At 41.5% G+C, this 119,097-nt stretch overlaps 5 protein-coding genes across 13 annotated transcripts; 4 read left to right on the forward strand and 1 right to left on the reverse strand.

Annotated features, from left to right (window-relative positions):
• Positions 1 to 11,692: 11,692 nt before the first annotated feature.
• flad1 (flavin adenine dinucleotide synthetase 1) lies at positions 11,693 to 31,016 on the reverse strand. The gene is made up of 11 exons (XM_061673959.1): positions 30,264 to 31,016; positions 29,636 to 29,707; positions 27,248 to 27,392; positions 24,351 to 24,728; positions 20,587 to 20,700; positions 20,234 to 20,501; positions 18,460 to 18,607; positions 18,178 to 18,276; positions 17,169 to 17,358; positions 12,138 to 12,211; positions 11,693 to 12,047 (listed from the first exon to the last, which is right to left on the reverse strand). Exons 2-11 carry the CDS (start codon positions 29,641 to 29,643, stop codon positions 11,912 to 11,914), a joined length of 1,560 nt encoding a protein of 519 aa, XP_061529943.1. The 5' UTR covers positions 29,644 to 29,707; positions 30,264 to 31,016; the 3' UTR covers positions 11,693 to 11,911.
• Positions 31,017 to 32,164: 1,148 nt separating this feature from the next.
• Positions 32,165 to 74,320, forward strand: shc1 (SHC (Src homology 2 domain containing) transforming protein 1). 5 transcript variants are annotated; one of them, XM_061673963.1, is made up of 13 exons: positions 32,165 to 32,407; positions 53,232 to 53,396; positions 54,912 to 54,982; positions 55,357 to 55,420; positions 57,825 to 57,944; positions 61,987 to 62,040; positions 62,435 to 62,486; positions 64,255 to 64,381; positions 64,473 to 64,620; positions 64,915 to 64,972; positions 65,090 to 65,206; positions 66,905 to 67,140; positions 71,396 to 74,320. In XM_061673963.1, exons 2-13 carry the CDS (start codon positions 53,235 to 53,237, stop codon positions 71,522 to 71,524), a joined length of 1,338 nt encoding a protein of 445 aa, XP_061529947.1. In that variant the 5' UTR covers positions 32,165 to 32,407; positions 53,232 to 53,234; the 3' UTR covers positions 71,525 to 74,320. The 5 variants fall into 5 exon arrangements, with proteins under 5 accessions (XP_061529947.1, XP_061529948.1, XP_061529946.1 ...); XM_061673964.1 differs by lacking the exon at positions 53,232 to 53,396; XM_061673962.1 differs by lacking the exon at positions 32,165 to 32,407 and having other exon boundaries at positions 46,591 to 53,396; positions 66,944 to 67,140.
• A 2,543-nt stretch (positions 74,321 to 76,863) lies between these two features.
• On the forward strand, positions 76,864 to 77,073 carry lenep (lens epithelial protein). The gene has a single exon (XM_061673581.1). The coding sequence runs from the start codon at positions 76,864 to 76,866 to the stop codon at positions 77,071 to 77,073; it is 210 nt and encodes a 69-aa protein (XP_061529565.1).
• Positions 77,074 to 79,161: 2,088 nt separating this feature from the next.
• On the forward strand, positions 79,162 to 98,226 carry pbxip1b (pre-B-cell leukemia homeobox interacting protein 1b). Of its 5 annotated transcripts, XR_009768390.1 has the most exons (13): positions 79,162 to 79,298; positions 85,545 to 85,626; positions 85,877 to 85,934; positions 86,102 to 86,169; positions 87,358 to 87,679; positions 89,906 to 90,136; positions 90,218 to 90,241; positions 90,486 to 90,538; positions 90,709 to 90,822; positions 93,159 to 93,375; positions 93,463 to 94,744; positions 97,526 to 97,552; positions 98,034 to 98,226. XR_009768390.1 is itself a non-coding variant. In XM_061673966.1 (12 exons), exons 2-11 carry the CDS (start codon positions 85,576 to 85,578, stop codon positions 94,698 to 94,700), a joined length of 2,376 nt encoding a protein of 791 aa, XP_061529950.1. In that variant the 5' UTR covers positions 79,162 to 79,298; positions 85,545 to 85,575; the 3' UTR covers positions 94,701 to 94,744; positions 95,529 to 96,067. The 5 variants fall into 5 exon arrangements, 4 of the variants coding, with proteins under 4 accessions (XP_061529950.1, XP_061529949.1, XP_061529951.1 ...); XM_061673966.1 differs by lacking the exons at positions 97,526 to 97,552; positions 98,034 to 98,226 and adding an exon at positions 95,529 to 96,067; XM_061673965.1 differs by lacking the exons at positions 97,526 to 97,552; positions 98,034 to 98,226 and having other exon boundaries at positions 93,463 to 96,067.
• A 3,547-nt stretch (positions 98,227 to 101,773) lies between these two features.
• si:ch211-105c13.3 (uncharacterized protein LOC325758 homolog) lies at positions 101,774 to 118,486 on the forward strand. Its single transcript, XM_061673969.1, has 3 exons — positions 101,774 to 102,073; positions 116,062 to 116,183; positions 118,139 to 118,486. Exons 2-3 carry the CDS (start codon positions 116,064 to 116,066, stop codon positions 118,289 to 118,291), a joined length of 273 nt encoding a protein of 90 aa, XP_061529953.1. The 5' UTR covers positions 101,774 to 102,073; positions 116,062 to 116,063; the 3' UTR covers positions 118,292 to 118,486.
• Positions 118,487 to 119,097: the final 611 nt, after the last annotated feature.

Raw genomic sequence — 119,097 nt, forward strand, 5'->3', positions numbered from 1 at the left:
TACGGGCAATTTAGAGTCTCCAATTCATGCATGTTTTTGGGATGTGGGAGGAAACCGGAGTGCCCGGAGAAAACCCACGCAGGCACGGGGAGAACATGCAGACTCCACACAGGCGGGGACGGGGATTGAACCCCGGTCCTCAGAACTGTGAGGCTGACGCTCTAACCAGTCAGCCACAGTGCCGCCTTATTATATACACACACCACTTAAAACAAATACAAATAAAAATGTTGTTCTTCAGGGTCAGAATAAAAAGGGTTCACATTCACAAAGTTTAAAGGATATTTGCCAATAAAATGGTTGGTCAAGTCAATACATTAGTGGTCATTGTTACTTCTGAAGTCACAATTTTTACCTTCTTCACATTTTCATGTCAAGTAAAAATCCTACAAATGTCAAAAGATATTCATAAAATAGTCAAGCTGGCCGAGGTGAAAGTTAAAACCATTTTTTTTTTTTTCTTGTTTTCCTTATCAGATCTATCGGTCCCATTTTGAAATTCTTTACAGTTTTAGGCTTTATTCTTCCTTGACCAGAGATTTAAAAAAAATTATAATAATATTAATCTTAAATATTTTAATGCACCTTTACAAATCGATGGGGTGGCTGAGATTTTTTTTTTTTTTTTTTTTTTTTGTAGAGGACAATATCAGAAGATTTGGACATTTTAAAGGGCTTTCCCCTCAAAATGACTGAGGTCAAATCAATATCTTGGTGTTTCCTTTCACTTTTACAGTCTCCTACGAGTTAAGCACAAAAAAAAACAAAAACAAAAAAAACATGCACGTTAGTTTTTTGACCATTCCAGGTTGAGCCCAGCCAGCCTCTCACCCAAACTCAGCTGGGCTCGGCTACAGCTCCTCCGCGACCCGAATGAGGACAAGCGTTAAAGAAAATAGATGAGTGGACATTTTCTGGTTTGACTTGTATAAATGTGGGTGGTAACTTGCTAACCATCAATTCAGAACTGCAAGTAACGGAAGAGCTAAAAGCTAGCTTAGCTTCTTCGACTGCTACCCCTTCTTCTTCTTTGTATTTGTATGTAACATAGTGCCTCTCACAGGTCAGTATTGGTACTACAACAGAAATCGGGTCGGGGAGATGACTCGGGATTGTCGGTGGAGAAATCGTTATGTGTGCGGTGTGCTGTGATGGTCATCTCGATTACATCACACGCGAATAGACAGTTTTCCCGTGACGTCGATGCACTTCTGGACATACGCTGGAGGCCGACGCATTACGTTTCAGTGCTTATTGATCGTTTGAATAGATACTTACGGAAGTGATCCTCTTTTTTTTTTTTTTTTTTTAAGTCACAGACGATGCTTTCTTTTGTTTTGAGTTTGCAGCATTCACAGTAACACGAGCACACCATACAAAGTCCATTTCTGAATGAGTGCGCTCAAACAAGCAGAGGGCATCTTGGCCTCGACCTGCACCAGTCACACATCCACTGACTCCCACCTTCTCCTCCCGCTTTCCCTTTCTTTCCCGCACTTGCAGCGAGTGACACTTTGATTGCGAGCGTCCCATTGTCCGTGTTCTGGTCTGCTAGTTCTACATGTAGCCGGGCTGGCAATTTGCATCGCCTCAAAGGGCCCCCATCCCCCTCGTCAAGGGCCCGGCGTCCGAATCACTGTGTCATGCACCTTCAAGTGCCGTTTTACACTGCGGGAGCTGCCCGGCAATTGGATCAGGGACGTGTATCCTTTTTAGAGAAAAGCATATTTAAGCGTCCGATATGCTAAGTTGGCTCCATTATCAAAGCTCGCCACGTTTCCAGACCGATTCTTATACATACACACACCTGCTTCATTGTGATCCAAAGACTCGCTGAGTCATGCTGAGTCCCTCTTACACAGTTGTTCACATTGTGTTCCCTTTGAGATTTGGAGGGAACAGTGATATGAGGATTTACGAGTCGTTCATATACATGAATATCTGGACACGTACGTACACATCCAATGCTAGAGAGCTGGATCTAAAATACTGCCTCTACAGATGTATTCATTCAAGGTTTTTATTGCTGTGGTTGCGGAGGTACTTTTCATATTTTGAAGACTGTGTTAAAAACACAGCACAGTGGATGAGTGATTAGCTCGCAATTCTGAGGTTCTTAGTTTGAATCTCGGCCAACTGTGTGTAGTTTGCATATCATATCATCTCCAAAATAACACCCTCTTACCATACACGCCACATTGTTCAAGTTGGTTTTACCCCTTACATTGCTATTATATACGACTGCGCACTAACAGTAATACAACGCTACCCCAAAATCATGTCCGATCGCTAATTTAACATGCTAAAAAATGATTGATTCAACATAAGAAACATCACTGGCGCCAGCCATCCACATCAAAGTCTGCGTTCACGAGATAAAAATCCTTTAATACGTCACAAAAGCTGACTGTGGCTACATCATCTTCCCAAACTTTTATTAGAAGCAGCGGTGTCAAACATACGGCCCGCGGGCCAGAACCGACCCATCGGGGGGTCCGATCCGACCCGTGGGGATGGAGAACACATTCAGTGCTATTTTTCAATAAAAGTAACTTGCTGCTAATTTTGTCCATTGGAGGCTGCACTGACAACACTGAAATGACAGTGATGCACTTGTGAAGGCCAAACAATGCCAAGTTTCAGGAGCACACTAATATAAAATTGTGTGCCATGTTCACTCTCTGAAAATAAATACCTCCTGTAGAAATGTTTTAAAACATTGAATATCACAAAATTTCATTCAAAAGCTCCACTTGAAAAGAAGTCGGTTTGTTGGAACTTTGTTTTGTTTTTTTCCATGCACTGCCACAACTTAGATTTTTATGGATATATTTACTAAATGGTGCAGGCTCACTGATTCATCATACCGTTGCAATAATTTTGGGTTAAAAATGTCAAACTTCTCATATGATTTGCAAGAAGATAATAATGAATAAATGTGAATATTTTACGAAAGCACTTGTAATTATTTGCACCAAAACAATGGGGGAAATTTTGAAGAACTGTTATTTATGGATTTTTAAGACACGGATATTGTGGTCGAGCCCGCTTGAGATCTGAATGGGGTAAATGTGGCCCGCGAACTAAAATGAGTTGGACACCCATGTCTTAGAGCCATGAAGGATGTCATTAATAAAAACAACCAGCTGACTAAACAGTCTGATAGTCGGATATGGCTCTGCACGCACTTACTGTACCTTCGTGGCTGACCAGTTCCTTCTGCACTCCATTTTTAACAAAACAAGCTTACGGTCCTCAAATGTAGCTAACTTCACTATTATCACTTATGATTGTCTAAAATACATCCAGACTTTCAATTTTGAGGCGACATAATGGTGCGTGGCTCCTGCAGCGTAAGGGAAGCGACTGAGTTTCACAACACTTCTCAGACTGTTGAAGCATTCGGAAGAGTTCATAGATTTGTTCTTCAACTGTTCTTAAGCTACTTTCAACAATTTAAATTGGTTAGTAAAGCCTCAGATAACCAACTGTGTAGGGATAGACAGTAGTATTGATTTGTAAAAAAATGTATATATATGAAATTGACTATATTTGGACATAATGAAATTGATTGAGGACTCAAAATTGTCCGTAGGTGTGGCTTTGAGTGCGAATGGTTGTTTGTTTCTATGTGCCCTGCGATTGGCTGGTGACCAGTTCAGCGTGTACCCCGCCGAAGGTAGCTAGGCTCCAGCACGTCCGCGACCCTAGTGAGCAGAAGCATTACAGAAAATGGATGGATTGATGGTTGGAAATTTCCACCCGACAGCATCGATATGCTCCCCGTGCCTACGTGGTGTTTTCTCCGGGTACTTCCTCCCACAATCGAAAAAAACATGCATGTGTGGTTCATTGAGGACTGTAAATTGTCTATGTGTGTGTTTGTTTGTCAATATAGTTCTGTGATTGACAGAAGCCAAAGTCAGCTCGGATAGGCTCCCGCCAATTGGGATGCGCCTTAGAAAATAGATGATTGCGTGGGTGAATGGAAACAGCTCTCAATTCAGTTCTACATGACAGTAATCGTAACACATCTTGTTCAAGTTATGCCTGACTAACAGTCCGTTATTACCTCAGCCAAGCACAAGGACTGGCGATATTTTTTATTGCTGTTTCTTAGCAAGATTTGGCAAAAACTACCCAAGTGATTGAAAGATTCCCCATGGGAAATAATGCAAAGTCTGTTTCTGGCTTTGAGCCAGTCACCACCATAAAAGCTTTATTAACTGCACAGGCAATGCTCCAAGTCACATTTACACATTCATAACTGTCATACAAGTGTTACGACAAACGAATAACTACTGTAAAATAAAACTAAATAAAGTAAAATGACTCACCCTTTTAAGATGCCTGACAGGCATGTAAATGGAGAGGAGCTGGAAAGTGTTTGCAGCGTGGTGAGTTACATGCAGTGGCTGGAATTAATAATGCCATTTGGCTATTAATAAGTGTACTGTATTTATATTAGTAACACCAGTGTGTGTACAATATATATAATCGATCTACTGCTCCTAGAAGCCAAGCCCTTTCCCATTTCACAGTAAATTCCATTTCCAGGTCCTTGTCTCATCATCACACTTTTCCTCTTAGCCGTTGCTGTAGTGCCCTTCGCTGGTGGCAATGCACAAAAATACAAAAACTAGGTTTGGACTCCATTTTTTTTATTTTTGTTTCCAGATGGTAGCTGGATCGATGGAGAGTCTACTGTATCTTATCATAGCACCTTAAAAGTAAGTTAGATCTTGCGACACTTCTACTTTAATCATTCACTGTCACGCACGATTCGATTCAAATATTCATGGTAACAACAGGACTGGCAGTAAATGAGTTAAAAGTGAATATTGCACCAATGTTTATGATTATAGCTGCTTGAAGTGATGTTACAAACGTGTGTGGTCATGAGATGATGACAGAGGAAAACGGTTGGCTTTTTCAATACTGTTTCAAATCGAATCAGATCAGATATCTTAACTACCGATTGGCTTAACCGACAGATGAACTGATTAAGTTTCAACCAGTCATTTCAATCACATAAACATACATTCATTCATCTTCCGGCCCACTTATCCTCACTAGAGTCACGGGCGTGCCGGAGCCTATCCAAGCTGACTCCGGGCGATAGGCGGAGTACACCGTGAACTGGTCGCCAGCCAATCGCAGGGCACTTATAAACAAATTTGCACTCAACATTCACACCTACGGGCAATTTAGAGTCTTCAATTAAACTACCATCCATGTTTTTGGGATGTGGGAGGAACCCAGCTCCTCAGAATTTGAGGCAGACGTGCTAAACAGTTGTCCACCCTTCCGCCCACATACAAATTCACATAGAAAATTACAATTTTCAGAAACAAAGGAAAGAACAATGAATGGTGAAGCTAAAGGCGCAGGGTGAAGCTCCATCTTATTTTGCCCCCCTGAAAAAAAAAAGAAAAACATACATAAGCAAGTCAAGACAACCATCAAGGCCCCAACACAAAGAAAATTTCAAACATTCTACAGAGCAAACAAAAAAATCTGGTTCATGCGCAAACTGCTGTACTTCCCCATTCGGCAAATCAGGTCAAAGCCTCATTCGGGAGAATGAGGAAGGGAACCGTTTCAAAGCACCCGTAGGAACTTTAAACACAAGATGTCACCACAGAACCACCAAACATGATTATATATAGTACGTTAGTTTTAAACATGTTTTTAAACAAAGGAAGAGAATCACACATTTTCAATTCATTTTCATAATCATTCCACAAATGAACACCTCTAGCAGAGACATATCTCTGGTTTATATTCACTCTTGTATTGTGTGTGTGTAAAACACATTCCCCTCAAATCATAACTGTCTCTGATTTCAAACAGCTTTTGAGTACTGCAGCAAAGTAAATGACTGTATGATGATTTTTTTTTTTTACATTTTCGGTGCTGTTTTAAATTCAACTGAGTCATGAAATTTCGCCGTATTTAAATAGCTAAATAGTACGTCGTTTGATTGCGAAATGTTTTAGTCATGAGACTAACTAAGAATCTGAAAGGTTGCAGTGTGCATCGATTTGAAATGTGGCTTCATTATTTGTATGTTGACACCAGTTGCATAGACCAAAGAGCGCAAGTACGAGCATGTGTGAGATTCTTACAAGTCCAGTAAAAACAACAACAACAATTTGTAGAGCTGGTGGCTCCATTACAGTGAATGATGAAGAAAAAGCAGTAGTCAGAAGCATAATGTGGACTTTAAGGAGAAGGGAATTGCGGGGCTGATGGGGCTGAAACACATCGGGACTAATGAGGCCAAGCAGCCCAGGAGGTGAGATGACAGGAACAACATGCTCTTGATTTAGTTAACAACATGGAAGGAATGACTTGTGATTACAATACAAAGAAAGTAAACGACCAAAGACGACCGAGTCGACTTTGTTTACAGGCATAGTGCTCTTACTGTGTGGGAACTTCTGACTTTGAAGAAAGAAATGAGAAATTGCAACAAAAAAAGAAATTGCTGGCATTGAGCAAATTTGTTTGTGTTTTTCAATAGTGTATGTCGACATCTGGTTTCAACTGTACATTTGAGTACTCACCGATAGAGTACCACTACTTGATATTGCTATCATGTCTTTCAATTTGGATGAAAATGTGTTTTATTTTAATCCAATATTTGAACTTCAGATGTTAAAATCGTTTTTTTTTTCCTCATTAATGTACACACAGCACCCCATATTGACAGAAAAAAAAAACATAATTGTTGAAGCCTTTGCAGATTTATTAAAAAAGAAAAACTGAAATATCACACGGCCAATAAGTATTCAGACCCTTTGCTGTGACACTCATATTTTGAACTCGGGTGCTGTCCATTTCTTCTGATCATCCTTGAGCTGGTTCTACACCTTCATTGGAGTCAAGATGTGTTTGATTATACTGATTGGACTTGATTAGGAAAGCCACACACCTGTCTAAGTAAGACCTTACAGGGCACAGTGCATGTCAGAGCAAATGAGAATCATGAGGTCAAAGGAACTGCCTGAAGACCTCAGAGACAGAATTGTGGCAAGGCACAGATCTGGCCAAGGTTACCAAAAGATTTCTGCTGCACTTAAGGTTCCTAAGAGCCCTGTGGCCTCCATAATCGTGAAATGGAAGACGTTTGGGACAACCAGAACCCTTCTTAGAGCTGGCCGTCCGGCCAAACTGAGCAATCGGGGGAGAAGAGCCTTAGTGAGAGAGGTAAAGAAGAACCCAAACATCACTGTGACTGAGCGCCAGAGATGCAGTCGGGAGATGGAAGAAAGTGCTAGAAAGTCAACCATCACTGCAGCCCTCCACCAGTCGGCGCTTTATGGCAGAGTGGCCCTGACGGAAGTCTCTCCTCAGTGCAAGACACATGAAGGCCCGCATGGAGTTTGCTAAAAAAAAAACACCCGAAGGACTCCAAGATGGTGAGAAATAAGATTCTTTGGTCTGATGAGACCAAGATAGAATTTGTTGGCCTTAATTCTAAGTGGCATGGGTGGAGAAAACCAGGCACTGTTCATTACCTGTCCAATACAGTCCCAACAGTGAAGCATGGCGGCGACAGGTTCATGCAGTGGGTGTGTTTTTCAACTGCAGTGACAGGACGACTGGTTGCAATCGAAGGAAAGATGAATGCGGCCAAGTACAGGGATATCCTGGACGAAAACCTTCTCCAGAGTGCTCAGGACCTCAGACTGGGCCGAAGGCTCACCTTCCAACCAGACAATGACCCTAAGCACACAGCTAAAATACCAAAGGAGTGGCTTCAGAACAACTCCGTGACTGTTCTTGAATAGCCCAGCCCGAGCCCTGACTTAAACCCAATTGAGCATCTCTGGAGAGACCTGAAAATGACTGCCCACCAACGTTCACCATCCAACCTGACAGAACTGGAGAGGATCTGCAAGGAAGAATGGCAGAGGATCCCCAAATCAAGGTATGAAAAACTTGCTGCATCATTCCCAAAAAGTCTCATGGCTGTGTTAGCTCAAAAGGGTGCTTCTACTAAATACTGAGCAAAGGGTCAGAATGCTTATGGCTGTGTGATATTTCAGTTTTTCTTTTTTAATAAATCTGCAAAAATTTCAACATTTCTGTTTCTGTTTTTTTCTGTCAATATGGAGTGTTGTGTGTAGATTAATGTGGGGAAAAAATGAACTTAAATTATTTTAGCAAATGGCTGCAATATGAAAAAGAATACTTTCCGGACCCACTGTATACGACAGGCTGGTAAAGTGGTATCGGGTGTCGTAGTATCAGAGCATTTTTACGAGCACGAGTACAGACGTCCCTGCATGAGTGTTTCATGTGTTGTTCGCGACAGAACGCGACCGAAGAGGAAAAAAAGTGTGATGATAAACAGATCACCTTTTCCTGACAGGAAATGTTCTATGCAAGTTATTAATTCAATTCCAATTGCTTTCATGACAGTTGGAAAATGTTATTGTAATGTAATATATATATATATATATATATATATATATATATATATATTGTAGTAACAATATAACGCGTTATTGTTAAAAAAAAAAAAAAGATTACTTACAAATATATCTACATTCATCCATCCACCCATTTTCTATATACGGCTTATCCTCATTAGGGTCGTTGGCGAGCTGGAGCCTGTCCCAGGTGAAATAAAAGTGGATCACTAAACCCTGAACTGGTCGCCACGCAATCCTAGGCCTCACATACTCCAACATCACACTGTTTTTCACACCATGGGCGTATGACTCTTGTACTGGATCTCATCTCATCAAGCCATGCAAGTGTACTGTGTAATATTTTGGTTTCGGGACTGTTTTTCACGATGGAGGTGAGGGGGGCAAGGTTATTGTCAATAAAGTATCAAGTTATTACACTGACTACAATTATTAAAACCAAACGATTACAGAGGGCAGAGGCCACGCATGAATTTGAACAGTTGGTCCAATTTCCGATGATTGTATTGGTTGTGATTATGACTGTTGTTATGAATAAAGCAACGAGGCGGGGAAATGACCGTGGCGGCCCCCACCGTGTGTGAAGGGCCGCGGTAGCCCTCATCCGGGGCCGCTATCGAGCCCGGCGTGCCACGCGACAGCGAGCGGATCGATGCGCGTGGATACAATCATGTCTGGAAAGGGACAAGCCAATTTGTTGTCATCGGCGGCGCTAAGTGGAAAACGTGAGGACAACGCGCCCGTGAGGGCCGCCAAGTGAATTACACGTACGTGGAAGTGAGCTCCGCGTGTGGATGTTGGCGGTGGTGGAGACTCTGTGGGCTAACGTGAGCTCTACAGTGTACTGTATCGCCTTCGGAGCAGCGACATCATGGCAGAATTAATGTGCATAAATTTACTTGTCTTCATAGTGCCAAAACAGTCCTCGTTTCCGAGTCATTGCCTTGGCGTGTGCGGCTCCCCTTCCTGGTACGCTAGTGGGCGTGGCATGCCCACTTTTTAAAATACGTCATTGGATGGTTACGGTCGAAAGCACATGAGTTCTGCCTAGCAACAGGTGAACAGTCACTTGCCAGGAGAAAACCTGATCAATGTTGATAAAAGTTGTCGCTGTATGTTTTATATGTGCTGTGTGTGCGATTTAAATAAATACAATAATTAATGAATAGTAAACAAAATAAAAATAAAACGCAAATTATATCTAAACAGGGCAGCAAGTCGGCTTCACGGTTCTGAGATTCGCGGGTTCTACTAGGCTCAGGGCTTCCCGTGTAGAGTTTGCAGGTTCTCCCTGCGCTTTTCTCTGGGTAATAATACTTTAATAACTTTCTATAGCACATACATAAAACAAAATAAGAATTGTCATGCTCTATACCATATAAAACTGAGTGGGAAACCCATACAGGCAATGTGAGAACCCAACAGACCCAACTGAGACCAGGATGGTAAAAATGGATAAATACATTTAAAAATACAAATGAAATAATAATAATTATAAAAACAGGGGAGAATACGACATTGCATTAAAGCCTGTTTTAAAAAGTGAATTTTTAGAAATGAGCCACAACCAGAAGGCCCGAAATGAGCCACAACCAGAAGGCCCGATTTGAGGCTACTTCATACAGGATTAAATGTTCAGTTATATAGCTCTGAGCCAGATCCTGACAAGCGTTTAAAGTAATCAGAAAAACTCTTAGTCAATTGACAACAAACTGGAAGCCAATGAAGTGATACTAAAATTGGGATGGTTTGAGCGTCTGCCTCACAGTTCTGAGGACCGGGGTTCAGTCCCTGGCCACCGTCTGTGTGGAGTTTGCAAGTGCCTGCATGGGTTTTCTCCGGGCACTCTGGTTTCCTCCCACATCCCAAAAACATGCGTGGTAGGTTGATTGAAGACTCTAAATTGCCCGGTGTGAATGTGAGTGCGAACGGTTGTTTGTTTGTATGTGCCCTGCGATTGGCTGACAACCAGTTCAGGGTGTACCCCGCCTCCTGCCAGATGAAAGCTGGGATAGGCTCCAGCACGCCCGCGACCCAAGTAAGGAAAAGCGGCTCAGAAAATGGATGGATGGACGGATGTCTACTTAATCAATGAGAAGCCTCGCTGTTGAATTCTGAACCAGCTTGAGGTGAGAAAATGTTTTTTTTTTCCTTTGTGAGTTGCAATGATCTAACCCGACGAAAATTACAACATTAATCAAATTTAATCATTTAAGTTTTTATTTGGTTGTTGGTCTATGTGCCCTGCAATTTGCAATCCAGGGTTTACTTTCCTCTGACACAAAGTCAGCTGAGATAGGCTCCAGTTCACCCGTGACCCTAATGGGCATAAGGGCTATAGAAAATGGATGGCTGAATAGTGATATTTTATTATACAGTTTTGTGTTGTCTCTGTGATTTATAAAGGTGGTAATTTAAAATACAAGTACTGTAGTTTTCATGATGCATCATGAAAATTGACTTTTTAATTGCTCGTATACAAACAGTGAAGTGCCTGCCCACCCAACAAGAGTGAAATTAAACAACCGAGTAAATCCGTCACCTGCCAGTTTCTGCAAATGTGCCTGCATCAAGCTTTTCTGCACCGTGTGTAACAGTGGGGAAAATCTACATAATAATGGCTAATGGCTGTTTTTTCGCCCATGTTGAGTTGAACTAGCCAGTGGTGGCTTCACACATGGACCAGTCATTTGCAGTCCTGACATGGAGGGTTGACTATCTCCTCTGGATGGAGTCACAGAGTCTCCGGAGGTCTCCAATAACGGCATGAGAAATTGCAAGATTTTTTTGCTGATCGCTTTTTGATCGAATAATTGTTTGGACGGGTCACAAAAGTCTCTAAATGTCGCAATCATGCTGTCAAAACAGCATCTTGACTGACCACACTTGTGAGGTGGATGGCTTATCTTGGCAAAGGAGAAGGGCTCACTAAAACAGATTTATGAACAAAATTATTTGAGAGAAATTGGGTTTTTGTGTACAACGAGCAAGTCTTAGCTCTCCTGCTCTTGTGAGCTCAGTTCAATGTACTTAGTATTATGTGATTTTTAAGGTTTGAAGCACCTGCCTGTTTCTAATCATACTTGAAACTGCTCAGAGCCTCTAAAAAGCCAATTTGCACATCATCCATGGAATATATATGATATGCTGTGATGTATTGTGAGCGAACTGTTATTTCTAGTTATACTGTCTTGGCGGCAATCTCTCTTGGCAGCATTTAGGGTTGAATAGTGAGACAAATGGATTTACGCTCAAGCTTAATCAATTGTATTTTGAAATAGTCACGTGACCATAGATAAAGATGACTTGATTGATGCTTTACTCAGCAGCGCAGAAAGCTAATGGATCAGTAACACACACACACACACACACGTTTGCACTACCCAAACACGCTTCTTTTACAGCTCTTTCAGCTGCTGAACAGAAGTTTAAAAAAAACACGTCCTTGTTTGTGTACAGGTAAGAAAGCATCAGACGCGTGAGTTCCGCTCCTCTTCCTCGTTCTCCAGCAGGTAGGCCGGCTGGTAGCGCTTCACCCCCCTGCTGTCGACCACCTGCAGAGCTGCATTTCGACACGTATTGTCCATGCTGCCCAGTGACGTGTACCTACGCCGCAGTGAAGAAAGATCACGCCATAAAGATGTGAATTAAAGGAGGCAGAGGATACACAGAATGACTGGGTGAGTGAGCGCTTACCCTTTATCGTAGAGAATGCAGTAGGGAACATATAGTGTCCTCAAGAAGGACCAAATGTCGTGGTAAGTCCAGTCCTATGTTGGAATCAGTCACAATTAAATGGGGTTGAACTGATGAATCATTCAGTCCATGAAATCAATCATTCAAGAAGACCTTCACAAAGATTATTTTCAAATTCAACACACAATTAATTGTAAAAGGAGGGCCAATTTCAGCCAAAGAAAGATATGACATGACAAATCTCTCATGAGACCTACGTATTACATCAAATTTGACCAGTTGCCAGAAGAAATAGATTTAGTTCACATCAGGCGCAAACCTGGTTTAATATTACAGCCTCTGATCTTTCATACACAGAGCAAATATTTTACACACATATCCAGTATTTTGAAAATAGTTTTTTATGTTTAAGATTTTCCTTTTAAATTGGTTAAGATTTTTTTTAATTTGTGTGGATTCTCACCAAAATGTAATTGGTATAGGAATGAAGGATTCCCACCCATTATAAACAATAAAATAAATCCAGGTTAATGCGTGGTATCCCTTGCCCCACAGATAATTAAAACACATTTATATATATATATATATATATATATATATATATATATATATCGGCTGAAATAAGTATTTAGCATGTCACCATTTTTCTCACTAAATATATTTACCTCCAAAGGTGCTATTGACCTGAAATTTTTTTATTTTTTTTTTTAAACGTTTCAGTTCTTTCCATAGATATTCAATTGGGTCCAAGTCAGGTGATTGGCTGGGCCATTCTAGCAGCTTTATTTTTTTTCTTTGATACCAATGCAGAGTTTTCTTGGCAGTATGTTTTTTATCATTATCCTGCTGAAATGTCCACCCGAGTTTCATTTTCATCATCCTCGTAGATGGCAGCAGATTTTTGTCAAGAATGTCTCGGTACATTTGCCCATTCATCCTTCCCAATAATGTGAAGTTTACCAGTACCATTTGCTGAAAAGCAGCCCCACACCATCATGTTCCCACCTCAGAACTTCACTGTTGGTATAGTGTTTTTAGGGTGATTTGCAGTGCCATTTCTCCTCCAAACGTGGTGTGCATTATGGCATCCAAACAGTTGAATTTTGCTCTCCTCAGACCAGAATATATTCTGTAACCAATGCCATCGTTATGACAAGAGTGTGCAAAATCCTCTTGGACCCTCCACATCCTGGTCACCAGCTCTTCCAGCTCCTTCCCTCCGGTAGGCGCTACCAATCAATGCAAACTAGAACTAGCAGACATTTCAACAGGTTCTTCCCTCTTGCTATAAACTTCTTAAACAGCTAACCTACAATTCCATTGCAACATGATGCCAATTTTTTTTTGTCTTGAGTTTGTTGTCACATTTCTGTCGGGCCCATTATACATTACTCGTGCACTCACTGTAGTAGTCTCGCCACGCTACACTATTTGCATATCTGTTGTTGACCAATACTGGCCACTCATGCCAGAGTAGCATCTGCACCACTTGCACACTGACTGAGGAGTATCTGCAGCATTTGCACAATCAACATTGTCCCAGATTATCGCGCTACTAGTCACTTTAAACTGCATACACTCCCTGAAGTATCGCCACCCTTTGCACAATGGTCATCGCACAGGACTATCGCTATGGTAGTCATTCAAACTACTCTAAGTGCTAGAGGAAACACACAATTGTCAAAAAAATAAATAAATAATTTGTACCGGCATGACCAGATAACTAGCAACCCCTTATTGCTCAGTGACTGTTTTTCTCAATGTCTTTATGTCTCAAAAGTGTTCTCTGTCAATTGACTGTCTGTTGTCATACTAGAGCGGCTCCAAGTACCGGAGACACATTCCTTGTACGTTTTTTGGACATCCATCCATCCATCCATTTTCTGAGCCACTTATACTTGGCAAAATAAAGATGATTCTGAGATGTGTAATGACTCACACCTTGGCAATGAGAACTTTTTGTAGGTCATCAATTAGGACTGAACCATCTGATATTCATTTACACTGACAAGGGCGTGGATTGCTGTTTAATTATTGATAGATTTTAGGTGTTGGCTTTCCATGCCTTTTTGCCTTTCCTTTATGTGTTCAACACTTTTTCCCTGTGTCATTTCACATTTTTACACAGAACTTAATTTCTGAGTTTATTTGTTCTACTTTCTTTGTATGCATGGATTACTTGGGTTGTTGAAACATTTGGTTAATTTTTTGGGTCAATAGCACCTTTAGAAATATATTTAGTGAGAAAAATGGTGACGTGTTAAATACTTATTTCAGCCGCTGTATATAATACACACATATGTACATATTAATGGAATAACGACAATTAAAAATATAAACTGTTGTTTAATAAGAAAAAAGAAAAAAATAGTTAAATAGAGAAACTGAAAATGTTATTCAGTTGGTAACCTTGGAAAATAATTTTCCTTTTGAGTCCTTAAAGATACATTTCAAATAGCATTTTATTGCTCATCATTGGAGCTCTTTTCATATAAAATCAGACTTATTTAAATGTATCATATGGATAGTCATTTTTCAATTCACAATCACTGGCTTAAAGCATGACAGCTCCTAAAAACGTTTAAAGATTCACTTGCTAACTTGCTCATATGACTTACCGTAATTTCTCATGTATAATGCACATTCCCCCCCCAAAAAAAAGTCAATAGTGCGGGGTATAGGGGAAAATGAAAGACTTTCACATTATATAAATGTATGTCGCCATCCAGAGGTTATGAAACAGCTTCACACTTTCATTACATTATGCCACCGCCACCTAGAGGTTATGAGAAAGGTGTAGCCTCCACTTTCATTCCAATATGACACGGGTAAGTATGATTGCATATGGAGTGGGTACGGAAAGTATTCAGACCCCCATAACATTTTCAGTCTTTGTTATATTGCAGTCATTTGCTAAAATAAATTAAGTTCATTTTTTCCTCATTAATGTGCACGCAGCACCCCATATTGACAGAAAAAAGCTGAATTGTTGAAATTTTTGCAGATTTATTAAGAAAAACTGAAATATCACAGCCATAAGTATTCAGACCCTTTGCTGTGACACTCATATTTTTAACTCGGGTGCTGTCCATTTCTTCTGATCATCCTTGAGATGGTTCTACACCTTCATTTGAGTCAAGATGTGTTAGATTATACTGATTGGACTTGATTAGGAAAGCCACACACCTGTCTATATAAGACCTTACAGCTCACAGTGCATGTCAGAGCAATGAGAATCATGAGGTCAAAGGAACTGCCTGAAGAGCTCAGAGACAGAACTGTGACAAGACACAGATCTGGCCAAGGTTAGAAAAAAAATTCTGCTGCACTTAAGGTTCCTAAGAGCAAAGTGGCCTCCATAATCCTTAAATGGAAGACGTTTGGGATGACCAGAATCCTTCCTAGTTTGCTACCATGGAGTTTGCTAAAAAACACCCGAAGGACTCCAAGATGGTGAGAAATAAGATTCTCTGGTCTGATGAGACCAAGATAAAACTTTTTGGCCTTAATTCTAAGCGGTATGTGTGGAGAAAACCAGGCACTGCTCATCACCTGTCCAATACAGTCCCAACAGTGAAGCATGGAGGTGGCAGCATCATGCTGTGGGGGTGCTTTTCAGCTACAGGGACAGGACGACTGGTTGCAATCGAAGGAAAGATGAATGCAGTCAAGTACAGGGATATCCTGGACGAAAACCTCTTCCAAAGTGCTCAGGACCTCAGACTGGGCCGAAGGCTCACCTTCCAACAAGACAATGACCCTAAGCATACAGCTAAAATAACAAAGGAGTGGCTTCAGAACAACTCGACTGTTCTTGAATGGCCCAGCCCGAGCCCTGACTTAAATCCAATTGAGCATCTCTGGAGAGACCTGAAAATGACTGCCCACCAACGTTCACCATCTAACCTGACAGAACTGGAGAGGATCTGCAAGGAGAAATGGCAGAGGATCCCCAAATCCAGGTGTGAAAAACTTGTTGCATCATTCCCAAAAAGACTCATGGCTGTATTAGCTCCAAAGGGTGCTTCTACTAAATGCTGAGCAAAAGGTCTGAATACTTTTGACTGTGTGATATTTCAGTTTTTCTTTTTTTTAATAAACCTACAAAAATGTCAACAATTCCATTTTTTTCTGTTAATATGGGGTGCTCTGTGTACATTAATGAGGGAAAAAATGAACTTAAATGATTTTAGCAAATGGCTGCAATATAACAAAGAGTGAAAAATTAAGGAGGTCTGAATACTTTCCGTACCCACTGTATATATACACAGTTGTGCTCATAAATTTACATACCCTGGCAGAATTTGTGAATTTTTTTTTTTTTTTATATAAATAAGACTGATGACTGAACAACAACCATCATTAATTTCTTGATGGTAATGTTTTGTTTAATGATAATGCTTTTCTGAAATGCTTGACAGTTTAATTTGAATCCCATTAAAATAAAATTAAATGTCATTCGCCTGGCCCTTCATATTTTCTTTAAAGAATTGTACCCAACTTACAAATTATGCCTGGGTAATCAAACATATGAGCACAACTGTGTGTTTTCATATTTACTAAAAAAAGTAGCGCTGTGAATTTCAAAATAAGAGCAAGTAAATAAAAATAAAGTATTACGTGTTCAAATATGCTTAACTTCAGAATAATTCTTCGAAAAACTAACAAGAAAGAGGTAATACTTCATGTTTTGATCATATGGGTAGCAGAAAAATCATGTATTGGAAAAATGCATTATACATGGCTTGAAGGGTTTTCCAGAATTTTGAGGTCAACTTTGGGGATACGTATTATAGATTGGTGCGTATTATACACGAAAAAATTACAGTACTTTGTTGAATTACCAAAAACAGAAGAGTATATGTATATATGATACCAAACAATTATATTGTTATTGGCCCATAAAAATTATTGATCATTATTTGTTTTTATCTGAACCAAACAAAAAAAAAAAAAACATTTGGAGATACAAGCATTTCATTGTACAATAAAATGCTATTCAAGTGTATTTGTGTCGGGTGCGTTACTGACCAGTAAAGGGTTGACTCTCATGTAGGGCGGCCAGTCGGGGTCAGTGGGACACATGGGGGTGAGGGTGTGAGAGTAAGGGTCGCTCCTCCTGGTGCCCATCAGGACGGCCTTCAGTTCGGGCCTCCGCTCCTGCACCTCGCTCAGCGCCTGCCGAATATTGCCCTCCACCGAGAACAGATCCAAGTCATATCTGAGGGAGGAGCGTTGCCAGATAGTGAGACTTTTTAGAGTGGATTGGAAAAGCTGCGTCGGGTTTGTTTCTCGACGGTAACGCTTGTCCTCATTCGGGTCACGGGAAAGCTGGAGCATATCCCAACTGACTTTGGGCGAGAGGCGGGGTACGCCCTCGACTGTTTGGTCACCAGTTACTCTCAGGGAACATTTACACTAACAACCATTCACACTCACATTCACCTCCATGCTCAATTTAGGTAAGTGCTCCCAATTAATCTAACAGGTATGTTTTTGAAATGTGGAAGGAAGCCGGAGTATCCGGAGCCGAGATTCAAACCTTGAATCTCTAAACTGTGAGGCTGACATGGTAACCACTCGGCAACAATGCTACCCTTAAAGCGAAAATGTTCAGTAAAAATATATATAAATACGTGATTTTGGTCGTAATGCATGACGTCATGCCATGCGAGCCATCAGTGCAGCTCACTAGACCTCATTTTAGCTTTTTGTGAGAATTTCTCAAAACTTAGGATGGCAGTAAGAGAAGAATAGCATGATTTTCACCAGAAGTTAGCGTGAAATAAGTGGACTCATTTTAAGAAAAAAGGACGGCAAGTACTTTTGTCCAGTGTGTTTCAGTGTCATGCTATTTGGAGATGATGGCCATAGTAATAAAGGTTTGCAGTCTGGAACAAATAATTCCAAAAATAATTGATCTCAGTGGGAAATGTTTTGAATAGAGCAGCATCGCAGAATGAATTCTGGTCGACCTCAACACTGTATTCAGTTTGAATGCATTGTATGTTTGCACATTAGAGTAGATTGATGACTTCACCTTTTTATTGTATCCTGGAGGAACCGCTCCATTTCTGAAAATGGAGAGACAATGCGGATGTAAAGAGCTTTCACCTTGTCTTTACTGTCCGGGTAGCGCCTGAGAGCAGGGATGGGGAAATATAAAGAATAAATAACAGCAATAATATACACAGATTCCGAGTCACTATCTCCCCGAATGTTTCCAGTGTCATGTTTTCCTTTTGGAATCCTAATTTCATTTTATGTCTCAGATCATTTGTCGTCTACAGCTCGGTGTTCAGTGATCATCCCTCCTTTTTACCTCTTCATTGCCGCGTAGTAGAGATGGAGCAGCGCCGTGCAGTCCTTGCCGCCGTTAAATCCGACACAGACTTGCTCTGTGGAATACTGATCCAGCGCCGCCTCAACTGTTTTCAGCGCAGATGCAACTTTTTCGCCCATCGGTGTGCCTGCAGGAAAGGATACCCACCGTGAGAGATTATTCAAGAACGTTGGCACATTTTGTACTACCAATATTCCTGCTATTCGCCCTTCAAATGTAACAAGGGTTTTCATCTGCTTTGTTAGTTTCTTAATCCTTTATGTGGGACACTAAAAGGTCAGACAAGCTCTCACCCTGGCATGTTTTCGGCCAAAAACCTGAGAAAGAAATCATTTGTTTAATAATTTGGAATGCAGTGTACTGGGTGCCCTCAAAAATCTTTAGTATAATGCAAAAGCCAATTTTCACCCAGATGATCTAAAATGTTAACGAGATGTGTAAAAACAAACAAAATTATTACTGTATTAATGTATAACTTGTTCTTTTTTTTCTTGCTGAAGACAGAAAATCATAGTACACTAGCTGCCACCCTTGTTCGTCTATGCAGGTAAAACTGGGTCAAAACTAATTAAGTGTCTTTGAAATTGAAGTGTGAAGGAATTATCTAACTTTTACCATACCTATGTATAATGCGCACTATTGAGTTTTGAAGGTTTTTTTTGGGGGGGGGGGGGGTGTGCATTATACACAAGAAATTACGGTGACATTATTTTGACAGTTATACCTGTAACACAAAAAACAACTAGGGTCAAATCACTGATCAAAAAGGGGTATAGGACGTTGAGATTGACTATTAAAAGCAGAAAAAAATTGCCAAATACAAAAATAATATAAGCATCATTACTACCACTACTTCATTTGTAGTAATGTTAATTGAGCATTGGTTAACATTTAACTCCGTTAGCTTTTCTATTTTAAGAGTTAATCGTAATAACTATTTTTAATATAATTTTATTTAAAATGGATTTCCTCCGGTTTTGGAGCACCTCGTGTAGGTCACGGCGCCCTTAACATTTGCCTATATGGCCTAATGAGCAAGCCGGCTCTCGACCTTTGGTACTGGACCGCACAGAGAGATTGAACAAGATATATTTTATTGATCGTAAGAGTATGAAAGACATTTTATTTGGAAAATCAAGTGCATGTGCCTCTGTACAAATGTCAAACCGCTCAACAGAGCTTCTTCTGAAAGGAAAAAAAGTCAAAAGATGAGACCCAAGAAGAATACCCTACAATTCCCAAGGAACAAAAAGCAGCATTTAAGAGACAATGTCCGCAGTCTTACTTAACATACGGCTTTCTTGCTACTGGTCTCACCACCCCTGCTCTGCCGAATACATGGGAACAGGCTTGCAAATTACTCAATGAAGCCTTCAAAACTGCCCCCTCCCAAAAAAAGCACTGAATGCCTTGGTCCCATTTCCAACATTATATCTTTGTGACGTGAGATTTTCTGCAATGACGCTGACCAAAACAAAATTATGGTTGTTCCTTGACTTGCGAGTTTAATTTGTTCCGTGGCCAAACTTGTAATTCAATTTTCTCATACATCAAATACATTTTCATACATTTTCCCTATTGAAATAATTTAAAATGCCATTAATCAATTCCAGCCTCCCCAAAAAAATAGCACATTGTTTAAAATCATATTCAAACATAAGAAAAAAAGAAACTGCTTTTATAAAGTTTAATTACTGATTACTGAGACGATCTGTGGCGCAAAAACGTTTTGGGACCGCTATGTTTCTCTTACCGGTGTTGGCTAACGTGTACACCTCAGCGGTGGCGATGGACACTGGGTCCTTCACGAAAGGTACCACGCTTCCCTTAGGCAGCTCCTCGACCAGCTGCGCCCGAGCTTTGTCCACCTCCTCCTGACTGTCCGAATCCAGGACCAGCCTGACTCGGTGGTAGTTGCTCAGCCAGTCAGGGTAGGAGCCGAGGGCCACCTTGCGGCCCCAGGAGGTGTGGAGTTTGGTGAGCACAGGGGCAATTTCGGCTTCATCCGCAGCCACAAAAACCTAAAAATAATTGAGTTTTGTTTAGTTCATCAGAATTTATAGAACAAATATTATTATATAAGATAGATATGATCACTCTTCTAACCTCACGAGTGTGAAAAGTGGTTCCTGAACTAGCAAAGAGATGTTCCAAGCCACTGAAGGCCCTCTCCATTAGAGATGGTATTCCCGGGAAGATGTACACATTACGCACACTCACCTGTAAACGACAAATCAAAACAATGGCTTTAGCTGTACTTAAAAAAGGCATAACACCCAACTACCATGATTCAATACCGTCGATATACATCAAACACAAGATTATTGAGAAAAAAAAAGAATTTTTGCAGCTTGTGATGTTCGCTGAAGTAAAAAACAAGACTGAAATAATTATTAGTTAGTTTTACAGTGTATCTGCCTGAAATTCTTGTCAACAAGCATATGAAGCAGTCATTAAGATAATTTTATTCTTACTGTGGAAGATCAGGTCTTACCCCAACTTCATTCATGTAACACATTCATAGAATGTTGCCCAAGACAACTTTATATCCTGTCCTCAACCATATGCACAACTCAAAGTCATAATTGATTTTTTTCCCCCCCTTGGTGGTACTTGAAATGGTTAAGAGGCCTGTGGTAGCAATTGTAAAGGGGAACATTTGAGACTTATAAGTAATGTTACAAAGCGTAATGTCGCCAACTGTAATTTGCAAAGTTCTCGCTCTCCAGGTCAGGAAGCCCTGATATCCAATCAAGGCGGGAAAAAAACACTGAATTCTAAGGCTTGATGTATTACTTCGGTAGTGTCAACCTCAGATGAACATGTGATATACGTGTCATTTTTAAAAGGATTAGTCAATAGAGGGATACAAAATAATTTCCAATACCACAGAACACAGTGAAGACAGCCCTTGTTCAAGTGGAGAAAATATTGCACACTATGACACTGTGACATTACAGAGAACTATTTGTCCCTCTGAAATTGTTGAAAACAGAAGAAAGCAGGTCAGGGAGGCTGTGAACAGCAACATTAAAGAAGCTGCAAGAAATTCTGAAAGTGCTAGCCGTGTCCTACATGTGACAACAATCTCCTGTATTCTTCATATGTCTGCAATAGTACATTTTAGGGCTGCATGATATTGGGGGGAAAAAATGACATTGCGCTTTTTATTTTTCAACCTGCGATATACAGTTGAGCAAAACAGTATTTAGTCAGCCACCAAATGTGAAAGTTCTCCCACTTAAAATGATGAGAGAGTCCTGTAATTTTCATCACAGGTATAACTCTCATTTGAGAGACAAAATGAGGGGGAAAAAAATGAAAAAATTCCAGAAAATCACTGTCTGATTTGTAAAGAATTTATTAGCAAATTATGGTGGAAAATAAGTATTTGATCACCTACAAACAAGCAAGATTTCTGGCTCTCACAGACCTGTAACCTCTTTAAGAGGCTCCTCTGTCCTCCACTTGTTGCCTGTATTAATAGCGCCTGTTTGAACTCGTTATCAATATAAAAGACACCTGTCCACAACCTCAAACAGTCACACTCCAAACAACAGGATGGCCGAGGCCAAAGAGCTGCCAAAAGGACACCAGAAACAAAATTGTATACCTGCACCAGGCCGGGAAGACTGAATCTGCAATAGGTCAGCAGCTTGGTGTGAAGAAATCAACTGTGGGAGCAATTATTAGAAAATGGAAGACATACAAAACCACTGATAATCTCCCTCAATCTGGCACAAGATCTCACCCCGTGGGGTCAGAATGATCACAAGAACGGTGAGCAAAAATTCCAGAACCACACACGGGACCTAGTGAATGACCTGCAGAGAGCTGGCACCAAAGTAACAAAGGCTACCATCAGTAACACACTACGCCACCAGGGACTAAAATCCTGCAGTCCCAAACGTCTCCCCCTGCTTAAAACAGTACATGTCCAGGCCCGTCTGAAGTTTGCTAGAGAGCACTTGGATGATCCAGAAGCGGATTGGGAGAATCCCATATGGTCAGATGAAATCAAAATAGAACTTTTTGGTAAAAACTCAACTTGTCGTGTTTGGAGGAGAAATTATGCTGAGTTGCATCCAAAGAACACCATATCTACTGTGAAGCATGGGGGTGGAAACATCATGCTTTGGGGCTGTTTTTCTGCAAAGGGGTAAAGCAAAGAGTGAATGGGGGGGAATGTATCGTGAGATTTTCAGTGAAAACTTCTTTCCATCAGCAAGGGAATTGAAGGTGAAACGTGGCTGGGTCTTTCAGCATGACAATGATCCCAAACACCACGGGCAATGAAGGAGTGGCTTCGTAAGAAGCATTTCAATGTCCTGGAGTGGCATAGCCAGTCTCCAGATCAAAAATCTTTGGAGGGAGTTGAGAGTCTGTGTTGCCCAGCGACAGCCCCAAAACACCACTGTTCTTGAGGAGATCTGCATGGAGGAATGGGACAAAACACCAGCAACAGTGTGTGAAAACCTTGCGAAGACTTAAAGAAAACATTTGACCGCTGTCATTGCCAACAAAGGGTATATAACAAAGTATTGAGATGAACTTTTGTTATTGACCAAATACTTATTTTCCACCAAAAGATGCTAATAAATACCTTAAAAATCAGACAATGTAATTTTCTGTATTGTTTTCCTCATTTTGTCTCTCATAGGTAAGATATACCTATGATGAAAATTACAGATGTCTCTCACCTTTTTGAGTGTGAGAACTTGCACAATTGGTGGCTGACTACATACTTTTTTGCTCCGCTGTTTTATTGCGATTTGAAATAATACAGGATCAGTGTTGGGAAAGTTCATTTTCTATGCGAAGTAGTTCAAAGTTCAGTTCATTGTTCCAAAAATGAACTAGTTAATTTCATAATTCCAAATTCCACCAGTCCAAAAACAAACTAGTTCATTCATAGTTGTTGTTTTTTTTTTTCTCAATATGTTGCTGATGGGCTATTACCCTCAAAATACTGGCATTTCATTTCCCCATTGTTGCCACCCATTCAGTCCACACTAGTAACCAGCTGCAGCTTTCACCTTACAATCTAAAAAACATGAGGAAAAAATGTGTTGCTTGAATAATGTTTTTTAAAATGAGGACTTAAAACCAAAACAGGACTGTTGTCCTTAATGTCAAAACAAAAACATGCAACACAGTATGACAGGAACGATGGTGGAAGGACAATAATAACTTTGGATTCCTCGCAGCTCTGGCTGACTATGTTAAGAAAATAATTAAATAATTTATCTACTCTTACAAAATAAATTCCATATTATCACAGCGTGATCATTCGTTTTAACTAAAGCATTCTGATACAAATAATTTTCCTAGTAATCAATTTTTACAATTATGTATTGTATGACAAAATAACACATTCATCATGCGCGTCATCTACTAAGATTGCGGCGCAATTGGCAAGAGGTGAAAAAGTGGTACCTATAAATGAGGGTTTTGCGCTTTAGGTAGCTCTGGTGATTTTTAATTTGCTCTTGGCATTTCAAAAATGTTTACACAAGCGAAAAAGGTCCGTTCTCCACGTCACCGCTCATTTTGCCTACACTTCTTCCTTGTCACAATGTTACGTTAGTCATCGTTACGCACAGCGGTGCCAGTTTACATCTGCCTAAGACACCGTATTTAAAGATGCACCGCAATTCGTCTCAGGTTTTATAAATTGCCTTCAATGTGCTAAATTAATCTACATGGATCTACTCCCAGTATTTTGCACGTTCAGGTAGACACGCCTTGTTAGTAGATCAGCTTCCACAACTTCAGTAAATCAGGCCCTGTGTGAGCAAACAAGAGCACCCAAAGTGAACCTACGCAAGCAGAGGAAAGTATGCAAAAACACACATCCGGCGCTCACCCACCAGTGGATAGCGGAGAGGTTTTCCTGTCTGAGAGTCTGTTCCGAAGTTGAGTTTGGCTGAACGGGGCACCATGGCCAACTTCATGGCCGGGCTGTTTTTGTCCACCACCCCGAAGAACTCCTCCACCAGCCGTGAGAGCTCAGGGTGGGGATAGACCTCTTCCTGGAAGGCCATAGCGACGCTCTCGAAGGTGACGTCGTCGTGTGTGGGCCCGATGCCCCCTGAGGTGATGAGGTGAGTGTGCTGTGAAGAAAGGAGGGCCACTTCTTTGGCAATGACGTCCTGGACATCTGGAATGACTGTTATACGCTGCACTGATACGCCAAGCTTCCTTAACGCTCGTGTAAGAAAGACGCTGTTGGTGTCCACGGTGTGGCCCTGAGAGACAAAATGAAGGGTGGCTGTCACATACAAAGACGTAAATGATGAATTCAGGGTCTTGCTGGATGAAATTCAAACATATTCTGAGGAGCAGACACAACATTGGACAACTATCAAAGACTTTTCACATGTTACAATCATGTCATGTAAAAGAATAAATGAGGAATTATTTACAATCAAAGCACAGCTGCCACATTCACACATTGCTGCCACATTTAATTAATCCTGATAAAACAGAGTATCATCCATTTTCATTAAGGCCATGGGTGAGCTGGATCCTATCCTAGCTGACTTTGGGGTGTGGCGGAGTATTTCCTGAACTGGTCGCCATCTAATTGGGCACAGATTTTCTCACGTTCACACAAAAGGATAATGTAGACTCTTTGATGAACTAAGTTGCATGTCTTTGGAATGTGGGAGGAAGGCGCAGTACCCAGAGAAAACCCATGCAAGGAAGGCGAGAACATGCAAACTCTACACTGGAAGGCCAGAGCCAAAACCAGAACCTCAGAACTGTGGGGCAGATGTAATAACCAATATTACTGGTGACTCTATGCTGCCCATAGAGTATCATGTTATCATATTTTGACTCTCCAAGTAGCTAAATAAGGCAACCGAAATATTAGAAACAGTTCGCCAAACTGCTGCATCATAAAATCGACTGTGTTCAGTCATGTGATACATGTGTAGAAATAAGTTAATCACTGTTAAACCTAAAATATAAAACCAATAAATCTGGATGATAATTCCTGTCTCAGATGCCCTTCACATATGCCATTTGTAAAATTCTTAATTGTCACACGCGTGTAAAAAGAAGTTGACCATTGTAAAACGTAAACGACAAAACTAAAATTTGTACTTAGGTCAGAACTTGCCGTAGTCACTAACCTACACTCGCGCATTAGTAAATTATAATTACAGTAAATATTTATATGAGAATCACTTCTAGGCCATAATTATAATACAAATGACAAACAGTCAACACGGTTGTAAAAGCAAAACACACACACACACACATTAATCCTTTGATAAAACCAACATATCAATATGCTGATGTGTCACATGCAATCATGAACGGTGGTGGTCCTTCTTTAGGAAAATGTATCATTTAAAGGTACCTTTCCATCAGAATCCAAACTTTCTACTGTTTCATGCATAAAACACAGGTAAAAATGAATCTGTGACCAGGTTTAAATTTGGGATCTATGAGGTTTGTCGACTGAATTCAATAGCTTTTGAACACCAAACCGCTTACAAAACAGTTTGAAATTGCCATTATTGGTACGTAGGTTTGACGATTAATATTTAAGTATCTGCCCACTTCGTGCTTGCTACACCCACACTCCTCTGAGGAAAAATGGCTGAGTGACAACGCAGCTGCATCATGTGCAAAGCTTAAACTTTGCATCACCTGCCAACCTCAGAGGAGTCAAGATATAAATGGTTACAATTTATTTTGGGAGAAATTCCGGAGCATTTCGAAACCAGAATTGTTCTGTGTTTGGGTCCATTTGGTGGATGATGACTTTTGTAAATAAAGCTTTCACATACTGCTGGAAGTGTATTTCTGGGTTTGAAAGAGAGCCACCAGCTGTGCAGCCGCAGTGCCTCCGAACCATTCAAATACAGTACAGGGTCCGACATTAATGGTGGCCTGGGGCCACTGCGCCGCTGTGTCAGGCCACCACCTATGTATAGACACTGGCCCGCCTGCGCCAGTACAAACTTCAAAGTCACAGAAAATTTCTGCCTGCCGAAAACGGCCCAAAAACGCATTTTCAGCGTCAGTCTGAAATTCTTTTATCGCTGAAACATCCTGTCCAAGACAGGACCTGACGCAAGGAGAACCCGTGAGCAGTACCGCTTGACTGGATAAACAGGCATGCATTTGTCTAAAGTCGATAGCTAAAGCCAAAAATAAAATAAAAACAAATTAAAACACAGCGCGTCCTCATTGGCCAACCTCGCTACTTTCCGCTGTTCGGGTACTAAGGGGAATGCTTGTTGCATGCTATTTTGTGCCAGCTCGGCATCATATTTAGCCGCGTTAGCTGTAACACCCCATATTGAATGATCCAAATGGGAGGTCATTATAAACACTTGGCTGCTGCAAGCCACTAGAGTCAGACACCATGATATCTCCAAGGACCAATCAGAGCAAGGCTGTTTTCCATATTTAAATTGGGGAAGATGAGCGATCCATTCAGATCAAAGCAAGTTTACATGTCACATATTAATGAGAAATCCAGCCGTCTCAACTGCCAGGTGAAAAAGATGAACTAGAATAGCTTGAGAAGGACCTTCAGGGCATTTCCAACCCAAATTAAATTGTAAACAAGATAAAAGGCCATCAAAGATGACTGAAAAAAAAAAAAAAAGTTTAAATTTGAGGTAGGGGACCTTTACGGTCGTCAATGGAGGTTAGTCAATTTGCTGACATTTCACATACTGTTGAAGTTTTTCTCAAATTCCAAATTGTACGACCTCAGTTCCGCTGTGTTAGCAACCAGCCTCACCTTGAGTATCTCATCCCCGATGATGAGGATGGCCGCGGTGGGAGCCTCCCCATTGGCCATGGCAGTGGACATAGCTGCTTTACCCAGCTGAGCAGCCAGTCTCCTCACACGCACTTCTGCTCGACTCAGTTTAAAAAAATTCAGGCTACAAGGCAGGAGTATGTTAGTGACACCTATACATTTTTCAAGCATTTTATCCAGTACACATGCATTGCTTAATGAAATTTAATACAAGAGCTGTATCCCCCCCCCCCCCCCCCCAAAGAAATCTGCCTTAAAAACGTTCTATTGTGTATATTATTATGGTACCCGTTCCTAATATTTGGAAAAAGGTGGACCACCAAGGCCTTTTCTGCTGGCCTAAACATTACCTGGAGAACTTCTCTAAATTTACAACCTAAACTCCGATATTTGTTCACACAAAATAATGCACAATTAATTAAATTTTAATCGTGATCACAATTTTGGCTGCCACGATTAAATGAGCCTGATCGTCTGCGATGTTTTACATTTAAAGTGCGGGCACTGCTGCATATGAAACGGGCTTCAGCAGTGCCAACTTCAAAATAAAAGCCAAAAATGGCACTGATGTTCAATGTAGTAATATATAAAGCTTTTATTTTAAAGTTGGACCTCTCAGCACATGAGGGGAGTGGTGGAGTGTCACGGTAAGACACTATGTACAATCGCTGTAGCGGCTGCCTTGACTTCATCTTTTCGGCTGGCCTGACCGCAATGAAAAACCCCCGGGAGTCAATAGAGAGGGAAATCGCAACTTTCGAGTTCTTTGGAGTTTGGCGGCTGTGGCTCAGTAGGTAGAGCAGGTCGTCCAGTGACCGAAGGGTAACTGATTCGAATCCCGGCTACGACTGTCCACATGTCTAAGTGTCCTTGGGCAAGACACTGAACCGTCATTTTCTCCCAGTGGGCCTTGCAGCACCTTGTATGGCAGCAGTCCCCCATTGGCGTATGAATGTGTGTGAGAGTGGGTGAATGTGAGGCGTTTGTAAAGCGCTTTGGGCACTGTGACGGTGTAAATAAAGCGCTATATAAGTGCAGTCCATTTACCATTTGTGACTGTGCACGACTGACCAATGGTCAAAGCAGAACAACGCAGATGTACCGTCCTTGACAATTCATTTTATTGACAATGGGGATTTTCAAATGAAAAATCGGTGCTTGCAGCCTAATGGAATTGCCTTCTATGCATTACTGTATTTGCTTCCATTAAATTGCAATTCGTGATTGCACTTTGTAATAGCACATTTATTCAGTTAGCCCTTGCTAAAGTATAATTTTTGGGGGGTACGTTTATTTTTTTTATTATTATATATCATTTATTCTTATGTAAAGATTTGAACTGAAAACTGTTACATATTGTTTGTTAAAATGTAGTGCAATAAAAATAAAGCTTTATCCCTAAAATGAGGAATGATCGTGATTAATAATCATGATTACAATATTGATCAAAATAATTCTTTATTATTATTTTGGCCATAATTGTGCAGCCCCAATTTCTTCCATGAAATTGCATTCATTTATTCCCAACAACCAATTTTCTGAATTTTGTAGTGTTTCCTTTTCCGACTGAGGACCATAGTCTCAGATTTGGAGGTGCTGATTCTCATCCCAGCCGCTTCACACTCTGCTGCGAACCGCTCCAGTGAGAGTTGGAGATCACGGCTTGATGAAGCCAGCAGAACCACATCATCTGCAAAAAGCAGAGATGCAATACTGAGGCTACCAAACCGGACCCCCTCTACGCCTCGGCTGCGCCTACAAATTCTGTCCATAAAAGTTATGAGCAGAATTGGTGACAAAAACCCAAAAACGAAAAAAAACGAGACTAGCAAGACATATTAATATGTTTTATAATCTGCATCTCTGGGGGTTATGATGTATTTTATTTTATTTTTTATGTTTCTGTCGTGCTGTTGCATAAATATCAACCCCAAACTGCTACAGTTGATGTAAGTGGCACAGTTGTGTGCTGTTATATTGTGTTTTTGTATAGTATTAATGGTTTCTATAATTGTAACATGATAGTGGTGGTAATAAGAGGTGGATTATGTCGGGTAAATCACCACTGAAAGGCCAGGTACCAAATGAACAGCCGCCGACTGTATTATGGAACCTTATTTAGCTTCAAAAGAATGATTCACAATGGCCTCTTCTGTGACACGAAAATAGGGCCAAGATACAAAGACATATTTATATCTAATATTATAACATTTTAGAGACACTTCATTATGATGCTCTGTAGCGAGCATCACTCAAAACCGAGTTTTTTTTGTATGCAGCTCGTCTTCTGGATCTCATTTGATTAGTGCTGTAGTACCTAATGCGGTGGCCAGTGAGTGTATGTACTGCATGGAATTTGAATCTTACATCAACATGAATCCATCGGGAGTATCAGCTCAGCTCTCCTTGTGTTTCCTCACACCTCCGACCAGGAAGAACCTCGGAAGAGACACAGGAGGGGAATATTACAATAATTTTGTGGCAGACAAATTGTGACATCTTCGCCTTGAGTTCCTACATTAGGAATTTTTTTACACTATTTAGTACTTTAGTGGAAGAATAATACTGTAGTTAAAACATATTACGTTCAAAATGAGTGGTACGATGGGAATGCATTCATGCATCACCCTAGCAACGCTCACATTAAATTATACATGGGCACTGCATGATGGAGAGCCGTTTCAGTTTCATTTTTCTTACATGAAAGACAGTGTCACTCAAAACATTTTGATTGACACTTTCAGATGACTTTATAGAAGAACATGAACTCAATTGGGACCAGATGCCTTCTCGTGGTATAATCTGTCTCCTTGCTCCTAGTTACATGACCCAGACGTAGCACTCAGTTAGCAGTATGCGCACTAGCCGCCAAAACGCCGTACTATTTCCTTCAAAGCAGGCTTTATCCTCTCCATTCTCACACGAGTGGTTAAAAATACACTGTAAAGTGTGTTCATATTTACCAAATACACTCAGTAAAGCTAAGAAAACTTACTGTTGTCCGCTGTGTTCCTCCTCCAGACAGCGGCGGTCACGTGTCATTCACATGACGTAATATTTTCCGTCCAATCATCAACACGAAATTGCATTTTTTTTTTGTAGAGAAGCCAATCAAATTAATGAAGGCGGGTCTTACCGTGAAGATGCGGAAGTAAACAGAACGAGGGTCGTGTCATCCGTTTGTGTGAGGACTGTGGAAGGATTTCTAAACATTACATAAGCCGAGTGACAATTTCACTTTGGACTAATTAAAATGCCGTTAGACCAAATCCATTCACAAGGCAAACCGGTGTCTGAAAGTGACTTCTGCTTAAATGCAGCATTATACCTAAAAGTAATTTCGGGCGCCTCCTCTGGTCGGTGGAGCTACAACACACGTTTTACTGTTGGAACCACAACTGTTTATTATATTTCCCTGGCCTGTGGGTGGCGCAATATTGTATGTCTAAAAGCGAAGTACTACTGCAATGGTCAGCCATCCATTTTCTGTAATGCTTATCCTCACGAGGGTCGCGGGCGTGCTGGAGCCAGAGGCGGGACCGAGAGTTGAACTCCGGTCCTCAGAACTGTGGGGGCAGATGTGACACTATGAAATGTTTGACAAAACTCCATAAAATGGTATACGAGACATACAGGAACTTAAAGTGAGTCTTACACAGCCCACTATGAAGAACATACACACACATTATATTCACAAATAATTTAATAAACATTTCCCAAAAAATAAAGAAAATGTCATTTAAATGTATTTTAATTTACAGCGATACAAACTGATAATTGTGAAAAATAAAATGATTTTTTTTCAAAATAATTAAAATATATTAATTAAATTGTATGCTTGTGTGTGGTGGAAATGTCATTAAATATAATCATCAATGCATTCATGAAATATATTACTTTTTAAATGTAATCCCTCAAACCAGTGATCCTTTTTTCTCTCACTGTATACTGCATTCTGTCATCTGTCATACACAAAAAATACTGCATAGACACGCATAAAACAGGGATGGGCAAACTTGTACTCGCCTATTAAATACAATTCCATTCTCATTTTAAAAATGTAATATTTTCCATACATTTTCTTATAATTAACAAATTAAAAGTGTTAAATATATGTGTATGTTGTTTATTTTAATAATCATTATTATATCTATTCATTTTATTTTAATATTCAAAATGTATTATTTGCATTAAATCAATTAAGCAATCATTTAATGAATAAAAATAAAAGAAAGTATGAATAAATACATTTTAACAACCTATTTTAGGGGAAACCCAGCAAAATTAGTGCAACAAATATAGCTGGAATTTTGCTCGTTGTGCTGGATTAAATAATGGAGCGCTGCACCATTAAAAATATGCACTTTTTAAACATATTTTATGTTAAGAATATTTCTAAACTAAAAAAAAACATTTCCAGAATAAATTAAAAATAAGGTTATATAGATGAATTTATAGTAAGAAATTTTTAAAAAAATATATTAAATAAACTTTCATTTACTGTATTAGCTTAACTTTTTATTAATTCAATGTAAAATGAAATACAGTTTAAAAAATTGTAAAAGGCATGTTTTAATGTAAAATATATAGATCTCAAAAGGTTTGGACACGCTTTTATACACTGTGATTCTGTACAAAAGTTAAATGCGGCAATGCTAATGATTGTGATAAAAGTGCCACTACTAAGATGAATAATAACTATAAGCAGTGGTGGCCTTTAAGGAAATGCAAACTTTCCATATATTGTGCAACTCTTCGCATTTTCGAGTAATGTTCTCAATGTAGTGCGCGATGGGATTTCTGCGATGACGCAACAACCTGTCTGTTTGGCCAGGTGCACGCTGTGCACGCGCACACGCACGCGCACGGATGACGTCAGCCTCTTGTTCACGGAAGTCGTGCCCGTGTCATAGGAGGGGAGGCGGGGGCAGGAAAGGGAGAAGAAGAAGAAAAAGAAGAAGAAGAAGAAGGAGGAGGAGGACATAAAAAGTACAAATCACTTAAGAACTTAATGAAAAGTTGGTGGACGTTCCAACTTTCCATCTCCTGCCCCGTTTCATGATACTTAGACTTGAGTGAGTGCTGCACCGGCGGTGGAAGTTCTGCGGGCAGGACGAGGCATAAGGAGGAAGAGAACTGGTGAGTTAAAAGTTCTCGCTCTCTCTTTATTTTTTATTTTTTTTTTACACTCTTTCTAGCCTCGGAAAGTACCGCAGTTGTTGTAATGTACATTTCCACTCACTTGAGTTCCGATCCGTCCGTGCCAGCCCAGTAATGGCTACCTGGTCGCCGTGAAAGCTCAATGTTGAACTTTTGAGTTGTCAACACAGTTGCCACTTACGTGAACTTAAAACTGAAGCCACACTAGCGGCCACCTTTATCCCGTCACCATGGACGAGTCAGGCTTGACGAGACAACAATCACAAAGTCAACTGAGTGGCCTCAGCGTTCCTTCATGACACTGAAGCAAGTCATAACAGTTGAAAACGAGCTTTTGTTCTCTTTCAAACACGGCTCTATTGACAAACTATCAGACAGAAATGAATCATTTCATTCCCATATTGTTTACATTTACCTGCTTTTCTACAGTCGTGCTGATAAGTTTATTTATTTATTTATTTTTATTTTATTTTTTTCCCTTCAGAATAAGGCCTGATAGTGTTCAGGTGAAGCCAAATTTGTTATTACATAATTGTGTGTGGCCTTTTTAAATCCGCATGATAACTGAAATGATGTATCGGTTCCGATACGGTAGTCTGTACAGTACTCGTACTCATAAAAATGCACCGACACTCAAACACGGATGCCACCTCACCAGCCTGACATATACAGTGGTGTCTTACGAGTTTAACTTAACTCAACACCTATCTCAAATCATCTTCCTCCATTGATATGAATGACAATGTTATTAATATGTTCCAGAGCCCCAAACTAATTTTGTGTTTTTGTATTTTTTAATAAAAAAAAAAAACAGCTCTCTATATTATTGTTCTTTACTAAAGCACAGTTTAATGATGTAATTAAATAGGATGTAAAGTAGGGCTGCATGATTATGGCCAAAATAAGAATCACAATTATATCGATCAATATTGTAATCATAATTATTAATCATGATTATTCCTCATGTTTGAGAAAAATCTAATTTTTATTGCACTACTTTTTAACAAAAAAATATGTAGCAGTTTTCAGTTAAAAATAAATCTTTAAAATCTTAAAAAATAAATGTACCTAAAAAAATATACTTTAGCAAAGGCTAACTGAACAAATAGGCTTTTACAAAGTGCAATCAAGAATTGCAACTTAATGGAAGCAAATACAGTTAATGCAAAGAAGGCGATAACATTAGGCTGTAAGCACTGACTTTTCATTTGAAAATCTCCGTCATCAATATAGTGAATTGTCAAGGATGGTACGTCTTTGTTGTTCTAGTCGACCATTGATCAGTCGTGCGCGGTCACAACCTGCAAAGAACAGTTGTGATTTCCCTCTCTATTTACTCCCGGGGTTTTTTTCATTGCGATCAGGCAAGCCGTAAAGTTGAGGTCAAGGCAGCTGCTACAACGATTGTTAAAAGTGTCTTACCGTGACATGCCACCTCTCCGCCAATGTGCTGAGGTCCAACTTCAAAATAAAAGCTTCATATATTACTACATTGGTCATCAATGCCATTTTGGCTTTTGTTTTGAAGTTGCCACCGGAGCACAGTGCTGGAGCTTTATGAAGCCTTAACCATGCGCTCGACCCTGGTGGCTGGCTGACAGGGTTGCGGGCACTGCTGCAAATAAAGCATACTCATATGCAGCAGTGCCCCCATTTTAAATGCATAAAAATGCCAAAGATCACGTTCGTTTAATTTAACCTTGCCAGCCAAAACTGCCATCACGATTAAAATTCAATTAATTGTGCAGCCCTAATGTAAAGCATTAAGCAGCTTGTGCATCATGATCTAATGCTGTATCCAATTCAGTGTGCTGTGTCTTCTGGTGTGTCCACCACCACTGGGAGGGAATACTCTATAATCCAGTCATGCAGAAAAACTAAGAAGAGTAGACTCCTTCTTCTACTGTACTACTACTCAGTCAGTTGCTGTAAGAATATTAATTTTTCATCGACGATGAAGAATATATGCCCGTAAGTATTGTTATAGCATGTGTCTACATGTTAGGGTTGGGTGATATGGCTTAAAAGTGTCATAAAACCCGTCTGTCCATTTCTGAGGGACACTTGAACACCCCAGGTCTGCACCAGGTCTAGTGGGCTGGTCTTGTGATACCAAAGAGATTATTTAAAAACAAAAATAATAAATTTTATATATATATATATATATATATATATATATATATTTAAATCAGGGAGTTACAAATAATAATAATATATATATATATATATATATATATATTTAAATCAGGGAAAATTGCAGTCATATATGCAGATTTAAAATAAACATTATTTTTAAAATGCTACTTCAGATCCAAATTGAACCTTCCTGGGTGCATTTTTCTGGGACAGTCTACTTTCTTCCAAAGTGGACTAATTGCGTGATAACAGAGATGATTTCATTTACGTCTAATTATTTTAAATCCAAACAATTGATGTCCCTGTATTATTTGTGAGGCTTTTACTTTGAAGGTGGCCTCCTCACCGCGCGTTGGTGCGTGTTGCCGTAATGCATAGTACTGTATGAACAATCGTGGAGGCTGCCTTGACAATCAGCAGCTGAGATGGTAAAATAAATTAGTCATATTGCCAGACTTTGTAAGGACGATAATCCTCCATAGTGTAATGGATTGTGAGTTTGCTTTTGTTTTCTGTGGTTGCTTCTGGCAGCGTCCTCTCACTTGCCGTATTGAGCTCGCAGTGTATGCCAATAAACGCAGCAACATTCTCCAACAAAGTACTCGTGTGGCTCTTGTCATTCACGTTTCCAAATACAGTGGAACCTCAATTTACCAGATCCTAATTTAATGGATATCAGAAGTAACGGACCATCTGGACAGTGCATGTGTCCAAAAATAGTTTCTAGTTGTCACTTAAACAGGCTTTGACAAAATCTGTTAGTTCCAGAATTGGCCGCTGTTTACTGGCGCTGTGGCACAGTATAGGGAGAGACTATGTATTTCTGGGTCACAGATATATGACTAGATCAAGCCAACGTACGTCCCCATGCCTATGTGATAGCCATGTTGAATGTGGCACATTTCCAGGCCATGCATTGACGTTGCAGCCATGATGACAGGAGTACTATCTATTGTCAACTAGAGCTCTGCACAGAGAGAGAGAGCAGTATGGTGGCTGTGTTATTTTTGAGAGGAATATAAAACACAAGTCTCTGGAGTCCATCTGGAACATGTTATTTTTGGTACAATAACATTTGTTTTTTATCAAGCCGTTCGTCTATGGCAACAGATTTGGAACTAGGAAGCACAGTAATTCCTCACGGCTCATGAAAACGACCTGCCTTGACTGGCCTATGAGTCCATCCACATTGCCACCATCAACCACAGCAGCGTGGTAGGTTTGGATAAAATTTAAAACGTTTCAAACATTTTCAAGCTTGTATATATTAATTTACAATAATTTTGTACTGTACTGGGCGTTTTAGGCCATGAAAAAAAAGTACAAAATATAGTAATATGGGTGCATATGGCCACAAAAAAAAGTGCTTCAAGAAAACTGACAATCGGCATAACTGACGACCCCCGGCCCCTATTAGTCCGTTAAAACGAGGTTCTACTGTACCTATTTTACACATACATTGGTCATCTGACTCTTGTCAGACTTAAACTATCCAAAATAATGTCAAACTAGTGACGTACCTTCCCTCTCTCGTCAACAATTTGTTATTGCGCTGTCGCACTCGTTTCTTTTTTTTTTTGGGGGGGGGGGTTCAGTGGATGGCATTCTCTCTTAAAAAAAAAAAAAAGTTCTGAGACACGATGTCGAAACATTAAATCGCTACTGTGCATGTTACTCAACAGGTTACTTATTTCTTCTAAGTTCTAGTTTTCAGTTTAAAAAAAATGCGTTCAAATATCCGTTGCTTAAACGGTTATAAAATGGTAACCATCGATGCTAACGTTAGCATATCGATGGCATTTTCCATTCATGTTAGAATTAAGATAGCGGGCTGCCCTCTAACAAGCAAACTTTGTTGCGTTTGCGGGTTTAAAATACAGTAATCCCTCGCCCTATCACAGTTAATTTCTTGCGGATTTAGGACATCAAAGATTTGTTTTCAAGGTCGCTGGTTGTTACTCACCTACTCATTCTTCATACAGTCAGCTTTATAGACTAAATGATTTAAATGTGGCAGCAATGACTCACAGAAGGTCAATCCGGTATATGCGCAACCAACTTCTGCATTTGGCAAAACGGGTAAAAGCACTTCCTCCTTGCTCGAGTGAATGGCGAAGGGGACCGTGACATCGAACACTGGAACTTTAAACATCTACTATGTCTTTTTTAACACAAGATGTCACCACAAAAACACGGTGGGACATTTACCATTTCCTGTCAGCAACCTACTTGTTTATATCTACCAGACTCTGTTCTTCTTAATCTCTTATCTACTGTATGTACTCCTTTTACATAGTGCGTTCTGACTGAGCCACCAGATAACTGAATTGAAAACCTGAAAAATGTAGTCTTCAATTAACCTACCATGCATGTTTTTGGTATGTGGGAGGAAACCGGAGTACCCAGAGAAAACCCACCCAGGGATCAAGTATCGGCGAGTACTCAGACGTCAGCACTTATACTCATACTCTGTCTCAAAAAAGTGGTATGGATGCATTCTTAGAAATCACCAAAATGGCCCTGTTCAAAAGATTGTAAATAATGTACTCTTGTGTATAAATCAATATAAGTCAATGAGTCTTTAAGCTTTTGAGACACCCCTGTACATTTCATCCAGGATTGCATTGACTTTGCTTGATACTGAGGGATGGGGAAAGCTAAACAACTGTCAAATGACCTGTGGAAAAAAAAAAGGTTGTTAGTGCAAAAGAGTGTTTTTTCCTGATCATATGATGTCTTTTAAGAACACATCTTACAAACTCTGTCAGAGTATGCAAACTTATAAGCACAAGTGTATATTGAACATAAAAGCATATTTTGACGATTTGCCAGACACATTACATTCAACTTAACAAACTTTGTTTTTACCACAGGGCAATTCCCGGAAGTTGAAGATGCAAACAAATAGGAAGACTTGTTTATAATGACAATCAAAAGTCCCATTCGCTGGTTTGAGTTCAAGCTTTAAAAATAGGAACATACAAGTCACCACTCACTCACCACAGTGTTCTGTGTCGAAATCTGGCTTGTCAGTTAGAATAATGATTTGTTTTGATTGATGCCGTCAGGGAGGCGTTGGCATGAACCTGGTGGTTTCATACATTTCTAAGAAAAGAACAATTGGTTTTATTGATTTGCATTATATCACTGCCCCCAGGGAAGTTTTATAATGACCCCGCCTTGGGAAATAAAGACAATCTTAACTCTCTCAAACGACATGCAGATGTAAATATAAGTCAACCACTGTAATATTCATACATTCTAACAATAAAACACTGGTTACTTTAATGAAGAATGAGAATGGCGTAGTTGGTTGCATTTTTTTCTTCATACACCATGGTAACTAAGCGTGCCTTCCTGTGCCGCATGACCACGTATACCTACACCACTGCGCTAAGAAGCTCATTATACGCTGTTCCCTAAACTTGAAAAGCCATACGTTGGGCCAGTCTCAAACTTAAGACAGCCTCTACTTTAATGCAAACAAATGCCAACGCTTACAGTGCATATAAAAAGTCTTCACACCCTTGTTAAAATGCCAGGTTTTTGTGATTATAAAATATGAGACATAAATCATTTCAAAATGTTTTCCACCATTAATATAGCCTTTTATCTGTACAACTCAGTTGAAGACAAAAATCAAATCTTTTCAAGAGGGGATGTAAAAATTATCAACTGAGATAATGTGGTTGCACAAGTGTGCACACCCTCTTATAACTGGGGATGTGGTTGTGTTTGGAATTAAACATTCAAACTAATGGTAAATGGGAGTCAGCACACACCATTTTTAACGTGCCTCTGATTAACCCCAAAAGTTCAAAGTTCAGATGTTCTAGTACAGGAAATCCTCTATTTACGAACGAGTTCCGTTCCTACGCTGGCGACGTAACCCGAATTTCCGTGTAAGTCGGATTTCACTGTTAAAGTCGAAATTTACGTCGAAATACTTCTGTTACAGGTATTGTCCCACATGATTGTGACAGCAAGCTCAGTGTGTGTGGGCGTGTGTTTCGATGTGTGAGTGAGACGGGACTGCGCAGGCGTCATCTGGCGGGACTGCGAAGGAGGAAGGAGTGCGCGCAGGTGCGAGTGTGTACAGTGGCAAGTGTAGTGACGGCGACCGGGGAAGAGTAGCGATTAGCGGAGGACCTGTTGACGTCAAATGTGCAGAGGAGCTAATAAAGCCATTAAAGCAGCAAATCGGTGCTTCGTGCCTTTATTGTTGCCGCCACCCAGCTCAGCTGTGCAACGAGAGAAGGGAGTTAACCCCTGCGTCGCCTGACCACGGTCAGGTGACCGTAGCAGGAAAGGTTAACACTTCGTATAAAGAAACAAAAATACATTAAAATAAAAAAAATAAGATGCTGTACTTACCATTACTGCTGAGAGTGTGAAAAAAGGAGGGCAAAAAAGGCAAAGATACTCCCGGCGCACAAGCACTATGCACCAGCTAAGCAGAAACACTATGGTGCTGGGGACAAAATGGCGGACGAGGCACGGGCGTCGTAAAGTCGAAACGTCATAGGTCGAGTACGTAGTAACTCGAGGACTTCCTGTATACTTTTCTTGACTTTTTTTTTTTGTGCTTTATATCACAAAAAACATTTGAACAGTGGTGTGTCGACTTTTTATATCCATTGCATACCAACTCGTTATCCGGCTGCTAGCTCTTCACCTTCAAAGTCTTCATGTAACTTATTTTCATTTAAGAACTGTTGTTTGAGACAGGTTTTGCATAAAGCCAAAGAAAAAAAAAACCTTATTCCTTTTATTGTTGCTTAACTAAGATCTCTTAGCTAACCTAATATGTTGATGCTCGACCTCCAAGTTTCTGTGGAATTTCTGAGACATATTTTCCCCAAAAAAATCATATCAGTTTCCAAATTGTAGAACATTTGACTAACTTTGAGGGTCCATTCTGACTATTGTTCAGGCCTTGGTGGAGGTCTGCGACTCTGCGCCCTAATGAGTGACATCAGTTGTTTTGGCAATTGTTGGCAATGACAATAGAACTAAGGATGGGTATTTGACTAAATTTACTTGATTCACTATGTGGATGGATCTTATTCTTTTAAAAATCTATATTTTAATGGGATTGGAAAATGGGAAGGACACTGGTAGTGGTTAGCACGTCTGGCTCACGGTTGGAAGATCCTAGGTTCAAATCTCGGCTCAGGCCCTCCTGTTTATGTGATATATTATTCCCCTGCTTGTATGGGTTTTCTCCGGGTATGACCATTTCCTACCACATTCCAACATGTTTCTTGAGTTAATTGAAGACTCTAACGCTATGTTCACACTGCAAATCAATTTAGATTATTTATTTATTTTATGTAACATGCATCTGATTTTTTTTCATGTCAATGTGAACAGTACAATTCCAATTTTTTTTTCAAATCTGACCCGGGCCTCTTTCATATGTGGATATAAATTGAATATGTATCCAATGTGAGTGCAGTATGGACACTCAAGTCGTCCTCACCCAACCTACGGTATACGTCATCAAAAGCTGACAAACGTCACAATTGTTTGACAAAACAGACACGCCACAAAAGCAACGGCGGACAGAGGAACAGAAACCAGTCAGTTGTGAAAAGAAGAAAAATTGATAAATATAAGAAAATGTTGGCTCCGGTTGCACAAAATCCTTGAAGTTGTCACAAATGCGTCATGATGAGACTTAGGCGCAGCGCTCTATTTACTTCCGTCAACACAGCGTGTTTGTGTGCATCCGTGTGACATCATGGACTCATTCAATCCTGAGTAGAAGTCACATTTGTTTTTGTTATGTGAACGACTACATAAAAAGATCGGATTTAACAAAAAATCCAAATTGGGCACTTTTCTCTGCATTGTGACCGTGGCCTAAATTGACCATAGGTGTGTTTGTGACTGTGAATGGTTGTTTATTCTACATGCACCCTGCGATTGGCTGGCGACCAGTCCAGGATGTACAGATGGAAGCAGATGGAATAGGTTTATTAGGCTCACCTGTGAACCTAATTAGGACAAGCGCTGTGGAAAATGGATGGCTGGAAGAATAACTTGTTCTCCTGCTTCCATGTCAATATTGTATGGAGCTGAATAAACGACTGAGACTGAATCAACAAGCAGCCGAGTGGTGCACTCTATTTTGACTCAATTACTTCAAAACACAATTCTACAGCTCCACACAATCACCACATTTTAATCGATCAATTATTATCTTATTATGCCCTTCCCCATTGGCACTTGAAATGTTTATTCTGAAATGCAATGTTTCCAAATAGCATAAGTGGAACATTACAGTTTTAGGCCAATCATTGCAAGTCAACTGAGATCTGTACTCAAACCAACAGTAAGCTTGTGGTTACGGTTCACCACTCCCGCTGTGTTGATCCATGGAGACAAAACACAGCTAAATTCACCACAGAGAGGTGAACGACAGATTATTAACGAAAAAGACTGAAGGGTACACGGGATGATTGAGGCTACTGAAGGCAGTGGGCCGGGGACTCTTATCAGGGTCAGCCACACCGCTCGCTGAGGTGATATCATATACGGTCAAGCTATCGGCATTGATGAAATGGAGAGGGTAAGGACTGATCCAAAAAATGGGAGATTCGGGCGTGTCAAGAGTCAGACAAACAAGACGTTTTGGGTCAAAATAACAGAGACAGACAGACGGACTGCAATCTCAAGGCACTCTAATACAGAAACAGGCTCAATCAAAAAATCCACTTGATTAAAATTGGATCTGTCCAATTCGGCATCAATCAAACAGTGACGGTTTGGTCCTGACTGATGGGACGGTGTGACATTTGAGATCGGTTTTGCTACCTTTTTGGCATGTCTGTGCAAGTTGCCAGTATGAGTCTGATGCTATCAGTCGAACACAGCGGCAACTTACTTGCCATAAACTTGAGGACACGTCAACAGGATGTAATACAATTTGGTGTGCGTGCGTACGTGCGTGCCCGCGTGCATTTGTCTGCCAGTGCGGGTGTATTGTGGCGACAGAATGTAAGTTTGTTTTCAAGGTCGGAGCACGTGGTTGTCCTTCTCTACTTCAACACAGTGGGCCACAGATGCGTTTCCTGCAGCATCGCTCAGTCTCTGCCTGTGTGTCATTTTTATTATTTTTTTATTGGATGTACAGTGGTGCCTTTGAGGTCCAACACAACCAATAAGAATTCATAGAAATAATCTGTTGCAATATCGGGGCTAAACTCGTGTAGTCTGACCCAACCATTAGCAGACACCACAGCTAGGAGGGCATTTAGTGTATTCGCTAAATGATGGCTGACATAGTCTGTTTGGCAGTTAGTAGCCTTAGCAGGTGCCTTTAGCATGGGCGTGCATAGCACTTGTGCTTTTGTTACATTTGATGATAAACGCATATTTTTGAAGTGACCCTGCTACCGGTCTCATTTTTGGTAAAATATTTCAACACGCTTGAGGCACCGGTGCTAGTTTGCTGTGTGGACTCACCGCCCACCTCACCTGTTTCTTTCTGTGGGACCTCAGTGTTGTTAATGCCAAACGTGATTGGTGATTCATTGACTTCACGCTCTAACCATCATTGTGGCATGCTTAAGTCGTTCCAACCCCTAATTTATTATACATTGTCATTTAAAATTGTTGTGACAATATTAAATGAGGGCGGCATGGTGGACGACCGGGTTGGCACATCTGCCTCAAAGTTCTAAGGACACGAGTTCAAATCCAGCCTCGCCTGTGTGGAGTTTGCATGTTCTCCCCGTGCCTGTGTGGGTTTTCTCCAGGTACTCAGGTTTCCTCACACATACCAAATATATACATGGTAGGTTAATTGAAAACTCTAAATTGCCCATAGGTGTGAGTGTGAACATTGAAAGGGTACCAGTAATGTGGTAATGCTGATACAATGACAATTGTGAAAATGATGGAGAGTTGTCAAGCAATTTAAAGTCATTATTAGTGCTATAATTCTGACACATTGGCAATTGTGCAAATGGCGCAGAGAGTCCTCTAGCACGTAAGTGGCCACTATCAACAACATATATGCAAATAACACAGAGTGACAAATCTACGAGTACGGTAATAATGTCTCAACAGAGATGTGGAAAATCGGAAGAAATTGGCAACATGTCACAATGGAATTATTGTATAAGTCAACTGTTTAAGAAGTTAATAGAGAGGAAATAAGATAGTGGAATGTTTGCTAATAGAGGACATTCCCTATTTAGATGTAGTGTATCTTTAGATGTATCAGTGAGATGCCCACTTGGTATTTTTAATGATCACAACCTTTTTCAAATCTTTTAAATGCTGATTAATTGGCAAATTTGTGACTCAGTGTTGATGCAGGACTTCCAGTGTTTAGGGAAGCATGACGCGCTTGAAGCGAGGGAGACTAAGAGGAGAGAGGCAGGAAGAGAATGATGGAAGTAGATAGAGATGTGGGAGTGTGGTGGGGGGCAAACCCAAAATAGCCAACTCACATGTTTGCAGTGTGCGTGTGAGACGGGCAGACGGGGCTCTCATGCTGAATGGGTGCCTAATCTAATCTTCACTCTCTACCGCAATTTTACTTAAATCAAATCAAAAACCTTTTTCGTGCAAAAAGCCACATTATGAGGGGGGAAAAATTAGCAATATTACTGCAAAAGAAGTTACAATTTGAACTTCAATAAATTAGCGATTTACAAGAAAAGAAATAACCATTTAATGACAATAAAATGGTGCTCTTACATGAAAAACTAATTATTTTACAATACAGTAAAGTTGCTGTATTACATGGTAAAGAATACATTTTTTATTTGTTTATTTATTTAGCACAATTTTAAAAAAACTGTGCAAGGAGGAAATGAAGCCAAGGGGGCTTGATTAGAATTCTACTCCCTTCAGACAATCATATCAAATGTAAAACAATGGGTAAAAAGTACATGTAGAAAAACATGAGAAAATAAACTGTAGACAGAAAGAACACATGAATGCAGAATTGGGATTTCATGACAGGAAAATATTTAAACACTGAGAAGACTCAGGACAAGATGGTAAGAATAGATGTTTTTTCAGTGACTCATTAAATAATTAATGTAAGTTAAAAAAGGGCCCAAGATTGAGCCCTTTGGCACACCAAAAACAATACTAGATTTGGTGGATGAGACACCATTTGGAAAAACAAACTGTTCTCTGTTATCCAGGTAACTGTTTAACCACTTGAGGGTAACGCTTTTCTTGAATCAAGAAAAACATTAAGGGCAAATTCAAATTCTGATGAGATGTAATTTATCAGTTAAAGCAAAGCATGCTCAGTGGAATATTTCTTATGGAACCAATATTGATGAGTGTACAGGATGTTATTAGTCGCAAAGTCCTGTGAGAGTCCATAGACCAGAGGGGTATTCCTGAAAGCATTTTATATGAAAAATGAAGGATAGTCTGAATTTTTCTGTTCAAAGAGGGTAAGATAAATTCAGACTCGGTCACCACGGTAACAGGCACCGTGAATCTAACCTGCTTGCGAGCAGGTTTTGTATGCTAAATCCTGACTTTCTACCGGTCTCCTCCCCCCTGAAGCAAACATGGCTTGTCCGTTTCTCTGCGATCCCATTGATATTGAGGTACAACTACCGAAAATTATATGCTGGCATTCCCATATTCATTTATTTTTTCCAAAGACAAATTTCTGATCAACCATTATTGCGTTTTATCAAACTCAGTCATTTATCTTGATAACATTTTCTGGACATATCATCTCACATGACTTGCGTTGACATTGGTGGAAATTTTGTGCTTCGTACATTTTTGCTAATGAGAGTTTTGTGTGAATGCAGAGCTTACAGTATTGCATAAAAGCAATGGTACATCTGTCCGTGAGAAGAAGCACGCTCGTAGTTAAACACCTGTTAACTGTGCTGGTGTAAAAAGAATAATTTCCCAGCATTGATGAGTTATTGATGAAGAAATCATTTATCTGAACTCAATTGACAGACACGCATCTGGTAGGACTGGGACCATTTTAATTCAGGGGTGGTTAAAGTACAGCGGGCCCGCTCCGTTATTTAATCTTGCCCTCCGACCATTAACATTAACACATAGATTAAACATTTTAAAATGTCAATAATAGCTCCATCAAATATAATTGAATTAGAAATAATACAATTTTAATTATTATTTTATTGGTTAAAAAAGTTATGTTTATTCATTTTGTATTTCGTTTTTAATCATTTACTGTATCTAAATAAATAATTAATTATTTGGTTTATTGTAAATGAAATCAAACAATACTGTATTAATAAACAACAAATTACTATTTTATTATTAGAATAAAAAATACATTTTGATTCACAGTCTGATACAATTATGATGTGTCAAAAAAGTGCCAGGACTGGTGTCACAAAAGATATACTGCATTGCAAATCCGGACTACAAGCTAAAAAACATTTCCCTGGGAAGTAATCCCCTTAGAGTCTGATGCACTTTCTCAGCCTTCTCTGCCATGCCTTCATGAACTCCTGGAAGGATTCCTCTGGGATCCTCCGCAACTCCGTCGTCACGGCCATCTTGATGTCGTCCACATGTTCAAATCGGATCTCTTTTATGACCCCCTTGAGCTTGGGAAAGAGGAAAGAAAATCACACAAAGCCAGTGCGGGTGAGTAGGGAGGGTGTTAAGCACTGCAACATTATTTTCTGACAGGAACTGTCGTATGCTCAGGGCACTCTCGCTTCTACTTGCGCACTGAATGAAGCAAATGCAGCAGGCTCTCTTTGTAGACATGCTGATTGATCGTCTGGCTGATATTGAAGGGGAAATCTCGTCATTTGTAGTTTAGGTTTGAAATATAGCTTTCTTGACACTAGTCCCGGAACATTTCCGACACATCTTGTACACTACATGAAAATATCATTTTGATATTAAAAAAATTGACAGATATGAGGAAACTGCCGTCGTTCTAAAACATCGTGTTTATAAAACTTGTTTTCATAGGTTGTTTAACAACAGTTTTAATCTTACATGCAGGTGAATCTTGAAACTCGGGGGGGGGAAAAGAAATCTAAATCATGATAATACGGACTCATTGCACAGCAACAACAAGTGAAACATTGTTGAAATTGGTATGAAAATTGTAAGTATAATACCTCTGATACAGTCAAAACAGAGCATTATCTTTGTAAAGGTTTATTTAGTTATTTATTTTTTATCTAACTGTTGGTGTTTCTGATGAAGTGGTCATTTAGTCAACACCGTACAGTGTATCCACTGACGACAATACACATGATATCCAGTCCGCTGCACAACTGTTCGATCTCATGACGAGCTGCAGCTGCCCATCTCTGGCACGCTCTGCGAGAGTCGTTGGGTGTGCTGAAACACAAGCATCCTACACATGCACTTCTTTCAGTTACTTCCCGCCATTCCAAAGACCGTGTTCCAACACGCTCACTGGATTATTGCCTTTCTGTGTCTCTCTTCGGCTGCCTCTCACTCTGTTACTCTGTCGCACTCAGTGTTGGCGCTTTTGCTGGCTTAACATTGCGTCTTTGTGTGTGCATGGGCCGCTTCCCATCGTGGACCTCTCTGCAGCTCCACCGGGGAGCAATGCATGCTGGGAGGCGAGAAGCCGCACGTGGGGCAACTGCAGCAGCAGTGGCGCACGCACTTTGACTGGCTCGGCGAGTTGTCTGTTTGTGTCTGTCTTGCTCATGTGCACGCAAGCTTTGGAAAATATTTAACAGAAATGTCACCTGTACAATGACTATTTGGGACCATACTGAAAAATACTCTAAGACAAAAGTTGTAAAGTCGGAATATATATATATATATATTGTATTCTGTTTTTATTTAAAGTTGTAACATTACAAGACACACAAAAAAAAAAAAATCTTTGTTGTAGTTTTGACAAAAATGTAAGGCCCCGAAAGAAAGAGTGGTTGCTGGTCTCAGACTGTTGTGTTTAGGTTTTTGTGCAAAATTTGACCTTCAAATTAAAACTATATTCTTGTAATATTGTGATTTTTTTTTTTTTTTTTTTTTTTCTAGAAATGTTTTCCTTAAATGATTTGGAATCTGGTTACATTCAGACTTTGTTCATATGGTAGTACATGTTTTTTTCTCGTATCATCTATCTCATGATTGTGCACACCCCCACCCCCAGCGTGGCCCCAATACTCCTTTGTACACCTCTGACATGTTTATAGAATAAAGGTTTTAAGGGTTTAAGTGAACCATCCTTCAGTTACTGGTAATCACTTTCAAGGATGATAAATGAATTTAATAGCGCTGCTGTTTGATGAAAGCAGAAGAATCTAATTCGCCTTGTAGATATTGCCAATGCAACCACAGTTTAAATAGGAATGTGAAGATTTTAAAGCAGTAATCATTCATTTTCATACCCAACTTTTTAATATCTAATTTCGTTAGCCTGACGTCAATAAGGGGGCCGTGCAGGACCTGTTATTTTCTTAATTACATTTAAAAGGATATTAACTGACTTTCCTGGCAGATAAATATTAGGCATTTTCATCCTTAAAGCAGTGTTCTTTCACTCCACACTGTATGATATGTCACAGTGTTGGCTTTTGTCAACCCTTAGCCACAGTGTATTATGTGTTTCACAGTTAACAGGTATGGTGAGGGGTTTGCACTTGGAACTTAGTCTAGCTTCCCCAATCACGAAACATACCACCAATCAGACCACCATGTGCCTTTCAGGTGATTTGGAGCCTTCACATACTACGGGGTGTGTGAGAAACCACCCACCAATTGTAGACACGCTAACTCTCATAGCTGGTTGCAAATGTTCATTTCAATAAAGCGTTATGTTACTATACTAGCTTTACCTTTACCTTAAATTTGTTGAAGAGTGATGGGTGGCAGTCTCGTAAATGTGCTGTCGGAATTGGAAGTATTGACTCCTCGAGAAGCAACTCTTCGTAAGCGCGTTTTGCATATCCTTCCTCTACCAAGCTGCAGTACCTGAAAAAATCCTTACTTTTTCAACAAGGGGAAAAGACGTAGGGCTCACTGACTACTCGTACTGACAATGGGGCTGGAAGGTTAGCGTCACTTTGCCTGGTAGGCAGGTACTTTAGTCATCCTGTGAGAGAAATTAGATTGAAACGGCACTGAACGAAGCAAACACCACAGGATCTCTTTGAAGATATCCTGGTTAATCTTCTGGTTTAAAATGTATCTTTAGTGACAGCAGTCCTGCAACATTTCTGACACCTCGTATATCCAATTGACAGACACCACATTGGTTGTGTAGTGGCACTGCAGTGCCGGTAGTGTCATTTGAGGACTCCTGTGAATCTCTTTGGGTGACTTCTTCTGCTTTCTGCAACACTGCCTTCTCACGCTTGAATGGCAATCTCTGCTGCTACACTCCTGAGAGAATAGCGCTAACGCACAGTGATGCTACCTTATTTAGGCGAGGTTGAACTGTCTCCATCCTGTCTCTCTGTGTTTTCTTTCAATCTCAGCTTCTCAGGTTACCAAACATGAGTAAAGGCGGAGCTTTGGAAAGTCAACCCCTCCACTTCAGCCCTTGTTTCCTCACTTATTCCACATCTCAATCTCCCCATGGAGCGCTAATGTGCAGCGGGAGCATCCTGCTGTGCATACACATGTACACGGCTAAACTGAGGTGGGGGGGAAGGGGAGGAAACAGGATGAGAGGAAAGGAGGGGTACTGTATGTGTGTTACAGAGAGAGAGACTGATGCTGAGACGGTAATGGCGAGAATAGGATGCAGCGTCACCCGCCCAGACAGGAGGGAGGGGAAGGACAGACAGAGTGGAAGTGGAGGGGGAGAAGAGGAGCACAATGAAGTAGTGCCATTGTCCGCCTTGGCAGCGCTGCCATTCCACCATCTGCCCAAAGTGAGTGAGTGAATGAGGGAAAGGAGGGGAGAGAAGAAGAAGAGGAGAGGACATTCAAATGCAGTGGAGGGCAGGAGGAAAGATGGAGACGCACAGCCGACGGTGACTTTGTGAATTAATCGAGCGAAGGAGAGGTTCAGAGGGTTTTTTTCAGCGAGTGGATGGACGGAAGGGAAGGAGAGGACAGATAAGCGGCTAACACTTCTGTCGTGAATATTTGACCACAGTTTAAGAGAAATGACTTGTCAGCTGTTTTTTTTTTTTAAACCAAATGAGAAAGTGTACAAAAAAGGACTAATTCCACTCACTAAGTAGGACTTTTTTTATATTGACTTTATGGTATCCTAATGTTGCTATCTTTAACTTTGAATATTCAGGTTGTTTTTATGCAAGTTTTCTAAGCATCAGTATTGTTCTCTATGTTTGCTGTTTGGTTTGTTTTACTCTTACATGCCAGACATGCCCTAGTTGGAGCCAGTCGCATGCCGTCAACATGGCACGTCAACATTGATTGGCTTTGATGGCTGGCACGACGCCGCTCCAACTTTGATCATTTCCTGAGAGCTATTGATCTTTTAGGGGGATTATGGTCCCCTTATTGCGTGAAAGAAATAATAACGTGGCGTCTTCAACGTTACGATTAGCTGTTGTCGTGTGATTCAACAAAGCTCTTTGTCTGCCAACACTTTTTCTGCCGTTGTTACGACTTGGCAAACGTCCTCAACAGGCATCTCTTTTATTCTTCTGTTGCCATGGCAATGGTCTGCAGCTGAACACGGAGTAACATATAAAGTTTTTGTTTATTACTGGTTAAAATGGTGCTTCTCAATTCTGTATATGCATTTATTCAGTTGAGAAGATGCATTATATTTGAATTTGTGATTGTGTACCGTTTTTAGAAAACATAGACTGCCTTTTGTTTTCACGCTTTAGACGGTCCTTGTCTGTGCTGAGCTCCACAGTCTGAGAAAATCAGGGTAGTTTCAGGTCACCTGTCTCCCCCTCCCCATTCCGTGTGTTCACCCTATGCCGAGTCTCCGCCACTTTCATTGTACTTATCTCACCTTAATCAACTGCAGCGAACCTAAATCACCCTCAGTCAAACTGAGGTGCCGATTGGAGGAACTGTTGGATAAATTACATTAACAAACTCATTCTACTTGAACATTTCACTGTACATGGCTGCCCAGCCTTGACACGGCTATCCATCCATCCATCCATCCTTCCATCCATTCATCCATTTTATGTACCACATATCCTCACCTGGGTTGTGGGCGTGCTGGAGTCTATCCCTGCTATCTTTGGGCGAGAGGCGGGGTACACCCTGAACTGGTCGCCAGCCATTCGCAGTGCACATCTAAACAAAGAACCATTCACATTCACTACAAACATTATAATAATCATTAATTGACATGGCTAATTAATGATTATTATTATGTTTGTAGCAGTTTCTCCTACTGTCCATGGGCAGATGACTAAGGATTTCCCCTCATGTATAGTGAGAGGGTTATCTCCAATGGAGTCACCTCACCTAACCTAACTGGTCTCCCGTGCATGCTCAAGTATCCTTTTGGCTGTGCAAGGATCAACTGTTCTCTTTCAGCAATTTAATACTGTATATACAGATACTGTTGTGCGAGTTTAAAGAATTGCTTATCGTTATATTTGTGGTAGTTTCTTCTACTTTCCATGTGTAGATGACTCAGGATTTCTGCACATGTATAGCGAGTCATCTCTTTTGAAGTCACCTGACCTACCCTGTTTCCTGTGTGCACTCGAGCATCCTTTGGGCAGCACAAGGATTAACACCACTCTTTAAACAGTTTGGTTGTGCTTGTTTAAAGGAGTGAATACAAGTTGAATCTTTTGTAATCTTTTCTTAAGAACAATCCATTTGTATTTGGGGCTCATCAGACTGTTTGGTGTGCCCTTGATGGTTAGCCTTTGATGGCCCAAATGCAGGGTAACCTTTCCAGCCATACTTCTTTAACAACTTCTGTCTCACACTGGTCGACTGTGAGCGAATCCTCCACGGTGCTTCTAATCCACGACCAGATGGATGACTAGCAAGCTTTGCTAGACAAGCCCCTCTGTGGTGCTAGACTGGTTGTGGTTTTGTGCCCACTGTAAGCTGGTGCGTGGGACTTCAGCTGTGGTTTGAAGTGTCTTTTTTTTTTTCTTTACTTCACATAAATACTGGTGCCAAACCTTGGAGGTGTATGTGTTATCCAAGTAAGATGTGTGCTGATCTCCCTGGAGGGAGTAAAGGTCAAGAGATTGTGACTACAACTAGTGCCTGAGGCAGAGGTGTTGCCTGTTTGACTGTTTTCTTTGTGGAACTTTGGCTTGCGGGAAGCTGTTAATGTTAACAGACTGTTGTCTGCCTTTAAGGTTGGAGTATGCAGAACATGAGGTGGTACACTACATTTGTACTGTAGTCTACAGCTCGAAAAGCTTTATCTTAAGATGAATAAGGCGTACATTACTGCTCTTCTCTCAGGGAACTGACTATCATCTGGGTGTCTTGCTTGACTTTAAGGTGAGGGTGGCTATGCATAGAAGGGTTCAGCAGAGTGAGAGTTGAATTGTGTATTACAAATCAGGTCTCATTACTATCACAACAAACCTGCTGGCCTTCATTAGCCATTGACCTGTATCCTCTAGTTACATCACCACCGTGCTACTGCAGTGTGTATGTCAGATACTTAACACATTTCTAATGGTGCTCTGAGGTGACCAATTTCAAACCACGACGGCCTCACTTGTTTTAGCCATATCAGGAACTTCAGTCAGGAACGGGCCGATGCTAGCCCAATCTTAACACTTTTTATTTTCTTATTTGTATCTCTTTCTGGTGTCTAAGTAGGTGAGCATGTCTGGCCTGTAGCCATCCCTTCTTTCTCGGAGTAGGGGTGGGGGGCAAGAAAAGCTCGTAGTTAACACTTTCTAAACAAGAGGCACTGTAAAACAGGACAGCCTGGAGAACGGTTAAGCAGCCGCGGGAGGGGTTTCAGTCAGGAACGGGCCGACGCTAGCCCAATCTTAACACTTTGTATTTTCTTATTTCTCTCTCTTCCTCATGTCTAAGTAGGTGAGCATGTCTGGCCTCTAGCCATCCCTTCTTTCTAGGCGAGGGAGGCAAGAGAACCTTGTGGTTAACACTTTCTAAACAAGAGGCACTGTAAAACAGGACAGCCTGGAGAACGGGCAAGCAGCCGCGGGAGGAGGTGAGGGGGAGATCATCTGGAAGAGGCGAGAGGAAGTGGTGGCGCGGGAGAGGGCGGAGGCGCTGGAGAGCCAGAGGCTGGCCGAGTACATTGTGTGGAGAAAGAGAGAGGACTTCCAGGAGAGCCGAGGAGAGAAGGAAAGGAGAGACAGGAGTGCCGAGAAAAGGAAGGAGGCTGCGCCAGAAGTGATCTGGAAGAAGAGGGAGGAAGGCAACACGGGGAGGGAGTTAGCTAGGGCCAGTCAGGGCGGACACCAAATCGTTTGGAGGAAGAGAGAGAGGGAGTAGAAGATTTTCGTGGGCTTTACTAACAAGGGTGCTTCTACCAGGAGTTGGACAGTAGCCATATATTTGTAAGCTTTCTTTCTCTCCTTTAGCTGATAGAGGTTGCAGGTGTGTGTTGTATTGACCAATTGAAGTTGTGTATGTGTCGTCGCCTTGTTAGTGCGCACAGCCCCCTTGCGATTCCCCTCGCTGGCTGCTAATAGGGTTTTCATGGGCCAGTGTCAAGCTGGACAGAGCTGCCAAGGGAGCTGTATCACACACACACATGCGCACGCACAGTCCTTCCTCGGAGCAGTATTTCACACACAAACACACACACGCACACACATATGCAACGGTGTTGAGAGACAATCACTTGTGTTGATATTATTTGGTGCTACTGACAGCTGGACTGAGAGGCCATTAAGTTGTGACAAAATGTTCACACCCATTGTTTTAAAAGATACCCTGTTCACTTGAGCAGGATGATTTTTTTGTTTTGTTTTGTTTTGTTTTGTTTTTGTTTTTGTTTTTTCATGAGCTGCTCACACAATGAACTCTGATTTGATGTCAACATGACGCGCACTGAGACGCTCCAACGAAACTATCTACATCTATACATCACCATCATATGGAACGCTACACTTTTCCTAAAAGACATTTTTAACATTGCTTTCAATGTGGATGAAGCCATTTTTAAAGCAGTCCACTTTGGCCTGCCTGCTAATGAGTGGAGGATTGACAACCGGACAGATGGATGCCGCTCTGACTCTGAGGGAGACCGGCTGTGCGTCCTTAGGAGAAAATCTCTGAATGCTGAAACAAAGAGACCTTGATACAAATCACTACAGTCTGTGTGGACTTGTGCGGAAATAAAAACTGATACAGCAGAACCATTATGGAGCTTGTCCCTAAAACGAAGTACACCCACTTTCGGAGTGAATCGCTCAGCTCCACTGATGAGACAAACTCCAATCCATCATCCTTCCCTCCTTCGAGTCCTGCCACCCCTCTCACTCCCTCTCCTGGTTTACCTTCCTCCCTGTCCTCCTCCTCTCTTACTCCCATCTTGCCCTCCTCTTCTCCCCGGCTGCCCGAGAACAGCCCCACCACCCTCTGCTCCTTCTTCCCAAGGATGGGCTCCTTGCGCCTTGGTGTCTCCGCCACTCTTCTCCCAGGACTCAAGGCGTCTAGCAGGCCGCTGCAGCTCCGGGCACCTGCGGAGTCTCCCGGGGACGACAGGAGCAGCTCCAGCTCCTCCCCTCCCCCTCATCACCCACTCCCCCCTTTAACCGCTCCTTCTCCCCCTCCCCGACCCCCCCTACAGGACATGAACCGGCTGGGAGGGGCGTCCAGGAGGGCACGGGTTGAAGGTGCTCAACTCGGAGGAGATGAGTGGACTCGGCATGGATCCTTCGTCAACAAGCCCACCCGTGGGTGGCTGCACTCCGACAATGTGGTCAGCACCACCGGTGTCGCCTACTCTGTACGGGTATGTGAATGACATTGTCACCTGTCCCCTTCAGACTGATTAGAACCTTTCAACTTATGATGTGATACGGAAGCAGTGAGACGTTTGGACACACATTCTCATTCAACAGCATGAATAAGTGTGTCCAAACGTTTGACTGCTCCTGTATACCTACTCACCACACACTCCATTAGCTTCACCTGCATAATCTATTGCAATCCAATAGAGCAATGTTTCCAATCTGCCCAAGGCACATACTGTATTTTTCATTAGAAAAATCACACAGCAAACCACCAAACAAAAGTGTCACAAAAAGTACTGACTATATATACGGAAATAATTATGGTCTCGTTTTAGTTTTCCCACAAATTTGCTCAGTGTGAAATCTGGCTCTGTTTAATTGAACACAAAGCTATTAATCAGTTGGCTGAATGGCATCAGATCGATGCACAGGTTAATTGTACCTGCTGTCATCTAATGGAAGAGCTTATATGTTCTGCCTGTCACTATGCGTCACTGGCATAGGTGAACAAAAATTCATTATTTGTAGTATGCAAATAATTTTTGGACCAATTAGGTGGAATTGATTAATGTGCCCTGTTACAATGGTTGGGAATGACTGCAAAAGAGAATAAACATTCTTATACAAGTATTAAAATAATATAGTAGCCATTTTAATATGTGGTCAGTTGCTAGGTAGTGGCTAACGATCTGTAATAATAGCAGTAAATGAATTTGAGGCATATTTTTTCTTAAATCTGTTTGTTTAGTGCATAGACTTTCACCATGGGGATGGGTATTTGGTTAAATTTTCTTCATTAACTGTGGAAGATCCATCCATCCATCCATTTTCTGAGCCACTGGAGCCAATCGCTGGAGCCAATCGCAGCTGTCTTCGGGCATACATACACCCTGAACTGGTTGCCAGCCAATTGCAGGGCACATACAAACAAACAACCATTCACACTCACAGTCACACCTCCAGACAATTTAGTCTCTCCAATTAATGCATGTTTTTGGGATGTGGAAGGAAACCGGAGTGCCCGGAGAAAACCCATGCAGGCACGGAGAGAACACACAGGCGGGGCCGGGGATTGAACCCGGGTCCTCAGAACTGTGAGGCTGACACTCTAACCAGTCGTCCACCGTGCCGCGCTGTGGAAAATGAACAATTCATTGTTATTTTTCTAATATCTTTAAAAAGAAGGAACAATCTGAATGGTACAAACTCATGTTTCTTTTTTTGCCTTGCGCAGAATAATTCTACAGTGTTAAAAGGGTTGTACCATAGCAGAGGTCTGTGGATGTGGTTCAACTTCCTGTCGATGCCACAGTGTCTTCTTTAGTCAGCAAAGTAGTTGAGAAGTGCTTAAAGATTAATCTACAATCAATTCCATACATCAACACAACTGTTAACAATCGATCATGTATGTGTGTGTATATTTATTTGCTTTTCGATAGCTAAGACAACAGGAAAAGTTTGCTTCTTTCATCTGTTGCTCATGTTACGGTGTTTGCTTCCTATTTCCTGTGCAGTACATGGGTTGTGTGGAGGTGCTACAATCCATGCGAGCACTAGACTTCAACACCAGAACTCAGGTCACCAGGTGAGGTCACACATTGTTTGCTATTTTGAGTCCTCCATTCCTCGTGTGTCTGGTTATATGGTTTAAATGTGGCCAGACACATTTCTGTGTTTGCCTGCTTGTCTCTCCTTTTGCGCTGCTTTAGTCTGACTTTGTATTTGCATGGTTTGTGTCTGCATGTCTGCTGCCTCATTGACCCCCCCCCTAAATTAAAATGTTGTGGCATTCCAGTGGTTTCCTTCTGGTTTCCGTCGCAGTGTCTGTGGCACTGGGCGAGCACACCCCGCCAGTGATAATACATTCTATCATTTGATCCACACAACACAACAAGAGTCCAGGAAGGTGTCAGCACTAATGATATGCTACACCATGCTTGAATGTTGTACATCTTTCAGGGAGGCTATATCAGTGGTGTGCGAGGCCGTGCCTGGAGCCAAAGGAGCCCAGCGAAGGAGAAAGGTACACAGCATGCACACTGGCTTTGTACACACACCCATATGGGACATTATTTATTTATACTGCTTAAGTGGGCAGCAGTGGTAAAGGGTTTTCTGGATAAGAGTTAGATTTACCTTTATTTTCCACTCTGTGGTTAGTTGGCTGTTCAGTCGCACTAGTCAGTCGCACGTCGATTTAGGTTGATTGTACACTCCTGCGGATAGCGGTGTATTTGCAGGTAATACCAGTCACCCTTGGGGGGGAAAAGTGTCAGAAACCAAATTGAGACTAAAATAAAGTTAAACAGCACACCCTTTTAACTTAAAAACAATCACCATAGTGACACCTTGATTGATTGGACATCGTTTTGAGTAACATTTTAACTATTATAAACAGAGTTAACGATTGCACAATAAAACAAACTAACTAGAAAGAACTAAAGCTACTCAATGTGGTGAAGAAACAGGAAGGTGTTTGCAGAGTGATGCAGTCACCTATTGGCCTTTTATAATTGCTTTGGCTTTTTATTGTATTGCTTGTATATAACAGCTAGACCCTTTCTAATGTCACTATAAGGTCAGTCTAGTTCCGTGGTGTCTATCAGCATACTTTTTTCCCTTTCCGATCATTGATGCCCTAGTACATTACAAGAAAGCCAATGTGTTAAAAAAAATAAATAAAATAAAATAAAAAAAAAAACACACTTGTGGTGCCAATGCCTTAGGGCAACCCAAGCAACTCGACCACGGGACTGAACTGAACTGTCGCAAACCAACTGTAGTAAAGAACTCTGCCATATAGAGCTACCAATTTACTGCAATGGAAAACTGCAACCTCTGGTGTTCGGGGAAACAACATTAAGAGGCTCCACAATTATATTTACTGGACAGTCGTCCCTCGCCATATCACAGATCACTTTTTGCGGTCTCACCTAATGCAGATTTTTGAATCTTATTTTATATCCTGGATTGTTCGCTCGATGGTGGGATTTTGCGGGGATCATTTTCCACATGCACAAATGTTACTGCAGATTTTGGTAGCAATAAGCGCAAGCCAGGAGGAAAGAGCGCATACAAGACAGACATTGTCCAAAGTTTGGGATCATTTTGAGCTTAAAAAAAGAACGGGGGTCCGGGGGGATCCCCCCAGACCCTCCCTGCAATGTTTTTTTTTTGTCACCTTTTTCATGCCTTTGGCATTTGCATGTCTGTATGTGTGTGTGTTGTGTTTATGTATGTATTTTTGTGAAATGCCCTACTTTTATTTAGTAATTGAGAGAACATTACAAAGTTGTGCTCATATGTTTGATTACCAGGACAGAAATTGTAACTTGTGCAATTCTCTATTATGCTCTAATATCATTATGTCAGTGGCATAAATAAAACATCAATACTATTGTTTATCTTGAAAGTGTTTGGGAAAATATCTTGTTCTAAGAACTTTTCTATCGTGGCAGGTCTAAACACATATATATTGAGAGAGAGAGCAAAAGCAAAGGATATCACAAAAATATTGTAGAAACATTATAAAAGATTGACGATAAAAGAATAACAACTGTAATAAAAAATCTGCGATATAGCGGGGCCGTGAAGCAACAACCGCTATGTAGCGGAGGATTACTGTATGTGTCTTCTGTGATGATAAGTTGCAGAGACTCATTGCTCCAGGGCTGGGACTGATTGTTTCCATGACATGTGCATCCCGCGATTCACATAGTCTCTAGTGTAAAATGATCTATGTGATGTTGCGACAGTCGGCCACTCATCAAAAACTCAGTCTCACCAGATTTTCTTGCATGAAAACAGACAGGTGGTTGGCTATATTCACTGGCACTGTGCCATAGCACTGTTTGACCAAGGAATGCCTTGCCTGGAGCAGAACATAGCAGACAAAATTATATGATTTAGTTAACCTAAAAGGTCCCTGTAATTATTGTAATCTCTGGTTATTCTAGCCAGGCATGTGAGTCCTGTCTCAAGATTCTTTTCAGGAACAGGCTGGCACAATAGTACTGGTGTTCTCGGTGCGTGTGTATGTGTGTGTGTGTGTGAGTGAATGTGAGAGATGTTCTTCGCCTGGCCTTTGTGGATTGCCCAGTCTGCTCCTCATGGGCCACATTTGGCCTTGCGGAGCAGACAGGATAGCTTTCACAATTGCAGCTGTTCTCTCACACCCCCACCCCAATCACGAGCAATAGCACACATGCGCCCACAGGTTCCTACGCCTACATGCTGAGACTCTTATCAAAGTCCTGTTTCACATAGATTTAATTAATTAGTAATAGCACAATTAAAGCTAATTTAAGCAAACATATTATTCAGAATTGTGTATTAAACTGGGTAGCCCTTCGCAGTAATCAGGACCCAACAAGTAGCTTTCAGTTTCTAAACCATGTTTGTTTGTTTCTGCTTTCTTGCCTTCCTAGCCGTCCTCACGCTGCCTCACGTCTATTCTGGGCAAGAGCAACCTGCAGTTTGCTGGCATGACAATCAGCCTCACCATCTCCACCAGCAGCCTCAACCTGCTGGCATCTGACTGCAAACAGGTGGGACAGAGTCTCTGTTTGACAGTGACCATGCTTATACACACTGCAGTAATCCCATATTAAAAAAATCATATTGAAGACTGAAAATGCCAAATGTCCAAGTATATTACCAGAGATAACACGGAGCATTTTACTCCAGCCTGCATCCAGTGGGTGTTGTGAGCGCTAAGGATGAGCTAGGTTTGCGTAACTTTAGAGATAACAGACAAATTATAGCACAGTGGCAACATTTAACATCTTCAGCTCAAATTCCAGAAGGGAACGTCAACGTAGGAGATGTAACTTGGGTGTGCTTCCTCACTCAAAGACTCTGTGTAAAATCTTAATTGAAGTCCTCCCATACAGTGGAACATCCAAACACACAATCAGAAAAAAATGAACACAATCAGTTCAGTGATGCTGGTAGACTTCCAAGTTGTTCAAAAGATGGAAAGTTAATTATTTTCTTTTGTTGTTGTCGCCATCATAAATCATTGTTATTACTGTACGGTGCCTGTACGTTGGGGCTCACCCCAGTAGACGAAAGGGTAGCCTCCCTCTGCCCGCGCGTGGGAGGACGGGTCCTGAAAGTTGTTGGTGCCTATGCACCAAACAGCAGCCCAGAGTACCCACCCTTTCTGTCCTTGGAGAGGGTGCTGGAGAGTACTCCCATTCTGCTGGAGGATTTCAACGCTAATGTAGGTAATTACAGTGAGATCTGGAAGGGCATGATTGGGTAGAATGGCGCCCCCTAATCAGAACCCGAGCAGTGTTCTGTTATTGGACTTCTGTGCTCGTCACGGACTGTCCACAACGAACACCATGTTCAGACATAAGGTTGTCGACATTTGCACTTGGCACCAGCACACCTTAGGCCTCAGTTCGATGATCGACTTTGTCATGTCATCGGAGTTTCGGCCGCATGTCTTGGACACTCGGGTGAGGCGGCCGACCGGAACTGTGGCTGTAAAGTGGTTGGTGCCTGTCGTAGCAGCAATCCCCGAACCCGTTGGTGGACACCAGTGATAAGGGATGCCATTAAGCTGAACAAGGAGTCCTGTAGGGCCTTTTTGTTCTGATGGCTGCATCAAGCCGCGATCTTCAGCTTTCACTGGAGCGGTTCGCAGCCAAGTGTTAAGCGGCTGGGATGAAAATCAGCACCTCCAAATCTGAGACCATGGTCCTCAACCGGAGAAGGTTGGAGTGTCCTCTCCGGGTCGAGGAAGAGATCCTGCCCCAAGTGGAGGAGTATATTGGGGTCTTGTTCATGAGTGAGAGAAAAATGGAGCCGGAGATCGACAAGCGGATAAGTGCAGCGTCTGCAGTGATGCGGACTCTATATCGGTCTGTCATGGTAAAGACAGAGCTGAGCCGAAAGATAAAGCTCTCCATTTACCGGTCTATCTACGTTCCGACCCTCACCAATTGTCACGAGCTGTGGGTCGTGACCGAAAGAACAATATTTCGGATACAAGCAGCTGAAATGAGTTTCCTCCGGAGGGTGTCCGGGCTCTCCCTTAGAGATTGGGTGAGAAGCTTGGTCATCCCGGAGGGACTCAAAGTCAAGCCGCTGTTCCCCTGCATAGACAGCAACCAGATGAAGTGGCTAGGGCATCTGATTAGGATGCGTCCTGGACGGCTTCTTGGTGAAGTGTCCCACGCACGTCCCACCGGAAGGAGGCCCCGGCGGCGACCCAAGTCGACCTGGAGAGACTATGTCACAACACAGTCAAAATGTGCCATTTGCTGGTCATTTTCATGCCAGTCATTAAACATTCTGCTTCCATCTACAACCCCAACTCAAATGAAGTTGGGACGTTGTGTTAAACATAAATAAAAACAGAATACAATGATTTACAAATCATGTTCAACCTATATTTAATTGATAATATTTAATGTTCAAACTGATAAACTTTATTGTTTTTAGCAAATAATCATAAGAATTTTATGGTTGGAACACGTTCCAAAAAAGCTGGGACAGGGACATGTTTACCACTGTGTTACATCACCTTTTCTTTTAACAACATTCAATAAACATTTGGGAACTGAGGACACTAATTGTTGAAGGTTTGTAGGTAGAATTCTTTCCCATTCTTGCTTGATGTACAGCTTCAGCTGTTCAACAGTCCGGGGTCTCCGTTGTTGTATTTTACGCTTCATAATGCACCACACATTTTCAATGGGAAACAGGTCTGGACCCCAGGCAGGCCAGTCTAGGACCTCCACTCTTTTACTACAAAGCCACGCTGTTGTAACACGTGCAGAATGTGGTTTGGCATTGTCTTGCTGAAATAAGCAGGGGTGTCCATGAAAAAGACGTTGCTTGGATGGCAGCATATGTTTCTCCAAAACCTGTATGTACATTTCAGCATTATTGTTGCCTTCACAGATGTGTAAGTTACCGATGCCATTGGCACTAACACAGCCCAATACCATCACATATGCTGGCTTTTGAACTTCTTTCTTGAAGTTCTTTTCCTCTTTGGCCCAGAGGACACAACGGCCACAATTTCCACTGTATTTACTGACATTGGTTTTCTGAAGTGTTCCTGTGCCCATGTGATATCCTTTACACGTTAATGTCGGTTTTTGATGCAGTGCCGCAATGACGGATCGAAGGTCACGGGCATTCAATATTGGTTTTTGGCCTTGCCGCTTACATGCAGTGATTTCTCCAGATTCTCTGACCCTTTTGATGATATTATGGACTGTAGATGATGAAATCCCTAAATTCCTTGCAATTGTACGCTGAGGAACATTGTCCTTAAACTGTTCGACTATTTTATCTTTTTTTATTTTATCTATTTTTTTTTCACTTGCTCACAAGGAGGTGAACCTCGCCAGATCTTTGCTTGTGAATGACTGAGGAATTCAGGGAAGCTCCTTTTATACCCAATCATGGCACCCACCTGTTCCTGATTAGCCTATTCACCTGCGGGATGTTCCAATCAGGTTTTAATGAGCATTCATCAACTTTCTCAGTCTTTTTTGGCATCTGTCCCAGCTTTTTTGGAACGTGTTGCAGCCGTAAAATTCTAAGTTAATGATTATTTACTAAAAACAATCAAGTTGATCAGTTTGAACATTAAATATCTTGTCTTTGTAGTGTATTCAATTAAATATAGGTTGAACATGATTTGCAAATCATTGTATTCTGTTTTTATTTATGTTTAACACAACGTCCCAACTTCATTGGAATTGGGGTTGTACATGCCTTTTAGTTTAGCATCTGCTTGGTAAAATGTATTTGCTTCCTGTAACTGATATTTAATTAATTGTTTTGTTTATAGCCAAATAATTTACTATATTCCAATTTGCAGAGCTATGATATAGTTAAGCTTTTCCTCTTTGCCATCACTGGTTAATTTGTAATAGTATATGAAGTTGTAAGAATATGTAGTACAAGTCTTTTAGAAATTATCAACACATGCAGGGGTTGTTGCCTCATTAGTCGTGCAGGAACTGTGTGTGTGTGTGTGTGTGTGTGTGTGTGTATGAGAGAGAGAGAGAGAAACTACTAAAAGAGAGAGAGAGAAACCACTAAATGTTTAATGAATGTGATTGTTTTAACCTTAATTATGCTGTAAGATTTATTTATTTTTTTCCTAAGTAGACTATCCTGCAGTTTATTCCTGTAAATGACCACTTCCATGAATTACCATGGACAGTGTCCAACTATTATGCAACCATTGTTCTATATTCCTGTTTTCCAATGATAGTAGACAGGAGTGCAGCATGTACTTTTTAACACAAACAGGCAGCCATTCACAAAAATAGCCTCTGGCCAAACACTGCGACCAGACAGTATTGTTAAGTGGTAATGCTGTTATTGATCCGGCCTCCTCTTTTGTTGCCAACTGTTGAAAAGATGTCCCACGCGTTGCCCTTAGCTTTTATATCTCTGCTGTAGTTTATGGCACGCACGTGACGGAAAAACAAAGCACTTCTGCCAGTAACGACTGCACATTTGTCTCCTCAATCCTCATGCTCTCATCTCCCGTCTCTCATGTCATCCATGTCTGTCTGTCTCCTCCGCCTCCTCTTCCCTTTTTTCCCTCCACAGATAATCGCCAATCATCACATGCAGTCCATCTCCTTTGCCTCTGGAGGAGACCCAGTGAGTCACCCGAGCCCCTTCTCTGAGCTCTCATCTCTCTCTCGCTCTAGCACACTCTCTCTCTGGCCTTTTGCCATCTTCCTCGAAACATATCCGTCCTTCTTGCTTCTTTCTGTCATCTTCTATTCCAATGATTACCGCTCACTCCACTGCCGCCTCGCCGGTCTCCTTTTCTTCCAAACTTGATCTTATTATTACTCCTGCTTATCTCTCTTCAGCTCTGTGCTATGTTTTTCCTAACTCCTGGTACAATTAGAAAAGGCTGCAGTTTGGTCTTTCTTCTTGTCAGCCTTTCTGTCACAAACCTGCACTCTACTTCTTATTCTTCCTATATTGATTTTTTTTTTCCTTTCCCCCTTGCCTTCCTCTAATCGTCTCACCCTTTCTCCCTCAGGACACGGCTGAGTATGTAGCGTATGTGGCCAAAGACCCAGTCAACCAGAGAGGTTAGCAAAATCAGTAACATTGTAATTCTGTCATTATGTCTTTACTGTACAACACAGGTTAATTTTGTAATTAAAGGGGAAATATTATGGGAAATTGACTTTTTAATTGCTTGTGTAGAAATGGTTAGGTCAGGAGTGCCAGCCGACTCATTAAGTGTGAAATTACACAACCACGTTAATCTTTTGTGAGCTGCCTTTTTGCAAAAATTTGTCTCTGAGCTAGTCGTTCTGAATTTTGACGGCTTGTAATGTAACTGAGCAGCTGATTCACTTAATACTCAGATCCGCCATGTCCAAGAGACGGTCAGACTACACGGCAAGTTTTATCAGTGTTAGCTTCTGATAAGCAGCACATACTTGATTGTTTGGTGAAGTTGTTGACATCGTGGGAGGTAAGGATTTGTGTTTGGCAATGTGTCCGCTTATTCACAATACACAATACAAGTGGTACTAATACCACTAGTGGTAATCGGGCTCCCTCTAGTGGTGCAGGAAAGAATCACTGAATGAAATGTTGAAACTGCAGAAGATTACAGTGCGTTAAATTTTTGCAAATCCAGTAAACTACATTTAAGTACATTTAAGTTGTATTTCACTTTTAAGAACAATACATTTGAATTTAATCTTTTAAAAATGTGTCTTAAACATTTATTTAGGTATATTTCTTAACTTTTATGTACAAATCAAGGTGATTTTAGCGAGGCTATAATAAGGGTATATTGTGTATGGGAAAAGAGCTTCAGTGATGCATGTCTGCTCTTTCTGCGCTGCGTTCTCTGTCGTTGAGGTTTTTGACAATTCCTAGTTTGTGTTTAAGTGGGTGATAAGAGTAGTTACAAGTCTGTGGTGGCTGCAACCACTGCAAGATTTGTCCTTCAATGAGTTAAATGTGTTATTTCAAGGAATCCTAATACATGTATTTAATTTTGCAATCCATCCATCCATTTTCTGAACCGCTTATATTTATAAAGCTATGCACCTTATCATATGGTCAGGGAAATTACACGAGAAAGTGTCTGTAACAAACTTTGTTAGTTCTCAATTTTCATTTTATTTATTAAATTCATAAACCTGATAATCCCGAGGACACTCAATCTTTCTTCTGAATTTCTCGCATAATGTAGAGCATTGTAATCAGTGAAATATTTAAAGTATTAGACATTAAGGAGACACGGTGGATGACTGGTTTGTACATCTGCCGTAGGTGTGAATTTGAGTGCAAATGTTTGTTTGTTTCTATGTGGCCTGCAATTGGCTAGCGACCAGTTCAGGGTGTACTCCACCTCTCACCCAGAGTCAGCTGGGGTAGGCTCCAGCTCACCTGTGATCCTAGTGAGGACAAGCGGTACGGTAAATGGATGGATGGATATGTATTAAGAAGAAAATGAATCATTTTGGACTTAGAATAAAAAAAGTATTTTGCCATTTGTCATTTACAGCTGACCTTCTCAACAAATCTATATTTAAAATTAAACATACCGACCTTCAATATATATTAAGTATAACTTTGCAAATGCAGCAAATGGCAAGAACCTAAGCAGGCTCGACAAAGGTAGACCTAATATGAAGGCACACAACACTGTGGAGTGGCCACCCTATAACTCTAATGTCTGCGTCATGGTGTCTATTACAGTGGAGGACACTGTTGGAGGAAATATAGTACAGTATACTAAGTACATGCAGCCCCCAATCCCACTAGGTCGTTTGTCTAAGTATCTCTATCATTTGAGTACATGCACAGCATCAGTCTCATCCTCCTCTCTTGCAGCGTGTCATATTCTCGAATGCTCTGAGGGTTTAGCCCAGGAAGTCATCAGCACCATCGGCCAGGCCTTTGAATTGCGCTTCAAACAGTACTTAAAGAACCCGCCCAAACTTGTCACGCCTCATGACAGGTACTCATGCACACCTGCATTCATTGCATTAACTACTGTTTGTATACCATCTTGTCTTATGTGTCTTATGTCCACCACGTCCCTATTTCAGAATGGCTCCCTTTGATGGCTCTGCATGGGAAGAAGAGGACGATGAGGCGGCCCTCCTGTCTGAAGTCCCTTACTATAATAACTTCCCTGGTAAACAGCCTCCCCCTGGTGGTCTAGTTGACATGAGACCACGTCCGGGAGCCACTCTGGTGAGACATGGAAAAGTTATGTATACCTGCATTGCTTCCGCATGAAACACAGATCCTGGTGGTTCTGCATTTAAGCGATAAGAGCATAAAATTGATTGTAAGCCAAGCATAACAGAGGCTCTGTTTTAATATCACAGTAGACTGTTTAATCCTTTTAGCTGGAAAAGGCAAAACGTTCTGCACGTACAGAACACTTTTACATGTGTATAAATAATTTCTGATGTGCGTGTGTGTTTGTGTGTGTGTGTGCGTGCATGCATGTGTGTTTGCCTGTGTACGCGTGTGTTTTTGTAGCCTTATGGACAGCCGGGTCAGAATGACATTCACAAGCAGCCTCTGCCGCCTCTGCCAGGTGAGCTCCGTTTGCCCTTGAGGTAGCAGATGGGACGCACCAAGGTTATCATTCAGGCACAGAATGAAGAGTTAATTATTAAATATTGGTAACAACATATCATGTGCCTGCTTTTAGTAGGTGCCAAGGAAGGAGGGCGAGAGCTGTTTGATGATCCCTCTTACGTCAATGTGGATAAGCCCCGCCTGCCAGTCGCCGCCAATGGAAACGCTCACAGAGATGCTTTTGACATGAGTGAGTTCCTTTGAGTTTAACCATGGCACTTAAGTGATTCCCCTCAAAAAGAAAAACACTTGTCTCTGTGGTGACTGCATACTGTAGAACAAATTACTTGCAAATGTGGCGGTTCAAATAAAGTAGCTAACTGTATTGAGCAAAACATTTGGACATCTCCCCAGTGGGGAATCAGGAATGCCTTATCTTCAAATAATACAGTGGAACACAATCGATTGTAGAGGCGGCACGGTGGCCGACTGGTTAGAGCGTCTGCCTCACAGTTCTGAGGACCCGGGTTCCATCCCCGGCCCCACCTGTGTGGAGTTTGCATGTTCTCCCCGTGCCTGCGTGGGTTTTCTCTGGACACTCCGGTTTCCTCCCACATCCCAAAAACATGCATGGTAGGTTAATTTACAATTCTAAATTGCCCGTAGGTGTGCATGTGAGTGCGAATGGTTGTTTGTTTATATGTGCCCTGCAATTGGCTGGCAACCAGTTCAGGGTGTACCCCGCTTCCTGCCCGATGATAGCTGGGATAGGCTCCAGCACGCCCGTGACCGTAGTGAGGAGAAGTGGCTCAGAAAATGGATGGATGGACAATCGATTGAAGGATGCGTCTCCATCTCCAATTTGTTCAGAAACACTAACCATTTCTCCAGTGTCAAACTGTCGCCATCACAGTCTTTAACTGTACATGTTTTTAAATAATATAAATATTCTGTTGTACAGGTGAAAAATAAGTTAGTTACTGTTAATATTACAACCTAATAACAATAAAACTCTGACTTATGTATTCATACGCCACACACATTATACCACTGCATATTAATTGTATGCGTAATACTCATTTGTCCACCCTTGTTATTTCAGATGAAATTGCGGCCAGAATTATATTGTCAATAAAATATATAGTTAAAATGTGAATTCATTTAATTCTTATTTTAAGTTGCACTAAATTGTCCATTAATTAAATATTTTTAAAAGTATCATCTTCAATTACATTGAGCCTATTTACTAATAATTTTTAGTTTTTCTTTTTTCAGTTTTAATTATTGTAATATATATTTTTTAATCATATTCTATTTTATTATTTTTATTCTATTCTATTCTACTTTTATTTAGTTTTGGCAAAGAAAAAGATATATATATTTAATTTTATGCATCATGTTTGTCATTAGAGGTGACACGGTGGATGATTGATTTAAATTGCCCTTAGGTGTGAATGGTTGTTTGTTTATATGTGTCTTGCGATTTGGCTGTTCAGTTCAGGGTGCACCCCGCCTCTCGCGCAAAGATAGCTGGGATAAGCTCCAGCACGCCCGCGACCCTAGTGAGCATAAGTGGAACAGAAAATGGATGCATGGATGGATGGACTATGTACGTACAGTATAATAGCCTAATACTGTATGGAGCGTGTCTAGACTGGCACCTGAAGTTTTATTTTTACCTTGGGGAAATACAAGGGTTTAATCAGTTACCCATACAGTTAGAAGATGTGTATGTTTGTGTAGTTTGTAGGCCTGCAGGAAGAGTATTAAACGGCCTTTTATCTATTACAGTGTATTCTATGTAACATGACTGGCTAACTTCCTAAAGACACCATTAACTATCCCAGGATTTGCACAAGTAAAATAAATCTTCACACATTGTGAATCATGCCAGGAGTCAATTCATCTTGTCCTCCTAATACAAGTATAAATCCCTTTTTATTTAAAGAGCCATTTGATGATGCCCTTGGGGGCTCCATTACTGCAGCGCCCCCTCTGGTGGAGCAGCTACAGTGCGAGACCTGGTTCCATGGCAGCTTAAGTCGCAGGGAGGCGGAGAGACTGTTGAGCCGCGATGGAGACTTTATGGTGCGAGAGTCAGGAACCACGCCGGGGCAGTACGTGCTCACGGGACAACAGGGCGGTCAGCCCAAACACCTGCTACTCGTCGACCCGGAGGGAGTGGTGAGTGCTGATTGGACAAGGGAGGAAGACGTGGGGATGTTGTATACAGTTCCTTGTCCAAATTTATTCCCAAACTTTCCCAATACAGGGGGGTCTCGGTTAACGATGGTCCCAACATATGCTGTTTCCACATAAGGTTCTATGGTTCTCATTACACGGTTTCCTCTTTTCATCACAAAAAAAAGACCCACAAAAAGCTATACAAAATCAAAATGCCCTAGTACAGGGTGTCCCAAAAATCACTTTACACTCGCGTTTTTTAAGTTTGTTTTTGCTATCATTTGTACAGACATGAGGCCATCAACCTTTGACAGCCTTGGAGTTGTAACCATATCATTCCCTTGCCCATGGCCTGTCAAATGACATCAGAGGAGCGTTATAAAAAGCTGCCTGGCAAATGTTTTTCTGTCCCCGATTGTAGTTCAGCTGCAGTTTGCGAAGCTTTGTAGTTCTCACACTGCTCCACTACATAGTTGAGTTTAAGCTACCCATAGCAAGTTTCTCAAAATCAGATCTGTTCTTGATAAACCACACAGGGTAAGGACTGCGACTACCATCACTGATGAGAGCACGAAACTGCTAGAGCAGGCATTCGCACAAAGACGGAATGTCTATCCGGGGACTGCACTGGAACGCATCTACAAAAGTTTGATTCAGCTAATGCTTTGGAGTGCCTATCCGTGTGGTCTGTAGCGAGCTCTCTAGTTCTCTCTATGCTTTTGTTTTTCGTTCGTCTTTGGAGACATTACGCGGCTTACTTACACAAGGGAAGACTTGCTAAACATTAGGGAGTCTACTCCCAACTTTCTTTCACCAACTTTTAAAAAATATTCTTCTCGGAGTTACTAACCGGTGGAGTGGCTGTGATCTACGGCGCATGGAGGCGACGCCACAAGGGGAAGCGAGCCGGAGTGCATGTCAAGCTCAGGAAGAGAGGATTACGAATGCCGCTCCCATCGATTCACCTCTCAAATCTTCGGTCTCTACCAAATAAATTGGACTAGCTTCATCTTCTCACAAAGAGCAGTAAAGACTTTGGACGTTCTGCCGCCCTTCACGGATACATGGCTATGTGCACACATCCTCGATGGCGCTGTAATGTTTCCCGGCTTCCAACTACACCGAGCGGACCGCGTCACACCAAACAAAAGGCGGCGGAATATGCTTCTTTATCAACGGAAAATGGTGTACTGACATCTTAGAGTTCAACACACATTTCAGCCCGGACTGGGAGTCACTGTTTTTGAACAGTAAGCCATTCTACCCGCCACGCGAATTCGCCTCTTTCATCCTCACGGGTGTCTACATTCCTCCCCAGCTGACGTAACCGCTACACTGAACAAGTAAACAAACTTGAAAAAAAGCACCCAGATTCACCCCTAATAATTCTTGGGGACATAACAAAGCTAAACTCAACCACCAACTCCCTAAATACAAGCAGCACATCGACTGTCCTACCATGGAAAACAACATTTTCAACCACTGCTACACCACGCTAAATGATACATACCATGCTATCCCCCGTGCAGCTCTGGGCTCCTCTGATCCCGTAATACCATCATACAGGCACAAACTTAAATGTGCGAAACCTATGGTGAAAACAGTGAAGAAGTAGACCAATGAAGCAATGACGGAACTTCAAGGCTGTTTAGACTGCACAGACTGGAGTGTCTTTGAAACTTCAGCTGGCAGCCTGGGTAAATATACGGACAATGTCACATCGTACGTCAGTTTCTGTGAAGATGTGTGTGTACCTACAAAGACATTTCACACGTTCAATAACAACAAGCCAGGGTTCAATGCCAAACTTAAGCAAGTTGGCCAGGGTAAAAAGGACGCGTAGCGGGGGTTGGGACAGAGCCCTGTACAATCGCACTAGAAATAAGCTGACAAAATACATTAACATCGCAAAGAGAAATTGTGAAGGAAAGCTGGAAAAACAGTTTACTGCCACTGACTCTTAAGTCAGTCTAGCGAGGATTCAAATCGGTAACCAACTACAAGCAACCATCCCCCCAAGTGGAGAACAAAAGAGGACTAGCTGACGACTTGAACAGCTTCTACTGCAGATTTGAAAAGGACACTTTCACACCCCACATCCACCCAGCCGTACCACCGACCACCATGGCACCTCCTTTCATGAACAGGATGTGAGCCATATCTTCAAACTACAAAAGATCAACAAAGCGGCGGGCCTAGACCTTGTGTTACAATCCTGCTTCACAGGCTGCGCGGACCAGATCTCTGGAACTGTGTGCAGTACCATCCTGTTTCAAACGCTCCACCATCATCCCAGTCCCCAAGAAACCTGCAATTTTGGGTATGAATGACGACAGGACTGTCGCCCTGACATCTGTGGTCATAAAGTCATTTGAACGCATGGTGCTGGACCACACCAATAGCATCATAGGACGCCTGCTGGACACCCTTCAGTTTGCCTACCGAGCAAACAGGTCTGTGGACTCAGTCAACATGGGACTGCACTTCATCCTACAGGACCTACGCAAGGATGCTGTTTGTGGACTTCAGCTCTGCGTTCAACACAATCATCCCCGAACTCCTCTCCTCCAAGCCTCTCCAGCTCTGCATCTCGACTGCTATCTGCCAATGCATTTACAGCTTCCTGACGGGCAGGACACAGTAGGTGAGGCTGGGGGACACCACCTCATCCACACGCACCAGGGCGCCCCAAGGATGTGTCCTCTCTGCTCCTCTTCTCTCTCTACATGAACGACTGCACCTCAATGCACCGACCTGTCAAACTCCTGAAGTTTGCAGACAACACCACAGTCATCGGCCTCATCAAAGACGGTGACGAGTCTGCATATCAACAGGAAGTGGAGCGGCTGGAGCTCTGATGCAGCCGACAGTCATGAGCCAGGAGCTCATGACTGTAGAGATGATCATGGATTTCAGGAAACATCCTTCGCCACAGCTGCCCCTCAGGCTGTCCAACTGCCCTATGTCAACGGTCGAGACCTTCAAGTTCCTGGAAATAACAGTCTCTCAGGACCTGAAGTAGGAGCCCAACATCAACTCTAGCCTCAAAAAAGGCCTAGCAGAGGATGTACTTCCTGCAGCTTCTGAGGAAACACGGCCTGCCACAGGAGCTGTTGAGGCATTTCTACACAGCAGTCATCGAATCAGTCCTGTGTTTATCGATCACAGTCTGATTTGGTGCTGCCACAAAAAAGGACAAACTCCGACTGCAATGGACAATCAGGACTGCCGGAAAAATCGTCAGTACTCCCCTACCTGCTCTTGAGGACTTGCACGCTGCCAGAACTAAGACAAGAGCATGCAAAATTCTCTGGGACCCTCCACATCCTGGTAAACCCCTCTTCCACTTCCTTCTCTTAGGTAGGCGCTATCGAACAATGCAAATTAAAACCAGCAGACATTCCAACAGCTTCTTCCCTCTTGCCATTAAATTGCTAAGTGACTCTCCATAGTATGTTTTTATGTCTCAAAGGTATCTACTGTCAAAATGGCTGTCTTGTCATACTAGAGCGGCTCCAACGACCGGAGACAAATTCCTTGTGTTTTTGACATGCTTGGCAAATAAAGAGTATTCTGATTCTGAAAAATTGGCCCTTAGTTCCAGTCAAACGAACTCTGAAGGATTTAGCATACCAAGAGCTTTTGGACAATTCATTGCTTGCAACTTTGTGGGAAAAGTTTGTAGATGGCCCCTTCCTGTTCCAACATGACTGCGCCAGTGCACAAAACAAGGTCCATAAAGACATGGATGACAGTCTGGTGTGGATGAACTTGACTGGCCTGCACAGAGTCCTGACCTGAACCCGATAGAACACCTTAGGGATAGAGTGGAGAGCCAGGCCTTCCCGCCCCACATCAGTGCGTAACCTCACAAATGCACAGCTGGGAAAATGTTGACAAATTCCCATAATCCCCAAAAAGACACTCTTAAACCTTGTGGACAGCCTTTTCAGAAGAGTTAAAGCTGTTATAGCTGTAAAGGTTGGACCGACGTAATATGAAACCTTACTGATTAAGAAGGTGACGTCACGTCAGATCATATGTGAGTCAAGGCAGGTCAACCAATACTTTTGGCAGTATTGTGTAAATCAATTTCAATACGTAAAGAAAATAATGGATATTTTTATTAATACACATTCTTAATGTATTGTGCTACTTTCTTGTCATTTCCAACCAGACGATACCTATTTAACACACTGTAAAATCAAAATCACTGTAACTTGATTAGGTTTCAAAACATATTTTGTGCTCACAGGTTCGTACAAAAGACCATCGGTTCGAGAGCGTGAGTCACCTGATCAGCTACCACATGGACAACAGACTCCCCATCGTGTCGGCGGGAAGTGAAGTGTGTCTGCAACAGCCGGTGGAACGCAGAGCCTAAAAAAAATTTTTTAAATAAAAAAACTTGGCTCCACCAAATACAACCACATGAATACACACAACAAAGCCAAAAGAAAAAAGGAAAAAAACATGTGCAAAGTGTCTGACATGCTGCTGTTGCAAACCAAACTGTGAATTGCAGTCCCAACTATCAGGCAAGCGACCCTGAAGCACTGCTGCGTTGTCTCCACAGCCTACTGTGAAGCAGGGAGGAAAGTCCAGGGAAAAAAATGCAATTTCAAAAGAAAAGAAGCATTGAAAAAAAAGTCTTAATCTTTAATAACTCCACAAAAAGCAATGTGGAAAATAGCATGAACAGAACATGAGCTTGCATGCTTTCATTGTGATTTCCCTCCTTGGACCTGGGCAGAAAAGTTGTTTTTGTGCTGTTATTTTTTTTAAATAAACTATTACCTTCAAGAGCAGTCTTGGAGACCCCGACCGCTCCCCCTTTAAGGACTGAACTTGTGGAGAGGGAGATGAAATGCATGAATGCAAAACTGGGACGGCTATGTTGCTGTTTTTTTGTTGTTGTTTTGTTTTTTTTAAATATAAATGTACTTTATTTTATCTCATGACATACTGGACTTCATAGGAGCGAGTACACGCACCCATCATGCCAAAGAACAGCAGAAGATGTGCACCGGGAGTCTAATTAGCAACAATGCGAGGCATATACTGTAGAAACATAAGACCTGCTTTATACAGTGTAGTGCTCTGGAATGCATCACCAGTTGAGAATTGTGCAATGATGTCACCTACCAGCACAATATTTAGTGGAGATGCTTTTCAGTGACTACTTACTATTATACAGTGAAACCTCCAACAGTACGGATGACATAAATTTAAAATAATGGAAATAATCAGTTCCATCGTACATCGAGTAAAATGACTGAGCACCGTAATTAAAAGGAAACAGGACGGAGAATACTGTCACCTTGTGGCTGTTTACAGTGTTTTTACATTAGCATCCGCTTAGTCAATTGGTTCTGGGCAGCACAGCGCCCTAGTGGTTAGCTTGTCTGCCTTTCAGTTGATAGGTTTTGGGTTCAAATCTCTCCTCCGGCCTTCTCGTGTGGAGTTTGCATGTTCTCCCACCCACGTCCCAAAAAAGCCAGGGTTAGGTTCATTGAAGACGCAAAATCATCCATGATGTCTATATTTTTCTATATGTGCTCTGCAATTGAGTGGCGACCGGTCTTTAAGGTGTACACCACTTCTACCCTAAAGTCAGCTGGGATAGGTCCAGCTCAACTAACCCAAATGTAGACAAGTTCTGTAGAAAATACAGAGATGGATGTATTTCATTTTACTGAGTAGCTATATCCTGTTTTCACATTTTTCCTCTTTGGTCCCTTCTATGATGGCAAAGCAACTTGTGAAGTTAATGTCTTACATCAGTTTCCCAACCTTTACTGAGGCAAGGCACATATTTTACATTAGGAAAAAAAATTACCAAACAACAATATCACAAAAAGGATGACTACCTGTACTGAAATATTGATGATTTAATCTGAGTTTACTCACAAATTTGCTTTTTGTGAAATCTGGGCCTGTTATTATTCTGTTGCATGAATAGCAACACATTGATACACAGGTTAATTGTAGCTCTGATGGAATAGCATTTAATTGTTCTGCCCGTCACTCCACATCACTGGAATAGATAGGTGAATAAAGATAAATTTATAGTTTTGGGACCAAGTAAGTGAAATTGTAAAATTCTCTGTGGCACACCTGGTGATCTCAGGTACAGTGGTTTGGAATCACTGGTTTTGATGCTGCTTTTGGGGCCTAGTTTTCCTGAAAATGCCACTTGAACTCTACTTTTGGGACATTGGAGGTTCCACTGTATGTCAGCATTGACAATCTATGTGCTCTCGTATAAATACGTAGAGAAGAATGGAAAGGAAATATATCTGAACTGCATTAATGATAGATTTTTGCTGTGCGTGTCATATGGAGTGGATGTGTACTTTTGTGTATGTTTGTTTCTTTCAAACGAAAGGAACCAGAAAGCCAAATGTCACTCCTCGCTCCATGTGCGGTTATTGTCACCAGTTCATTTTCTAGTTGTTTTGCAATCTCTTTGTGCCTTGTTTCTTCAATGCAGTTACGTGAGTGCAGTCACCTTATGTACTTCACAAATGCTCTCAGTTATTAAAACGGACTGCAAAAAAGACACGTCAGTAAACCGGTTGATTCAGTGATGGCAATTGCCTCTGATGCACGCCTTGAGTTTGTACAGTCACAGATACTTGATGTCACCTGTGGTTTGTGGGGGAGGGGAGATTTCCGGAGCATCTGTGAATAACATTGGCTATAGTGTGAACTTAATGAGTAGCTTGTAGGGAGCTTTGGTTCTTAGATGGAGGAGTAGAACATGTTGACATATGAGGGATCTTTTGGTCACATGGTAGCTCAAATTGTACCTACCTGGACATGCACACACACACACACACACTCTCTGCTTTAGGTCCAGGCTGCCATAGTAGACCTGCACCATTCGTCAAGTGGTCTCGTGTTTATTGCAGCTGCCTTCGTCGCATGATTAAAAAAATAGATTGATGCATTTAAAACGTTTTTTTTTTCTGTGCGTACAATGGTGGTGGTGTCTTGTGACTTGATGATTTGTCTTGGAAAAAAAGCCAAAGGTTCCTTTAAAAAAAAAAAAAAAAAACTTGTGCACAAGTGATTTGATTTTTGTGTTTCTGTTTTAATACTAGTTTTAAGGGAAAATGTGTTTACACCTGTAACTGAAAGTCTAGATTGCATATATAAATAAATGCATATACATTAATTTATCTTGTTGGCGCTTTTGAATCCCTGCCACAAATGTCACTTAAGCATGGCCATATTTAACTAAAACCAGATTAAAAGCAAACTTTCATATGCTTACTTGTATTTTGGAAGGCTTAAAGAAAAAACATGTCAAAGTGTTAAGTATTTAAAAATGGTACCATGTGATTGTTTTGACCATGTGAAACCAACATGAAACTTTTTAAGAAAAAAACATTCTTGTGTAAGCATACCTCAATGGTCAATTTTTAACTAAAATGTTTTTTTAACAGTGTTTTGTTAGTCTAAAAACAATTATTCAAAACACGTCTCAAAATGGAAGTTTAAAGATGAAAACATAAAGTTAACAGCTACATGGTAAACTGGAGTGATTCATTCTATCATAATTTTGACAGAATTATTTTCTAAATATTCTGTTTTTCACAATGTAATTTTATTTTAGATATTCCAAATAGCAATTAAATGAAAAATGATTACAAGGATGTGTTTATAGACATCAAAAATGGATTACAATTATTTGAATTCATTCTAATTCGATCTGTACTTAAGTTTAGATTTGTGCTTCTTATGTTACTAAAACCAATCATCAAAAATTAAGTCAAAATCTAATAAACAATGTAAGATATAAGTAATATGTTTAATGTAATTGTTAGTTTTCATACTAATAACATTAATTGTAATGAATAGCCTTTTATTGTTCTTATTAAATAAACAGCAAACTGTAAATTGACTGCATGTAAAGCAGTCATTGATGCAGTGGCAATACATATTGCACATGCCAGAAATTGCGACTGTCTGTGAAATTCCTTTACAAAGTGGCCTAGCCTGGCATGCATATATTAATAACTTCAGGCATCATTTTGACAACCGTTAGTTTAGAAAAATTTTAGAAAAACCTTTTCCTCAGGCAATTTACAAATGATTATTTTAAATAACAAGCAGTAATTTTGACACCTCATTTACCATACAGTATATGACAACAGCGCCTTTGAAAATGCACCCTTTTAAATAATTCCAGACGTGAATAAAGAGCAACAACAATCCGGTTTATGCAGAACGTCACGTGACTTCCTGTGTGTGCCTTGATAACTACGCGCTGATGACGTGATGGTTTGAACGCGAATGTGCTAAAATTTTGTTTTCGGTATCACTGGTGTCTTTGGACAAAAGTTACATACATGTACAGTGTATCATTTACTTATGCAATTATGATATGATAACACTATATGGAAACACGAATAAAGCCTAAACATCGGATTTTGTCATCTTCAGTAGCTTTTGAAGACATCTTGTTCAAAACAAGACAGCATCGGCGTTTAATATTTCTACAGGTGCTTTGTCCCGGTCTCCTGCCATCAGGCCCTGCCAGTTACCTGAACCGGAAGGAAATGTTTCAACTCGTTTTGCCAAATACAGAAGTTGGTCACACATAACCACTATGGTGCAAGATTGCACTGTTGTGCTTCTACAAGGCAATTGCTCTGCACAGACATATTACTTCTTCATAAAGTGACATTGCCAACTTCTGGCCTGGCATGTATATTACAGCATATACTGTGATACTGTGTCTATTAGCAGGTCCGAATGAACAGGGAACGGTATCATCTGTATGTAAGACTTTTCAAAAATGGTTGCTGTCATGGGACAGTTTTTGAACAAAACAAAAACCTGAAAAAAAATGTGACATCTTGGCTGTGCTTTAAGTCCTGAAACAAACATTTGAAAATGTTTTTTTCATTGGATTATATTAGGTTGATGTGTAAAAAAAAAAATACCCCAAAGAGCCTTCTACATGGATCTGAAAAATGCTAATTTTGAAAATGGTTCTGCTGGGAAAGTCTTTCAAACTGAGGTAGCGTATGAGGTAGAATGGTGAGGAGTGGTTAGCACGTCTGCCTCACCTATGTGTGGTGTTTTCACGTTTTCCCCGTGCTTGCGGGAGTTTTCTGTGGGTACTCCAGCATCCTGCTACATTCCAACATTGCATGTTAGGTCCATTAAAGACTCTGAATGGTCCATAGTCGTGAGTGTGAATGCCAATGCTTGTTTCCCCATTCCTGAAAAAGGGAATGTGTGTGGGGGGGCACATGCCTCCAGTGCCCCCTGGTTCTGCCACCTCTGTTTCACCCTACTAAATCAGCTGAGATAGTTTCCAGTTCACCCATGACCCTAATGGGGACAAGCATTATGGAAAATGGATGGATCGAGAGATGATCTAGTGGAACTGTAGCCAAAATGAAGAGACAAAGCCCAAGCTGCTAGAATGCAGCCTCAATAGCCTGCCACACTGTCCTCAACAAAGGACTGGAACGCTCCTATTTGTGAACAGCTTTTAACAGCAGGTTGCCGGTTCAGGGAGGATGTCAGTGGACAAGGAGAGACGGCGTGGAAAGACGTACAGTGTGTATGATAAACAAGCAGAAGAGTCGAGAAGGACGAAGTTGACGAGGACCAGGAAGGAAGCCCACTAGCACTTGCATGAGTCCAATCCTGCCCCACCTGTCCGAGCTCGCCTCCCATTTCATCCCTTTCCTGTCTGGAGCCATGCATCCACAGCGTCCTCTTCCGCAGGCCATGCCTGCCTCTTCATCCTCCTCCTCATCGATGGGACAGCAGCTGCGAGACATGGCCATGGGTCTGGGCCGCGGCAAGAACTTCCTAGGAGGGAACGTGGCCTACGGCTTCGTGCAGTCGCTAAAGGAGTGCCTCTACTTCCTGCTCTGCTGCTGGTGCATCAAGGAGATCCTGGACTAGAAACATGTTGATGGAGTGGAATGGAGTGATTTTGTGTTTTGCTTTTTAATCAGAGCTTTTGACAAGGGATGCTGGAAAAACAAAGGCAAGTATGACAAACCCCCATTGTAGCTCTAATCACTGAACAATTGAATGAATTTAAAATATATACAGCAATGTTAAACACTCTAATTTCATTTGTATGTTAATATAGCAATAATGTAAATAAAATTAACAAATTAATTGTAATAATCGTAAAAAAACATGCAAATAATAGTGGTTATTTTTATATTAATAAAAGAACAATTACAATAAAGATGATTACAATTAATGTGCATGTTCTTTTTTTAATTTTTAGAGTTCATTTTTAATTAAAAAAGGTAAATATTTCATAAAAATTGATGCATTCGTTGAGATAATAATAATATCAAATGACATCCATTGCTAACAACCACATTATACTTTTGTCTTAATAAAAAATACATAAAACACCAAAATTAATGAGTTAACACTAATTTCAATAATTGTTAATAATAACAACAACAACAAGTATAATAATAATAATACAAGTAACACATAAAAAACATCACATTTTATTTGATTATTAATTTAAAAAAAATGCAATCAAGAAAAAATTTACAAAAATGTAATCTAAATAATCATGAATTTAAATAATTGTTAGTAGTAAAGTGTTGTTTTGCTATTAATAACATCCATCCATTTTCTCCTCACTAGGGTCGCGGGCGTGCTGGAGCCAATCCCAGCTGTCATCGGGCAGGAGGCGGGGTACACCCTGAACTGGTTGCCAGCCAATCGCAGGGCACATAGGAACAAACAACCATTCACACTCACAGTCATGCCTACGGGCAAGTTAGAGTCTCCAATTCATGCATGTTTTTGGGATGTGGGAGGAAACCGGAGTGCCCGGAGAAAACCCACGTGCCGCCTATTAATAACAGCAAAAAATATTTTTAAACATGCTGATGAAACACATTCAGTAATATTATTACACAAGCAGTTTTTGTAAAACCGGAACGGTGTGAAACTGGTTAGCACATCTGCCTCACATTTCTGGGGATCGGGGTTCAAATCCCAGCCCCGCCTGTGTGGAATTTATATGTTCTCCCCGTACCTGGGTGGGTTTTCTCCGGCACTCAGGTTTCCTCCCACATCCCCAAAAACATGCATGGTAGGTTGATTGAAGACTCTAAATTGCCCGTAGGTGTGAATGTGAGTGTGAATGGTTGGTTGTTTCCATGTACCCTGGCGACCAGTTCAGGGTGTACCCCACCTCCCGCCCAAAGATAGCTGGGATATGCTGCAGCAGCCCGCGACCCTTGTGAGGATAAGCGGTAAGGAAAATGGATGGATAGTTTTTATAATTGAATAATGAAAATATTTGTAAAAATAACACATCAGTTGTATCAATTAGCACTAAATTCCTACTTTGTTCCATTGTTGTTTTTAATAAACCCATTCATTTATCCTCTATTCCTGTTTCTTTTATTTGTCTCTACGTCAACATTTATTACATTTCTCATAAAAATAACATAAATGGTGTTGATTTTAATTTCATCCTTTTTTATTATTTTTTTCAGTCAATTCAGCATTTATGTTTTCCAACTTCTGAAATAAACCCATTAATTATAAACATCTTTTCCTGGTTCCCTTTGTCTATAGGATGCTGTTCTTGGTTTTGCCTGGACATGTTTCCAACGTTGCTGATGTGGAGCTCATGATTATGGCTGTGCAAGGCCACACTGTGCTATGACATAATAAACAACTTCATCAATAGAAATATTTTATTTTTATGTTTGCATTATTGTTTTCCAACAACCAGAATGTGTGCCTTCATTTTCAAGCTAGATATTCCAGGCTTTTTGTGTAATTTACTTGAGTTTACCAAGAAATGTCAGGTAAATATTGAAATGTCAGTGTTTTAAGCATAAGAGCAAACTGCGTTGTACTCAACGTCACCTGACAGACGTCAATCAACCTGGAAACATCCCCCGAACAAAGTAGAGTTGAGGACGCGGATTGGTCGAGCCCGAGGTAGAGAGGCGGGACTTGATGAAATCTCGCCTGTGATTGGACGAGGGGGCAATGCGGCTCGTGCTGGTTCTGAAGGCACGTCTGACCTGACAGTTACTTCTTAACTCGGATGGAAAGGAAGGAAGACTGACGACCACCTCGGAACTAACTCCGTGTAAAGCTGCCTGGATAAAGTCAACTGAAAGTGAAGGAAGGTAAGAAGGAGCACTCGGGGTGGCTGTTGATTCAATGTACTAAAACGTTAGTTCTGGCGTCGTATTTGTTTGCTAGACTTTTGCTTGACATACGGTTACGTTTTGCTTCGTAAACACATTTACTCAGTTGTACGCGAGTTCAATTCATTTATTAAAAGTGCATTTGTGAGTTTTATTTGTCTCTACGTCGACGTTCACGGCAGTTGCTGTCAAAAGGTAGCCTCAGTGTTTACTTCTGGTTTGTGCGTGATGCGCTTCATCTGTCACCACGCGAGACCTCTGCAAACCTCGTGAGATTTTACAGGAGGAAAATTGAATGAGTGGTTTTAAGTTTAAGTTTGATGACAATTGTTATGTTAAGTTGTTATTAAAAACTTAGCCACTACAGTTATTTTACAGACAAATTAATTGACTGGACATTGTTTTCTATGGGACAAATTGTTTTGAGAAGCCGTCAGGCACACCTTGTTGTTCTCAAAATGGTGCTTGGTGGTGTGTCTTTGTCCTGACCTTTTTTGGTAGTACTTTCTTGCTCACAGCCTACAGTTGTCTTGGAACCACAATATGCTTTAACGATGCTTGTTAAACCATGGTACAAGCCAAATTCAAGACTTCGTATGCAACATAAACCAAAAGCAGTTGAAACCTAACAGCTGGTAGATTTTTTGACTGTATGCTCTCCTTCTCCTGTCTCCAGTCAATCTCCAGGCAGCTATATTTAGCCATTGTCTTTGTAAGCTGTCCCACGATAGGCTCCACAATGCTCTTCGGACCCCAGGCTAGATTCTCGTGGGAGAGGAGACCTACATTGCAGAGCTTGGGAAGGGAACGTGTCAGTCCAGGCAGAATGTGTCTTGTGATATGTTCATGAAAGATGGATCTATGTAATAAGTAAAGAAGTGTTATGTACTGTATACATAGGATATATTTCAAAATGTTGCAAAAAACACACTTGAATTCTGCTAAGCGCATGTGGGAAAATGTGTTGTGGTCTGATGAAACCAAGGTTGAACTTTTTAGCCATAATTTCAAAAGGTATGTTTGGCACAACACAATACTGCTCATCAAAAAAAGGAACACCATAACCAACAGTGAAGCATGGTGGTGGCAGCATCATGATTTGGCGGTGTTTGTCTCGGGCTGGAACTGGGGCTTTCGTCAAGTTGGAGGAAATTCTAAACTGTTGCAAATACCAGTCAGTGTTAGCACAAACCTTCCAGGGTTCTGCCAAAATAATAATAATAATAATAATAATAAAAAAGCCTACTAGGACATCTGAACTTTATTTGGTGTTTTTCAGAAGCACTTTAAATGGTGGCAGGTGTGTGCTGGCTTGCATTTAATGCGAGTGTGAAACTTGAATGTGATTAATTCTGTACACATCTACACATACAGCGGCTGAAATAAGTATTTAACACGTCCCAATTTTTCTCACTAAATATATTTCCAAAGGTGCTATTGAACATTTCACCAGCTGTTGAGAACTAGTCAACAATGTCTCGGTACATTTTCCCATTCGTCCTTCCTTCAATAATGTGAAGTTTACCAGTACCATTTTCTGAAAATCAGCCCCACACTATCATGTTCCCGCCTCCGAACTTCACTGTTGGTATGGTGTTTTTAGGGTGATGTGCAGTGCCATTTCTCCTCCAAATGTGGTGTGCATTATGGCATCCAAACAGTTGAATTTTGCTCTCATCAGACCAGACTATATTCTCCCAGTATTTAACTGGCTTGTCCAAATGTTGTTCAGCAAACGAGCTTTGACATGTTTTTATGTTTTTTTTTCAGCAGTGGGGTCTTGCGTGGGGAGCGCGCATACAGGCCATGGCGGCGCAGTACATTACTCACTGTTTTCCTTGTGACAACAGTACCTGCTTATTCCAGGTCTTTTTGAAGCTCTCCGCAGGTGGTTCTTGGCTCTTGGACAACTCTTCTGATTATTCTTTGCACTTATCTGTCAGAAATCTTGCGAGGAACACCTGATGGAGGCAAAGTTATGTTGGTATGATTGGCTTTCCACTTACGTATTATGACCCCAACCGTGCTCACTGGAACGTTCAGAAACTTAGATATGTGCCTTAACCAATGCCATTGTTATGTTTTGAAAAAATTACTTTCCGATGGTCTTGAGACAGCTCTCTGCTCTTATCCACAATGACATGTGTCTTGACACACCATGGCAATGAGAACTTTTTGTTGGCTATTAATTAGGCCTGAACCAGCCAATATTCATTTGCACTGACAAAGGGTTAGATTACTGTTTGATTATTGATAGATTTTAGGTGTTGTCTTGGCTTTCCATGCCTTTTTGCACCTCCCTTTCTTCATGTGTTCAATACTTTTTCCCTGTGTCATTTCACGTTATGGCACACAGCTTATCGCAATTTCTCGTGTAAAATGTATAAATGTATGCCGCCATCTAGTGGTTATGAAAAAGCTGTACACTTTAATACCAATATGCCACCGGCACCTACAGGTTATGAAAAAGGTATCTGTATTAAACATAAATTCAGTAGAAACATTCAAATTGCTTCAATTTGGAAAACAGTCTACATTTTCGGGATAATTATCCCTCTAAAGTGGAAGATAAAAACTGTTGTCATGCGAGACTGGCAAGACTTCAGATCATTGATAATCTAAAGAATTAATTCCAAAAGTGAGTTATGCTTTTTGGGTGGTGTGGTGATGTCATCACAGGAGCCAGTGACAGTAAAGAGGACATGCCAGTTAAAATCATAGAACAATCAACTGGGTTCAACCAACTGACAAAAGAAATAATGGCAAAGTTGTGAAGAACAATAAGGCAACGGTTCATAAGACCGCCATAGCAGCCTTTGCGCCAATAAGCAGTAGAGATGTTCTGATTGAATTTTTTTGTACAAGTCAGAGTCCAAATCACTTGATTTTGATTCTGCCGATACCAAGCTCCAATCCAATACCTTTGCAATGCATTAAGAAGAGGAAAACGAGTGCGCATCCAAATTCTGAACTGTCTTAATTCTTGTATTTGAATAAAAGTATAGTATTCCAACATGATACATGGGTGTAAATCCAGTGATGCAGTGATTAAAACCAAGTTTAAAAATATTCTATTTTTTTATAGTGGTATGCAGTCAGCTCGGTTGCAACTTGGTTTTTGTTGACATCACTGAAGAGCCGAGTAGTGTTGAAATGCCGATTTAGCCCATTCTATTGTCTTCACAGCATGGGCCAGCCTTAGTTACCCAAGCCTCGGCCCAAACATTTCCCCCTGCTTGTCAAAAGCCAGGTTGACTGAACTCCCACAACACACACAAACTACTAATGGCAAAACTAAATGGCCCCTGGGAAACACACTTCCTGTGCACACACATGTACTGAAAACTGGTGACAGCACATTAGAGTAGCTCTTTATTGTTGACAGAGTGGGGTGAGGCCTCAAGGAAAGTATTCAAATGTTGCGTGATGTAAATGCGTTCAACCTTTAGCACTATCAAGCTAATGTTGGACAAGAGCGAGGACATTGAGCATTAAACAGATGTTCTCTGGCGGCTGTATTTTACTCTCTCATGACCATTGCTATGACCTGGAAAAATTTATGCTACTTTTTCTAGCTTTATTTTCCTTATGCCTTCACATAACTACATGTGTGAACTGAGAAAATGCATACAGTGGGGCAAAAAAGTATTTGGTCAGCCACCAATTGTGAAAGTTCTCCCACTTAAACAGATGAGAGAGGCCTGTAAATTTAAAATTATGTATACCTCACCTATGAGAGACAAAATGAGGGGGGAAAAAAATCCAGAAAATCACATTCTGATTCTTAAAGAATTTCTTAGCAGGCCTCTCTCATCTTTTTAAGTGGGAGAACTTGCACAATTGGTGGCTGACTAAATATTTTTTTGCCACACTGTACATATGTCTCTCTCTCTCTCTCTGTGTGTGTGTGTGTCTATAAATAAAATCTCATCGAATGGCAATGACCTATGGGGTGCCTCAAGGGTCAGTTGTTGGACCCCTACGGTTCAGCCTGTATATGCTACTCGTGGGTCTAATTCTTCAGAACTTTAATTTTGACTATCGTAGCTATGCAGATGACACACAGTTATGTCTAGCAGTGTCTCCAGATGACTACAGTTCAATTGAGGTGTTGTGTCACTGTGTAAAACAGATAAATAACTGGGTGAGCCAAAATGTTCTTCAATTAAACCACAACAAAACTGAGAATTATTTTGGTAATAAAGAAAAGAGGATTGCAGAAAGTAAATACCTGGAGCCACTCTTTAAAAAAAACAAAGACCAAGTCCGAAACCTTGCTGTACTGATAGATTCCGACCTGGCTTTCAAAAGTCATATCAAATCAATTACTAAAACTGCCTTCTACCATCTGAACAACATATCCATAAAATCAACTGAAAGTGAAGGAAGGTAAGAAGGAGCACTCGGTGTGGTTGTTGATTCAATGTACTAAAACGTTAGTTCTGGCGTTGTTCGTTACGTCGTATTTGTTTGCTAGACCTTTGCTTGACATACGGTTACGTTTTGCTTTACTCAGTTGTACGCGAGTTCAATTCATTTATTAAAAGTGCATTTGTGAGTTTTATTTGTCTCTACGTCGACGTTCACGGTAGTTGTTGTCAAAAAGTAGCCTCAGTGTTTACTTCTGGTTTGTGCGTGATGCTCATGTGCCACACAATACTCCTCAACTTCATCTGTCACCACGCGAGACTTCTGCAAACCTCGTGAGATTTTACAGGAGGAAAATTGTGATGATATTCATAAAACTAACTTAAAACATTTTTGGGGGGGAGGGGAAGACCAGAATTGTTTATTTATTTTTTACTCGAAATACTCTATACGGACATTGTTGACATACAGTAGTCATCATAGGCGAGTTGCTTGCATGAGCCGCGAGAAATTGTTTCCTAGTTTAAAATCAGTTGACAAAGGCGAACGGCTTGGCAAAAACATTTTTACTGTACCAAAAATAGCATGTTCCAGACTCAAGAGTCTTGATTTGTATTACTGAGTTAACAATGATGCCCTCTCTCTCTCTCTTGCTTTTTCTCTCTCTTTCTTCCGCTACACCTTTTGGAATTGCTCTCTCTCTCCTGCTCCCCTTTTGCAATTGGACCCAGAAATACATCAGTCCTGTGGCATCTAAAACAGATTGTTGCAGTGACCTTGAATTTAAGAAAGCAGAGTTTACCAACACCTGCACTGGACAATGCTTGATTCCTGAATGAAAGGCAGACTTTACTTTCATTGGAAAAGAGGACCTTGGACCACTGGCCAACAGTCCAGTCCTTCTTCTCCTTGGCCCAGTTGAGACGCTTCCTACGTTGGCTCAGAAGCGACTTGACCTCTCAAGCATCTCCGTCTGAATGCGGTGGTTTTTGAAGCTGTGACTTCCGCCTCATTCCAGTCTTTCTGGATCTCTGCTAGTTTCTTGAATCTTCTCTGTTTGATAATCCGCTGAAGCCCACGGTCATCACTTTTGCTGGCGCAGCTTCTCCTGCGTTATTTTGTCCTTGCACTAGATTTTCCATTGATATGTTTGGACACAGCACTCTGTGAACAGCCAGCCACTTCAGCTACAAACTTTTGTGGCTTACCTGTCCTATGGAGGGTATCAATGATGGTCTTCTGGCCAGTTGTCAAGTCTGCAGTCTTCCCCATATTGAACCCAACTGAGACAATTGAACCAAACTAAAGCATTTTAATGACACTTGGACAAACCTGTGCAGGTACTTTGAGTTTAGTAGATGATTAGTGTGTGACACTCAGTTCAAAACATTTATGGCCTGCAAAATTTGGCCTGATTTCTTCACAGAATTCAAATGTTTTGAATTACTGATTTTGTGGGTTTTATGAGCTGGAATCCCAAATTATGTAAAAATAAACATAAATACTTGAAATAGTTTAAACTGTGGGCCCCGAATCTATAATCTATGGAAATTAAACTTTTTGAATGGAATTATGAAAATAAATACAACTTTTCCATCATACTAAATGTTTTTGGAAAGGGTCTGCATATGGCAATTTGAAATTTTGGTTCAGATTTGACCAAGAATTATTGAAGTTGACACATGATTTGCTCCCGCAGGCCACATAAAATGATGTGGCGGGCCAGATCTGGCCCCCAAGCCTTGAGTTTGACACATCTGCTCTAACCTCACGCATTACGTGCCTGCACGTTTCAGTTTGTATCTTACACCAGTGACGGTGTGTGTGTGTGTGTGTGTGTGTGTGTGTGTGTTGCAGGAGACAAGCACAGCCTCAAAGGGGTGGGGCCATGTCTGGCATCAACAGTGCTAACAGCAGCTGGACCATCGTCAGTCCTGAGGTACTGTCAAGTCACCGCGGTGCACAGCCTCAATTAAAGTGCAAGTTTTATACAAAATGGAAAAACTACTTGACCCAGTTACGCTTTATTTTAGGTCATTTGATTACTCAGTGGTTTTTGTCCTCCTTCCTCTGCTCTCACTCATCTGTGAAAATCAGTTCCAGTTAAAATACATACTATATTGTCAGATTAGACATATTAAGTTCAATATGTGTGTATAAGACTGTATGTTACGTGTATTTCATACCAGGAGACTGGTCCTGAAACTGTGAGGCCTCTGGAGGAACAGACGAAGCATCATGAGCAAGGTTTCGCTTCATTTTCTCTTAATCATTATTTGCATACTGACACAATGATGCCCTGTTGCTTCCTGAAAAGGCACTTTTACATTGTCATCATGTTTAAATTATAGCCGTAGAGGACTTCCGTTTCACTTTTTTTTTCTTTCTTTTTTTTTTTTTTGACGATGAGCCAGCTGGTGGGCCAAGCAACCAGCCTTTAGAGAGTTTAGAATCTTCATGTCTCCCGGAAGAGGACCATCAGGTAAATCGATCTAGCCGGTTGTCCGTTAAATTGAAGCACTTTTTTTGGGATGGAATATACACCCGTATTACTGTACAGTACAAAGTTGTTGTTAAGGAGTCTACATGTAGCTATGGGTGACTAGGGGAAGAGCGTAATTGTTTTTGCGGTGGTTGTTTCCTAGACGAGGAATCCACAGCATTGGACGACTCAAGTCGTTGCTTAATAGTTGGTGTATAGTCCTCTGGGCATTGTTTTTTCATCGGTCGTTGTTGTGCTGCAAGTCTAGAGGTGCGAGCAGCTACAGGAGCTTCAGGAAAAATGCTCCTTAGAAACACCTCAGTCGGCATAAACAGGCCGAATCAGAATGGAATTTCATTCGGTTTCACAGGGGAGAAATATTCATTTTGCCAAACCGATGAGAAGTAAATTTTCGCCATGCTTCATCTTGACGTAAATGCATGGTGACATTTACGCATGGCTTAAATATGGTGGCTCCCGACGGAACTCGTATGCGACGGGAGATCTTGTTTTGAACTCCTTATAAGTTGGTTTTATCACATTTTTTCTTATTTTTTTTTAAATGAACGTACTGCGTAAAAACAATCCCAACTACTGTGCTGAATAGATGACAGACCTCCATAAATGACGTGGCATTCATGACGTGGTGCGCTGGTCACACAGCTGTTCTGATTAAATGTAGTGGTCATCATGTACTGTATACACCCGATCGGAATAAATCACGTCACGTGAACAGTTAACCAGAGTGAAAAAGTTGCAGTAATTTGTAATAAACTAACAAAACAGGAATAGTTTATGTAGCTCAACACAACTAACTAATTGGCTTTATTTATTTGTTTGTTTAACATTGACGGATCCATTGCATACCTTTGACTTTCCAAGTTGGGTGGTCCACTATTATTACTCTAATTAAATTATTGTTTGGCAGATTTTCTGTGTGTGTAAAGTGCAGCACGTGGGTTAACAGTCAAAACATTTAAAAAGTGAGTGAAACTGAGTGAAGTACTTCACTCAGTTTCCATGACTAACTCCTAGCTTTGTAAAAGTGTAATATTTGTTCATGGTGAAGACAAACTTTAGTTTGAAGTAAGAAGACAAACATGACATTTTTTAGTTTGAGGCTAATTTGCAACAGTGCTGGAAATGTTCACACTCATGACTTTGGATGACCTTTTTCTTTTTAATCAGGTAGCAGAAGAGAGAAAAACAGACCCAAGTGAAGACTCCAGCACAGATCATCCACCCGCCGTGCCCCCATCTGTCACAGATGCCCCCATTCCTTCCGGCGACGTCCAATCAGAGACTGCACTTGACAGCCCTAACCAGGATGCCTTCTCCGAATCCTTAAGCCACATGACCCCCTCCCCTGATGAGCCCCTGGGCTCGCTGCTGAGCACAGAAACTCTGGGAGGTGTGGATCTCATGCAGCAAAGAGAGAGGCACGACGGAATGTGGGAGGAAGACCTAAAACAGGAAGGGGAGGAGTCAGACCTGCTTTCTAAACACACGGGTATGATCAACCACACCAGAGGCATTTAATATTTACTGAGCTTGAGAAAAATGGGTGGCTGTCTATCATGTCAAATAAAATTGGCCTTGGATACAGTTTGAACCTTTCCTCTATTAATATACAGCGGCTGAAATAAGTATTTAACACGTCACCAATTTTCTCACTAAATTTACCTTCAAAGGTGCTATTGACCTGAACATTTCACCAGATGTTGGGAACAATCCAAGTAATCCATACATACAAAGAAAGTAGAGCAAATAAGTTCAGAAATTAAGTTGTATGTAATGTGAAATGACACCAGGAAAAAGTATTGAACACGGCAACTGGTATTTATTTAATACTTTGTACAAAAGCCTTTGTTTGCAATGATTGCTTCAAGACGCCTCCTGTATGGAGAAACTAGTCGCATGCATTGCTCCGATGTGATTTTGGCTTATTGTTCCGCACAAGCAGTCTTCAAATCTTGAAGGTTCTGTGGGCTTCTTTTATGGACCTTGAGCTTCAGTTCTTTCCATAGATTTTCAAGTCAAGTCAGGTGATTGTCTGGACCATTCTAGCAGCTTTATTTTTTTTCTTTGAATCCAATTGAGGGTTTCCTAGGCAGTATGTTTTGGATCATTATTTTATATTTATGCTATATGTTTATATATGGTAGTGCAAATTTAAAATAAAGGCAATCATTTGGCCTTTAACATTTATAACTGTAAATGTTTAGAGCACTTTAAAATGGAACCAAAAATTAGGCACAATTATGTCCAATCACAACAAGGGAAGTAGGAATAACCTTTCATAGGTAAGAATATTTTTGGGCTCTTTTTCTTTTTTTTTTTTTCAAATGTTGTGTATTAGCACATGCTTTGACACTGACAAAAAAGTAAACTTCATGAAGATGGTTTGAGAAATGAGCTAAGTTCTAATTTATTTTCAATTTCCATGCATTGCCTTTGTTGGGAACATTGCCCCCACCAATGTGGCTGGCATATCGAAGTTTCTGTTTCATCAGTCGTAGGAAATCGTCATTGTTAGCCTTAAGCTAATCTTAACGTTTACAGGTTTAAGCAAGTAGCTTCACTAACGGGTAATATTAGCAGCTAACTAGCCAAATACCTGACTGATATAATGGTCCCACTTTGTCAGAAATGGAATCAGCCACGACGTGCTTCCTTTTTGGATGCTTGTGTATCATTGTTGTGCTGCCATGAAAGGCAAGTTCTGCCTCTCAGGTTTTGCATCGCATTACTCTTTAGTAGTTTAGCTGAAATGCTCAAACCTTTGGGCTCCGTTGCTAACACCAGTTAACCTTAGCTTTTTGGTTACATCACAGCTGACCACTACGGCGCATGTGCATCGACTACAGAAGGCAAACGAGCGGCATCAGCGGGAGGCTACTGAGGCAGTTTTGAGGGCAAAACAAAGCTTAAAAAAATCAATGATGCCGTTAATTATTAGATTGTCGGCGATTTTCATTGTCATTGAACTCTTTCCACAGCTTCCAAATGTTACGGAATGTCCGTATTTTGTTACGGAAATCACTGGATGTTCACTCGTTACGGTCGTAACACTGATTGTTCTGGATATTGGGAAAAGAAATCCAGCGTCTGACATTACTGGCGCGTCCACATTGAACAGCTGCTTGCTGCACGCTATTTTATTACGCTCCCCGGCTGTCAAGCCGGAGAGACCCAGGACACGCTGGAGAGACTACATCCTTCGGCTGGCCTGGGAACGCCTCGGGATCCCCCCGGAAGAGCTGGATGAAGTGGCTGGGGAGAGGGAAGTCTGGGCATCCCTGCTAAGCCTACTGCCCCAGCAACCCAACCTCGGATAAGCAGTAGAAAATGGATGGATGGATAGAATTAACTTCCAAAAACACATTCTAACCACGACCTCTCATCCATTACTGGATGCGGTGTTATGCAAGGCTAGAAATAAGAGGATTAAAATACTGTACATTGAAAAGCAAAACTTCCAAAGACCGATCTTTACGCTTTCCTGCTGAGCTCCACTTGGTGGACAAGGTGCAGGCTAGACAAACTGTGCTTGCCACAGGAACCTTTTGCTGCCAGGAACTCAGTTCCTGGGCTGGTTGGTGGAAAAGCCTCTAATGCTGTGGGTTTGTGGGCCTGTGGACACAGATTGATCATGTTTTATGCGTGCCTGCAAAATTTTTTGCGTCTCCTCAATCGAGATCCCTGGAAATGTAAACAATATTTAAATTCCTTCCAGATACTTTGGAGAAGCCAGGGTCAAATGAAGGGAGGGCCGATGACACAGAGTCTGAGAGGAAGCGCCTCCTGGCCTCTTTGGAGCGAATCGGGAGGATAGATGAGGAAGAGGAAGGAGAGGAAGAAGAATTCCAGCTGCCAAGGCAGAGGGCGGATGACAGCATGTTCTCTTTGAACAAGTGCATCCTGGGTGCTGTCATTCTAGTCGGACTTGGCACCATCTTGTTCTCAGGTAGGGCTTCAACACGTTGGAAGGCAATGAGCTAAATATACGATGACAAATGATGCTAAATTAAATCTGATATACTTGCAGGGGTCTTCATGGACCTGGGTGAAGGTAGGTTGTGTGTTTATTGTCTATGCACGTTCACAGGCCACGCAGATCCAACAAGAGCTATATTAAAAATCCTCCAAAAAGATAATAATGCTTATTGACTCTAACAACTGGAGTTAAATAAGCACACCATGTTACACTGCAATGGAAACCAAACTGATGCTTCACTAATTTATGTTCACAATGTTATTCTTTCCATATGCATAATTGAAGATACACATTGTTAACCGTGTGCATTGACTTTTAGAGAGCGACTACAGTACAAGGGAGTTGAGAGATTCAGAAGAACAAGGAAAACAGGTCAGTCTGTTCCTAATTTGTTCACTTCTGTATTCCGTCTTCTTTTGCTCTCTTTCAATTTTTATTCATTATACAATACATGCCCTCTACCCCACTTTTCCTATTCTTAGAACTGATTACGTATATACATGAAGGTGTGTGTTTTTATTTTATTTTTTTATTTATCATAGGAGGGGCTTCATCCAGAGGCTCTTCCGCCCCCAGTAGATGAGGACAACTCAGAGCTTCAGACCAAACTAGCCAATGGAAACCAACAAATTTCTATGTTGCAAGCTCAACTTCAGGTGTGTCTCCTCTGTGACTTTTTCCTCAAGGGCACCTGGACAGTAATCAGGTTGCAGACTAGCATCTCTCAAGAACTAGTTACCATATCATTTTGTCAATAGCGGATCTTGAACACTCTCCAGTTGTTTCTCTCCAAATGTTTCCACGTCACTCGATGCCTCTTTCGTTAACGAGCTGTGGACAAAAGCAAAAGTTTGTGGTGACTTTAAACACACATTTTGGGGACAAATGCGCTGCCCTCTACAGAACTCTGTGGCTGCAGAGCAGACACGCAGGCTGCTGCATGAAGGCAGCGCAGTTTAAAAAAAGTTTTCAGCCTGAAAATTACATGATTGTTTTGATTTTTCAATAGCGTGATTGGATGGGAAGCTGCCTGAAGTCTCATCTGACTTCTGTTGTCAGCTAAAAACCTGGGGTAGCCATTTCTCTAAATCAGAAGAGCTTGTCAGAATAGGGATTAACCATTTAAATATGAACTAAAATAATACAAAAAAAATAACTAAGATATGGCAAAAGCTCAAAACTAATGGCATTGAGAACGGAGTGTAACAGCTGGATTGGTGCCTGAAGAAGACTGAATTACTCTCCTCTTTATTTTGTCCTTGCATCACCGAGCGTATCCATCTATTGATCGATCAAAACCCTGTTTATTGCATAGACATATGAAGATACTGTATGTGGATATTTAAAAAGCCCAGACTCCTTTAAAAAGGATTGTATAGGACAACAAACTATCATTCAAATAAAGTGCAATAATTCCAGTAGTAATGCTTTATTCATGTTCTGTTTGGTACTATGATTTTACATACAATTTGTAAATTGGTTTGTTTTGCTACTAAATAATTTCCAATATAGTGAGAATAATCATAAACGATACTTTTACATGGTGGTAGTATACTTTTATATGGTGGTAGTATACTTTATACTTTAGTAAACTAAATGTTTATCGAGACACTGTCAATATTTACGTCATACGAAACTATGGTATGCCATGGTTATGCTGTACCACCTCAAAAAATGGTGCGACCAAATCATGTGCTGGTGCGACCAACTGAAAAAGTCTGTCGCACCAGTCCTACCAGTGCAAAAGTTAGTGTAGAGCCTTGTTAATGGACAACTTCAGTCGCTCAACACTCTGGGGTCTTCGTTGTTGTATTTTGCTCTTCATAATGCGCCACACATTTTCAATGGGAGACGGGTCTGGACTGCTGGCAGGCCAGTCTAGTACTCTTACTCTTAAACTACGAAGCGCCACTGTTGTAATACATGCAGAATGTGGCTTAGCATTGTCTTCATTAAATAAGCAGGGACGTCCCTGAAACATATGTTGCTTGGATGTTGAGCACATGTTGCTCCAAAACCTGTACACTATTATACCTTTCAGCATTTACCCATGCCATAAACACACCCGCATACCATCACAGATGCTGGCTTTTGAACTTTGCCCTGATAACAATCCGGATGGTCCTTTTCCTCTTTGGCCTGGCGGACATGATGACCATGAGTTCCAAAAACAATTTGAAATATTGAATCATCAGACCATAGGACTCTTTGCGTCAGTCCATCTCAGATAAGATTGGGCCCAGAGAAGCCGGCAGAATTTTGGGTGTTGTTGATATATAGCTTTCATGTTGCATCCTAGTTTTAACATTCCTAAGACCACGTGGCAATATCCTTGACACAATGATGCCGGATTTTGATGCAGTCCTGCCTGAAGGATCAAAGTTCATGGGCATTCAATGTTAGTCTTCGGCCTTGCCGCTTACGTGCAGAGATTTCTCCAGATTCTCTGAATCTTTTGATGATGATATGGACCGTAGATGATTAAATTCCTAAATTCCTTGCAGTTGTATGTTCAGAAACTACAGTATTTGCTCACGCAGTTGTTCACAAAGTGGTGAACCTCGCCCCATCCTTGCTTGTGAACAACTGAGCCATTCGGGAATGCTCCTTTTATACTCAATCATGACACCTGTTTCCAAGTAACCTGTTCACCTGTGGAATGTTCCACCTTCTGTCTTTTGTTGCCCATGTTCCACCTTTTTTGGAACGTGTTACAGGCATCAAATTCAAAATGAGAGAATATTTTGTCATTGTAGTGTATTGTAGTGTATTCAGTTGAATATAGGTTGAAAAGATTTGAAAATAATTTTGTTCTGTTTTTATTAACATTTTACGCAGGTTGCCAACTTCATTGTAATTTGAGTTTGTACATTGGTTAAACTTAGCATTAGCAACATCAAGTGGGGGAAAAAAAAAAACTTCATTACATATCAGACCTCTGACCACAATTTCATAACCACATTTGTGACATGCTGACTTTTGTCTCATCTAGGCACAGGAAGAAGAGCTGAAAGCGGCTGAGGATCAGGCGGCAGAGGGCGAAACGGAGCGGCTGCGCTGGCAGGAGGAAAACAGTAGGTTGAAGTCCGAGGTGGCATCTCTTCCTGTCCTTCAGAAAGAGAACGAGAGGCTGAGGAGGGAGCTAGAGACACTGCCGACACTTCAGACCGAACAAAAAACTTTGAGATCCACAGTCACTAAGTTGACAGGTGCGGAGGGACAGTGGCGAATGAGAGATGACTAGGTGAAAGATTTGACAGCAATTATTTTTTTCTGATACTCTTCTTCATCTGTAGTGCCCTCAAGTGGTCAGCCAGCAGATGGAAAACAAGACGGCAAAGTTGAGAAGAAGGACAAACATGGCAAGAGTGAGAAGAAAGCGTGGAAAGAGAGGAACAAGTCCGAATGGAAGGAAGGCGAGAGGAAGGAGCGCAAAGATGGTAGTAGAGCGGCGCGAAAGGAGGCCGAAAGTGGGAAACGAGACCACGGAAAGGCGGACAAGGTGAAGGAAGGGGAAGGAAAGCGCGAGGAGGCGAAAGACCGGAAGAAGGAGAGCAGAGGGGACAAGGAGAAAACGTGGAAGGAGCAAGACGGGGAAAAGGAGTGGGCCGAGAAGACAGAGAGGAAAGAGTGGAAGAAGGACAAGCATGAGAAGCAAAGAAGAGGTAAGGAAGAGGAGAAGAAGGAGTGGAGAAAAGATGGTGAGACGCACAAGGTGAAGGACAAGTGGAAGAAGAAAGGGAAAGATGGCTTTGAGGAGCATGGCAAAGCCAAATGGGAGCGAGCAGACAAGAACTGGAAGAGTGGCAATAATGAAGAAGGAAGAGGAGGGGAGAGGAAATACGTGGAGGATGCCAAAAAACAAGCTCGAGAGAATGATGACAGGAAGCACTGGAGTTATAGTGGGAAAGGCGATAAGGACCGGATGAAGAATGGAGATGGGCTGAAGAGGAAAAAGGACAGTGGAGAATTGAAAGGGGATCAGTTGAACTTGCATAAGACCAAATTCACTGGCTACCATCACGAAGTGAACATGTGGGCCAAGGAGAAGACACCTCCTGCCCAACAACAGTCCTCTGCGGACGCAACTGACTACTGGACCCAGCAGCGGAAGCGCCTCCACAGGAAGCCCAAACAGCCTCACCACTGCCACTCCCAGGAGGCCTGTGCCCAGGCCGAGGGGCTTCACCCTGTTTCCTTTCCCCAGTTCGAGTCCATCCTCCAAGCCTACCTCGCCAAGGCCGATCAGGCTGGCGTAGACTCCTCCAAGAGCGAAGAGCTCCGTAAACTTGCCGCAGAGTTCTTCCAGGACGGCATGTTCATGCACGACCGGGTGAACTTCCGCAAGTTCGTCAAGGACGTGTCTGATATTCTGGAAGACATGGTGGAAGGGGACAGCGAGGAAGACAGCGACCTTGAGGATGAGATGGAGATGTTCAAGAGGGAAGCGGTGCAGAAGTTTTTAGCGACGGGAAGCGGTGGAGAGCGACACAAAGGGGAGTGGAAGAAGCAGAGCCCACGAGCCAGCGGTTGAAGGAGGAAGGGACGAAATCCATCGTAAAAAGGGACCACCGGATGGTGGGCGACATTCATTTTGTCCAATGTTGCTTTTGTTTTACATGTACAGCGCGCACAGTATCCCACTATTTATGCAGTAATTCATTTGATCCACTGCGACGCAGATCACATTTTGTAGCGCACCTTCCATTTTGTTCAGTAATAACAAAACTCCAAATACGACTAACTTTAAGGCTAAAACTCAGATCTTGCCATAGTTGCTGGCATTATTAGTTATAAGAAGGTGCCTTGTGGGGTATTCCATTTTTCTTTGACCAACTTCCTCATCCACGAGTGCAGTGGTTCCCAGTTTTTGAGCAAGGCACGTATTGTACAGTAAAACAAAATCCCATGGCTCAACACCTTCTGTCACAAACATTATGCAGTATACTAAAATAATGACCAAGTCTCAATTTACTCAAAAATTGACTTGGTGTGAAATCTTGGCCTGTTAAGTTGAACACAAAGTTAGCTTTCTGTTATCTAGATGGCAACAGGTTACAGGTTAATAGTACCTTCTGCCATCTAGTAGAATAGCATTTAATTGTTCTGCCTGTCACTGAATGTCGATGGCAAAGATAGATGAATGGATACATTACTTAATACTTACTAAATAATTTAAAAAATTTCAAATCAGGGAAGTTGGATCATTTTCCATCATTTTCATTTTTTTTTTTTCGCACACCTGTGCGCTACAGTGGTTGGGAATCACTGCACTAGGTAGCACAAATAACACTCCATTTTAATGCTTATGACCACTTGCTGATGTGGGGAAAAATCCTGTGAGATATGTTCTATTTTATAGGTGGTTGAGAGCGGCTTGATTGGCGCATAATGCCTACGAGTGGGCCGACATCTTATAAAGTTGAATTTACTCATCCAGAGTGTCCATTCTTCCCTCAGCTGCAGCCTTCACACTGCTCAGTCTTATTGACACAATGCAGCTTGAGTCAGTTCCCATGGCGATATGTCTGAAGCTATTGTAGTGAATGTTTTATTCTTATTATTATTATAGAAGAAGCCTGTTTTTCTTTGTTTTAATATTTGTACATAATTGCATTAAACACTTACAAGTAACTTATTTTTCGAGTTTGGTGTTACATAGGAAGGTACAGAAAATATTGTTGGAAGCTTGTTTGTAGCTTTTCAGGCACATAAGTCATTCTGTGCACTGAAGTCCTTAATTTGTGTTTCATTTTGAAGGTAACACTGTATTATTAGGTTGACTGATGATTTACTAATGTGGCATCACATGCTGTGTGGCAGCATGCAGAGCTTTTTTTTGTTGTTGAAACTTTCATACTTGTTACCATGGCAGCAGCTTAATAAAATGTGGGCATCAAACAGTCTCAGGGCCTGTTCTGTTCACACACAAGACTTTGCAAACAGTCACAGTTGCATTACATCCGTCTTGCGGTTTTGAGATTTGGCATTCGAATCCTAGCTCGTGCCTTCCTGTGTTTAGTTATTCCTGCACTTTCTCCGGATACTCCAGCTTCTTCCCACATTCCAATATCATTCATTTTAGGTACTTGAAGTCTCTTAATTGCTCATAGGTGGGAATGTGAGTGTTATTTGGCTATATGTGACCTGTGATTGGCTGGCGACCAGTCCAGGGTGTACCCTACCTATCGCCCAAAGTCAGCTGAGAAAGGCTTCAGTTTACCCGTGACCCTAATGAGGACAGGATCCGTAGAAAATGGATGGTTGGAAGATATCCACTGTGTATAGATTGAATATTTACTTAAAGTGAAACGAGTGAACTATGGTGATTTTAAGTAAACTGGAGTTTTTATTTGTTTGCTTCTGGTCAATTGAATTGATTGACGTCTTATCTGATCAATCAGAAGCCACTATATTGGATCAGTCGACCCGGAAGCATGTTGGGAAGAATTCTGGGTTAGCATTTGGCCACACAGCTACGGAGTATCTTTTCTGAAACTATTTGTTTCTAAAGAAGACTTTTGAGGTAGGAGTAATAGTTTTTGTTCATGGTTGCATTGACAGAGACTCTTTGTTTTTAAATACTGCTTAGATTTCTTTGTTTTATAAGGACTTTTAAATTGTTTTTTTTTTAAAACACAATATGTAGCTTTTGGCTGTGACGGGAAGCTACCATGTTGGGTCAAAGTTCTATGTTGGTTTTCAAGGGGCTTTTGAAATTTGTCATATAAGCATTTTTTCCAGTTTCATCAGCGATGGCATATATTTGTCTTTGGCCGGCGTTTTCCCCTGTACAAAACAACCCATAAGACGTGTGGGTTATGACCCAAATTTGAGATCCCGGCGACTACAAATATAGAATCCCAGTCTATCGGCTTTGTTGAAAAAGCAGTAATAACCCTAATGCCCTAAAACGGTGGTTCTCAAACATTTTACAAGTACCATCTTAGAAAAAAATTAATTTAATAAAATTGCCTCTCCAGCCATTACCAGTAGCATAGTAGGTCTAAGTGGTCTTTAAAAACCACCAGTACATATACGTAACACACTTTAAAAATCACTGCCCTAAACATGACAGCCAATACATGTTTTCTGAGCAGCTTTGTGGGCCATGTTTGTTGAACGTGTTGCTTGGCAGACTTATCATGTTGATGGGCCTGCCAAATTGAGACCACAAGCAGAAAATGAGAACTATATCTCGTGAGCATGGATCCAAAGTTGTTCATCTTGTATGACAAACTTTGACTTCCTCTTTGACACTGTGTATGTTTTACTCCTTGGCAGGAGACACCATTGTTTTCATTAAAGCTGAGTATGAAAGTGGTTGTTTTACAGGTAATATTCTTCTTTGCCTTTCAGCCAGTCTCACACGTCATCCTTTTCCACGTAAGCCGAGCTGCATCCTGATCTCTAACACCAACTGCTTTCATGTCTTTCCCCATGACTTCCATCAACCTTCTCTTTGGTCTTCCTCGAGCTCTCTTGCCTGGCAGCTCCATCCTCATCATCCTTCTAACAGTATACTCACTATATTTCCTGTGACTGTCCAAACCATCGCAGTCTGCGCTCTCTAACTTTGTCTCCAAAACATCTAACCTTGGCTGTCCCTCTAATTAGCTCATTTCTAATTCTATCCAACCTTGCCACTCCTAGAGAGAACTGTAGACTCTGGACTGTTGACCCCAAGTATTTAAAGTCCTCCACCCTCACTATCTCTTCTCCCTGTAGCCTCACTCTTCCCCCTCGACCCCTCTCATTCATGTACATGTATTCTGTCTTACTTCAGCTAATCTTCGTTCCTCTCCTTTCCACCGCATGCCTCCCATTTTCTTAATGTTCCTCCACCTGCTCCCTGCTTACACTTCAGATCACAATGTCATCTGCGAACATCGTGGTCCACGGGGATTCCAGTCTAACCACATCTGTCAGCCTAGCCATCACCACTGAAAACAGGAAGGGGCTCAGAGATGATCCCTGATCCAGTCTCACCTCCCCCTTAAACTCTTCTGCCACGCCTACAGACCACTTCACCACTGTTCTGCTGCCTTCGTACATGTAAAAGGTGAAACCTTTGAAATTATTTATCTTGCTCTGATTTCCCCCCCCCCCCCCCCCCCAAATCTCAAAAACCTGGCATATGTAATACAATAATTTTATATAAAGAGCCACAAAGTTCTTTTGACATCCTACTAGCCATTTTGATTGAGGGTGTATAAACTCAAATATGCGCAGCTGCACCCTCCTTCCTCACTAATGACTCAGTATGTAGAGGATGTAGGGGACCTGAAAACTTCTGCATAGTAGGTTTTGGATGATGAAGCCACAGAGCTTGTTAGCGCTATAACTGTCTCCCTAATCCACATCTTGTCAGGGCTTGAGCTGAGCTAATAAGGCCCGTCAGTCGCTGAGCCCAAGTGACTCGTTCGGAAAAAGTTTTAGGCGACGCGGGCGGTGTAATTGTACCTGTTTTATGACTTTGTTTTCACTCGCTGGAGCACTTCACCCGTATTTTTTCACGCCCCAAAGAAGAAACGTGAGAATGAGGCGATTTGCCACGAATCCCGCCAAACTTGGCAAAACCATTAAACCGTTTGTGCAATGCTCCAATTTCTCCCCCCACAGTGTATACTGTTCAATTAATGAATGATTTATGTCTGGAGTGAGTCATTACATCCATCCATGGATGCTCTGGACTCAATTTAAGTGTTTGTGTCCCAGTTGAAAGTTTATGCTGCCAGAAGACAGAAGTGAAGTACCAAGACCAGGAGTGTGTGTGTGTGTCCTTCAGTACAATACAATGTACATTAATGCTTCCTTAGAGCAAATTAGTGAACTCCAAGGTGACTGGTTAGTCACCAGTTTTCTGCTTCAAAATGTGTCTGAAAATAGACCTTGCTTTATTTACTGCTTTTCCTCATTCAGTGGCTGTTGGTGTACTTAAACTGCAGAGAATACCAGGTATCTATTAGGGTGGAGGCGTTTATTGTTGTTTGTTGTCTTTCGTGTTCATTGGGGTTCAGTGATTGAAGTGTTTAGCAGCGTTAGTGCCAGAATGCTCTGCTCCACACTTTCTTTGAACTCTGCCATCAACATTTATGCCCGTGGCAAGGTCACCCATGGAAAATAGGTCCTAGGTGAGGGACCAGAAAAAGCACAGCTCCAAAGACCCCTATGAAGATTGAATATACAGGAAAACGTTTTTCCCTTGCACAGACGCGGGTCACCGGGGCCCCCCTCCGGAGCCAGGACTGGAGGTGGGGCTCGAGGGCGAGTGCCTGCACCCATGGGGCCCGGCTGGGCACAGCCTGAAAGGGTAACGTGGGTCCCCCTTCCCATGGACTCACTACCTGTGGAAGGGGCCATAGGGGTCGGTCGGGTGAAATGTGAGCTGGGCAGTGGCCGGAGGCGGGGACCTTGGTGACCCCGATCCTCGGCTACAGAAGCTGGCTCTAGGGATGTGGAATGTCACCGCTCTGGCAGGGAAAGAGCCCGAGCTGGTGTGTGAGGTCAAGAAGTCCCGACTCGATATAGTCGGGCAAGCTTCCACACACGGCTTGGGCTCTGGTACCAGTCCTCTTGAGAGGGGTTGGACTCTCTTCCACTCTGGAGTTGCCCACGGTGAGAGGCGCCGAGCAGGTGTGGGTATTCTTATTACCAGAGCCAGATGAGGTGGCTGAGGCATCTGATTCGGATGCCTCCCCCACCCCTGCCTGATGAGGTGTTCCGGGCACGTCCCACCGGGAGGAGACCCTGGGGACGACCCAGGACACTCTGGAGAGACTACATCCTTCGGCTGGCCTGGGAACGCCTCGGGGTCCCCCTGAAAGAGCTGAATGAAGTGGCTGGGGAAAGGGAAGTGTGGGCTTCCCTGCTAAAGCTACTGCCCCCGCGACCCTACCTCGGATAAACGGAAGAAAATGGATGGGTGGATGTCTGTTGTGCACCCTAATAAGAGCAAGCATTATAGAATGGATAGTCTTATAGAAAATGGATGGATGATAAAAGACGACATTTATTTGTTATTTTTTCATGTGGATGATACACCTAGGCAAATGAGACACGTCTACTAGACATATTAGAGTGGAAGCCATGATCTATCTACCTATATTGTTTAGCTAATCTATTTCATATTTTATCTATCTAATGTAATCTATTTGAGGAAATATGATACTGTAGTTAGTTTCGCCAACCCAGACAACTACAGTATTTGAGGTGAGAGAAATTGTGACATTTTCAAGTTGAAGCACCATTCACATCCAGAGTTTGTGTCAGCCGATGAGTCAGTCGCATGCGCCCCATTACGGATCAGCTACCGTAGTTGAGAAGTGTAATTCGGGGGCTCTGTGATGAAGTGCCGTTTCCAAAAATTAAAATACAATGAATGGATGCGGTTTATGGGGCCTGGGTGCTCTTCATACTCATTTTTTTTTTTTTACGAAAATCCCTTTTTGTTTTTTAATTCAACATTTTCTTCCAAACTAATATTCTAATTCTGGACTAAAAACCAGCTCCACCCCTGATCTTCATAGTAACGCAAAGCTGTACTCGTGTTGCCACACCCTACAGTACATGAGCTGACTGATTTCAACCGTTAAAACGAGATAGGTTTGCTGTCGTTCTCGACCCTGTGGGGTATTTGAACCAAAGCCGCAGATGTGTGTTCGGACACCTGGGAACTGTTCAGAATGTGTGTCGCAACACAAGACACTCAGTGGTATGTTCAGTCATCTACTAGCAAGCACTTGCAGATGTAGACAGATACGGCAGCAATTACACAAAGTTAAACTGGTGACTCACAACAACGGCCCTGTGTTTACAGTCATCTGACCCGTTGTATTCTTGGAAGGGGTGTGTCCTGACAAGGTAATTATACGTCCAACAAAATCATTCTTAATCCTGTCTATGTAATGAAACAACTTTGTACTTTCTGCAATATAATAATGGCTTTACACAATATTTCCAGTGTGTCTTTTGTAAAAATAGTAACTCCTGACTTCCAAGTGTGGAAAATTCCATGCTTCATTTTGATTTATTTATTCATTTAAATGCGCATGCAGTTCAGTTAAGTCCACCAGATAGTGGTAGAGCTCCAAATACTGCCTCAACCACATCTGCTTGCATTGAAGTCGCAATTAACTGTTCAAGGTGACACATTCACTTAGCACAAATTTGCTCCTGCCTATTGGACAAGAGCAGTGATGGAGAGCTCAACTTCCAGCAATACTGCAGCTGATTGGTCAGCGGCACGGGTGGGTGGGTGTCAACCAATCCGGTGACGTCATTCACTAGTAGAAGCAGGCCCTGGCGCTTCCAATCACTCCCCCACTTGCACATACGTATACAATGGTGCGTGTGTATGTGTGTGTGTATATTTGTGAGACAGAAGGAGAGAAAGAATGCGCCATAAAGCGTTCACTGCCGTTTTGAGTATGTTTAAAGGCATCCCGTGTGGTGTTTTTGTCGAAACCTTTACTTCCCAGTGAGCAAGCATCTTCCCATTTCTTTGCATGAGCGAGCGAAGTTTCAGGGCGTGGTGCTTGCTGGATCTGTGAGAACGCGCGCGCGCGCACACGGTCCTGCGTGTAAAAGACACTTTTAAAAAAGGAGCCATAAGTTGAAAAAGAAATAAGCAAAACGTGTTGTAATTGCATGCCACGGGCCGGGGTGAGCGGGGACGTCAACGGTTGCTCAAGCAAGGCAAGCGGCAGGCGCCCCTGTCCACATTCCTTCTCCCCCGCGCATGCACACGCCCTGTGACAGAGCGAGAGAGAGAGAAAAAAGTTGGCTGCTGCAGCGAGAAGTTAAATCACGGAAAAGATATGTGTTGCTGCCTCATCTAGCACAGAGGAAAAAAGAAGGAGCTGCTGCACTTAGTGTCTTTTCTTCCCTCCTTCCTCAAACTCAACGGTGAGTGTGACTTTTTATTTTTTATCCACCCCCCACATAGTCATTTGTTGTCTGCTTTGTTGTTTGGATTGTAGCTTATTTGGACACTATATCTCGTGAATGTTGCATTGCATTTTTTTTCCCCCTTGTCCACTCACTGAGCCGTCTCGGCGGATCAGGTTGTCCTCGGTGGTAAATGAACCCCTTGTCTCTTTACACGTCAAGGGAAACCCAAGCCGTGTCACGGTGACTTATTCATGAGTCCAGTGTCACTCCTGCCTCTGCTCATTGTGCAAATTGTCAGCAGTAGTTTGGGCGACATCGAAGCACAAGACCCCCCCCCCCCCCCCCCCCCCATAGCCCAAAACCCATCATGTCTTCTTTACGCAGTTTTGGGACATGTGACTCGTGTAATGGAGGTCAGATTTTGCATCATTCTTCTCTTTATCTGTATTACTTTGTTCATATTCATGTGTGATGAAAAGTTACAGGAAGTGTTACAGTCACACCTTTTTAATGCTAACACAGCAGGGTGCAGCTCAGTCAGGGGTAGGAGAGTGCATTTACTCTAGTACTGTCCAGTACTTATATGCACTTTGGGTCACGTTGCCTGTGCTACAGAAATAACCACATTATTAAAATAATACAAATTCCAATGAAATTGGGACATTGTGTAAAATGTAAATGAAACGGAATACAATTATTTGCAAATCTTTTTCAACCTATATTCAACTGAATACACCAAAAAAACTAAGATATTTCATGGTTAAACTGATGAACGTTATTTAATTTTTTTTAAAAAAATATATATATTTTAATTTTTTTTGCTAATATTCTCTCATTTTGAATTTGATGCCTGCAACACTTTCCAAAAAACTTGGACAGCGGCAAAAAAAAAAAAAAGACTGGGAAAGTTGAGGAATGCTAAAAAAAAAAATACCTGTTTGGAATATTCCACAGGTGAAAGAGGAATTGGAAAGAAGTGAGTGTCATGATTGGGTAAAAAAAGGAGCATCCCTGAAACGCTCATTTGTTCACAAGCAAGGATGGGGCGAGGTTCACCGCTTTCTGAACAACTGCGTGAGCAAATAGTCCAACAGTTTAAGGTTTCTCAATGTACAATTGCAAGGAATTTAGCGATTTCATCTACGCTCTGGAGAAATCTCTTGACATGAGCCGGAAGGTCAAAAACCGACATTAAATGCCCGTGACCTTTGATCCCTCTGGTGGGACTGCGTTAAAAACCAGCATTGTGTAAATGACCTTGCAATGTGGGCTGAGGGCCGAAGCATTGCCAATTAACACAGTTCGTTACAATTGTACCGCGTAAAGTGAAAGCCATATGTTAACCACACACAGAAACGCCGCCGCCTTCTCTGATTCATTTCACATTTCAAATTGTTTTTGGAAATCATGGATGTCGTGTCCTCCGGGCCAAAGAAGAAAAATACCATCTGGATTGTTATCAGTACAAAGTTCAAAAGGCAGCATTTGTGATGGTATGGGGGAGTGTTAGTGCCCATGGCATGGGTAACTTGCACATCTGTGAAGGTAGAATTAATTGTAAAAGGGACATACAGGTTTTGGAGCCAAATATGCTGCCATCCAAACAACGTTTTCAGGGACGTCCCTGCTTTTTTCAGCAAGACAATGCCAAGCCACTGTAACGGACATGCTCTCGCCAGATTGCACCGTGAACCCCAACCCCGGACTGAGCTGTATCGCTTTCTCCGCACCCCCGCCGTGACAGGCAGCCACAAGGAAGCCTGGTTTATCTCACACGGACGCTAAATGAATTACCAGCCAGTCCGAAGGAGCTCATCAAAGCGGAGACGAGGAATCCTGACTCCTCACCCGGACTTTAAGTTAATTAGCAGTTACTCCAGAAACCTGTGATCCCAGTCATCAGGAGACCTCCCTGGGCGTGTATGGCTCAAGATACCAACCCAAAAAGCTTGAAAATCCGCTGGTCCCGCATGCCAAGATAAAGTTCAAAAGACCATTTGTCCTTTTGAAATGCAACTCATTGAGACATCTGGGACAATGAATTGGACACGAGCGATACCCACAGGCGGTGGAGAGCTACTGCAACTCCGGGGGAACTAATCACAATCTTCACCGAATTTGAATGTTGCATGCTATTTTAAGAACTTTGCATGAACACACCTAGTGTCTACCATCACAACAGCACCACTAGTGATTGTATTTCTGCAAATTTAAATGTCTGATGTCAAATCTGTTTGTCAACTGAACCGGATGAGGTGTTTCACCCCACACAACACAAATACCACATTGCAAATATTACAGTTCTCAACAACCACATACAATTGAAACATTCATTAGCGTGATTAAAGACGATGTGCGCGTGACAATGCAAAACTGGAAAATGGTCTCGTTATCTTCAATCCAATAATTAATATTTTATCCCACTTGTTGCAAACCACAAAATAATCATATGACGGAAAAGTAACATTAAGAGGCGGTCTATTGCCCTTTTTGGGAAGGAAGCGGGCGGCTCACGTCCGTTCCGAGCGTCTTGCCAACAGCGACACCCGGGCTCAGGCCGCCCTGCCTTGGAACTCTTTCCTACTCTTCTTTTTTTTTCCCTTCCTCCTTTTTCCGCCAAATCCCCCTGTTCCCCGTGCGGACCGGACCGGCCAAACATTCGAGAGATCGACCAGCCTGCCTAAATTGTGTTCCACGCCACATAAATCCAATTTGCAGCCAACTAAAGTACAGATTAGTGCATATTTGGGTTTAATTTAATGAGAACAGGAACCCCCAGCTACATGCATTGTCATCCCATGCTCATTTCTACCCTCACATCACAAGTCGGTCTCCTTTGCCAATGTTCATCTGTCCTTTGTTTTGTATTTCCCTGCAGTGTTCCCCTGTAGATAACCGTTAGATCTCATTAAATTTTCTATAAAAAGTCACTACCTGTATCATTTGTGTGTGTTTGGGTTTGACAAAGGAGACCTCTGGTTATCGAGAACTCTTATCTCATTCCTGTAGCAATCTTCAGATTACGAGACAGAGAGGTTTTTTTGTCACTTTGTCCTGACGTTTTATACATCTAAATAGAGACGTTAATTAATTATGTTTTTATCCAAACCAACATACGCTACATTCTGCATGTGTAACAACAGCAGTGTGGCTTTGTAGTGAAAGAGTGTGAGTACTAGACTGGCCTGCCAGCAGTCCAGACCTTTCTCCCATTGAAAATGTGTGGCACATTATGAAGCACAAAATATGACAATGGAGATCCCTGACTGTTGAGCAACTGAAATGCAGGCATCAAATAAAACATTTGTGAATATTTTCTAAAAAACAATGTTTATCAGTTTGAACATTTAAATATATTGTCTTTGTAGTCTATTCAATTTAATGTAGATTAAAAATGATTTGCAAATCATTGTATTCTGTTTTTATTTACATTATACACAAAGCCCTAAATTCATTGTAATTGAGGTTTGTACCTCTGACAGTGTCAATCAACAATACACAAATGAATATTTGTGCCATACTAAAACATCTGAGTCAGAATCCTCTTTATTTGCCAAGTATGTCAAAAATACACAAGGAATTTGTCTCTGGTAGTTGGAGCTGGTCTAGTACGACAACAGACAGCCATTTGAAAATTACTGTTGAGACAAAAACATAAAAACACAGTACGGAGAGTCACTGAACAATGAAAGGTTACCGGTAATGCCAATACCATTATTATTTTTAAAACATTTTTGGCAATTGTGCGAATGATGATTGTGCAAATGATGAGTCGTCTGGCAATTTAGAGCAGTTTGAAATGACTAATAGGGTGATAATGTGGTACAGTGTCAATTGTGCAAATGGTGCAGTCTTCACAACCACGAGTGGCCAGTATTGGTCAACAACAGATATGCCAATGGTGAAGAGTGACCAGACTTCAAAAGTAGTTAATGGCAAGAGGAAAGAAGCTGTTGGAATGTCTGCTAGTTTTAGTTTGCATTGATCGATAGCACCTACCTGAGGTAAGGAGCTGGAAGAGGTGGTGACCAGGATGTGGAGGGTCAAGGGGATTTTGCATGCTCTTGTCTTAATTCTGGGAGGGTGCAATTTCTCAAGGGTGGGTAGGGGGGTACCGACAATTTTTTTTCAGCAGTTTTGATTGTCCATTGCAGTTGGAGTTTGCCCAAATCAGACTGTGATAGATGAACACAGGACTGATTCAATGACTACTGTGTAGACCTGCCTCAAAAGCTCCTGTGGTAGGCCGTGCTTTCTCAGAAGCCACAGGAAGTACATTCTCTGCCAGACCTTTTTGAGGATGGAGATGATGTTGGTCTCTCACTTCAGGTCCTGAGGGACTGTACTAACAGCGTGAGAGGCAGCTGTAGCGAGGGATGCTTTCCTGAAGTCTACAAATGGATGAGGTGGTGTCCCCCAGCCTCACATACTGTGTCCTGCCCGTCAGGAATCTGTAATTCCACTGGCAGATGGCATGCGAGACACTGAGCTGGAGAGGCTTGGAGGAGACTGGTTTTGGAGATGATGGTGAACGCAGAGCTGAAGTCCACAAACAGGATCCTTGCGTAGGTCCCTGCACTATCGAGGTGTTCTAGGATGAAGTGCAGTCCCGTGTTGACTGCATCATCCACAGACCTGTTTGCTCGGTAGGCAAACTGCAGGGGCTCCAGCAAGGGACCTGTGACGCTCTTGAGGGGGTCCAGCTCGAGGCGTATAAAGGACTTCATGACCACCACAGATGTCAGGCCGACAGGCCTGTTGTCATTCAGGCCAGAGATTGCAGGTTTCTTGAGGACTGGGGTGATGGTGGAGCGTTTCAAACAGGATGATACGTTACACAGTTCCAGAGATCTAGTGTAGATCATTGTGAAAACTGGAGCGAGCTTGTCCGCGCAGACTTTGAGGCAGGATGGGGACACAAGGTCTGGGCCCACTGCTTTGTTGATCTTTTGTTGTGTGAAGATCCTGTTCATGGATTGTCAACGCTGAAGGGGGAGTCAGAGGTGTGATGGTGGTCAGTGGTGCGGCTGGGTAGGTGTGGGGTGTGAAAGTGTCATTTTTAAATCTGTAGTAGAAGATGTTCAAGTCCTCAGCTAGTCCTTTTCTATAAATCACTGAATGGTTTAGGTCCAGAATACATGAAAGAAATGCCAATGGAATATAAACCCAGTAGGGCTCTGAGATCGACAGACTCAGGTCAAATAGTGGAGCACAAAGTCCAAAGCAAACATGGTGAGCAGCTTTACTGTGTAATTTCTCTTTGCGATGTTAATTTATTTTGTCAGCTGGTTTCTAGTGCGATTGTACATGGCTCTTTCCCCACTTCGATAGGCGTCATCTGTAGCCTGGCGGAGTTGGTGAAGTTTGGCAGTGAACCAAGGCTTTTTGTTATGGAATGTGCGAAATGTATTTTATTGGTACACACAACCTCACAGAAACCGATATAGGATGTGACACAGTTTGAATATTCATCTAGGCTTAACGTTGCAGTTTCAAAGACACTCCAAACTGTGCAGTCTAAACAGTGTTAAAGTTCTAACTTTGCTTCATTGGTTCAATTCTTCACTTATTTTGCCACAGGTTTTGGACATTTAAGTTTTTGCCTGTATGTTGGTATTAAGTGAAAGAAGCAGAGATTGGACGAGCTCAGAGTTGCACGGGAGATACCACGGTATGTATCATTTAGCGTAGTATATGAGTGGTGTAGAGTGTTGTTTTCCCTGGTGGGACAGTCAATGTGCTGCATGTATTTAGGGAGTTCATGGTTGAGTTTAGCTTTGTTAAAGTCCCCAAGAACAATGATGTGTGACTGGGTGCTTTTTTTCAACTATGTTTACTTGTTTGCTATAAAAAATTTGCGATATGAGTGCAGTATGCTGGCAGTGAACTCAACTATACTTTACACCGACCTGATTGGTTTGATCGGTATCGGCCGATAATTAGCATTTTATGCACATCGCGCTGATTGGCTTTGTCATAATTCGCCAAAAAGACATTTACTCCGCGTCGCCATTGTGTACAATATATTTGAATGCAAAAGCTAGTTTATTTTTAGCCTTGTCGCGTGTCTTTTGACGCAGTACTGTAAATATCTAACCGCCAATAAAGTTATTTTAAAATAAAAACATGTCTGCAGTGTGGGACAGACAACACGTAATGCCTGGATCAGACTACAAGACAAATTTGGTCTTTCACGATTGTCAGACTACTGCAATAAAATCTTGTTGCGATACCACCGCATCCCGTCTTTTACGATCACTGGGCTTTTATCTTGTCAACTCAAACGGGACCGGATGCACTCGTTACCATGGCGACGACAACAACAATGGACGCGCCGTGTGTATTAGAAGAATAAAATGAGGAAAAACGTGTGGTGGCGGTCACCGGTCCTTGGGAGAGGACTTCCATTCAAGGATTGCTTGAGGTATGTTCACATACTTTTAATACGATACGGCAGGCAACAAAACGTTATGTAGCCTAGCAAGCTAGTACTAGGACTAACTGTTGTACGTAAACTGCGTTCTGGTTGAATATTGCTGTTTCGGTGTGTGTGTGAATTAATTTAATTACAATAAAGTAATTTAATTACAGTAAGTTGGCAACCCTTATTTCTGTAATGTTGGTTTGACCTGACTGATTAGAATACATGACCTGACTGAAAAATACTTTTTTAAGATACTCTGTATACAGTACACGTGTATATACAGTAAATGAACAAGTCATTTAAATAGACACGTTGCTCCATCTTGTGATTGGATCAGTGATCAGTTATAATTTTTTTTAAACTCGCTGATCGGTCCCAAAAATCCTGATCGTGTAAAGCCGAATTTCAATAGGGAAGGATGATTTGAGATGGGTTTTTTTTTTCGTTAACAAATTGATTAAACTTTTATCTCAAGGCACCACTGCAGTGAGAGTAGTTTTCGCAGTGTTTAAAGAATCCACACATTGTCCTAATGTAATGACTCTATTCTTTGTGTTGCACTGTGTTTGCCACAATATTACAACTTTAGGCTGTTTGTTTTTTTCTTAACTGTGGTACTAATAGTCATTTAAAAAAAATGAGGATTATTAATTTAAAAAAAAAAAGCACAATTTGTAGTTACCTGTAGATCTCTTTTAATGAATGCTATTCTGTTGTGCTTACTAAAGTGACCTTTCTTTTTTTAATCAGGTAATGCTCGTACACAGTCGGTTTTGTCTTAGGCTTTTAATAAACTCCACATTATAGTTAAAGATTAAAACATTTGAAAGTCAAATATTTAAAGTATGTTAACAAAATATTTGAATGTAATGTTCTCCTGCCATGAATCAAGTGAACATTGCTCGTGTGTCGATGAACACATGTAGCGTTCAAACAGCCTGAGTGTACTTAATGCTTGTAAAATTTACCACACTGCTACATTTAATGTCGGTGTTTGTGTACAAAGCTACACGAGGTTCGTAGATTGCCTTTGGGTGTTCCTAACCTGCTTTTCCTCCGAACTGGTTTCTACTTGTTTTCTTTCTACGTGCAACACTGACTCTACAACCGGACAGACACAATGTGTCATTTACAACACACTTGCTTCACTATGCTTCTCGCCAGTCTTGTCTCCTCACACTCACTTGTGACATTCAAACAATATGACATGACTAAAGTTTTGTTAAAACATCCAAATGGGCTTGACAAGAGATACAAATGTCTTTTTTGTTTTTGTTTTACTTTTTGCCAGCTCGTACCAAAATCTGACAAATGGCTCGAACAAAACATAAGTGCTGGCTGCGCAAAGAAAGAGCCATCAAGTACAGTACACGTTCATCCAAAATGCTGGCCAGTCTCTCACTTTGTTCCTTTGGTTTCAGATGTCGATTTTTTTCCAATAGGAAATAATGGAAATATAAATAATCCATCATGTGGTAACTGTCATAAAACATTTATTACTTGTATAAGGCATTTTTTGAAATCAAATTTTCATGTTCTTAACTGTCATACAAATCTAAAAATAAGTTCACTTAACATATTAAATCAATAAAACACATGACACAGAACAAATGAAGAGTAGGCACAATAAGTCTCATTTCATTCTAAGAATAAAAGTCTTTGATATAAAAGTAATGGTGTGGTTGGTTTATGACGTTTCTAGGTGATGAAAGATGCGCAATCAATTAATCTGCGCAGTGGCATAAGAATACCTGCTCACGCGATACAAGGCGGCACGCTCAGTTACTGACATTCTTACTGTTTTTAGATTGATTGTTTTATAACCTTGACCTAGAAGTGTTTTTCATAGAACTATTTACACGAACTATGACTTTACTTACTACTAATACTAGGGGTGTCCCGATCTGATCTTTGAGATTGGAAATCGGTCAGATGTCCGCAAAAAAAACGAGGATTGGATCGGACTGGATCTAAAGTATATGATTTTAGGCCTCTTATACAAGCAGTTCCATTCCATGCTCCGCACCAGCACCTCTATCCAGTAGCGCCCGGGCGGCATGCAGAGCCTACTTGATCATAACAGCTTACTAAGGTGCTAACATTGTCGTAAGGAGTAAGAGTGAATGTTGCTTGCTTAAAGTCATTTATTGACATTCCAGTTGACGTTCACTGTAACTCTAAACTCGCATAACAAAAGAATTACACCTTTAAGGAAATAGAACAATACTCTCTGGCATATACAAACTGTAAAAACAATGAGTTATAATAATAATATTCGATTGTGACTTCTACTTTCTTTAAATTCCAGTCCACCAACGCAATAAGTGAAATTAGTGAAATAGAAATACCCTATTTAAATACACCCTAGGTATGTTTTTGTTGCAGTTACGGCACTTACATTTTTTGAAAGGCCTAGAAACATACCTAAAACAATATAAACATAATATATTGAGAGAGAGCTAGAGGAATAGATAACACAAAAATATTGTAACAGTATAGAATAATAGAGTTATAACTGTAATCAAAATCTGCAATATAGTGGGACCGCTAAGCATGAATAACAAGTATCAGTTACGTCAGAGTTTTTGAGGGAAAAATCTTTTTTTCATTGGTTTTTAGGGACTTGCAAATTTTGAGATTCCTACTTTCTGGAATAAACATACATTACTGTTCAAAAGTGTGCCATTACCCAGACAGTTTCTTGTTATCCATGAAAAGACACTAATGAAGTTTTCGTGTCACGATGAAAATGTCCTTATTTTTCAAAGAAAAACACTCCCCCCCCCCCGCCGCCCCCCTCTCCCACATTCACAATGTCTAGACAGTATTCCTAATTAGTTAATCTTCACTGGGGAAAACAACTGCTTTTCTTTAACAAATAAGGACATTTCTCAATTACCCCAAAGTTTTGGTAGTGTATGTATATACCATTGACTGATATCCAAGCTTGACGTTTTTGTGATCTTTTTCTGCTATGCAAGTGTGTTTTGTTGCATACAATTCAAGTGAACGTCAAAGCACAATATAAGCTGGGCCTTGCTCAAGCCCTGTGAGTCACACTTGAGAGCAAACACGTGCTAATGTGCATACAAGAAGGATGCCTCGTGCTCTTATTAAACCGCTAGCACAATACTTCCCTTTTCCTCATGATTTGTCATGCTCTCGTCCTGGTACGAGCCCCCTCGTTTGTTTCATGTTTATCTCGTTACACCTAGAATGCTTGCTAATTGGCGGCGGCCTGTCAGTGGTGTTAATGTATGGCCTACACACACGTGCGCGTGCACACACACACACACACACACAACAGTATGCCTGCTGCTGTGCTGTTATTCCAAAGGTGTTGAGATGATTATAGCACACTGTTAAAATGCAGTAATTAAAAAATAATGATGAACAGCAAGCTGATGACAGATGCTCACTTGTATGTTGGAAAAATGTGTGTGTATACTTTTGTGTGTTGTAGGGCCTCCATGAAACACGATCCTGATGTGTGTTTGGCCTCACTCGATAATTAGTTTAATGCAACCAATGTCCTAATTGTTACTTCTTTGTGCTTGTGTGTGTCTGTGTGTGCCTTTTTGGATGTGGACCTGTGTGTTTGTGCTGTTTTGAGCATTCTACTGTGACATCAGTGTCACATCAGAACTTTATCGCCAGTTACTATGCAACAAAAACAACAATAAGATGGCTCCGTGCAGGCAGTCATCGTCATTGGCCAGGCTGTTTCGCGAGTGTCTTTTCCTAGTCAGTCATCTTTTCTTCTGTGGAAATCCTGCAGCGAGGCCTCAACCGCACTGCAGGGAGAATGGTGATTAGCTCCACATGGGCGGCTCCAAGTTGTATATGGCAGCTGCCTTCAAACAGATGGCTTCAAATAGTTCTCACTGATGAATGTGGAGGAGCGTCAATCTACTAGTCATACTATACTATACAATACTAGAATAATAAAGCTTTACATAAATAATAAAGCTTTTCTGGACACTCAAAGACTGTTTATAATATCATGCATTATTCGTTCACTCCACAGTCACAAATGGTGGTGATAAGCTACGTGCGTAGCCACAGCTGCCGTGGGGCAGTCTGACGGAAGCGTGGCTGCCATTCCGTGACTACGGCACCTCTGACTGCAACAAAGCATCCGACCACATTCATTCATAGGGAATGTACTAGTCAGTCTAATACTCACTCGAGTTAACCTAAATTAATACGTATGTAAATTCTGAATGTGCCGTAGTCTATCACTCCCCTACACAAATGCAGTAGGAAAGTCATAAATACAGTAAATAGTAATAGCTAAACTGAGTGTGCCTCCTTGTGCCGCACGACGATGTATCCTTACGCCGCTCATAACCTCGAAACTATCATTTCAGGACCGTCGCAAACTGAGAGTTTCTGTCTAAACAGGTCTTGAAGCAGTTGAATCAAAGTGGTGTGTGCACTGCTTGGCTGCAACCAGCATCGGCGCTGTTTATTCATTCTAAAACTGGTTGTAAGAAACTCCTTCTGACAGGGGACTCTGCCAGACGTTCCCAACATCCCCTCACTATACACTTGGGTCTGCCAAGTCGAACCGGCATCTTCCCTCACCAACAGAACCAACTTTTCACCAGGTCGTGATCAGTTGACAGCTCCGCCCCTCTCTTCACCCGAGTGTCTACGACACGTGGCCCCAAGTCCGATGACATGACCACAAAGTCGATCATCGAACTTCTGCCTAAGGTGTCCTGGTGCCAAGTGCTTGTGGAGACCCTTATGTCTGAACAAGGTGTTTGTTATGGACAATCCATGACGAGCACAGAAGTCCAATAACAGAACACCTTTCGTGTTCTGATCGGGAAGCCGTTTCTCCCAATCACGCCCTTCCAAGTCGCGCTGTCATTGCCCACGTAAGCGTTGAAATCAGATTGAGTCCCCAGCAGTGGAGAGCACCCCATTCAAGGACTCCACAAAGGGTGGGTTCTCTGAACTGCTATTTGGTGCATAGGTGTACACAACAGTCAGGACCTGTCCACCCCACAAGACACTGCACCAGACTCCTTTGGACCCTCTCACCGGTGGTGGGTCCATGGGAAGGGGGACCCACGTTGCCTTTTCGGGCTTTCACCAGCTGGGCCCCATGCGCGCAGGCCATCGAGCCCCACCTCCATACCCGGTGACCCGCACCCAGAGAGGGGAACCCCTGCATAGTTTTTAGATTTCTTTCACGATACTCAACAACTCCACTCCAATTGTTTTTAATAGCATTCCGCATCTTGTATTACACAACATCTAGCACCGTACTGGAAGAAAAGATTTACTGACTAACAGGAAGTTACATAATCAAATAGCACAAACAGGAGCATAGTAAAATTTAATACAGTATCTCTGTCTCTCTTCACAAGAAGTGAAATAGTGGTTAGCAGTTGAGAGGTTTGAATCTCTTCTAAGGGGTGCAAAGGAGTTTGTAAGGAGTTTGTCCGTGTGAATGTGAGTGTGAATGGTTGTTTGTTTATATGCACTGCGAAACAAAAAAGGATATCGAGCAAAGTGAATAAGACTAAGCCTAAAAAAGATTATCTTTGTTAATAAGCAAGTTTTGAATTAGACAAGTAATCTCATTGTCTCATTTCACTTTTTCTCATCAATATATTACAGCTAATATTAACTTGGTAATATGCCAAAGCCAATGGTTTGCCTGAGGTCTCAGCCAAAGAGCAAGAATTTATTTCTTATTTTGAGTAAAGGGTTGGGGAATTGGGCGTGGGGGGCTGTGGGCCGGCGTGTGTGGCGTCCCCCCTGGTTGGGTCCCCCGCTGGACGGGCCCGCTGGCTTTGTCCCCCCTTGCGGGTGGAGGGGGCCCGGTCCACCCTTCCTTGATGTGCCGGCTCAGCAACTCCATACGCAAGTTGACTAACATGCATGTGATATGGTGTTCATTCACTAATAAGTTCGATAGACGCTATAGACTTTAATTGCTTGTGCTGGCACCACCAATAACAACACAGGTTATACTAACGCATTAACTCACAGGTTCTTACAGGTGTTCAGACACTAAAAAGAATCCCACCGCACCACTCGTCAGTAGTCAGTCATTTCCCACATTCTCTCCTGCCCTTTCTGTCCTTACTAGTTATTGCATGTCCTCACCAGGTGTGTCCCCCATCCACAAATAAGAACATGATTTGACTGTTGTAACGTTACTTGTGCTCTAATATCTAGACGAACTATTGTTCTGCTGTGGTTCGTACCCATATCCCTCTTTAAAACCCTTTTCTGTCCGACTACATTTTCAATAAATATCAGAATAATTAAAACCATTTTTAAAATAAGCATAGGCAGTATTTCAGACTCCCCTGTTGCACAGCAAAACTGTTCCTGCACAAAAGGCTTACAGATCCACCATTCTGCAAGGCCATGAACAGGACAAGTAAAAAAATAAAAAGTGTGTGTGTGTGTGTGTGTGTGTGTGTGTGTGTGTGTGTGTGTGTGTGTGTATATAAGTAAAGTGAACCATAAATATGTGGAGGATTGTTTTATCTTGAATCACATAGACTTCACATGACATTTTTGTTTTCATCTTTGACTACCACCATTTTACCGTATTTCCATCTAAAAAGGTCTCAACGAGCTAGTCATTGTTTTCATAATGATGTCATAGGTACCTGGCTCCAGGTCTTTAGATTGTCTAAATAGGAGCTGTTTGTTCTCGACCAGGTGACTTTTTGGTGCCCGGCTGACCTTTATATGAAAGTTTTTCATCCCGTACTTGAGCATTAAAGTGTATAGCTACAGGAGGTGGACGGGAGGAGTGTCGGAGCAGGCGGACAATAGGTGGTAATCCGAGGCGCCCCGAAGGCATCTTGGGGATCAGATGTCCTCTGTCAAAGATCACGGCCCCCATTGTGTTCGCCTCTCCTCTTCCTCCTCCTCCACCTTATCCAACACTCGCTCTCCCACTGACCTCACACAGCCCCTCCCCCTCCTCGCGAATGCCGAAATCTGTTGAGATCACCTTTCGAGCGTTGTACCCGATAACGTCACTTTTGTTGCGAAACCTCATGTGATACGACATGGCATTTTTGGCCATTACATCTGCGACGCCATGTCACCTGCGATTAAAATTTCTAATCGCAGCAAAATTTGTGGCCATCTGTCGGCCACTCATGAAAACTAGAGTATTTGCTGAACCCCGCATTGTTGTGAGACAGTTCAGTGGCGTCTGGGGTGCAGCGGGCCTAATAGTGATGACTTGAAAATCACTTAGATGATGAAACGGGCTTGTGTTCATTCTGGAATATCTTGCCGCTCACCTACTTTAGCGGTCTGTAATATTAATCGACCAGCCTGGCAAATGTTACTGTTCAGCAATATGTTAACAATTCGTTGCCATTTAATCAGCATGTTATTTGTTTTTGCTTAATAAAAATTAAACAAAAACTGTGTTTTTAGATAAACTGAAAAAAACCTCATGAAATATGGATAATACATGCTTCTCATTAGACAGCAACATAATGCATATTTACAGGTGTCGGTTTGTATCAACTGTCATGAAATATCAATGATAATATTTATGTGATCTGTGTTGTTTTTGTTTCTGTAGACATGGAGTCAGCCATCCAGACACTTGTGACAACATTTCTTGGTTCTACCAAAGGCAAGGAGAGCATGGATGGGAAGTCCTTCCAGAAGATGGTAAAGAAGCACCTTAGCGGTGTCATGGAGGTAAAGATCCTCACTCCTCAAAGATCTGACATTTTGACTTTGGATGAACCCATAAACCCTAGTACATTTTGAAATGGTTAGTATTACTCTGGAAGTGGATTCAGGGAGAAAACCACAACCACAGTCTGTGTCCACTCATTCCTGCAGTGCAGGGAAAATGGGGAAGTGCAGGTATTGCTGACTTCAGCCCTTGAGTAGCTGGCAGAGTCTGTCTGGAGCTCAAGCAGGAACGGTCAATAATGGGATAAAGGTCACTTCAAGGTCCCGTATATCGGCTGCTTAGACCTCCATAGAGTGACTCTCTCTGGACTCAGTATTCAAGTGTCATTTTCATTTAAAAAAAAAAACACCTTGGTTTTGTCATACGAGTGTCCAGAAAAGCCCCCTCTGACAGCTACTTTTGTTTGACCCAGTTTTGTATCCGCTTTGTCCATATTTGGCTAAGACAACCCCCTTTCCTCTGATTGGTTGCCTCCACGTAGAAGACCCACTTGTGAGAGCACGCTGGCTCGGGAGCGGAAAGGGAAGGCGGAGAACCTCCCTCGTGACGTAGATAAGGTTGAGAAATTCAAATAACCTGATTTCAGTCCCGTCGGCAGAAAACCGTCTGGAACTTAGAAATGCATGGATGACTTTAATTCATATTTCACATGTTTACCGACGCACCATAGAGACAATAATACATCCCAAATACTAGAAAAAGTTGGTCTGGAAAACTCTGTACCCTTTAAAAGTTTGAAGAAAGCCAACTTGAATTGAGACATTTTCATGTCAAAATGTAGCTTGAAATCCTGTTCCTATAATTTCACTTTGTTAAAATTTCCACTAATCTGTTTGTGTATGTTGTAGCCTGATGGAAAATAAACATTTCATTGAATATCGTTCAATTAAGTTGTCCTTTTTGTGTTCCACTGTATGATTATTAATCAACCAAAATCTGTTAGAATTGTAAGCATTATTTGTTTGTTGTGTCAAACATTGTATTTGACTAAATGAAATTAATGACAAAAAAAGAATATAGCCTATTGGTTCCTTGCAGAGCTTTTCCACGCCGCAACAACGAGGCACTCTAAAGCGGCCGGACCAGCGTGAAGCCCCAGTCCACACGCTGGATGGGGGGGTGCTGACGGACTTTCCAAATCATAGACTGGCAACCACATGCTCCAATCGGACGCTAATTATTGGCAGGCTTGGCCAAAAAATAAATAAAATAAAATAATACAAATAAATGATTTATTTGGTTTGGTACCAAATGGCCTGCGGCTGCCCATTGGTTGGGGACCACTGCTCTAGAGTGGCCAACACCAGCTAACTATCTAAATCGAAGATGCATTTTCATAGTGTCGGCGGAACTAGCTTGTTAACTGCATGCATGTCGCAGTCATAACCGCTGATGCGAATGAAAGTGCTCAACTTCTAATGTAGTGGGGGAGGGGCGACTCACGCCAGACTCCAAAGTGTGTCATGCAGTGTGGTTCTAGCCATGTCCAAAAAAAACAGGAAAACTGAAATGGTAAGAAGCAGTTTAATGTTATTGCGCCACCAATGAGTAGAAAAGTTTTCAATCTTTGCACTTGTTCTAGCAATCATCTTCAAACATGTACTGTATATTGTATTTAGAAATAAATCTATAATTTCACTTGACAGGGTCTTTAAGTAAATTTCGTGGGGTCTTGAATGTGTAAAAGGTTATTTTCATTGTTGATGTTCAATGGCCCAGAGTTCACTGGGTTGCTGATGTATTTGCTTTTTTAATGTTTTGGAATATTTTTGGAGTGTGCATTTGTGATTTCTTTTTTATTTTATTTTATTTTATTTATTCTTTTACATTTCTTTTTTGGTAATATTGTGATGATGAAGGGATCATTTTGATCATGGTAATCATGATGCGAAATTTCATTTCGTTTCATCTCCACCTCAAACACGTCTTGTGTTTTTCTGATGATTTATCGCAGGACACAAACAGCTCGGCGGCCATCAAGGAGATGCAGAATGGCCTGGATGAGAACAAGGATGGGAAAGTCAGCTTTCAGGAATACCTCACTCTGATTGGCTACGTTGCCAAATCGGTCAGCGAGAGCAAGTGCCCATCCAACGCGGCGTCATAGATGGAGACATATTTGGGGCCGTGCTGTTTTGTGCTTCTTTTTATTCCACCCCACACATTAACCAACCTGTTGTATCAACCGTCGTCCTAACCCGCTAATGTCCGTCTTGTATTCAATGCTCCCTCCATGTTGAGCTCAAGAAAACATTAAAGAACTCCATGTCAAGAATGCAATTAAAGCTTTATACTGACATCGCATTGTTGTCGTATGGCATCATTTGTGTCTATATGCGTTTGCAGTGGTTCCCCTGACGTGCTGCTAAAATTAGCAAATTAGTGTGGCTTCCCTGGTGAGCATCGAGTACTGCAACTAGATCCTAACACACAGGAGATGCGTCCCATTGTGCGCCACGCTCCTCTCTGTAACACTATACTTGCACACAAACACACACTGTGCTAACATCTTGCATGGAAAGACTTAATGATGGCGCATTTAAACATGGAGTGCTGAGCAAATTTTCAAAACAACTGTCCTTATTGGTTTCAGAGCATACAGAATCATGATGTGGTTGGTGGTACCTTGACTTACAAGTGACCCGACCCGTTTTTTGAGATACGAGGCATCTCTTGGCTGATTTTGTGTGTGTGCCTTGAACATTAATGTGCTCGTGCACAAATCTGAATTGCATACAATAGATGGTGATGAATTTCGCTACAAGCCGCAGATACGCAGATCAAAAAAGAGCCCAAGCTTCAACTGTTTATTGGCACTCTCATTTGGGGTTTACTGTCAAAGTAAATTTAAAACAAAAATGTATTTCATTTAAATCCAAACCACAGTGTTATCAAAGTACAGTAGCTTAATGC

The sequence above is a fragment of the Phycodurus eques genome, chromosome 4 (assembly GCF_024500275.1).
Source record: "Phycodurus eques isolate BA_2022a chromosome 4, UOR_Pequ_1.1, whole genome shotgun sequence".
Lineage (NCBI taxonomy): Eukaryota > Metazoa > Chordata > Actinopteri > Syngnathiformes > Syngnathidae > Phycodurus > Phycodurus eques.

Bases quoted from the DNA above. Each gene is read 5' to 3' on its own strand.
- si:ch211-105c13.3 (XM_061673969.1), top strand. From the start codon at position 116,064: ATGGAGTCAGCCATCCAGACACTTGTGACAACATTTCTTGGTTCTACC. The intron at 116,184-118,138 runs GTAAAGATCCTC...GATTTATCGCAG, and splicing joins ACCTTAGCGGTGTCATGGAG to GACACAAACAGCTCGGCGGC.
- lenep (XM_061673581.1), top strand. From the start codon at position 76,864: ATGCATCCACAGCGTCCTCTTCCGCAGGCCATGCCTGCCTCTTCATCC.
- shc1 (XM_061673960.1), top strand. From the start codon at position 52,803: ATGGAGCTTGTCCCTAAAACGAAGTACACCCACTTTCGGAGTGAATCG. The intron at 54,983-55,356 runs GTGAGGTCACAC...TACATCTTTCAG, and splicing joins ACCAGAACTCAGGTCACCAG to GGAGGCTATATCAGTGGTGT. The intron at 65,207-66,904 runs GTGAGTTCCTTT...TTTTATTTAAAG, and splicing joins CAGAGATGCTTTTGACATGA to AGCCATTTGATGATGCCCTT.
- pbxip1b (XM_061673965.1), top strand. From the start codon at position 85,576: ATGTCTGGCATCAACAGTGCTAACAGCAGCTGGACCATCGTCAGTCCT. The intron at 87,680-89,905 runs GTATGATCAACC...AATTCCTTCCAG, and splicing joins CCTGCTTTCTAAACACACGG to ATACTTTGGAGAAGCCAGGG. The intron at 90,137-90,217 runs GTAGGGCTTCAA...ATATACTTGCAG, and splicing joins TGGCACCATCTTGTTCTCAG to GGGTCTTCATGGACCTGGGT.
- flad1 (XM_061673959.1), bottom strand. The intron at 20,502-20,586 runs GTTAGAAGAGTG...AATTATTTTTAG, and splicing joins CCACTTTTCACACTCGTGAG to GTTTTTGTGGCTGCGGATGA. The intron at 18,608-20,233 runs GTAAGAGAAACA...CCTTTCCTGCAG, and splicing joins GTACACGTTAGCCAACACCG to GCACACCGATGGGCGAAAAA.